General features: G+C 39.0%; 3 protein-coding genes across 3 annotated transcripts; 1 reads left to right on the plus strand and 2 right to left on the minus strand.

Annotated features, from left to right (window-relative positions):
• Window positions 1–36,173: 36,173 nt before the first annotated feature.
• On the minus strand, window positions 36,174–39,722 carry LOC114318712 (transcription factor MYB1). The gene is made up of 3 exons (XM_028265655.2): window positions 39,445–39,722; window positions 38,685–38,814; window positions 36,174–37,340 (listed from the first exon to the last, which is right to left on the minus strand). The coding sequence occupies exons 1-3, from the start codon at window positions 39,575–39,577 to the stop codon at window positions 36,671–36,673; spliced, it is 933 nt and encodes a 310-aa protein (XP_028121456.2). The 5' UTR covers window positions 39,578–39,722; the 3' UTR covers window positions 36,174–36,670.
• Window positions 39,723–50,399: 10,677 nt separating this feature from the next.
• Window positions 50,400–54,252, minus strand: LOC114318690 (uncharacterized). Its single transcript, XM_082900968.1, has 5 exons — window positions 53,626–54,252; window positions 52,955–53,581; window positions 52,413–52,576; window positions 51,224–51,272; window positions 50,400–51,056 (listed from the first exon to the last, which is right to left on the minus strand). The coding sequence occupies exons 1-5, from the start codon at window positions 54,250–54,252 to the stop codon at window positions 50,400–50,402; spliced, it is 2,124 nt and encodes a 707-aa protein (XP_082757094.1).
• A 22,016-nt stretch (window positions 54,253–76,268) lies between these two features.
• LOC145805766 (uncharacterized) lies at window positions 76,269–80,946 on the plus strand. The gene is made up of 6 exons (XM_082900969.1): window positions 76,269–76,659; window positions 77,095–77,435; window positions 77,493–77,846; window positions 78,020–80,322; window positions 80,463–80,573; window positions 80,673–80,946. Exons 1-6 carry the CDS (start codon window positions 76,269–76,271, stop codon window positions 80,944–80,946), a joined length of 3,774 nt encoding a protein of 1,257 aa, XP_082757095.1.
• The last annotated feature ends 45,353 nt before the right edge of the window (window positions 80,947–126,299 follow it).

Genomic DNA, 126,299 nt, shown 5'->3' on the forward strand with positions numbered 1-126,299 from the left:
ACGCAAATCGAGACAATGGCATATGCAATGCAATAGCATGGAAAATGATACGCAAACATGCTAATGGAATTTCAGCACTGAAATGTGGGGGAAAACAGCCCCGAAATGAGGCGAAAGTGCACCCGATGCATGGAATAGCCCCGAAGCATAAATTTTGGCACCCGAAAAGGCCTATAGCTATACCAAACATGCACAATATGGACATGCAATGAATAGACAGTAGCAAGGCAGCCCCAAAATAAGCATTTTTCCAGTTCAAAGCATCGCCGAACAGCAAACATAAATAGGGCAAAACTAGTATGCAAAAATGGCCCTAAATATGAGGTTATGAAGCAACTCATAGCTGCTGACCCCAAACAGGTTAGGGCCCTTCAACAACATTGAATAGGGGCCCAAAATAAGCCACTTTACAGAACTGTAAAAAACCCAAAAACAAACATAGGTATGGCTAAGCTCTTATGCAAGAATTGGACTGGAAAATGGACAAAGAAGCAAGTGGTAGATGCAAAGCCCAAACAGAAAAAGAGTCTTCTATAACACTGAAGAGGGACCAAAAATATGCACATTTACAGTTTATGGAAGCCCCAAAATCAGTATAAAAACATGCTAGAAATGCAATGCAAAATGAGGCTCAAAAGTGGCTATAACATGAGGTATACAAAGAATTCACCAAACAAGCAAAGACCCTTAATAAAACATGTTAAGAAGGTCAAAATAAGGCCACTTTAAGTTCTGATCATGGTCCAAAAATAGAAAAATGATAGGCTAGTGAAGCATGCAAGAATATTGACATACAAGGAGATATTGAAACAAGTGTGAGATAGGGTTCTCAAAGAGGGTTGAGCCCTTCAACAAACATGTAGAATAGCTCAAAATAGACCTAGTTTCAGTTAAGTTCGGAGCCCAAAACAATAAGAAAATTGGCTAAGAAATTGGCGCAAAAATGAGCTACAAAAGGGGGAAAGTCTACTTACCCTTGAAGACCAACACTTTTGTTGCTTCTTAGACCAGATTTGATGACTCTAAGCTGCTGGAATCCCTTCCTTTGCTGCTGGAATGGAGCGGTGATGGTAGAGCTTGAAGACGATGAAGAAATGGAGCCAAAACTTAGGAGTTTTCAAGGAAAATGAGAGAGATGGATGGAGATATGTATGTATATGCTTGAAGTAATTTTTCTAACCTCTAAAACCAATGTTGGCAGCTGGTTATATGGACCAAGGAGAGGGGGAGCATGGAAGGAAAGGGTAGGGGAAAAGGACCAAGTCCTCTCCCCAAAAAGTGTCCCCCGGATGTAGATATTTCTGGGGGACAACAGCTATACAGCTGTAAAGTGCAAATTGTGAGGAACATGACCGGCCAATTTTCAAGGCTACAGGTGGCCGGCCGGCCACCCCCCCTAGCCGGCCGGCTAGGGGTCAAAAAGGTCAAGTTGATTTTCTAGCCGGCCACCACAAAAAGGTGTCCTCCAAGATCCCCTCATCACAACCCTGTGGTTCGAATTTGGAAACTGTAAAACAGGAGAATAAATAAGCCATTTTTAGGAGGGGTTCAAAAGGTTCAATTGGAGTTTCTGGCCGGCCATATGATATTAGGATCCTCCCATGTGTGTACAACACAAATATGTGGTTTGGGTTTGAAGAAAGTGGCCTCAAGGTTTTCAACATTGGCTCGGAAGTGAGAAAAACGGGTGTCAGAAGGCGAAAATGGAATATAACTGGTTGCCAAGATAATTGCTTGCCTCCCATCCTCTAGTGACCTTCCTGGTGATAAAACAGAGGTACCTTCCAAAAATGAACGAAAATCGATGCAAAACGAATGCTCGGGGGCCAAAACACGCAGTTCGGGGTCCCGAAAATGGGCTGCTAAGCACCAAAAGTGGCGTTCGGCCACGAAGTGGGTTTCTCAGACCCCAGTGTCCCTTGAAAGGGAGAAAATAAGATGTATGCCAAAAATCAGAGCAAATGGAGATGGTTAAGCGGTCCCGAACCGAGGCACACGGCCTGACGGCTCCGAAAACCGGGAACCGGGCCCCGAAATGGGCAAAATGACCTATAACCACAAAATGTAGCCCACGGCCACTGAGAGATGGTCTACAGGACCTCTCCCTCCCCTCAGGAAAAGAAACAGAGAAAACCAAGCCTGGTTCGCAAACCGAAGCGAGGCACAGAAGAGGGTTCGGAAGTCCGGAGGTAGGGCTCACGGCTAAGACTCTGAAACTTTTGAACGAGCACATTATGCAATATCACCAAGCGCTCAACTGGTGATGTTTGAGTCTCAAGGTCGGTCAAAAATGGGGTGTCTACAGTTGCCCCTCTTTGACAGAACTGAGAAGTCACAAGTGACGGGAGTGAATGTCAAAGCCCAGAGATGACCCATTTTTGACAAGGCCGAAGACTTAGACAAACGTACAAGATAAACAGGGATGTGCCCGCAGGCATGCCCGCAGGCAAAGGGGGCAAAATGCAAAATGATATGCAAGAAGATTTTGAAGATTGGACTTATACGCTACGCAAAGCCGATTTTGAAAGTTGGACTTATACGCTACGCGAAGCCGGTTTTGAAAGTTGGACTTATACGCTACGCGAAGCCGGTTTGAAAATTGAGGATTCATGCAATGCACTGTAATGTAGTGGCTAAAATGCAATGTAATAGCTAAGAGGTAAAGGTACCTTACAGGGGCAATTGGCAATGACTTACCTCATGCTGCTGGGGATCTTTCGCTTCTCCTTGGTTGAACCACAGGTACTACTTTTCTCCTTGACTGTGGTCGCAGCTTTCCCTATTCTCCAACAGGGTGACAGACTAGGTTGGATCAGTATCCAGAATTGAGGTGCATACAGATGCTATCTTAATCTATGGGGCTGCCATACAGATTTCAAGCCGAGGATATACCCCTAGGTATTTAAACCAGACTTTAATCTCGAAAATCCCGAACCTTTGCGTTCTAGGCATAAGCCATTCGAACTCTAGTTTCCACCGTCTCAGTTGGTCTCCTAGGAACTCACCGCAAACACAAGCAGATGGCTATACCAGACCACCAGAAGTCGTTCGGGCACGACAAACACCAAAGGAATTGCACCTTTAGAGGATTTAAGGTCTCCTAGACCGGGGAGTGCACAAGACAGTGCGAAGAAATGCAAGTAAAATGCAAGTATGATGCGCAAAAACAGCGCGAATGATGATGTAGGATTTAAGGTCTCCTGGACCAGACAGTAAAATAGATACGATGTAATAGATGTGATGCAATAGATGCAAAGGGGGAACACACGCCAACCACGCTGGACTCGTGAGTGGAGGGAGAACAAAGAAAATCAATCAGGAGCGCGCTCCATGCAACCTAAGATAAATTCCAAACACGCTGAAATCGTGGGAGGAAGGGAAGGCTCCAATCACGCTGAAATCGTGAGAGGAGGTCCAAAAGAAAAACCCGCCCAGCGCGTCTACGACGCAACCCGAGATAAATTCCAAACACGCTGAAATCGCGTAAGGAGCGGGACACTCAAACCACGCTGAAATCATGAGAAGAGGTCAAAACCGCTCGGGCTCGCACTTCACGCGTCCCGAGACACAAAAGAAAGGTATGAGACTGTACCACAATTATAATGAAAGTGTGCGCTAGATGTACAAAGTGAAAGAGTGCGATAGACACGCAAAATGAATGAGGAAAGATGGTGTAAACACCTGGCGCACCTGATGTTTCTAACCCAATGAATCAGCGACCTAACGCGTCTCACGCGAAAGGCGGAAAGGTGGAACTGTAAGATCCAAACGCGTTTCATGCGACTGCAGGAAAATAAACACGAAATCCTAACACGTTTCACGTGAAAGGTGCGAAGGTGGTGTAACCAACAGGCATACCTAACCGTATCTCATGCGGAGAGGGAGAAGGTTTTAATCCGAAAAAAAACAATGGTGTAACCAACAGGCGTATCTCAACGTATTTCATACGGAGAGAGGGAAGGTTTTAACCGGGGAGAATAACGATGGTGTAACCAACAGGCATATCTCAACGTATTTCATACGGAGAGAGGGAAGGTTTTAACCAGAGAGAAAAATAATGGTGTAACCAACAGGCGTATCTCAACGTATTTCATACGGAGAGAGGGAAGGTTTTAACCGGGGAGAAAAACAATGGTGTAACCAACAGGCGTATCTCAACGTATTTCATACGGAGAGAGGGAAGGTTTTAACCGGGGAGAATAACGATGGTGTAACCAACAGGCATATCTCAACGTATTTCATACGGAGAGAGGGAAGGTTTTAACCGGGGAGAAAAACAATGGTGTAACCAACAGGCATATCTCAACGTATTTCATACGGAGAGAGGGAAGGTTTTAACCGGGGAGAAAAACAATGGTGTAACCAACAGGCATATCTCGACGTATTTCATACGGAGAGAGGGAAGGTTTTAACCGGGGAGAAAAACAATGGTGTAACCAACAGGCGTATCTCGACGTATTTCATACGAAGAGAGGGAAGGTTTTAACCGGGGAGAAAAACAATGGTGTAACCAACAGGCGTATCTCAACGTATTTCATACGGAGAGAGGGAAGGTTTTAACCGGGGAGAATAACGATGGTGTAACCAACAGGCGTATCTCAACGTATTTCATACGGAGAGAGGGAAGGTTTTAACCAGGTAAACATCACATCCTAATACATTTCACGTGAAAGGAGGAAAGGTGGATTCGAAATCCGAATGCGTCTCACGCGAATGGAAGAATGACTGGGAATGGTACTTGGGGGGAGCACTTCTGATCGTCATTCTGGCTTGAGACAGTGAAACAGTCAACAAAGTAATCTGCTCACTTTGAACATACAACTCATATCAGCATGCTGCTCATTCTGAACACGCAACTCATAACACAGTATTTGGTTTATTCGGCACACAGCTCATTCTGAACAGACAATCTGATCTGAAAAGACAGGACGCAAAACGGAACCGGTAGAAGTTGAAACAAACTCAGATACCCGACATTTTCCTCTTTTGCTTTTGCTTTGCAGTTTGGAACCGTATATAGCTTCAGATAGGTCCTGGTTCTACTGTTCTCACATGACCTGGGTTAAATCCTGTGATTTTATGAAAGAACGAATCTCGTTTTGCACAGATGTGGAGAACGGCACGGCACTCGGAGCACAAAACGATTTTATTTTTGAAATTGAGAGGTAAGTTTTCAACCAGGTATTGAGCCTACGCCTGAACACAGCAAAACGACTCAACAAGGAAATAAAAGGCACACAACCTAGACACGTTGAGTAACACTCGAAACGACTCAAAACAAGAATCGAGATAAAACAGAAAGACACGATACTCAGACGTGCACAGGGAGCCTATTTCACCGGGTAGTGTTTCCCATCCTTTCTCATTTGTGGTTCTCACATCACTCGGCCCTCAAACTCTGTTTTTTCTGAAAAAGCCTTTTTCTCACTTTTCCTCTCATCGCACATCTCTCTATTCTTTGTTCTCTCATTTTTCATCCCTTCCCTGGGTGGTTGATGGATAAACAGCAAATTGTGGGCTCGTACCCCTAGTACTCTGCTAGATTCTCTTTCTTCCGCTCACAGCTAGTGAATTCCTCCCACGGAAGGGTTGCGCTACAACTGGGTGTGTAGCAAATCTGCAGCTAACATCAGTTGATGATGCTTTGTTGGGGAGTTTGGACATGATAAGATCTGTCCAGACGATGGAGTGGAATATCTTGCCCCATTCTAGTTCGTGCTTCGTACTTGGCTTGATACCTCGTTGGTTGGAGGGCGTGAGAGCTTTCTGCCCTTTGTTGTGCCCTTTTCTGGCGAATACGGTGCCCTTTCCGACAAGTAGAGTGCCCTTTCCGACAAGTATTTTGACAAAGGGAAAAAGACAGAACACCTGACTCAACTGTGCCCCTAGTTCATCATTTTGACCATTTTTTGTTTTTGCTTTCTACTAAAACAGTTTTGACCAACATGAGAGTTAGATTAACGCGCTTGTTTGATTTTCTGATTTAAAATCATGCAAGTCAGGCCATGACCACTGAAAATTTTCCTCTTTTGGGTCCAAGAAATGGTCCAGTTTTGAAAATGGAATACTTTTCGAAAAGATTAGTCAACCTCAGTAAAAATTCTGAAAAACTACTTTTGTAAACGACCACTGCTCAACGAGCACGGAACCTACTCTCGAGATGCACAACCACGGATTCGAAGGAAAATTGCCCCTTGCTTGAGGGGAACTGCATGGCAACGGAAAGTTGCCCCTTGTTTGAACGGCACCGCGGCGCGTTGAATGGCAACGGAAAGTTGCCCCTTGTTTGAACGGCACCACGGCGCGTTGAATGGCAACGGAAAGTTGCCCCTTGTTTGGATGGCACTACAGCGCATTGTAGGCAGTCCTCAGAGCGACGAACATAACCAAATTCTCAGATACAGAGAAGACAAAGATGACTAGAACCATCGCATGGACACAATCGAATTGGAAGTGTTTATGGCTGGACTTCAGAATGAAGTTGCCTACGTATCCCAAACATGGGAATCAAGCCTTACGTAGTTCGGGGTGAAGGTACACTCGGGTATTTAACCTCTCCGTTTTATGCTCTAACTTTTGCCAAGGCGCCCATCACGGGTTTTCGACCTTGCGAGCTTTGTTTTTCTTTTCTTTTCAATTTTTTTCATTTCTTTTCTTCTTTTTTTTCCTTTTCATCTTTTCTTTTCATTTTCTTCATTTTCTTCTTTTTCTTCTTCTTTTTTTTTATTCTTTGCATTTTTCTTTTTTTTTGTTTCTTTTTTGTTCTTTTTTCTTGCTCTAACTTTTGCCTGGGTCGCCCTTCCGGGGTTTTCGACCCAACGAGCCTCTCAAGGGTAAAAGTGTAGCTTTGTCCATGTCAAATGGTTTTGAGATCCTGAAGTCATCTGAATCCAGGAGAATGGCTGCTATATTGATTCGCTGAAGAACCCATCTTCAGTTCTTCGGGCACATCAGACATTTTTGCCCCTAGTTAGAGGGGTGCTTCTGTTCTAACTTTACAAGCTTCTTCTGACGAGATCTGATCTTCTTGATCTGACTTTGGTGCCTCTTGATCGAGGGCTGCTTCCAATCTGGCCACACAGGCTTCCCTTGATGGTCGATCGTTGAACACTTCGAATTGTGGTTCAAGGTTTTAAAGCAAGGACTTAAGTGTTGAGGCTGAGAGCGATCCTAAGTTGTACAATCTCAAGAGCGATTCCACACAGGTCTTCGCAAGATCGCGCAAAACATTTTGTTTTTGAAAGTTTTTAAAGAAGTGACAAATCGCTCACGCTGAAGATAATGTGGAACCAGTCTGGATTAAGCCAGGATCCTTCTCAGTACTCATGCCGACGGGCATGATTTCAATCATTAAAGGCTTCTTCTCTCAAATGATCAAATTTTGCAAAACCCGAGGAATTCCTTCCTCTTCGTTTTCACCGCAGTGTTCAAAAAGTTTTGAAAAACTTAGGTCAATGCAATGATTTTGGGGTGCAGAAGAGTAGGCAAAAAGTACTGCCGTTTCATTCAAACTTTCTGGCATAATTGGCACATGGCCGAGGCAAACACAAGAGCGTGAAAAACCACTGCTGTTTCATTCAAATCTGTCGGCACAACTGGCTCCCTGGCAGAAACAGACTCAAAACAAAACGAAAAGACAAACATAAAACAAAATGGTGACGCCCGAGGTAACACCCCCCGGAATCACCCGACTCCTATACAACAGGACTGACTCGATACAACAAGATAGACCCGAAACAAAAGAGACAGACTCAAAACAAAAAGACAGACTCAAAACAAAACAACAAAACTGACCCAATACCCAAGTTAGAAAGCACAAAAACTGGTATTTGCACATTGCTCAGAACAGTGCGTGCCATTCCTACGTCTAGAGTAAATCGAGTGCCACCCGCAGCTGGTTCAATCTCTGATCAGATCACATTATCCCCCCACAAATTCACTGATCAAGTGCCGATAGACTTTGCAGGACCTGGTGCGGGGATGACCCCGTTGTCGAACAGATCTTGTACATCATGGCGTAGACGAAAGCAGTCGTCGGTAGTATGACCTGTTTGCTGATGGTACGCGCAGTACTGGGTAGCATCATGTATAGCCGGAAGAGGGTTCGGGAGAGGCCGAGGCTCAAGGGGTTTGAGATGGCCTTGCCCAATAAGGATTTGGAGAGCTTTGGACAATGGCATATAGAGGGCATGGAAGACCCTCCGACCTCGGGGTTGGTACTTCAAGGTTTGTGGATTTTTGCTGGACGCACCAGCAGGGGGATTAGCAGGTGCTGGCCTGGTTTGCTGATCTTTTCCGAGTGCAGGATTATAGCTGAAAGGAACGTTTCTGATACAACGACCCTTCTCCCGGCTTGTCCCTTGATTCAAACTGCCCCCAACTTAAGTGGCGAAAATGTCGTCCACAGTTTTTGCAACGACTGCGAACACTTGCTCTTTGTTCAGTCCCTCGGCTTTCAAAGCCTCAACAGCCAACAGAAGATGTTCATGAGGATCCATGTCCACCCCTACCTCTTTCCTTCCACTCGCCTCCACTTTTCCAAGGGATTGGCATTCCTCAAATATAGCCCGTTCCGAAATTGGGGAACCTTTTGACATGAACTCCCTGGCATGTGATGTGGTTGATGACGGAGCCAATGTCCCGGAGGCCAAACCTATCACAGTTCTCTGAAGATCTTCGATCATTCTCTTCAGCTCAGAAGTCGTGGGCTCACGGGTTTGAGATGATTGGGGTTCAAGTGCATCCATCGTGCTTAAGCCCATGCTTTCCGGGATAAACATCTCGGGTTTGAGTATATGGGTCGGGGTGTATATACTGGGGTTGTTGGTGGGTGGCAGTGTTTGGCTGAGGTTGAGATGTGGATGAGGTACTTGGTCCTTGGGGTTTTGAGGTGGAACTATCGTCCGGTTGTCAATGAGATTCTGGATCTCATGACGAAGGCGGTAGCAACAATCGGTGCCATGGCCGCGCTGTTGATGATATACATAGTATTTGCTGGGGTTATGTCTGGCAGGGAGTGGATTTGGCGAAGGTTGAGGATTAAGGGGTTTGAGGTGCCCTCTTTCCATCAGAACTTTGAATGCCCTGGTTAGGCTCATATGGAGGGGGGTGAAAAATCTACCCTGAGCTCGGGCTGAGCTGGCTATTTGTAGGCTGGCCTTGGCAAAAGGGTCGGCTATGGCGACTGTGTTGACTTTAGCAGGTTTGGAAATAGTGCTACCACCAGCATTGGTACTCTCGGCTGGGAGCCTTACAGCAACCTCGGTGGACCAATCCTCAATGTCGTGAATGGAGTTAAGGCCCTGGCCCTCTTGAATTGCTTCTCAAGGTTCACAATTTTCACTACAGTCGGATTTAATTCATTAACATCAGAAAAAGGAAGCCTCTCAGTAGGCTGCACCGGGGTTGTGGAAACTCGAGCTTGAGTCAACCTTTCTCGGGGATCTGGACCCTGCAAATCTTCAGCTGGTAGAAGTGGGTCAAAGTTCGGCTGGGGTCCCGAAGCTGGATACGAAACAGATACCCCAGATGGGCGTTGCATTTCAGCACTGGTCTTGTCCTGCATTGCAGTTCCCTGATTTAGCGCTGCTATCACGGCCACAAATTCTTCCGAACCCTGTGCCATCACGGGTCTGCTGATGATGTGACTGGTGACTGTCGGATCAGATGAACAAAATGAACCCTATCTGGCCCTCATTTGCCTTACCTCAGCGAAGGAACACTGATTTGCCCTTGAACTGAATTTCCGACCTGACAAAGTCTATCAACACGGATCTGATATACCCGGGGGATATCGGAGCCTTCTGAAGCTATAGTTCCAAGACTACCTAGCAAAAGGGGAAACATGCAGCATCTCAGCCTGATTTCACCTGAACATATATGAGCCTATTTGAATGAGTGTGCTCTCTACTGAATTCTGCCCCAAAATTCGGCCTGTAAACCGTTACCCTCGGGTAAACTGAATCCCGAAATACTGAACTGGTGCCCGCAGGCCTGATGCCCAAACTTGCAAACTGATACATGCATTCCTGTAGAGACGCACTCTAAAAGCATATAACAGATAATTGAGAGCCAAAACACCCCTATGTTGGGGTAGGGTTTCCCTGTCCTATTTTGTCAGGAGCTAGGGTTTCACTACGCACGCAGCGGCTTCAAACAACCTATATTGGGTAAGTAACCTGTCCTAGTTTGGAATGGTCACTATGGACCCGAATATGCACTAGGTCGAATGGTCAAAAAGGGTGCCTCGGTAAAACCGGGGTTTGTGTTCCCATACTGGCAGAGCCCACAACCGGTCAGCCTTATGGTCATGCCTTGACAAGACAAGCCTCCGGCAAACCGTTCAGGAATAGCAGATGGCAAACACGGTGTCCTAGGCGCACCAATGCAAATGCAATGCAAAGAAACACATAAGTGTAATCAAAAAAAGATATCATGAGTTCGAGTCAAGTTCTCTAAATTCCCAGCAGAGTCGCCAGAAACTGTAGACGTCCCCGAACGCTCCCGGGAGGAACGAGCTCCCGTTCTGTTCATTTGGGGTCACTACAGCTCAGGACTCTCAAATTTGTCACGGTTCTAAGTCTGAACCAAAGAGTCCAAATCCGGCAAATCGTTTTGAGAAACAGATTTTGAAAGAAGTGCCAAACATGGACTGCTTTGCCAGATACAGAGTCACCACCAAGATGTTTTTTAATGGGAAATTAAGGAAACCCTGACTCGGTGCCAAAGGCCACGTGTCCGTCATCACCAAAGTTGCCTCGGCTCGGGAACTTGGGTACGATTGGGGAAGGTCACTTCGTGAGCACCCATGCTCGCCCGATCAAAGATCGGCCTCTACTAACCATGATATCTATTTTTGAAAACTTTGTGTGTCCTTATTCCGGTTATTAGTCTAGGTTACTATGTGATGCACACAGCATATAAGTATAGACTGGGTCGCCTGAATTGGAACAAAACATTTCATGCTTGTTTATTTGAAAGATGGTTTGCTACTCGCAAGTAGGCTTAAAAATGCAGATTTTGCCACCCGCAGGTGTGCTTAGAAAAGATGGTTTTGCCACTATCTAGTGGGCTTAAAACAAACAATTGATGATTTATTCCAATCCAACTAACCCAACCTTCACCCACAGGCATTCAGGCAGTTATATCACATAAGCATATAGCCTCATGGTAAGCATGCTATTATGGCAGTCACTCACACACATGCAAGGATGCTAAAGCATAAAACTTACCGAGTACTCCAAGCCAAAATAGAAACTACATTAGAAATCATGCATGATCCTAAGTATACAGAAATGCCTAATGCAACACATGCAAAAATGCAACTATAGCAGGCTCGGCTATTCTAAACATGGCATATGAAATGCTACAGCTAACATGTATTCAATTTGGAATTGAAATACAAATGCAGTTAGTATGATGCGCCGAGCCCGGTGCATGCAAAACAGATGAATGATGCAAACATGCTGTCATACTGTATGCTAATTGAAATATGCCCTAATCTAACCATCATAAGCAGGTAAATAAAAGGGAGAAAGACGTGGGGTTGGAAGACATACAACACACTCACGCACACTTATTACAGTTGTGCCCTCGCACAGAGGGTTCGAATAAATATACAGTCCCGAATAAAAGAATATTACAGTCCAAATATTACAGTCCGAATAATGTATAAATTCCTAATTAATTAACAAATTAAATAAGAAAACTGTAAAACTGGCGTGCAAGCCGGGGATTGCCTTGCTTCTGATGAATGATGCATGTCTGGGCTGCCTTGCGCGGAAATCCACTGGGATGCCCCAATTAGCCTCTGTTTAGCAGCTATTCTTGGAAAGCGTGCCAAGCTCTGAAAAGTTGCTGATTCTTCATTTTGCTGCAACAGAGAGCAGGAAAGGGGCATGGCAATGTATTTTCACAGATATATGCATGCCTCGATCCTCGTGCCACCAATCACGCATATCGATGCATGATGGCAGAGGAGTCAAAATGTGCAACTTAATATAGAATGAATGCACGTGTAAACACAACAAGAACCTAACTCCATCATGGATAATCCGGAGTGTCGGTGACTGGGAATTGAGACACGTTCCGTCACTCGGAGTACGAAACGCACCTCGTTTCCCGTGTCCGGGCTAACTCCTATCCCGAACACGATGCAATATGCATGATATGCATGAATGCAACTAAGATACAGCCTAGTATGCACAATGCTATGAAAATGAGATGTCTCGAAATGCGTGCACACGGGCACGCAAACCGAGAAAATCACAGAATGCGATCTAAGATACAACCTAGTATGCACTATGCTGTAAAAAAAGAGATGCCTCGAAATGCGTGCACACGGGCTCGCAAACTGAGAAAATGACATACGCAATGCAAATGACATGAAAATATGATATGGGCTTACACTAACATGAGAGAGCCTCAGCCACACTCACATAAGAGGCCGATGGATGAAAATGAAGTGCCTCGAAACGCGTGCACACGGGCACGCAAATCGAGGCAATAGCATATACAATGCAATATGGCTAAAATGGCATATACAATGCAACATGGACTTATCCTAACATGAGAGAGCCTCAGCTACACTCACATAAGAGGCCGATGGATGAAAATGAAGTGCCTCGAAACGCGTGCACACGGGCACGCAAATCGAGACAATGGCATATGCAATGCAATAGAATGGAAAATGATACGCAAACATGCTAATGGAATTTCAGCACTGAAATGTGGGGGAAAACAGCCCCGAAATGAGGCGAAAGTGCACCCGATGCATGGAATAGCCCCGAAGCATAAATTTTGGCACCCGAAAAGGCCTATAGCTATACCAAACATGCACAATATGGACATGCAATGAATATACAGTAGCAAGGCAACCCCAAAATAAGCATTTTTCCAGTTCAAACATGGCCGAACAGCAAACATAAATAGGGCAAAACTAGTATGCAAAAATGGCCCTAAATATGAGGTTATGAAGCAACTCACAGCTGCTAACCCCAAACAGGTTAGGGCCCTTCAACAACATTGAAGAGGGGCCCAAAATAAGCCACTTTACAGAACTGTAAAAAATCCAAAAACAAACATAGGTATGGCTAAGCTCTTATGCAAGAATTGGACCGGAAAATGGACAAAGAAGCAAGTGGTAGATGCAAAGCCCAAACAGAAAAAGAGTCTTCTATAACACTGAAGAGGGGCCAAAAATATGCACATTTACAGTTTATGACAGCCCCAAAATCAGTATACAAACATGCTAGAAATGCAATGCAAAATGAGGCTCAAAAGTGGCTATAACATGAGGTATACAAAGAATTCACCAAACAAGCAAAGACCCTTAATAAAACATGTTAAGAAGGTCAAAATAAGGCCACTTTCAATTCTGATCATGGTCCAAAAATAGAAAAATGATAGGCTACTGAAGCATGCAAGAATATTGACATACAAGGAGATATTGAAACAAGTGTGAGATAGGGTTCTCAAAGAGGGTTGAGCCCTCAACAAACATGTAGATAGGGTTCTCAAAGAGGGTTGAACCCTTCAACAAACATGTAGAATAGCTCAAAATAGACCTAGTTTCAGTTAAGGTCGGAGCCCAAAACAATAAGCAACTTGGCTAAGAAATTGGCGCAAAAATGAGCTACAAAAGGGGGAAAGTCTACTTACCCTTGAAGACCAACACTTTTGTTGCTTCTTGGACCAGATTTGATGACTCTAAGCTGCTAGAATCCCTTCCTTTGCTGCTGGAATGGAGCGGTGATGGTAGAGCTTGAAGATGATGAAGAAATGGAGCCAAAACTTAGGAGTTTTCAAGGAAAATGAGAGAGATGGATGGAGATATGTATGTATATGCTTGAAGCAATTTTTCTAACCCCTAAAACCAATGTTGGCAGCTGGTTATATGGACCAAGGAGAGGGGGAGCATGGAAGGAAATGGTAGGGGAAAAGGGCCAAGTCCTCTCCCCAAAAGGTGTCCCCCGGATGTAGATATTTCTGGAGGACAACAGCTATACAGCTGTAAAGTGCAAATTGTGAGGAACATGACCGGCCAATTTTCAAAGCTACAGGTGGCCGTCCGGCCACCCCCCCTAGCCAGCTGGCTAGGGGTCAAAAAGGTCAAGTTGATTTTCTAGCCAGCCACCACAAAAAGGTGTCCTCCAAGGTCCCCTCATCACAACCCTGTGGTTCGAATTTGGAAACTGTAAAACAGGAGAATAAGTAAGCCATTTTTAGGAGGGGTTCAAAAGGTTCAATTGGAGTTTCTGGCCGGCCATATGATATTAGGATCCTCCCATGTGTGTACAACACAAATATGTGGTTTGGGGTTGAAGAAAGTGGCCTCAAGGTTTTCAACATTGGCTCGGAAGTGAGAAAAACGGGTGTCGAAGGGAGAAAATGGAATATAACTGGTTGCCAAGATAATTGCTGGCCTCCCATCCTCCAGTGACCTTCCTGGTGATAAAACAGAGGTACCTGCCAAAAATGAACGAAAACCGATGCAAAACGAATGCTCGGGGGCCAAAACACGCAGTTCGGGGTCCCGAAAATGGGCTGCTAAGCACCAAAAGTGGCGTTCGGCCACGAAGTGGGTTTCTCAGACCCCAGTGTCCCTTGAAAGGGAGAAAATAAGATGTATGCCAAAAATCAGAGCAAATGGAGATGGTTAAGCGGTCCCGAACCGAGGCACACGGCCTGACGGCTTCGAAAACCGGGAACCGGGCCCTGAAATGGGCAAAATGACCTATAGCCACAAAATGTAGCCCACGACCACTGAGAGATGGTCTACAGGACCTCTCCCTCCCCTCAGGAAAAGAAATAGAGAAAACCGAGCCTGGTTCGCAAACCGAGGCGAGGCACAGAAGAGGGTTTGGAAGTCCGGAGGCAGGGCTCACGGCCAAGACTCCGAAACTTTTGAACGAGCACATTATGCAATATCACCAAGCGCTCAACTGGTGACGTCTGAGTCTCAAGGTCGGTCAAAAATGGGGTGTCTACACATACACCCGAACTTCGGTTACACACTTATACTTCATACTTAGACCCACAATTGGGCGTGTAACGAAAATATTAATGAAAGACAAACAAAGCATAAGCCAATAACCTAACAACACTTTACAAAATGCACGGCTTCAGGTAGGTGCCTGGACGTATCAAAGTTGACAAGAGAAAGACGAGCCTTAAAGGTTAGGACTGAACTCCCGGTTGATTGCCTACAGAAATAGACAGACAAAATATAGAATGAGCGAACTCAGTGAATAATAGTACATAAATAATGTAATGTTTAACCTAAATAATAAAACATATAACTGCAGATACATATGATTAACTACATTCCGTAATTATTTCCAAAAAAAAACCATGGGTCCAGTTTCCGTGACAAAGTGGCTTTAAGCCCAACATATACAGAACAACCATAGGCCTACAGATGCAGAACAGAACGACCATTGGCCTAGAAATATCAGAACGGCCATCGGCCCAGAAATAACAGAACGGCCATCGGCCCAAAAATAACAGAACGGCCATCGGCCCAGAAATAGCAGAACGGCCATCAGCCTAGAAATAACAGAACGGCCATCGGCCCAGAAATAACAGATCTATGGACTCAAGAGGTGGCTCGTACGGATTCTAGAGGTGGCTCCCACCAAGGTGTAGCACTTAGTTCCGTACAGCACTTTGTTCCATACTAGAATATATCATTAGGTCATAAAGACCAAACAATGCATATAATAACGTTAAACCTTTGCATTCATATCGTAGGTTCTGAATGACCTCGAGTCCATATGTAACACAACAGAACTATTTCAAACTCATACGGACGCACATAGCTTATCCAATTATTTTGATCCCTCAGAGATATCCATACTCGATGATTTATAATTGATCGGCCTCAGGCCCATTAGTAGCAACACGGTATACTTTCATAGTTACACTAAAACCATTATTCCAGAATGAACATAAGTTCTCTTTCTTCATTAATAAACGACATAATTTACTTACGAAAAATAGAATGTTCATATCAACTATTAATCAGAGTCATACATAGTTAGTTGGCGTTTGACAGAGTACTACTAATAATTATTAATAATAAGTATAACATATTTCACAGCTTGGCCCTCGGCCTAATAGGTTCACAAATTCACAAATTGGCCCTTGGCCTAATAGGTTCACAAATTCACAAATCGGCCCTTGGCCTCATAAATTCACAAGTCGGCCCTCGGCCTCTTAAATTCACAAGTCGGCCCTTGGCCTCATAAATTCGCAAGTCGGCCCTCGACCTCTTAAATTCACAAGTCGGAGATTCATATTTCACAATTGGCCCTCGGCCTCATCATTTCATATTTCACAAGTTGGAGATTCATAGTTCACAATTCTTTCAATGTTTCCATAGGTTCATGGTTCACAATTCCATGATTTCATACCGTTCCTTAATAGCATACATGTTCAACATGACGTTAATAACAATAGTAATTAACGGGATCACGAAACATTGAGGGTACTATTACTCACAGTGATCGGCTCCCGGTAGTACTGGGATGATGTCCTCGTCTCTACCTACAAGTACATTGCACAACACATTTGTAGACACCCCATTTTTGACCGACCTTAAGACTCAGACGTCACCGATTGAGAGCTTGGTGATGCTGCATAATGTGCTCGTTCAGAAGTTTTAGAGCCGCGGCCGTAAGCCCTGTCTCCGGACTTCCGAACCCTTTTCTGTGCCTTGTCTCGGTTTGCGAACCAGACTCGGTTTTCTCTGTTTCCTTTCCTGAGGGGAGGGAGAGGTCCCGTAGACCATCTCTCAATGTCCGTAGGCTACATTTGGTGGCCGTAGGCCATTTTTCCCATTTCGGAGTCCGGTTTCCGGTTTTCGGAGCCGTCAGGCCGTGTGCCTCGGTTCGGGACCGCCTAACCATCCCCGTTTGCTCTGATTTTTGGCATACTTCCTATTTGCTCCCTTTTGAGGGACACTGGGGGCTGAGAAGCCCACTTCGTGGCCGAATGCCACTTTCGGTGCTTAACAGCCCATTTTCGGGACCACGAACTGCGCGTTTTGGTCCCCGAGCATTCGTTTTGCAACGGTTTTCATTCATTTTTGGCAGGTACGTCTGTTTTATCACCGGGGAGGTCACTGAAGGGTGGGAGGCCATCAATTGTTGCAGCAACCAGTTATACATCCTCCGACGCCCTCCGGCGCCCGTTTTTCGCACTTCCGGGCTAATGTTGAACACCTTGGGCCCATTTTCTCGAACTTTGAACCACATATCTGTGATGTACACACATGAGAGGACCCTAAAAGTTCATGGCCGGCCATTAATTCAACTTGACCCTTTTGACCCCCTCCTTCCGGGCTAATGTTGAACCCCTTGGACCCTTTTTCTCGAACTTTGAACCACATATCTGTGATGTACACACATGAGAGGACCCTAAAAGTTCATGGCCGGCCAGTAATTCAAATTGACCCTTTTGACCCCCTCCTTCCGAGCTAATGTTGAACCCCTTGGACCCACTTTCTTGGACTTTTAACCACATGGTTGTGTTGTACACACAGAGGAGGACCCCACCAGTTGGTGGCCGGCCAGAAAATGTGATTGACCTTTTTGACCCCTAGCCGGCCGGCTAGGGGGTGTGGCCGGCCGGCCACCTGCAACAAAAGTACCAGGCCGGCCGTATTCCTTGCACTGTTCCCTTTACAGCTGTGGAGCTTTATCCCCCAGAAAAGATCTTTATCCGGGGGATATTTTGTGGGAGAAAGTTTGTCTCCTTTTCCCCCACCTTTACACCCCTTCTTTGGCCTATATAGCAAGCAAGATATATCCTTTGTTGGGGTTAGACAACTTCATCTTCAAGCTTCCATACACAACTCCATTTCCATAGCTCTCATTTCTTAAAAAATCTCTAAGTCCCTAAGCACCATTTCTTCTACACCACCAAGCTCTACCACCACCACCTCATTTCCAGAAACAAGGAAGGTTTCTCAAAGGCCAAAGAAGCTACAAATTGATCCAAGAAGCAACAAAAGTTGGAGTCTTCAAGGGTGAGTAGCTTATCTTCACTTTGACCCTTTTTCTTGATCTTTTTGTAAGCCACACTTTCTTTTTGTTTCAAGCTCCGGCCCTAACTGAAAAGGGCCCTCTTTTGAGCTCATCTTCACTTTTAATTGAGGGCTCAACCCTGTTTGAGCCTTCCATAATACACTTGCTTCATTGATCCTCTTATATGTCATGATTTTGCATGCTATTTTTGGCCCATGAGTAATCTGTTTTCGAGCATGTTGTAAACTGATATTAGGCTTATTTTGAGCCCCTCTTCAACATTGAAGAAGGGCTCAACACCATTTGGGGCTTCCATGTTATACCTACCTTTATACTCCTCTTTTCTTCCCCATTCTTGCATGCAATGGCAGCCTACCATGCTTTTGTTTTTGGCCATTTTACAGTTCTGAAAAAGTTCTTATTTTGGTCCATAATTCATGTTTCATTTAGGTCCTTTCATGGTTTGGGACCTCCATAGGTCACTTCATGTTATATCTCTCTTTTATTCCCCATTCTTGCATGTTTAGTTAGCCTACCATGCTTTTGTTTTTGGCCATTTTACAGTTCTGGAAATAGTCTTATTTTGGCCCATTCTACATGTTTTATTAAGGGTCTTTGGCTGTTGGGTGATTATTTTGCATACCTCATGTTATACCACCTTTTGAGCCTCATTTTGCATCACATTTTTATCATGTTTGTATACTGATTTTGAGGCTTCCATATACTGTAAATGTTCATATTTTTGGTCCCTCTTCAATGTTGTAGAAGGAAATTTTTCAGTTTGGGTTTTGCTTATATCACTTGCTTCATTACCCCTCTTTTGGCCCCTATTCTTGCATGCTATTTTTCCCTTACCTATGCTTGCTGTTTGGCCATGTTTATAACTGTGAAAGTGCCTTTTTTGGGACTGCCTAGCTTCTTTCTTTGCATTGCATGTCCATATTGTGCATATTTGGCATAGCTATAGGCCATTTCGGGTGCCTAATGTTGCATTTCGGGACAATTTCATGCATTTGGTATCATTTCGCTTCATTTCGGGACTGTTTTCCCCCATATTTTGTTGCTGAAATTCTGTTAGAATGATTGCCATCCATTCCATGTCATTCCATCGCAGTTTGTCATTGCCTCGGTTTGCGTGCCCGTGTGCACGCATTTCGAGGCACTTCATTTTTTTATCCGCCGGCATCCTATGTGAGTGTGGCTAAGGCTCACTCATGTTGGTATAAGTCCATATCATGTTGCCATGTCATTACATCACATTTTGTCAACGCCTCGATTTGCGTGCCCGTGTGCACGCATTTCGAGGCACTTCATTTTTATCCGCCGGCATCCTATGTGAGTGTGGCTGAGGCTCACTCATGTTAGTATAAGTCCATATCATGTTTTCATGTCATTACATCGCATTTCGTCATTACCTCGGTTTGCGTGCCCGTGTGCACGCATTTCGAGGCACTTCATTTTCATCAACCAGCTTCTTATGTGAGTGTGGCTGAGGCTCTCTCATGTTAGTGTAAGTCCATGTTACCTTTTTATGCCATTTTAGACACTTGCATTGCATATACCGTCGCCTCGGTTTGCGTGCCCGTGTGCACGCATTTCGAGGCATATCATTTTCATAGCATAGTGCATGCTAGGTTGTATCTTAGATTGCATTCTGTCATTTTCTCGGTTTGCGTGCCCGTGTGCACGCACTTCGCGGCATCTCATTTTCATAGCATAGTGCATGCTAGGTTGTATCTTAGATTGCATTCTGTCATTTTCTCGGTTTGCGTGCCAGTGTGCACACATTTCGAAGCATGTCATTTCATAGCATTGTGCATGCTAGACTGTATCTTAGTTGCATTTCATGCATACCATGCATATTGCATCGTGTTCGGAATAGGAGTTAGCCCGGGCACGGGAAACGAGGTACATTTCGTACTCCGAGTGACGGAATGTGTCTCAATTCCCCAGTCACCGACACTCCGGATTATCCATGATGGAGTTAGGTTTTAGCTGTAGTTTCATGTGCATTCATCCTATATTGAGTTGTGCATTTCGACTCCTCGGCCATCATGCCTCGGTATGCGTGATTGGTGGCACGAGGATCGAGACATGCATATATCTGTGCAAATACATTGCTATGCCCCTTTCCTGCTCTCTGTTGCAGCAAAACGAGGAATCAGTAACTTTTTGGGGCTTGGCACGCATTTCAAGAACAGGTGTAAACAGAGGCTAATCGGGGCATTCCGGTGGATTTCCGCGCAAGACAACCCGGACATGCATCATCCATCAGAAGCAAGGCAGTCCCTGGCTTGCATGCCAGTTTTATTCATTTTCTTAGTTAATTTGTTAATTAATTAGGATTTTGTAATATTCGGACTGTAATATTCTTTTATTCGGGACTGTAATATTCGGACTGTATTATTTATTTGGACCCTCCGAGTGAGGGCACAACTGTAATAAGTGTGGGTGAGTGTGATGTATGTCTTCCAACCCCACGTCTTTCTTCCCTTTTATTTATCCGCTTATGATGGTTAGATTAGGGCATATTTAAAATAGCATACAGTATGACAGCATGTTTGCATCATTCATCTGTTTTGCACGCACCGGGCTCGGCGCATCATACTAACTGCATTTGTATTTCAATTCCAAGTTGAATACATGATAATTGTAGCATTTCATATACCATCTTAGAATAGCCGAGCCTGCTATAAATGCATTTTGCATGTGTTGCATTAGGCATTTCTGTATACTTAGGATTCATGCATAATTTCTAATAAGTGTCTATTTTGGCTTGGAGTACTCGGTAAGTTTTTATGCTTTAGCATCCTTGCATGCGTGTGAGTGAATGCCATGATAGTATGCTTACCATGAGGCTATGTGCTTATCTGATATAACTGCCTGAATGCCTGTGGGTGAAGGTTGGGTTACTTAAATTGGAATAAATCATCAAATATTTTAAAGCCTACCTGCGGGTAGCAAACCATTTTCAAAAACAAGCATGAAATGTTTCGTTCCAATTCAGGCGACCCGGTCTATATTTGTATGCTGTGCGCATCACATAGTAACCTAGGCTAATAAATCGGAATAAGAACTCACAATGTTTTCAAAAATTGATATCATGGTTAGTAGAGGCCGGTCTATGACCGGGCGAGCGGGGGTGCTCACGAAGTGACCTTCCCCAATCGTACCCAAGTTCCCGAGCCGAGGCAACTTTGGTGATGACGGACACGTGGCCTTTTGGCACCGAGTCAGGGTTTCCTAAATTTCCCAAAATAAAATATTTAGGTGGCGACTCTGTATCTGTCAAAGCAGTCCATGTTTGGCACTACTTTTTCAAAAAATCAGTTTCTCAAAACGATTTGCCGGATTTGGACTCTTTGGTTCAGATTAGGAACCGTGACATTTAAGAGTCCGAGCTGTAGTGACCCCAAATGAACAGAACGGGAGCTAACCCTCCCGGGGCGTTCGGGGACGTCTACAACATTATATGAGATTATACTCGATTCTTTACTTATTCTCTTTGATCATTCAATCAATTAGCCATGGTAGTACCAAGCTCATTATTCTTTAATAAGTTATAATCCAGGTCTCAGAAAACAGGAGAAATCGATGGGAAATGGTTTAGGTGAAGAAATGGTACAAAACTGGTTGACAGAAAGTGAACAGTCGTCACTAATTTGGGTATAACTATTTCTGTATTTAAAATTTGGGAGTAAGAATACCACCATTGGAAACTAGACTTCCGGGGCTTGATTTTAGGCTCAAGAATCACTCAAAACGGAGTCCGGATGCAAAAGATATGCTTGTTTAAAGTTACCTAGTGCATGTTGAAACAGGGGTGGCTGCTCGTGCGGACCAATTCCGCTCGAGTGGAGAAACCCGGCCGCTCGTGTGGTCAAAAGCATAATGGAAATCTCTTTTTTTCCCTCATGCTCTACTCGTGCGGTGCCCGTGGCCGCTCGTGCGGTCTAGGCAAAAAACATCAGTCCGAAAATGGTTCTTTTGCTCAAACACTTGATTCTTTTCATTCTTAAGCTTGGTTCTAAACATAAATAACTCAAAAACATGTAAAATTGACCCACAAGGTGATAAACTATCAACATTCAAGTGTAATCCCATCTCAAACAAATCAATCTTTGCCTCAAATTAAAATTGAAGTCCCATTTTTTCCATATATTCAAACTTCCATAGCATATGCTCAAAATCATGCTAGTGCATCTTCCCATGGTTGATTCTCCCATTAAATCATGTTATTCTATAAATCATTCCTAAGATTGAACCCACATCAACATATTAAAGAAACTCAAGGTTCAATTTCTTAAATTCAACCCAATCCACTCATATAGATGGATTCTCTACAAGGATAGTAGTTAGAGCCACATATCTTACCCAAATCCTTGTTCTTCCTTTTAATCTCTTCAATTTTCCCAAGCTTCTTGGTTGATCTCCTTCCTCTCTCTTCTTCTTTCTTCAATCATCCACAAATCCCCCATGGATTTTGAATTTTGCCTTTCCTTCTCTCTCTCACGGTTTACTTTCTCTCTCCCTTAGATATTTTCCCAAAAAGATGAGTTCAACAACTCATATATCTATGCATATATAATACACACATAAGTTCACCATTCCAGGGGAAACCAAACTTGCCCTTACGAATCGCACAAAATCAAATTTCAATTAAACTTCCCCGATGACTCTAAAAATTATGCTGATCATAAATATGTCATCTGTTCCGGTTTCTGAAGCCTCTACGACCTTCAATTTTGCGGTACAAAATTAACCACCCAAACGTGCATTAACGAATCAGACAAATTAGAATTCCAAATAATCTTTCCAAATAGTTCCAAAAATTCCCATTAACATATCCAAGTACTCAATTTGATTTTTGAACCCATATAGGTCGATAATTTCAATTTTAAATCCGTAACTCAACAGATAATGTTTCAATTCCAAAAGATATAGTTAAATTAAATCACCTCATCTCATAGTTAGATACAAATGATTTCTTATACGCATTTTAGAGTCATTACAGCCATTCTATATGATTTATTAGGCCAAAGGCCATTCTATATTTCTGGTATGAAACAAAGTGCTATACGGAACTAAGTGCTACAGTGTGAGCCACCTCTAGAATCCGTGCGAGACACCTCTTGGGTTCATACATGCATAAAAAGGGCTTAATGCCATTCTGTTTAAGGGCTTAATGCCATTCTCTTTAAGGGCTTAATGCCACTCTGATCAAGGGCTTGAGGCCATTCTGTTTAAAGTTTGGACCTAAGGCCATTCTGGAAATAATTACGAGATAAAGTTAACAATATGCTCTCTGCACTGATACATGTACATTGTAATTCAAGTTAATTGTTAAATTGTTTACGTACTACTATTCACTGAGCTTGGCTCACTTTATGTTATGTTGTTTCTGTAGGCACTCCACTTGGAGGTCAGTCTTAACCCATGGCATCCATTCCTCTTTTGTCAACCTCAGAGGGTTCAGGCACTTATATGAAGACAGCTCATTTTTTTGGGGATTTTGCTAAGCTTTGGGTTTTGTACCCCGATTGTCTGTCTAAGGTTGAAGTGTATATAATCCCTTTACCTTTTAATGTTTTGTTATACGCCCAATCTTGAGGGCTGGGTCTGTATATATATATGTACATAACTAAATTCTCTGATGCACGTCACTATATGTTTATCTGCCTTATGTTCTGTTTGTGATCATAGCATGATAGTGGTCACTCAATGGATGTAGTTCTTTTATTTATATTAATTTATGTATTTATATTAATTTATGTTGTTAAATGCTTCCGTTCAAGCCCCTATATTTTGTATATCAGGTTAAGTGTCCGGTTCTGAATAGGTCATGCCCAAACTTTTAGGGGCGAGTTTGGGGCGTGACAAGTGGTATCAGAGCACGAGTTGCTATCTCACACACGAATCCATTGAGTTTTAGGATGTCTAGAAAAGACTTAGGCATCATGCATGACATCCTTAGTGTATATGAAAGAAATTGATAGCAACGATAAAGGTACATGTGATATCATTAACCGAAATGGTTACTATTTATGTCTATTGTACATTCCTTGTATATATTATGATTGATTGCTATGCAGAACATGGTGAGCATAGAGATGGAAGGTCCGGAAGATTCTACCTCCACCTGGTTAGATAAAAAGGAAAAGGAAAAGGAAAAAGAAAATTGTACAACATAAGAGAAAGGAATTGTGAAAATTTAAATAATGAATAATTATGGGAATTATTACCTCTGTTTATCTTACATAGATTAGTGAACAATGCAAGACATGTAGATGGGTTGAATCAACAGTGTTGCACTGTGAAAGCGTAGTGAATGTTCGAGTTGATCGGTAAGACAATCTATATGCCAATGATTAAGTAAGATGATGCTATCGGTTGTTATTTTTGGATTGGAAGTTATGTATCATCTGTTTAGATGAAGTAATTAAACTCTAAGTATGGCATATTTCTAGGACTAAAGAAAATGACATATTCTTCCTTGTCATAACAATGTTTAGATCTGTGATTTTGAGAAATTACTGCATTTGAGTATTTTGATGAGATGTGTTTGTATACTAACTAAAATTGTGTTGTACAATTGGTTGTAAGAAGAAGTTATGCATATAATGACCCCTTTTAAGAATTGTGTAATTTGTTTAGGGAAACCTGTAATCTAAAATCTGTACTCTATTATTTGTAATCTGTAATTGTTCTGTTATGTATAAATTGTAATCCGCAATCAGGATTTCTTATAAAGAATGGTTAAACGACATGAAGGACCTTACCCACCTTACGTGTTTGCTTACATGAGACTTGTAAAAAGAGAGGCAGTTATTGACTATTGCAAAAATTAAAAAAACCTGTTTCTGTATATCAATGACTTAAGATTGAGAAACCATTTTTGTGAAATATTTCTGTGTAAATATGCAAATGTTAGATATTGCAAATTGTTAAATTAATCCCTATTCTGTATTTGAAGGATAGGTAGTTATTGACTACTTTGATACTAAAGTATATGAGTGGTAATCTGACAATTTACTGCAAGAACGAAAACCCTACCTAGGTGTATGAGTGACTTAAGAGTAAGGAATCATTTCTGTGATGTATTTCCGTGTAGATATGTAATTACTGAATATTACAAATTGCCACTCTAGTCCTCTATTTTGTATTGAAAGCTATAATATGAACTGTTCTGGATGATGTGGTAAACTTTGATAAAACGAAAGGACATGGAGATATTCTATATTGATGGTGGGTTAACGACATGTACTGGGCATTTACTTCCTTTTGTATGCTTATACCGATGTGTACCACACTCATGATATGATTACGAATTGACTTACTGTCATATTGAACTGACCTTGCTAAGAATCCTAACTCTGATATTAATGGTCAAATCCTTTTGTCGCTATACTATTGAATTCCTAGACATGATGGAATCTGGATGGATGTGATTACTGTATATGTAATGAAATTGTTGACCCTATGAATGAACCTAGTAGGACTTACGTGTGTGAAGTAACTAGATACTCTGTTATGTTAATTGACTGAGCCAGACGACTGGTCTATAATTTCTGTATGGCTATTGCTGACCCACGGTAATTATAAGTTATGAATACAAAACCATGTGGTTGATCTCGTGTCTTATAGTAGGAAAAGAAAGAACCAACTGAATAGTGGAATACTGAAATGATTAAAAAGAGGCCAAATTAATTTGTGCTGTAACAAGAAGAAATGCTTATTAAAGAAAGATGTTACACCTTATGGTTATGACTGATTAGTCAAGCATGATTTTGAATTTGATTTCTGGTTTTGTTTTTGAGTGGCTCCCTTTGCTCAAAATAATGGCTGTTATAGTCGTATTTATTGTTCAGATTTGAACTTATGATGGCATGACCGAGTGGCTACAATGGTATGTCTGCATGAATTTACAAAATTGTATGTTATTTGCTTTGGTAGTACTGTCATTATTTGATTTGGAATATGGTTCTCCTTGTGTTACTGTGTTTAGAAGTGAAACTGTGAAGAATTAACGATATTGATTGGGATTCTTCTCCCTATTGTTCTGACCTTGTCAAGAATTAGTATATATGGTTTTGAAACAATATAACGATATGACTTTGATATGTTTTCGGAAATAGAGAAATACTAGAAACTAATAATAAAGCTAGTGGCTACGTACCTAAGCAACTTATTTGTGACTGCTGGATCAATTTGGTCATAAACATAGTAGAGAACGTTTCTGTTATTATGGGAATATATGCATTATGTGCTTAAGGAAGTGATACTTATTATGTTTCTGTTTTTGAAAATTGATGTTATGAACCTTATTGATAGGAAAATATTGTGATTATAAACCTTGCCTACTGGGGAATTATGCCTTGAGTATTCTGCAGTGAACTTTTGTGGTCTTATCTCATACGACTTATGATCCTATGAAATAAATATATGGAATTGATATTTTATTTCTACACACTTGAAATAGACATTGAAATAACTAGTTGGATAACACTATGAGATGTTTATTATGTAACTGTGATAAATATTGGATTCACCTGTGAATGGTTCGAACGGAGGAATTAATTGAACATCTATAACGGAATTGAACAAGGGTGTGAGACTGAGATTTCTAATCTGTTACATGGTAGAACAAGTTTGAGGGACCAAACTTATTTAAGGAGGGGAGAGTGTAATAACCCGACCCTCGTACATGTTTTCTGATATACTTTCAGTCCCTTTATTCTACGCATTTAAATGCTTATTGTGAAATTTCATGAGAAATTAAGGCCTCGTTTGAGAACAGGCTAATTTAGTAACTTTTTGGATATTTGGCTAAAAAGGTAGGTAAAAAAAACTTGTATGTTTGGGATGACTATTTGGCTAATTAGGAAACGATGTGCAAAAAGTAGAGAGAAAAGAAAATCTTTGACTTTTTGGTATGAGTTGTTGGCTTTTTGGCTAATTTAGTAACTTTTTGCCTAATTGACTAAAAAAGTAAGTCCCCAAACGAGGCCTAAGTTTAATTAAGTGAACCTTATGATTATTGATCCATATCTGTCACAAATAAAATGTTGGATCAGGAGTTGAAAGCCTTAGGAGATCAATAATCCGAAATTAATCTTATATTTGAGATCAGCATAATTTTTAGGTAATAATAAGTGTTTCTGTGAAATTCAATTTGGAATGATTAATCTGATTAAGTTTTGTCTTTACTCACCTTTAGCAATATATCTATGTTCTTTATGTATTTGACTTATTTTGACTTAAAAAGCCACTACTCAAGATATTTTCCTAAGAGAGGAATGAGAGGAGAAGAGAGTTTTGAGAGGAAGAGCTTAAGCTCATCAAGAAGAAAGATTGGGAAATAGAGAAGGATGGTAGGGTTAAAGCGTAAGGTATGTATTTTTGGCATGAATTAAGTCCTCTCTTGAAGTTGAGTGAGATTTTCTTTGATAATCATGTGAATTAAGATGTGTATTGGCTAAATTAAAAAGATATGTTATCACTGAATTGATTTGGGGTTAAGCTAAGCTATATGGAGAAGAATTTCATTCTATTCCTTATCTTTACATATTTGACCTCATTTAGGGATTTGGATGATTCTATATATGTTTGGGAACTATATGGTAGGGATTTAAAGTGTTTAATTTATATTTATGAATTGCAAGGAATTGAGGAATCAATTCATAATGAGATTGTTGGATGTTTGAGATATCTTTGTACATGATTTTTGAACCATGTTTCATCAATTAAAGAACCTATTTTGAGCCTTGGAAAAGTGTACCAAAAATTGATTTTTTATGGATTTTCGAACTGTAATCTGTGCAGAATCGCCGCACATGCGGGGGTCATGGCCGCACGTGCGGGAAGCCTTGCCTCACGTGCGGGGCTCACAGCTGCATGTGCGGCCCATGTTTCAAAATTTTGTTTGCTTCATTTTGCGTGCTTAACCCTCTGGTATATTTTTGAAATCTGTGTTTGATGTCCTTAAAATGCCTGTAAATTCGTTCGAAGTAAGATAAAGTAGGAAATGAATTAAAGAAAGAAAAGGAACTAATGTATAAGTTGTGCATCTGTGTAGGTCATAACCTGGGAGGGGCAAGCGCTCCGTTACAGCACTGTGAGTAATAGTACGAAAAAGTACATTTTATTTACCATTGATAATTATTGTCACTAACGCTTGTTCCTCGTAAGTGTTACACGAAGATTTATGACGAGTAGAAATCAATGTGAACTTATGTGAACGCTGAAAGATATGCGTACATCAGTGTGACTTTGGAATCATTCTGTTCTATCCATAATGAATATTAACCCTCTGTTATTTATCAGCATACTACGTTGCTTCTTAAAAAATAAATGGAACTTACGTTCATCCTTGAGCAATGGTATCTGTGTGAATCTAAAATTATTCTGTTGTGTTACGTATGGACCCGAGGTCGTTCAGAGCCTATGACATGAATACAAAGGTTTAACGTCATTATGCGACCCATGTTAGAATGTGTATTGTTCTGTCTTTGTTAAGTGTACTGTAATGACATGTTATGACAAGAAATGCTATATTTTCTGATATGTTACGTTTTGAATCAATGAGTGATTGTCCATATATGTAAAAGTATTCATGGCATCCTTAGCACAAGGCCCTTACCCGGGGGTAATAATACCGTGGTCATATGGCCTTTGCCCGGGAGTAATAATACCGTGGTTCAAGTATGTTACAAGTTCCCAGTACCAGAGGTTCCTTTATGGAACTAACAAGTATGCTCTATATTGATTTGTTAACGCTATTGGATGTACCATGTATAATCAAGCATGAACTCTGATTTCTGTTTATGATTCAAGCATAATTAAGAATATGTATGAATTGGTTTCTATTATCCATTCCATTTACGCTATGTTACGACATGATATGGATTGATCGGTCTTTAAAACCTAATGATTTCTGGTATGGAACAAAGTGCTGCAATGCGAGACACCTCTGGAATCCATACATCTATGAACTAGGCTTAAAGCCAATCTAGGCCTATGGCCATTCTGTATGAACACGTGTGTTTTCAAAACACATGTGTTTTCAAAACAATATATCATGAGTAGTAGAAGCTGATCCTTTGATCAGGCAAGCGAGGGTGCTTATTTCAGGACCTTCCCCTCTTGTACCCAAGTTCCCGAGCTGAGGCAACTTTGGTGATGACGGACACGTGGCCTTCGGCACGAGTTAGGATTTCCTAAATTTTCTAAAAATAAAATATTTCGGTGGCGACTCTGTAATCTGACAAACCAGTCCATGTTTGGCACTTTTTGATTAAAATCAGTTTTCTAAAATGATTTGCCAGATTTGGACTCTTTGGTGATTTATCAGTCTTATATTGCACTTTGTGAGACTAGATACAGAACTGTGACAGGAGTCCGAACTGTAGTAGTTATGAACCCAATTTCCGCCTTCTCCGAAAGGGGGGCGCGCGAAGAAAGTTCAGGTAGTCTACAATACACTATTGGGAAATGTTACGTTAAGGAATACACTACTCACACCTGGCCCCGGGTGTGACTTCCTTTTAACTACATCCATACACGTGTCAATAATCAATGAATGGAGGGCTCAAATCAATACGCGCGGAGGAGGGGTTGGTATATATATGTTCTATGTTCTATGCACTTGAACCAAACCAAACCAAATCAAAACCCAGCCCCCTCTCTCTTTTTATCTCTTCTCTCTCCTCTTCCATCTCTAGATTAGGGTTTCCTTCTCCTCTTCCCATTCTGCTGCCACAACCACCGCTAATCGCCATTAATGCTTTGTAATCATCAGTGGAGGAGTTATAGCAAAGTCTAGATGCAATATGGAAATAGGGTATTTTCGATTCAAAAGAAAGTGAGAAAGGACTCTATTGCAAGACCTATTTGATGAATTCCATAAGAACAAGTCCCCATGAACTTTTACCAGCAACAACCCATTACATGAACCCCTGATTCTCATCTTGGAACAAGGTAAGTTCCTTTGTGAAACTACTTCAGGTTTAGGGATTTCCATTGTCGAAACTTTATCATCATCATTGTCTATCAATTTGATTGAAAAGCTCGGGGAATGGAAATCGGGGACTATGATAAACTTATATCTTTTTTGAGTAGTTAAAAGATTGAATTTGGGATCAAAGATTAGAGAACACCAAGATTTGGAAACGCATCTGAATCATGTCGAAATGGAAGAGAGAGAGAGAGAGAGAGAGAGAGAGAGAGAGAGAGAGAGAGAGAGAGAGAGAGAAATCACATAATTGAATTCGATTCCATTCTTATCAATCACCATGAATGAGAAGGCCAACGTTAGCAAAGAGCTCAATGCCAAACAAAGAAATGTTTGCACAAACTTTCGATTTAAACCTCCAGATTTTTGAATTTTACACAGATTTGATATTTTTAGGTATTGGACCAGGAATTTGTTATTGATTGATTCGTTGGTTGGTTGGTTGGTTTTTTTTTTTTTTTTTTTTTTTTCCCAATCCTTCAAATTGTTGATTTGTTGATTCAAATTTTCGTTGATCCAAAAAACATTATCAGAGATCTCTTATGTGGTGGGTATTATTTTTATTTTATTTTATTTTATTTTTGGCTGTTGATGATGATCTTAGGTCTGAAATATATTATTGTTGTTGTTGTTGTTTGTTATTGCTGTTGATTATTGCAACATATAGGCAAAGTAAGTTTGGTTTGATTGCTTTGTAAAATTTGTATAGATAAAAATTATACAAATAGAAAATAGGACAAATAAAATTTGTATAGAAAATTTGTATAGATAAAAATATTGAACAAATAAAAAATTAGACAGATAAAATTTGGACAAATAGAAAATTTGCACAGATAAAATTTGGAACAGATAGACAAAAAAAAATTTAACAGATAGACAAAAAATTTGAACAAATAGATATAAATTTGAACAGATAGTCAATTAAAAGTCAAACAGATAAAAAAAAATCCATGAGTAAAATTGAAAACAAAATGTCCTTTAAGACTTTTCATCAAACTTTTTTACAAAAGTGTAGATCTTTCACTAAAAAAATAAAAAAATAAAAAATAAATAAAATAAAACTCACTAAACCTAATACCTTAAATAATTATTAGAATGGATTTCTGGCGAATTTTCTCAAAACTCAAAACACCATGGACCATGATGCTCCAGAACTGGTCAAAAACTACCCAGTTAATTGTGCACTATATAGATGACATTAATATTGAAACTTGATGATGATTGTACAGCATGTCATGTGGCCTGTGATCCTGAGAATGAAAGGTACACATTTATTTTAGCTCTTGAGGGTATAGCGTCCGAATTAATGGTCCACCTTTATTAGATTGAGTGATTCTACTTATAGGATTAATTTATCTTTTTATACTCTCTGTTTTACTGCATCATTAAAAAAAAACAATAATCAGTGTGTTTGGTTTTAATTTTATGAATTTATTTTTTTGAAAATTGAATTTTTTATTTTTTGTGTTTCTATTTTTGTTTTTGTTTTTATTAAATATTTTTTAAATTTTAAATAATTTTTTTTTATTTTTTTAGATACACTTTACTTAGATATATGTAAATAGTAAAATATTTGTAAGAAAAATATTTTAAAAAATTATTAAATACCCAAAAATACAAAAATATACTAAATTCTTGTATTTTTTTTTTTGTATTTTTGATATTTAGTGTATTTTTTTAAAAAAAATTTCACAGTTATTATACTTTTTAAGTGTGTTTATGTTAGGTGTCTAAAAATTAAAAAAAAATAATTAAAATCTGAAAAAATTCATTGAAAATATTAAAATACGAAAAATAAAAAAGTAAAATTTTCTTAAAACTGTTTTCTGCAAACTGAAACCAAACAAGTTGACATTATACCTATTATACTATCAAAACCAACCTTAAAATAAAAATTCTTCAAAACTCTTTCAGTTTTGTCTCTTTATACTGATAGTTTTTGGTAATACAATGCTAAAAATTTTAAACTACTCCAGTGCCATGATGCCAAACAAACTAATTTTTTTCAGTCATTTATTGTCGTTCGATTGAATGATTTTACTTTACTTTAACAAAACATTAATTGGAGTCCATTTGTGAAGTACATGTTCGGTGATACATTCCTATACAAATTAAATTACTCTAGTGTTATGTTGCCGAACTAAAATCCTGTTGCTTTGCGTGCGTTGTATAGTGTTTTCATTGTTGTTGCATTAAAGGTATTCATTTGTTTCAATGTAATCAATATCTCTTTTAGTCACACTATACTCTTTGACATGTTAAATAACAATGATATTTCCTCCTCAGATAATCTACTAGCAAATGAGTGCCTTCAAGATGTTCAGCAGCCGGATGATTGTACTTGCATTGCTATAATAAATAGAAGTATAATCATTCCAAGCAAAAAAAACAAAAATATATAAATAAATAAAAAATTAAAACTGAAAATACGCGATAATGAGCAATCGAACAAATTAAAAACCTTTGGCATTGAGTTACCAGAAAATGTATCTTTTATTCAGTAGTGGATTACTGAACATATATTTTTTGTCTAGCAATGTGATTCTGAAAAATTTTATTTTGTTCGATTTTGACACACCAAACAAAAGTTGAAGAATTCTCTTAAAAAACGAAATGAAAAGCTACCAAACAAAAAAAAAAAAAAAACTCATCATTTTCACTTTTTGATAGTTCTTCACCACCGTTTCTTCATCTATTGCTTTCTTATATAATGAAAATACTAATTCTCACTTTTTGAAAAATTGAAGAATAATGGGTGTAAGGCGATAATAAAATATATTTAATTTTTATTTTTTGTCCTTAAAAGTAATTTTACACAGGTAAAATAAAAAAATAAAAAATAAAATAAAAAATATATATTTTTTTTAAATCTCACATAAAAGATGTGAAGAACTAAATTAGTGATATAAGTAGAATCAATCCGTTACATTTTCTTCCTTAAAAAAAGAGGGGGGAAACAAATAATTAAAGTTGTAACAATGATGATATCCATCTACCATGTTTCTTTAATTTGGTGTGAACACTAATTGAAGTTGTGTAGCGCTATATTTATTTTTAAATTATTAAATAAAATTAATTTTTTGAGTGTTTAAAATAACTTCCACTACAACCGTATTTAAGAATTAAATTTTTTTGTTCTAAAAAATAAAAATTTTGTTACAAAAAATATTGGGTTCAGCTGGTCTCATGTTGAGATCAAGACTAGACCAGACCAGTTCAGTCCAACCCATGGGCCTATTTTTGGGCATTGTTTCAATAATCCAAACCATGTGTAGAAATCGTCGAGTATTATATTCTGATTAAAAATCACTTTGATCGGATATCGATAGCTATTTGATCGAATTATATTTGTATTAAACAAAATGAACGGTTAAAAAATTAATGGTTGATAAAATTCTAATATGATCAAATAGATATTAATATCTGATCAACGTGATTTTTTACAGGAATTTAGTACTCTACAAGTTCTACACATTGAACGGTTTAGATTATTGAAACCGGACCCATAAATAGGCCTATGGGCCGAACTAGACGGATCCAGTCTTGATCTCAACATGAGATAAGCTAGATCCAAAAATATTTAAAGATCAAATCGTTAGAGCATTTATACCAAAACTTTCAAAATTTGGCATGTCAAATTTTTTTAATGCTTGGGTGACAAATTGGCATATGCTAATTTAGGAGTGGTTTGTGATGATCTAAATAAGTGCACTTTTTAATTTTTTATGAAATATATGTTGTGTATGAGTTGGGTTTAAAATGATGTGATAGAAAGATGATATGACTTAAATAAAATGATATGACTTAAATAGAATAATAATTTTTTGACTTTTTTTAGTTATGAGAAACAAGACTTTAATATGAAAACTATCCACCCGATACGTCAAATGATTTTACTAATTAAAATAAATTTATTTTTAAAAGAGGTTTGATGTCATTTAGATAGTATTTTATATTTGTAAAAATTCTATATTTATTAAAAAAAATAAAATTTATTATTATTATTATTATTATTATTATTATTATTTTGTTTACAACAATAATAATGACATACAATTTTTTTTTATTAAAATAAAAAAATGTTACCGTTTTCAAATAGTACTGCCGTTTTTGTGAAAAAAAAAAAAAAAAAAAGCCATGACATGACGTGGACTGAATTGACAATCACAATTTGTCATAAATTATTCCATTGGATATTTTAAGTGAAGCCAAGAGAAGAGAAAAAATAAATAAATAAATAAGTGATCTCTATGTTAAAATTAAAATGGAGATGTGATATCAAAAGTCATATCAACTTTTGATATATTAAGTGGAGTTGATGTTTAAAGTCAAATATGTCACATTAGATTTGAAATATTGAATAGATGTGCTCTCATGTCGCTAAAAGATTTCGGAAAAAAAAAAAAATTAGCAACAAAAATTTATAAATGTTGTTAATAAATACACTTTTTAATAACAAAATAATTTGGTGTTAAAAAGATTTATTTATGGTGACAATTTTTTATTCCCAAAATGAAAGTAATTCATTACTAAAAAGTAATTTTGTATCTAAATTTTTATCCTGGAATACTTAATTTGTTGTATTTATCTATACTTAATTATAAGAGTGAATTTGTAGCATATTTACCATTTAAATTAAATTATTTATGATTATTATTGTAATTATCATATGCACACACCTCATGTATTTCGCTGCTGAAAAGGTCGACTCATTATGTATCAACCTGTACCGTTACTATGGATCACGACAATTTAATACGCCTGTATGCACCAGTTTTGTTTTTATTTTTTTGATCATAAAAGGAGAGTATATTAATCACCAAATTGGGTTACATCTGAATAGAGCAGAGTAACAAAAGAGCAAGGCAGATAGACATTCCATGAAGCAGGTAAAGAGTTGGATGCATAGGTCTTGGCAACCCAATGTGCCACCTTGTTGTTAGAGCAACATGTCCAAGTAAAGGAGAGGTGAAACTGTAGAGCAATAGCACGAATGTCCAGTATCATAGCACTAATCTCCCAAGGGGGAACCGTTTCTGAGACGCACAACTGAATCACCAATTGGTTATCATTTTCTATTTCCACATTCGATAGATTATGAGCTTGGATCATAAGGCAAGCCATGCGGATCGCGAGAGCTTCAACAAGAAGGGCTATTATAAGATAGTGTGAAAAAGGCTATTATAAGATAGTGTGAAAAAATCGATTTAAAACAACACCTGAATCCTAAGAAAAAAGTTAGGGATCATGAAATTTTTTTCATAAAAGAGTTATGATTTTTGGATTACATTGATTAGTGTGTGGTGCTTTATTCCAAATGTAATCCAAAGGTCACAAAACTTTCATAATTATTTTCATGAAAGGTTTTTCATGATACCTAGCATTGTTGGAATCCTAATAAGTATAAACTGATATTAATAATACCTGCGGGATATATTTTTAGAATCGCGCCACGTGACCAAAATGTTTGCTGAGGTGCCAGGTGGGCGAGTTATGATGGCGAGATTGTTGTGATATTACCGAGATACGATGCAGCAATATCGGAATCCGAGATATTCGGATAGAGAACAAGAGTCCTAGATAAATTGAGGTGCTTAGTTCGGATAGAGATAATTCTTTTAAGGGGTTCATTCTTATGTAATTAAGAGTCCAAGATAAGTGTTATGCTTAAGTTCTATGAAATGAGACTTCTAAAAGATGAGAGTTGGTTATAAAAATAAGGCATCCCATGGGTTTAAGTTCACTGTTAATTGAGTTGATATCTTTGAGATAAGCTATTGATTTTATCGTCGGAGTGTCTTCGCGTGGACAAGCTGCCGTGGTTTCTCTTATCTTTTTGTGTACAGGTGCTTGGTTTAATCTATTCTTCTGCGTGCTCTCCAGTTAAGTTCTCTATTTGATTGTGAGGTTAGAAATCAATACTCACAATATTGATATGTATTTTAATATCGTGATTTAGATCTATTATTTGAAGTAGATGGAGAATCTATTATTGATTGACAAAAAAATGTATATGGAGAAAAAAGACCTACAAAAAGATTATTAAAATTTGTATTTTAAAATTTAAAATTGAGGCAACTGCATTGAAATAATTTAAAAATAAAAAACAAACAAATAAATAAATAAAGCGACAAAAGTTGACAACAAACTGACCTGTAAACTTTAATGTAATATACTACAAATGACAGGCATACATACAGAATTTTTATTATTATTGTTCTTGGAAAGATTCCCCAACCTAAAAGTAAAATGTAAAAAGCTAATATATAAGACTAGGTATCATGAAAAATCTTTCATGAAAATAATCATGAAAGCTTTGTGACCCTTGGATTACACTTAGAATAAAACACCACACACTAATCAAGATAATCCAAAGATCATAATTCTTTCATGATCATTTTCATAAAAAAAATTTCATAATCCCTAACTTTTCTCTATATAAGATTGACTCTTATTTAAGTTGCCTACCACCATCTCAATATATCGTATCCTCATTAGTCATGGCCTGCCCACAATTAAGGTTCCTAATCAGATTACTGCTAGAGTTTCATCATTAAGTTAATATCAACATATGCGTAGGATTATATATCTATATATATTACCAAGTCAATCATCTAAATAAGACCGTGTTTGGCTAGACAAATTGCCAATCCCCTCCTCCAGACTCCAGAATAGAAGAGAAACCATGGTGGTTCGAACCCACATTAGGTTGAAAGCCATTGTTGACAGTCCAATCCTCCAATATATCCTTAGAATCATTAGTACTGTTGTTGTCATTGCTGTAACTGAAGCCACCGCAGTACAGTCCTGCAGCTGCGGCCGCAAGGTCGGAATTCAGAAGATCCGACAAGCAAACATCCCTCATCATGTTAACATCCAACATGAAGTCCGTCGGATGATCATCTTCGGGAGTGAATGATGATAGCAACCCATTGCAGGGACTTGACAGCTCTGCTAATAATGGCGGTGGTGGCGGTGGTGGTTCCACGGTGGTTTGGTCAGGTTTGTGTGGAGGTTGTGGTGGAGGGGTAATGAAGATCTTGGAGCATCTCATTGCTTTGGCTCGGACCACATCATGAGATTTAGTCTTGGGGTGGGACTCCATGTTGGTTTTGGGTGGTGGTGGTGGTGAGACCATGTTAGGGTTCTTGTTGTCATGATCAGACTGGTTTGAGTTCTTGTTACGAGTTGAAGGTGCGGAGCGGTAGTGGTCATTGTGGACCTTTTTGCCTAGATTAGTGTTCCAGTAATTCTTTATTTCATTGTCTGTTCGCCCTGGTAGCCTCCCAGCTATTAGAGACCATCTGTCAGTATTCAAAAAGCAAAATTACGTTAAAAAGACAAGCTATACAAAATAAATAAATAAATAAAAAGGTTGTACATAAAGGATGTTTAGTGTAATTTTTCGCTAACTTAAAAGTTGATAATAATAATAATATGAAAAAAAAAAAATTATAATCACCCTTCGTTTGACTTCTAGATCATCAATTAGTTTTTTTTTTTTTTTTTAATTTATTTAAGTTATTTCAGCTAATAAGTTATATATCGAAATTATACCAAATTTTTAATACAAATTATTAATTAAAATGAAAAAATTGTAATTATAACAATATCAAAAAACTACACCAATAAGGGCCAAAATTAATATAAAATGATATGACAACGCTTAATTTTTCCATTTTAAAGCAAAAGACATAGAATGACTTATATTTTAAAAAAAAAAATACTAATTGCATTGCACATCATTTTCCAGAAATTCTATATAAACAATTTCAAGGAATTGCCTTGGTAGTCAAGGTTTAGGGCCTAAAATTGTACTTCCCACAAGGTTTATTGTGGTTAATCCATATAGAGCAACACTCTAGTTTTAATTGGGACTTGGACGGTGGAATATGTGAAAAATATATTACGAATATAATTATTTTGACATTTTATAGTACTTATTAACAGCTCTTAGGTCTATAGGGTTGAGGGTTTACAAACAAAATTTTTATACAAAATATTGTCATCTTTTCATTTTCAATAAAAAAAAAAAAAAATCAATTCTTATTAAAATAATTTTAAAAATATAATAGACACAACATTCTAAAAGCTCATTTGGGAAATGACTTTTTTATATTTATGTGTGTATATATATATATTTTTTTTAAACAGCAAAAAAATGAACACTTTATTGATGGTTATACAAATCAAAACAAATGGCATGTATCCATAAAGATGAAAACGGAGGGAGGGGAACAAAAAGCATTACAGCTAGACTCAGCCATCTCAATTAAATTGGCAGAGCAAGTCAATCATCTACTGACTCCGCAACAAGAAGAAAATGGGCAAATTACATATACACCCCTCGAGGTTTGGTTAAATTACAGATACTCTTGAGGTTTCGGAAATTACATCCCACCCCCTGAGGTTTGTATTTTCATAACAATTTACCCCCTGAGGTTTATATTTCATAACAAATTACCCCCTAATTTCTTATACAAATATAGCATTCAGGGGGGAATTTGTAATTTCTCAAACTTCAGGGATATTTGTAATTTAGCCAAACCTCGAGGGGTGTATATGTAATTTGCCCGAAGAAAAAAGAGGTAAGATCGTGTGTGTATGTATTATATATTATAGATATAGAAACAGAAAGAAGGAAGGACCTGTTCCCCAAGAGCTTGTGAAGCCTAATGATAAGCTCTTCCTCATCATGGGATATGTTCCCTCTCTTGATATCTGGCCTTAGATAATTCAACCAGCGCAGTCTACAACTCTTTCCACATCTCTTTAGACCTACCAGAGAACCATTTCTTGTTATTTGAAGAAAAAAATACTATAAAAAAAATAAAAATAAAAATCCAAAAGGAATGTCCGTACAGAAGAACCCGCATCTCATTTCCCTCTCATTTTTGCATTAAATATAGTAATGTTGTGTTTGGTTGGGAGATTTGAAGAAGGATTTGGAAAGAGAAATAAAAAAGGTAGGTGAAATATGAACAAAACATATATATATTTCATTTAAGCCAAGTTTGGGATATTGAGAAAAAGTCAAAAAGTCAAAAAGTTACTCAAAAAGTTAAAAAGTTAACACTATTCATCAAAAGTCAACAATTACGACTGCACAACTCTCACTCCTAATTTTCTTCTACAAATTAATTTTTACAATTTTTTAATACACATTTTTTCATAAAAAGTCAAAAAGTTAACCCAAACATTCATATTTTTCTCCTCAATTTTTTAATCTAAAAAGACAAAAAATACACTTATTTAGGACATCACAAACAACCCTTTAATTTCACACAACTTTTCTTTTTCCCCTTTTCAAAACCCTCGACAAAACACTGCATAGAGGAACCTAATGGCTGCTGCGAAGCTTTTTAATTTCAAATAATTTGTTATATATTGAATAATTGTGAAACTCACCTGCTTTCTTGGGAAGATTTCTCCATCTGCCTTCACCATGAACCTTAATGTAGTCAGTCAGAATTTGGTCTTCTGCAGCAGTCCATGCACCTCTGTTCAACCCCTCCTTCGCGCAACAAGGGCTTCTCCCCATCTCCAAAAACACCTAAAAAACACCCCCTCCCCTTCCCTCCCTCTCTCTCTCTCTCTCTCTCTCTCTCTCTCTCTCTCTCAAGTGGGTCTGTGAGTTGTGAGTGGTGGTTGTCAACTCAGTCCTCAGGAATGTGGTTCATAGTTTATTGTCATCCTCTCTGAGCACTGGAAATGTTTTTATAATAGAAGAATGATCTAGACTTGTAAAAAAAAGAATTTTAAAAGAGTTTTAATTTGCCTTTTTCTTTTTTTTTTTTGTCTCCTACTTCACTATCTTTTTTTTATTTTTTTTTATTTATAGACAATTCATTAGAGCTATACTGCAGCAGCTCTAATTAGAGCTCTACAGCAGCTCCGTTTTATAATACAATAATGATAGAGATCACTAATTTTAAAGTTTTAAAAAGATCATTAGTGGTAGCACTAATTAGTACTCTCACTCATTTTCCTTTATAATAATATGATGTTTAAAAAGCTAATAGGCCTCTGTGTCTGTAACTTTCGTAGGCTCCCATCACTATCAAAACCAACGTGACTGAAATTTGAATTTATAAACTTAAAAATCAATCACATTGTTTGGTTTCTATTTTTTAAAAACAGTTTTTAACTTTTATTTTTTGTATTTTTTTATTTTTATTGAATTTTTTTAATATTTTATATAAATTTTTTATTTTTTAGATACACCTAACATTAATACACCTAAAAAGTAAAAAATTATAAAAAAAATCTTTTAAAAATTTACTAAATACCAAAAATATAAAAAAATACAAAAATTTAGTACATTTTTTTGTATTTTTATGTATTTCTTACTTTTTAAAAATATTTTTTCAAAATTTTTTCACTTTTTAGACATATCTAAGTAAGGTGTATCTAAAAAAGTAAAAAAAATGTTTAAAATTTTAAAAATATACACTAAAAATAAAAAAATACGAAAATCAAAAAACTCAGTTTTCAAAAAACTTAATCCAGAAAACTCAAACCAAACACAGTGAATAATACTTTTTTTTTTGTTTATTAGAATTAAATGAAATAAAATAAAATAATCATTCTATTACAATAATAAGTGATGATTTTATTTGTAATATATTTATTATTATTATTTTTAATTTAATTAAATATAAAAACAAATATTTTAATAAATAATCATTTCAATTCAATTCATTACTACGAGCCTCCGTTTGGGAAGTGGGTTGACTTTTTGACTTTTTGGTTTTTTTGGCTATTTTAGCCTGGGCTAAAAAGCTTGGTTTGGGAAGGGCTTTTTAGCTTTTTGACTTTTTTGACTTTTTTTGTGAAAGAAGAGTGTAATGATTATGAGTTAGATGTGATATTTTATTTGTTATAACTAAAATAATTTATTTTATCTTTTGTGACTAAAATAGCCAAAAAAACCCACAGCTTCCCAAAAGGTGCCTGAATCACACTATCTAAAACGAGCCCCCCCTTTCCAAAAGGGCATTTGAAAGCATGTGCCGTGGGACCATTTGGTGACGCAAACAATTAATACATATTTATATAGAGAGACAGTAGGAAAATATTGCCCAAACGAATTTTTTTGTGAGATTTTATTATTATTATTAGACATAAAGGTTAAATTTGATTTAAAAAAATTTAATTTGAAATAAAAATAATAGAAAGTGGAGTGAAATAGGAGTTTTTTTTTTTTCAATATTCTAAAAAAAAAATAAACAATTTAGAGAATTGACCAACTTTTCTAACTATTAAGGAAATTAACCTACTTTTAAAATCTCATTTTGACCATACACTTTCAAATTGAAATTGCATTTTCAATATGTAATTTCAACTTGAAATTGCATGTTCAAAATGCAATTTCAAGTCTACATGGATAACGACTCGCTAATGTGACAAGTTGAAATTGCATGTTAAAAATACAATTTCAGCTAAATGCAATTTCAATATAAACTCGCATTTTGAAAATGCGATTTCAAGTTGACAGTTTTCTGTAGCACTGACGTAGCAGGTTGAAGTTGCATTTTCAACATGCAATTTTAATATAAACACTCATTTTGAAAATGCGATTTCAAATTTTCACAATTACAAAACCCATTCTGAAAATAACATTTAAAATTGAAATTCAAAAGTTTATTAGTTACTTCCTACTCGTCAGCAAATGTGAGCCTTGCAAGAAAGAATAAGGGTCTCCTCACCAGCTAGCAATCAAACACTAGAGAACAATATGAAGCATTAAGAAGACAATTTCAACGTTGTTCTAGGATTGTAAATGAAACCAATGAATGGTAATAAGCTGATTTGTCATCTTTGGGACTATACTAGAACAATTAAAGAGTAGTTTGGCTTGAAAAATATCATATCTAACCAAAGAACAGAGATTAAGTTATGGATGCAAGAATTCAAAAATGTGTCATATCACCACTAGTTAATTTTCATCCTTTTGTTTTTTAATTGAATAATACTTCATTTTCATCAATAGCTTTTTTTTAGTTATATGGATGAAAAAATAATATTGTCATCATTTTTAAACAAAATTGTATATTTTACGATATTTATTTTGTACTTACACGATATTTGCATTAGTTTCGGTCTATTTAACTTTACTAAAAGGGAGGTTAGCGTCACTATATGGAAAATGTGAGGTTTAATGTATTTGTTTTGAAATTTCACATCGTTGGTGACAACTATGTCAAATGACAACTCTCTGAATCAACTAGCTACATAAAATTACAACTATGTCAATTGTAATGTTTATCATTTACTTCATTTTACTCATAAAAATATAAATGTTATAACACATTTTTGTATTAAGAAATATGATATGACATACAACATAACTTAAGATTGATAACATTACATTCAATATTGAAATACAACAGATGGTACAATCAATTTGGATAATCATTAGTTATGTGACCCACTACTTGAGGCTGTTACATTTCTATTTGGACATCTCTTGAAATTGTATTAATTCTCAACATGCGATTTCAACAGTCCCGTGGATTTCAAGTATGATTTCAAGTACGTTGTTTGCAGTTGCACTCATTGAAATATCATGTTCAAAATGCAACTTCAATTGAAATCGCATGTTCAAAATGCAACTTCTCTTGAAATCGTACTCTTAATGTGCGATTTCACCTGCCATCAATTTCAGTCTCGTGACTACTACAACGATTTGAAGTACGATTTGAAGTACGGTGTTTGCAGTAATTTTTCTTTTTATGTTCACTATGTTTTATAATTTTTTTTTAGTCTCATTGTATTGTACTTTTTCCTTTTTATTATTTTTATGTTGTAGCAGTGATAACATTGAGTGACACACTTGAAATAGCATGTTCAAAATGCAACTTCATTTGAAATTGCATTTTCAACAAGCAATTTCATTGGTAATATGCAAGATTCTTGTCAATGTCAAATCGTGAAAATGTAAAAATAAAATAAAATTATGCAACACTGAAATCAGATTCTCAACATGTGACTTCATTGGTAACATGCAAGGTTCTTGTCAATGTCAAATCGTAAGAATTTTTCTTTTATTTCTTATATAACTCCTCAAAACAATGGTGAACCAAAACATGCCAAACTCAAACTCTTCATCTATTCAATCTTCCATAATTTCAACATTTTCCTTCTACAAATACTATATTTCAACCTTTCAAGAAAAAAAGTTTCCAAGAATCTTTTTCATGAAGATTACATAGGTAAAATATTCATTTAACACAAAATCATTTATTTTTATTTTTTTATGCTAATTAAGGGTTATATTCTTCAATAACGTTTTGTGTTTGATGATTTTTTTTAATTTTTTTTCCAGTTTCAATGGCAAAAGAACGATACAATCTTGCAATATACTATAATGGTGGAATAATTAATGATGAGTGTGGCATTGCATACAAGGATCCTAATCCAAAATGGATATGAGTTAACCGAAATATTTTGTTTATCGATCTTCACAATCGATTAATCGATGCTACAGGGATAGACCACAATGGCGGGAATGTCCTAATTACATATAAACTTCCATCTAGAAATTACCCTCATGTTGTCTACTACACATCACTTGTGATCACAGATGATGATGGTGTTGAAGGTATATTTGATATAATTGACTCAACTCCTGGTTACAACATTGCTGAGTTATATATCACTATGAAACCTATCTGTCAGGACCCAAGCCTGATACCCAGAGGTTTGGCGTCGCAACAATTTCTTTTTTATTTGCGGTGTTAAAATTAATTAAATCTTTTGGGGTGTTATACCATCAATATTTTTCCTTATACTAATGTTAATGTTGATGTGCAAGTAGGTACAAGTGAACAGACTCCCATAGATGTGTATTCCCCAATCAATACACATGACCATCACTTCAAACCTACTTTGCATCATCCGGTCATGACTCCCATGGTGGTCATTTCGAACCTGCCTACATTTTACCTACCGACATTAACTTTAATAGGGTAGAAGATATTCAACCACGGTCCACCAATGAATGGTGTGAAACAACCACATATGTTATACAAGAAATGCTTGCAAATGGAATCCATGTCCTAACAGATGATGGTTTGGATCCTGAAGACGATGATGCTAATAAAGGAGTTGGTCTATCAACTGAAGGGGGACAAAAAAACACACCTGCTTTTCACCAAGCCCCATCTCCAATGTTTACTAAAGATACATGGTCAAATGTTAATTATCCCTCCATACCGTTGACAGTTGATGTCACTCGTATATGGGATATAACAAAGGAGTTAAGCAAAGGGCTATTGTTTCGAAACAAGGAAGACTTACAAATTGTAGTAAACCTTTATGAGATGATGAGAAACACTTACCATGTAGTGGTGCTAACAACAGACTTGTGGAAATTGCGTTACAAAAATGGGTGCGAGTGGAAGCTTAGAGCATGTAAGCATGTCAAACATCGTCTATTTGAGATTACTAAATATGAAGGACCTCATACATGTGTATCTGTAACGCTTACGCAAGATCATGCAATGTTGAGCACAAAATTAATTGAGCACGAAGTGCGAGAGCTTATAAAGGTGGATCCATTAATCAAGATCTCTGTATTGATAACCAGCATTAGCCAAAAGTTTATGGTTTCTTACCATCTTATAATAAGGCTTGGAATGCAAAGCAAATAAGGCATTACAAATATCTTTGGGGATTGGAATGAATCATACCACATCTTACCAAAATGGATGATGGCCATGATGGATTCTAATCTAAGAACTATCGTTTCATGGAAAACAATGCCGTCAGATACTACAAATAACGTTATATATTCAGTTCTTCTATCGAGGGTTTCAAACATTACAGGCCAGTCATCAGTGTAGATGGAACCTTTCTAACTAGAAATTATAAAGGTAAGTTACTAATTGTAGTTTCATGGGATGCAAATAATCATGTATTTTCAGCTACCTTTGCCATTATGGAGGAGGAGAGACTAGATACTTGGTTATGGTCTTAAACATGCATTAGGGAGTACGTGACATAACGGACTAGCCTCTATCCTTTATCTGACAAACATGGAGGAATGTTATCATCTGTGAATTGCTCACGTTGGTGGAAACATCCAAATGATTATCATCGCTACTGTATTTGCCATCTTGCCAGTAACTACCATAAAAAGTACAACAATGCAATATTGCGAGACATGATCACTTCGGCAGCTTATGAGAATCAAAAGAAGTTTGATTAGAAAATGAAGTCAATAAGAGACTTAAATTCCAAAGTTGTAGATGAACTTGATCATGTGCCACTTGAACTGTGGGTGTTAGCACATGATGGTGGCAAACATTATGGAGCTATGACTACCAACCTTTCTGAAAGCTTCAATGGAGTATTAAAGGGTGCACGACATCTTTCTATCACATCATTGGTATAACTAACTTTTTATAAATGTGTTAGTTATTTTCAAGAACGATGTAACAAGGCTAATGTTGAAATGCACGCTAGTGAGGTTTATAGTGCTTATGCAAAATAGATGCTCACCAAATGGGAGAAAAAGTCCAAGGGTCATTTAGTGCGGAGTTTCAATATGAATTTGGGTATTTTTGATGTTCAAACTGCTGTGAACCCCTTATATTCGAATCGGGGTTTGCATCTTCATATGGTCAACTTGATGGAAAGAACATGTGAATGTCAAAAATGGCAGAATTATAAAATTCCATGTTTTCATGTCATTGCAGTATGTAAATTTGCAGCCTTGGCCACCTATAATATGTTGATGAATGTTACACACTGAAAGTACAAATGACATGTTATCAACACTCATTCAATCCTGTAGTTGATGCTGCTTATTGGCGAGAGCCTAACTTTCCAAAAATTCATCCTAATCTGAACCTTGCTAGGACTCGTGGTCGTCCAAGGACAACACGACTTCAAAATTCTATGGATTGGTGCGAGTCTCAAACCAAACAAAATTGTGGATTGTGTGGGCAACAAGGTCATAATTGGAGGAGATGTCCAAATAGCAATGTAACAGCCTTAAGTAGTGGGTCACATAACTAATGATTATCCAAATCGATTGTACCATGTGTTGTATTCAATATTGAATGTAATGTTATCAATCTTAATTTATGTTGTATGTCGTATCATATTTCTTAATATAAAAATGCGTTATAACATTTATATTTTTATGAGTAAAATGAAGTAAGTGGTAAACATTACAGTTGACATAGTTATAGTTTTATGTAGATAGTTGATTCAGAGAGTTGCAATTGACATAGTTGTTACCAACGATGTGAAATTCCAAAACAAATACATTAAGCCTATAGATCGAAACTAATGCAAATATTGTGTAAGTACAAAATAAATACCGTAAAATATACAATTTTGTTTAAAAAGGACGACAATATTATTTTTTCATCCATATAACTAAAAAAATTATTGATGAAAATTAAGTATTTTTCAATTAAAAAATGAAAGGATGAAAATTAACTAGTGGTGATATAACACATTTTTGAATTCTTGCATCCAGACCTTGATCCCTGTTCTTTAGTTAGATATGTTATTTTTCAAGCCAAACTGCTCTTTAATGGTTCTAGTGTAGTCCTAAAGATGACAAATCAGCTTATTACCATTCATTGGTTTCATTTACGGTCCTAGAACATCGTTGAAATTGTCTTTTTAATGCTTCATATTGTTCTCTAGTGTTTGATTGCTAGTTGGTGAGGAGACCCATATTTTTCCTTGCAGGGTTCACATTTGCTGATGAGTGGGGAGCAACTAATAAACCTTTAAATTTCAATTTTAATTGTCATTTTTAGAATGGGTTTTGTAATTGGGAAAATTTGAAATCGCATTTTCAAAATGAGAGTTTATATTGAAATTGCATGTTGAAAATGCAACTTCAACCTGCCATGTCAGCGCAACAGAAGACTGTCAACTTAAAATTTGAAAACTGTCAACTTGAAATAGCATTTTCAAAATGCGAGTTTATATTGAAATTGCAAGTAGTTGAAAATGCATTTTCAAAATACAATTTCAACTTGTCACATCAGCGAGTCATTGTCCATGTGGACTTGAAATGTAGACTTGAAATCGCATTTTGAACATGCAACTTCAAGTTGAAATTGCATGTTGAAAATGCGATTTGAATTTGAAAGTGCATGTTCAAAATGCAATTTCAAAAGTGGATTAGTTTCCCAAATAGTTTTAAACGTTGGTCAATTCTCTAGATTTTTTTTAAGAATATTAAAATAAAAAATAAAAAAAACTTGTGAAATAGAGCAAAGTGAATTTTTGTTTATTTATTTATTTTTCTATCCATTTAATTGGTTACTTCCACCCAAAAAATTGTTTTGAAGAAATTGAAAACCTAGCTAATGTGTTTGATACGAGTTGTGCAAAATATTTAAATTCTTTACATTTTTCATCATTCTCACACTAACCAAATACATTTATGTACGGGAAAAAATTGAACCACTAGACTGAGGTGGAGCCTTGGCGGCTGATGGACTCTCGTGAACCTGAAACACTTTTACAAAAGATGAAGGGTCTGGCGGGAGAGTAGCCTGGGGACTCTTTGATGCTTAAGTTGGTGAACAAGTAGACAAAGAAACATAATGTTTGAGGATATTTTCAGGTAGGAGTGATTGTATACCCTAACCATGGAGGCTATATTTATTTATACTCTGCTTCTAGTAGCCATTGTGGGTTGTTAACCCTCCTCCCACTCCTCACTTTAACCCCTTTTCTCTAGGGATCGTGTTCCGTTATTCACGACATTTTAGGAGTTAGTTTGGCCTAGAGTTTAGGAACACGCTTTGACTGAGTCTGCTCCTCAAAGGCGCACTCCCTGCTCATCTGCTCTCACCCCTATAGTTAGAAATTTTGTCCAATGAGCTATGCATATGTGGCATTACAAAAAAAAAAAAAAAAACTTTGCACATTATATTAATAACTCTCACCATATAGTCCATATAGATATACATATATCCAAAATACTAATTTATATACTTAGATACAGACTTAGTCCTACGGGACCACAAAAGTAAATAAAGAAAGAAAAAAAAAAGTCATAAACAAAGCCTCACACGGGAGGTGTCCACAGCAGAATCTATAGTATCTGATATCCTTAACTTGGTCACTAGGGTTAAGACTGGACATCTCACTGCCCATCTACATTTATATAAATAAAGAGTGAGCTAATGCCCAGTGAATAATACCGAAGTAAAGGGGTTGAGTGAATGAGCCCCTCTCTAACAAATAAGCATATTTAATCAATGCGCATATATAATCAGTAAGCATTTTACATCATAACGACCTTGGGCCCAACATGCGACGGAACGACATTAAGAGATAGCATAATATACAGTACGAGTTCAATCATTACTCAACAGGGCAGCCTTGGGCCCAATAGTGTACAGTATGACCTCAGGTCCAACAATTAATAGACTCACCGATCGAATTCAGTCATCCCTTATCAGTATGACCTTGGGTCCAAGAATTTACAGTATATAATGGCCATACAGTATATAATGGCCATTCAATTTTATAATTGCAAATCAGTCACTCAATCTTATCAGAGATTCAGTCATATCATATTAATCGTTCAGTCTTATTAGTGATTCAGTCATATCATATCAGTCATTCAGTCTTATTAGAGATCCAGTCATATATATCAGTCATTCACTTGTACAGATAATACGCTTGTTAATATCACATTGTTAGTATATCGTTCAGACAGAAGATGGTAACTCATTCACACCTCATTCACTTTTATCAAATCCTAGGTTCATAAATGCTTACCACATGTGAACAATCAAGAAATAGAGTATAAGTAAAATATCTTTTTAAAGATATTACTCACTGTGGTCAGATGGCTGAATCGTCTTTATAGTTGACCCTATATAATTCATAACACATTGGGTCATAATACAATTCAATGAATTCCTCAGTTTGCTTAATTTTCTTAGGCTTGTTTCTAGTTCTTTAATTCATTTAGAATGCTCAATGTATGCCTAAGAATGCTCAGAAATGAAAGAGAACGGAAATTGGAACATAAATCAAATTTTCAAAATTTTCTGAAACAGGGAACTTCGCTCGAGCATAACATTAGTCGCTCAAGCGAACCTCTTAGTCTACAAAAGTACTGGATGCTCAATTTTCAAGCTCGACGGTCACTTGAGCCAAGTACTGAAAAAAAGGATGTTTGCTCAAGCACACAATCAGTCACTCGAGCCACTATGCAATTGTCTGCAAAACTACTGGAGCTTGACATGTACGCTCGAGCAACACTTCCATTGCTCGAGCGAACTGCTCAAATTCTGGAATTTCCAGAATTGTAGTTGATCTTCAAACACAACTCCAAGGCTCCAAATTCATACATGTCCTGTCCAAAAGCTTGAAAACATGTAATTGAACATTAGTACATGATGAATCACATCTTCCATATCCGAAACTTCATCAATTTGTCAAAATGAGACTCAAAACTTTCATGCATGTATGATCTAACTTGAATTCTTGTTTAATCATCTTCAAAACATGAAACTAAGTCTCATAACCCCATGATTCACGAATGCATGTGTTGCATAACTCTCAATTTAACATGATTATCATGTTTCATGCCGAAATATGAGGAATTATAACAAATTTACACATGCATGCACATATTGATCCTAATCTCCACGTATTCAATTCTTGCATTTATTTACATACTCTTTTTGAATTCACATAATTATGGACTTAAACTCATGAATTAGAGTTCAATTACTTACCTAGAGCTTTGATTATCACTTGTATTAGTAGATTCTTGAGCTATTACACAATTCTCAATTCCCTTGAGCAAATCTTCAGTGATGATTTGTGTGTGTGTGTGTGTGTGTGTGTGTGTGTGTGTTTGTAGAATGGCTCTCTCAACTTTTTTTGGCTAATTGTTGAGCTCAAGAATGAGCTTAATCTCATGTCTCTACATATATATACCATTGTTTAAGTTAAGTTAATTAATCATGCTTAAGTTAAGTTAATTAAAACTTAATTTAATCAATTTAATCTAATTATTTTGATCCAAATCAATTTTTAATTAAATTTTATCGTAGGCTCTAAAAAGTATGCTAATCATAAAGATGCAGTCAATTTCAATTTTTGTCGCCTCTACGATCCTCAATTTCAAATTATAACAGGAAATAGAACATATTTCTCTACGATGAACATATATAAATTAAAAAACACATATAATCACATAAGAAGCACCCAAATTCATATTAAGCACATAATCAAAATCATAATTTAAGGTTAACAGTATAACACCAAACAAGGTTATCGCATTCCTCCCCTCTTTAGGAAGTTTGGTCCTCCAAACTTATGTTACCTCTGTTTGGAAATAAATATGGATAGCACTGTTGCATCTAATCTTCTTTTTCCCATGTAGCTTCCCTTCTGTAATCCTCTTTCCATTCCACTTTTACCGTTGGGATTGATTTGTTTCTCAATTGTTTCATTTGTTGGTCAATGATCTGTTTTGGCCACTCTTCATATTTTATATTCTCGTCAAGTGCTATCTGGTGATAGTCTATAACATGAAACAAATCTTGGAAATAGCCCATTAATATTGACATGTGGAATACGTTGTTCATTTGATCCAATCCTGGCGGTAAAGCAACTCTGTAGGCAACTAGGCCAAGTCTCTCTATAATTTGAAAATACCCAATGTAACGAGGTGACAACTTACCCTTCTTGCCAAATCTTGACTGGCCCTTCATTGGAATTACACGGATGAACACACGGTCGCCAAATTCATATTCAAGCGGCCTTCTTTTAACATCCGCGAAGCTCTTTTCTCTACTCTGTGCTGTCTTGAGCCTTTGTTGAATAACTTTGATCTTTTCGGTGGTGGTTTGCACAATTTTAGGCCCAAGCAAGACTCTATCCCTGACTTCTATCCAACAGACTGGTGATCTACATCTTCTACCGTATAAGGCTTCATATGGTGCCATACCAATGCTGGAGTGGTAGCTGTTATTATATGCAAATTCTGCTAATGGTAAGTAATCTTCCCAACTCTCCTGAAAACATTATGAGCATATCTTCCAAAGTTTGTATAGTCTGTTCTGACTATCCATTAGTTTGCGAATGGAAGGCAATACTAAGTCTCAATTCTGTTCCCATTGCTCTCTGTAGGCTTCTCCAGAATCTAGATATAAATTTCGAATCTCTACCCGACAATAGATACCAGAATTCCATGCAAACGAACAATGTCATCAGCATATATAGTAGCTAATCTATATGCATCAAAAGTAGTTCTCACAAGCAGAAAATGTGCAGATTTGGTCAGTCTATCAACTATAACCTAAATAGAGTCCATACTTTTAGGTGTTCGAGGTAGGCCAACAACAAAGTCCATGGTTATATGCTTCCACTTCCATTCCGGAATAAGGAGTGGTTGAAGTAGTCTTGCAGGCTATTGATGTTCGGCTTTAACTTGCTGGCAGTGAAGACATTTAGACACATACTCTGCAATTTCACGCTTCATATTTGGCCACCAGTAGCTCTATTTCAAGTCTCAATACATCTTGTTATTTCCCGGATGCATTGCAAACATTGACTTGTGAGCTTCATCTAGAATTCTCTTCTTTAACTTAGGGATGTTCGAAACACACAATTCGTTTTGGAATTTCAACGCTTCATTTTCAATACTATGCCCCGATTTCAGATTCACTTCAATTTCATCAATCATTTCTTGAGGAATTCATCATCTCTTTGCCTCAGTTTGGTTTCGTCAATAATTGTCAGTTGAGCTATAATGGCAACTATCAACCCACTTTGCTCATGTAACATTATTTCAATGTCAGACTTCTGAGTCTTGCAGGATTTCCTTCTATTCAGTAAGTAGGGAAGCCAAGTTCCACGTTGATTTTCTACTCAAGGCATCAGTAACCATATTGGCTTTCCCCAGGTGATACTAAATTTGGAGGTCATAGCCTTTTATTAACTCAAGCCATCTTCTCTATCGTATGTTTAATTCTTTTTGGGTAAATAAGTACTTCAAGCTTTTGTGATTGATATAAAGTTCACATTTTTCCCTGTACAGGTAATGCCACCAAATTTTCAAAGCGAACACTACTATGGCCAATTCCTGGTCATGCATCGGGTAGTTCTTTTCATGTGGTCTCAATTATCAGGAGACATAAGCAATTGCCTTTCCATTCTGCATTAACACACAACCCAAACACTTGTAAGATGCATCACTAAAAATCGCAAAATTTTCTATTCCTGAAGAAAGTATCAACACTGCTGCAGTAGTTAATCTTGTTTTCAGTTCTTGTACGGCAGATTCTCTTTCGTCACTCCATTCAAACGGTTTTCATTTGTGCATAAGTTGAGTAAGAGGCACATCTATTTTTGAAAAATCTTTCACAAACCGTCTGTAGTACCCAACTAAACCCATGAAACTGTAGACTTCCGTTACATTTGTTGGTGTAGGCCACTTCACAATTGCCTCCATCTTCTGTGGGTCTACTGAAATCCCATCTTTGTTGATAACATGGCCCAAAAACACAACCACATCCATCCAGAATTCACATTTCTTTAATTTAGCATACAACATCTTTTCTTTAAAGGTTTACAATATAGTTCTCTAATGTTGCTCATGATCAATCCTACTTTTTGAGTATATCAAGATGTCATCAATAAAGACTACAACAAACTCATCAAGATAAGACTTAAAAATTTTATTCATAAGATCCATGAACGCCGTAGGTGCATTAGTCACTCCAAAGGGCATAACAAGAAATTCATAGTGACCCTACCATGTCCGAAATGCGGTTTTCTCAACATCTTCTGCTTTTACCTTTAATTGGTGATACTCGGATGTCAGATCAATTTTTGAAAACACTTGTGATCCCTACAACTGATCAAACAAATCGTCAATATGGGGCTAAGGGTATTTATTTTTGATTATTACCTTGTTCAATTCCCGATAGTCAATACATAATTGTAAGGTCCCGTCTTTCTTCTTTACAAATAATACAGGTGCTCCCTTGGGCGAAGTACTCGGTCTAATGAAACCCTTGTCAAGCAAGTCTTGCAACTGTTCTTTCAATTCTTTCATTTCAATAGTTGGCATTCCGTAAGGATTTTTCGAAATAGGCTGAGTGCCCGATACAATATCAATAGTAAACTTTATCTCCCTGTCAACCAATTCCCTTAGCAATCCATTTGGGAATATATTTGGAAATTCTCTAACAATGGGAATACTGTCTAGTTCAACATTCATGGATTGTTCAGTCATCACACTACACAAATAACCGTGACACCTTTTCCTGAGCAGTTTACATGCCTTCCTTGCTGAAATCAGATAAGGTGGAGGTACTACTCCATTACCCATAAATATAAACTCATCATGCCCTGGAGGTCTAAATATATCTTGTTTTGTTACACAATCAATGGTGGCACAATATTTAGACAACCAGTCCACTCCCCGAATTACATTAAAGTGTCTAATATCCAAAGGCAACAAATCCACATATAAAGTCACACTCCCAATATGCATATTGCAAAAATGATATACGACGTACACAACACCGACTCCCTAGATGCAGCAGATATACACAACAATTAAGGCAATGATTCTACGGGTCTATTCAATCTAGATGCATATGTAGTAGACACAAAGGAATGTGATGATCCAGAATCAATTAACACAAAAGCATCTTGACTACATATAGTGATAGTACCTGAGACGACGACTTCAGTATTTTGTGTGTCACCTGGGATGAGCGCAAAGACTTTCCCATGCCTCATTGTGTCTCTGGTTATAGTAGGTCTCACAATGTTCCTTGGTACAGGAATAGATCCAGTCGAGCTAGCAGATGGCCTTCCACCTCTTTGGTCACTCTGAGGATAGTCTTTAACCATATGCCCAGTTTTTCCACAAAGAAAACATGCCCCAGATGTGTGGTAACAAACTCCCAGATGCTTTCTATCACAGATGTTACATGTTGGTGCAGAGTCCCTTGAAGAGCTAGAACTCAATGAACCCATATTTTGCTTTTTAAACATCTTCTTCTTCGGAAAGAAGCCTTGCCTCTTACTTTTCCATTTAGATGGTTTACTTTGATTGGCCATATTAGTTTCTGACATTAAAGCTGGGTCTAGCATATCAACATAAGTAGGCAATTTCAATACATTCACTCTTTCCAGGATATCGTTACGAAGAGTACCCTGAAATTTTCTTGCCTTTTCATAATCGGTGTTGACCATATGCGGTGCAAACCTAGCCAATTCGGTAAACTTGGCCTCTTACTCAACCATAGTCATATTACCTTGCTTCAACCCCTCAAATTTAGACACCTTTCTATCATGGACACATTGTGGGAAATATTTATCATAAAAAGTGTGAGAAACTGTGTCTAGTTTATGCCCTTGTTGTCATCACGCATCAACTCCCACCACCTTCTTGCTTCATTCTCCAGTGTAAAGGTGGCCAACTGTACTTTATGTGTTTCAACGCATGGGAATACTTCAAACGACTTTTCAATACTAAGGACCCAAGCTTCAGCCTTCAATTGGTCCACACCCTCATGAAACAATTGTGGCTTTTTCTTAAACTCTTTGGTGAGAGCTATTGTCTGGTCATCATAATTTGTAAGTCGTGCACAGGTTGTACTAGAGATGTGGGTGGTAGCTGTTACCATTGATGTTGCCATTGTTGTCATTGCCTTAGTGTTTTTGCTATGTCCTGTATCAGTCTTTCTATTCTGTCAAGTTTGACAGTAGAAGATTCTTCTATTTCATCGGATCTTGTTCACACCATTATCTGATTAGACTTATATTACATTTTATACAAAAACAATGTACATGATGTACATAGATAGAAAGAGGACGCATATACAGATAGGCAACAATTCATATGTCATGTAGTCACATATTTCAAAACACTTTAGCATATTCTTAATGCATTTAAGTACATATTTATCATTTGAATGCAACATAAATCTTTTCTAGACACTCTATTGCTCACTTGGACAAGTATGTGAGTTATCAACTCATCCTCTAATACCACTCTATCACGACATGAACCCGCCCTATAGGTTTGGATCATAACCGGCCAGTAATCATGAGATTACCTACGGCTTTAGACAGAAATCAATCATATTTAATATTAATATAAGGCCAGATGCGGAAGCAGAATTAGAAATTTTGTCAATGAGCTGTGCAAACAAACTTTGCACATTATATTAATAACTTACACCATACAGTCAATATAAATATGCATATAACCAAGATCATTTTAGAAATAGTCTTAACAGAGACTAAGTTATATACTTAGATACAGACTTAGTCGTATGGGACAACAAAAGTAAACAAAGAAAAAAAGTCATAAACAAAGCTTCACACAGGAGGCGTCCATAGTAGACTCCATGGTATCTGATATCCTTAATGGGTTCACTAGGGTTGAGGCTGGACATCCCGCTGCTCATCTACATACATATAAATAAAGAGTGAGCAAACACCTAATAAATAATATTGAAGTAAAGGGGTTGAGTGAATGAGTCCCTTTTTAACAGATACACATATTTAATCAATTTTACATCAGAAGGACCTTGGGTCCAACATGCGATGGAATGACGTTAGGTCCAGAAGATAACAGAATATACAGTATGAGTTCAATCATTACTCAACAGAACAGCCTTGGGCCCAACAGTGTCTAGTATGACCTCAGGTCCAATAGTTAACGGACTCACAGATCGAATTCAATCATCTCTTATCAGTACGACCTTAGGTCTAAGCATTTACAATATATAATGGCCATTCAATTTTGCAATTGCGTATCAATCATTCAGTCTTATCAGAGATTCAGTCATATCATATCAGTGATTTAGTCTTATTAGTGATTCAGTCATATCATATCAGTCATTCAGTGTTATCAAAGATCTAGTCATATTATATCAGTCATTCAGTGTTATCAGAGATCTAGTCATATCATATCAGTCATTCACTTGTATAGATAATACTCTTGTTAATATCACATTGTTAGTATATCGGTCAGACAAAAGATGGTAACTCATTCACACTTGTCAAATCATAGGTTCAAAAAAGCTTACCACATGTGAACAATCAGAAAATAGAGTATAAGTAAAATATCTTTACTAAGATATTACTATTGTGGTCAGATAGCTGAATCGTCCTTGCAGTTGACCCTACAAAATTCACAACACATTGGGTCATAATACAATTCAGTCTGTTCCTTAGTTTGCTTAATTTTCTTAGGCTTCTTTCTAGTTCTTTAATTCATTTACAATGCTCAATGTGTTGCTAGGAATACTCAGAAATGAAAGCAAATGAAAATTGGAACATAAAACAACTTTTCAAAATTCCCTGAAACAGGGCACTTCACTCGAGCGCAACATTGGTCGCTCGAGTGAACCCTTTGGTCTACAAATATATTGGATGCTCAATTTTTACGCCTGATAGTTGCTCAACAGTCGCTTAAGCCAAGTACTGAGAAAAAGGATGTTTGCTTAAGCGCACAATCGGTCGTTCGAGCCACTGTGCAATTGTCTGCAAAACTACTAAGAGCGTGAAATGTTTGCTCGAGCGACACTTCCATCGCTCAAGCAAACTGCTCGAATTATGGAATTTCCAGAATTGTGTTTGAGCTTCAAATACAACTCCAAGGCTCCAAATTCATGCATGTCTTGTCCGAAAGCTTGAAAACATGTAAGTAAACATTAATACTTGATTAATCACATCTTTCATATCCAAAATTTCATCAATTTGTCAAAATGAGACTCAAAACTTTCATACATATATGATCTAGATTGAATTCTTGTTTAATCATCTTCCAGACATGCAACTAAGTCTCATGACCCCATGATTCATGAATGCATGTGTTACATAACTCTCAATTTAACTTGATTATCATGTTTCATGCCCAAATATGAGGAATTATAACAAATTTACACATGCATGCACATATTGATCCTAATCTCCACATATTCCACTCAATTCTTGCATTTATTTACATACTCTTTTTGAATTCACATAATTATGGACTTAAACTTATGAATTAGAGTTCAATTACTTACGTAGAGCTTTGATTATCACTTGTATTAGTAGATTATTGAGCTATTCTACATAATTCTTAATACCCTTGAGGAAATCTTCAAAGATGATCTCTCTCTCTCTTTCTGTCTCTCTGTAGAATGGCTCTCTAAACTTTTCTTGGTTGTTTTTTGAGCTCAAGAATGAGCTTAATCTCATGTCTACATATATATACCCTCGTTTAAGTTAACTTAATTAATCATGCTTAAGTTTAGTTAATTACACTTAATTTAATCAATTTAATCTAATTATTTTGATTCGAATCAATTTTTAATTAAATTTCACTATAGTGTCCAAAAAGTATGCTAATCATAAGGATACAGTGAATCTGTCCCCTATACAGCCCTCAATTTCAAATTATTATAGGAAATAGAACAGATTTATTTATAGTGGACAGATATAAATTCAAAAACATATAGAATCACATAAGTAGCACCCAACTTCATATTAAGCACATTATCACAAGCATAATTAAAGGTTAACAGTATAACACAGAACAAGGTTATCACACTTCTGACCTGTGAAGATATTATTCTGGACCTAAACCTCCGTGATGTTCAGTCACAAGTCATTTTAACCTCCCACAATTGCTCATCAACTCCATCTTTTTTCAGTTCTTTAAACTCAAAAAGAGTTGGAGTTCCTGTTGAGAATGTGCTGCTCAAAATCCTTTCCCACCTTTCTAGGGTTTTGGATAAGCATAATGGTTTTTAAATGAAACCCTGAACTACAGTTTCAGAGTAGACATTCCTTCGTCTGATACACCATTTTTGCACTAGACACATGGCAACCATTTACTAGGCTCAAACCAACACGTGCATCAGTTGAAGCGACAGACGCATCTGATTGTAGTGATTCAAACGATATAATTCCCCTCATGAGCCCTCTTTTCAGTGCTTATTATCAATTTCTTTCCTGTGAAAACCTAGAAAATGGTAGAATAAGCGTGTCATGACTCAAACCGGCCCCTATGGGTTTAGGACATAATCGGCCAGTAATCAAGGGATTACCTACGGCCTCAAACCAAACCAGACATAACTCATCAGAGTAGAGGGGCCTAACAGAAGCAAAATTTAAAACCTTGTCCATAGAGCTGTGCTTACATGGCACATCATAACAAACCATGCATATACATGTTAATAACTCACATCAAAATATGTACCAATACAAATAACTCTGTACATACACAGGATCATTCAGTCTGGGTCAGCCAATCAAAACTATATACAAACATAAACCAAGGTCCTCGCCAACATGACAAAACAAAACAAAGCAAAAGGTCGAAGATGAATCTCGTGCGTGAGACGTAAGGGCTGACTCTTCAAAACCTTGGTTGTTCCACACGGACTTCACTGAGGCTGGGTTGGGACCTCTCTTGGCTTACTTACAAACACATGAATGAGCGTGAGCGAAAACCCAGTGAACAATATCAATAAAGAAGTTACACAAATGGTATTTAGAACAACATGTTTCAAATGGGCTTAGGCCCAATTCGCATTTCTATCCAACATATGTACAAATATAGGTCAAGTGATTGCGGTTCCAAACACATCTTACGGCCTCGGGCCCAATTCATTCATGTCATACGGCCTCTGGCCCACTTATCTTTCATTCCTGTCAAACTGGCCTTTGGCCCAATTCATACTTTCATGTCAAACCGGCCTTTGGCCCATTCATGCTTTCGTGTCAAACTGGCCTTTGGCCCATTCAGTCTACCATGTCAAACTGGCCTTTGGCCCATTCATTCATTCATTCATGTCAAACTGGCCTTTCGCCCATTCATTCCATCATATCAAACTGGCCTTTGGCCCATTCATTCTATCATGTCAAACTAGCCTTTGGCCCATTCATTTTATCATTTAGCTCATACTGACCTCTGGCCCATTCATTCGTTCATGTCAAACTGGCCTTTGGCCCATTCATTCTATCATTCAGATCATACTGGCCTCTGGCCCATTCATTGGGCATGGCAAACATTGTCCACCAATCGAGTCAACGAACTTATAAAACTTACATAGGAGTAAGCAATTGGACAATAACATATTTCAGATATCTTTGTTAAGATATTACTCACAATGATCGGTTGGTTGGTTTGCCCTGGAGTTTAACCCTACACATCACATAACACATACGGGTCACAAATGATTCAATCCGTTCTTCAATTCACATATTCCTCTTTTGGCTTTATTCTTATCCCTTTAATTCATTTACAATGCTTAATGCATACCTAAGAGTACTTAGAAGTGAAAGAGAACGGAAAACGAAACACAGAATGCACTTTCAAAATTTTCAGAAACAGGATTCCTGCTCGAGCGTGGACTTCCCTGCTCGAGCGAACCCAGAAGGCCTGCAAGAGTACTGGTTATGTCATATTTAAGCTCGAGCGTAAAGGTCAGGCGCTCGAGCTGAAGGCCTCACTACATGGCTCCCCACTCAAGCGTGAACTTGCCCTCGAGCGGACATCATGTCTGCAGAAAATACTGGGAGCCTGAATTTTACGCTTGAGCGGCGGTTCTCCCGCTCGAGCGGACATCAATTTTTTTGGGTTTTTCAGAACATGTTCTTGAGCTTCAACCTGATATTCAAAGGCTCTAAATACATTATTTTGGCTCAAACTTCACATATACATATACCAACATGGTATAAACACCAAATTACAACATTATGAAGCTCAATTCCAAGAATTACTTACATGCATGACTCAAATTAACCCAAACTCATCACCAACATATTAAATTCAAACATTCAATACTCACACCTCCATGATTTGCACATACATGTGGGAGATACCATTATTCTCAGCTTAGTTGGTGAAGAGATGATAAAAAACATGAGCTTCAACTAAAAACTTACATGGATCATACATTTTGTGCTCAAACATGCAAATTCAAAGCAATTACACACATGCATGCATACATTGATCTCTAATTCACCAAAACCAACTCAATTCCATTTTAATTCTTGCTCTTGATTACTCAACTAGCTTGAATACACAAATCTACAAACATATACTCATGAATTCATGTTCAATTGCTCACCTAGAGGTTCAATTCTTCCAATCTATAGCAAATTCTTAAGCAATCTTCAAGATTTCCAAGTTTCAAGAGCAAAACTCCAATTTTTGAGCTCCCTCTCTCTCTAACCGACCCTCACCCTCTCTTTCAAGAGTTATTATCAGCCAAAATGTATAAGGAGAGAGAGGTTGAGTGCTTAGTGCCCCACTATATACAATTTCCCTTAATTAAAATTATCAACATTACATATTTGAGTACTAAGTCATTAATTTAATCTATTTAATTCGATCCAGATCAATTTTCAATTAAATTTCACTGTAGGCTCTAAAAATTATGCCAATCACAATGGCGTAATCAATTTCGGTTTCTGTGGTCGATAGGGCCTTCAATTTAATTTCCAAAGCAAATAATCAAACAGATATTCCTACGGTGAACAGATAGAAATTCAAAACCACATATTTTCACATAATGGCACACAAAATCATATCAAATACGTAATCATATTCATAATAAGGACCAATTAACATACTACGGAACAAGGATATCACAAAGCGAAACTCCGACCCTCGTTCCATCATTCCTTCAGCGTATTCTTGGTTTTTTGATGACTATAAGTCCATTCTTATTTTTCATCTCGTTTTTTATTTCTTTCTTTCAACTTTGATTCCATGGGCAAATATCACGTCTTTTTTTAATCCTTTTTTTGCCCTTACTTATTTTCGAGAGCGGTATGGCATCCTAGACGTGTCCATATTCGTTTATGGAAAGACAGTGACAACCTTAAGGGGGTCCAGATTACACATGTCTTTCCCTTGTCGTCATTACTGAATGAGGGGTGAGATTTCCTTTTAACCCCTTCTGAGGGAGCTGAGGGAGTGTATGAGTTCATCGACCTTTGCCCCCATCCAACTTTCTACCAATGTCTATCACACCATCAATGGGTTTTATGAACTGAACTAAACTCAGGGTACCCATCTCGGACATATGGAAATTTTTTATGTTCACATTCGAACTGCTTATATTATCTAAGGCCTCTAAGGAAGACCTCAAATATTATCTGTGGTCAAAGAGTGCCTCAAAAAAACTTGTTACCTCCCTTCCAGAAAGTAATAACTATTTATGGGAATTGGGAATTCGAGAGTAAGCCTAATACTTGGTCAATACCCAGAACCTACGGATGAGCAGGTTTAGTTTTGCCCATCCCCTTTCCTCATTATTCGATTTGTATTTTTATTCTTGTCTTACTGTTTCTGCTTCCCTTTCAGCTCCCAACATTAATGTTGTAAAGAATTTGTGTGAGTACCTAGCTCACAAAAAAGATCTTGAAAAGGTGCAAAAGCTCCCTGTTGAAAAGAAGTCTACCCCCAAACATGTGGGCTTCGAATCCTCTACTTCTGTCTGCCAGACTAGAAGAGATATTCTCAAGCTTCTTATGAACAACAAGAGAGTTTCGCTGGAGGAGCCTCAAGCAAACAGACTTTTGCCTCAGTCACTGACCTTACTGATTAGTCAATGAATATAAAGGTTGAAGACTTTGTTGCTGCTCTTGCATGCTGCTCTTGAAAGACTCCAAAGACCACCACTCCTCCTCCAGCCAAGAAGAAGAGGAAGTTGCAAAAAATAACTGAGCTTCTAGTGGTAAAACAAGAGATAATGGTAGCCCTTTCTGCTGCTACTGTTGGGGAATATGCTACTCCAGAATCCGTCAAATCTAAATAGACCATCTCTGTACTAGATATCCCTGCTATTGCTTTTGAAAATCCTACTACCTAACATCTAAAAACACATGGTGAAAGCAAGACAGTGACCTATGAGGTCACTAATGACCAATTCAGACTCCAAATGGTGCTATCAAACTATCGCTATGTATCTAAGGGTAACAGCCTCATGGAGGTTCCGGCTTGACCCTAAAAGAAGTTTGACGGTATCTTCCTCAAAGAGTCAAAGGGCATTAATAACATTAATTGTAGTGATGGTAGGAGGATGTTGGAAATCGGACACTTCCTCGACCCAGCATGTTGAAACCAAAGCGTGACTAGGGAGCGAGTTCTTAAAAACTCCCATTTTCTCGTTGGGGTTCTTAGGAGCTTCTTGTTCATCTGCCACATTGATTTTTCCTTCTTCTATGAAATTTTGGATTTTTTGCTTCAAAGTCCAACTTGTATTTGTCTCATGACCCGAACCTCACCCACTATTTGAGTAAGGTCAGAAATGATTGGCAAAATTTGGCTTAGCAATAATGCAAGCAGGGTGAATTCTCATTAGGGGAACTTTCATTGGCCTTTATAGTTGTATGGAACCATCTTTTGTTTCTATCACTGATTGTCGTTTCTCTATTGCTGCGATTGCTGTTATTGCTGGGGGTGCCTTTCAATTCCATAAGCGTGGAGGCCACAACATTCACTTCACTGTGTTGCTTATTACGCCCTTGATTGTTGCCTCTTTTGTTGTTTTCCTTAGGGCACCAACCAAAATTGGAGTTAGACTTTCCTTTTATTTTGTTAGAAGAGGGCTTAATAAATTATTATTTTGTTATGATTGTTATTACGCTCAAGTTGGCAAAAAGCTTGACCACAACTCAAACTATCGTAGAAAAAAAAATGATTCAGTAGTTCTATTTAGAGGGAGTACATAATAGTTATGGTATGATGGCTCCCATAGAATGACCAACAAATGAGACAATCCAGTAACTTAAATGTCAAGATCCTACAAATTAGAATGGTACAATACCATGGATGAAATGTCAAGATTCTACTTTCGACACCCAAGTAGCCCCCGCTTGTAATGGATCTTTGACTGCTTCCATTTTAATACATAGTTGGCCTTCGAGCTAGTCCACCTGTTATCTTTCTCTGGCATGGGCAGACCTCAAAGTCATTTAGCCTTCTCGTTAACCACACATACTATTCATCGTCTTTGTTGGCATTCCCTCTCGATCACCCGAGTTCAACTAATTAGGCAATTTCTTCGGTTGAAATAGGATGATGGTAGTCGCCCCCTCTCCCTCTTGGAACTTATGCACGCTTCCATGCACTTATTGAGCCTAAGATTTTTCCCCAACAACTTTCATTCCTGTTCACTCTACCAATGGACATGGCTTCTCTGCGCTCAATGGACGATGTCGGCCTAATTCAGACTGGTGTGACCAATGCCATCTGGATGAGTTATTTTCTATTTTCAGGCTATTCAAGTGTGCCATGAAGGTCTGGCCAAGATGGATGCTTACAAGACTGAGGCCTGCATTTAAGGCCTCTAGAACCTTGGAATCTACTATTAAGCTAGACAAGAAACTCTTCTATGTAACTAAGCGATTGAAGAAGCTACAGACTGAGAAGGAAGCTCCTGAAAGTGAAACCCAAATTATCAAGGTTCAACTTAAGAAGGCCTAAGAAAACCTGGCTTTAGCCCTTGCTGCTAATGAGACTCTGAAGAAAGAAGAGAAAGAAAAGCTGGACAAGTATTCCAAGGACATCAACGAGAAGTACCTTAAGCAAATTTACAAGCTTAAGGATAGTTTATTCATTGGATTACTCTTGATTCCCCTATGTACTCTGAACCAGTCCTACCTTGGCAAAAAGATTTACCGACGGCTAAAGAGGGATTTTCGGAGAGAGAATCTGAGGGAAATGAAGACCTTGAAGAGAAAGAAGAGGAAGAGGCTGCACACAAGAAAGGTGTTAAGGAAACTCCCATCTCAGGCCAGGTCAATGGAACTGAAATTCCTGCTCCTAGGCCTCAAGAGAAGACTTTTTGTAATGCTCCTCCCATTTTCCCAACTCTTGAAGACCCTGACCCTTTTGTTTCTGTTAAAGATGAAGCTAGAAAGTTTATATTCTCTGGAATTGCTAAGGTTGTTGTTGCCTAAATACTTGATATTGCAACAAAGCCAAAAGTTTGAAAACCCTTGTGACATTGAAGACTTTAATTTTTCCATTGCTGCACTTTTTGTTTCTTTTTCTGGCCAAGTTTGTTTTGTGAGGCCTAGTATTTTGATGTAAATGTTGCAAATAGTACAATCGCTTTACAAAGAGAAGCTGTTTTTGGAATTTTGCCTAAGTAATTGTTATTTTTCTAGGAGTATTCTGAGCAAGATTAAGTGCTCACTTATACTTGTGCCCCCCTAGCTTGGTTTCTTTCAAAAGAAGTAGCCAAGATACAAACTTTAATTTCTACATAACTATCTTCAGTTCAAAAACAAGTTACCATCTTGAAGAGGATTGTCTTGCTTTTTTAGACTTAAGGGTTGATTCTTGAGTGTAGAAACCAAGCTATAATTCTCAACAAGATCGTCAAACTTTTTTATACTTAGAAATTTTAAGGAAATTCAACCAAGTATAAAAATAGGGCTACAATCCTATTTCAGGATTGTCTTTCTTTTCTGGATTCAAGAGTTGATTCTTAAGTGCAGAAACCAAGCTACAATCCTAAGCAGGATTGTTTTACTTTTTTGTACTTCAAATTGTTTAAAGGAATTTGACTACAATCTTGTTTCAGGATTGTCTTGGTTTTTTAGATTCAAGAGTTGATTATTGAGTGCAAAAACCAAGCTTCAATCCTGAGCAAGATTGTTACCTGTTCTATACTTAAGTAATTGCTAGAAATTATACTTAAATAGAGAACCAGCCAAAATTATTGGGAGTGAAATGAATAGATTGGTTTTATTGAACTTAAGGAGTTGAAGTTTCTTATATACAAGCTAATTTGATTTCAACATCTAATGAAAATAGATTCTAAGGTTTGTAGTGTTCCAAGGACATGGTACAACCTTGCCTTTCATGTCTTCCAAATGGTAAGCTCCTCTTTCTAGAAGAGCAATAATTTTGTATAGACTCTTCTAATTAGGGTCCATTTCTCCATTGGTTGGCTTCTTCTGGCTGCCTAGAACCCTTCTAAGTACCAAATTTCTAGGATAAAACGTCCTAGGCTGGACTTTCTTATTGTATCCTTTCACAATCTACTTTTGGTAGTTTGCCAGATGAACCAGTATTGCATCCCTCTTCTCCTTAACCTAGTCAAGACTTCGCATTATGGCTTGATCATTCTAGGCAGGTTCATAAACTTATGTTCATATTGTGGGCAATCCAATCTCCAGTGGAGAGCTTCCATTCCAAATGCCAATGAATAAGGCATCTCTCATGTTGCACTTTTGGGGGTAGTGCAGTATGCCTAGAGCACATTGGACAATTTGTCCACCCACCTTCCCTTAAGGCTTTCCAATCACTTCTTAATTCCATCTAACAATGTTTTGTTTGAGGTTTCAGGCTGGCCATTACTTTGGGGTTGCGAAGAAGTAAAGAAAAAATTCTTAATTCACAACCCTAAGTAGTAATTTTTGAACAGGTTGCAATCGAACTGTGTTTTGTCATCAGAAATGAAAGCATGTGAAATACCAAACATTGTTATGATGATGCGCTAAGCAAAATTCTTGATATCCTTGTCTTTAATGGAGATTATTAAAGGTTCAATCTCCATCTACCTGGTAAAAAAGTCTGTTGCTACCAGCAAAAACTCCTTTCTTCCTTTGCCTTTCTGAAGTGGGCCTATCAGATCCATGTCCCATTGTGCGAAGGGCCAGTTGGCTAGTGGATTAAGGGCAAAAAACATTGACACTTATCACATTTTCTAACGTATGTTTGACTATCCTTGTGCATAAATGACCACCAATAGCCTTAACTAATTGCACATTCTACCAAGGATGGACTCCCAATGTGCATTTCACAAATGCCTTTGCGTATTTCATAAAGGATATTTTCCACCAAGGCTAGATGAACACAGAGCAGGTAAGGTCTAGTAAAGGACTTTTTGTACAGAGCTCTTTTTTCTGAGATACAAAACCTGGGTGCTCCCTTTTTGATCTTGTTTGCTTGTTTTCTTTCTTCTGGGAGTAATCCTTCCCTAATGTACTTGACAAGTGGATCCATCCAACTTGGTCAAAGATTAGTGCAAAGAACTAATTGATTGGCATGATGTTGGACTAAGGTAGGAACTCAATTGCTATCGTTCTGGCCTCAACTTTGTCTAGTGTGTCCAAAGCTTCAGCGTGTGTGTTTTGCTCCCTTCCTATCTGGACGATATTAAATTTTCAAATTTCTTGGTTGAATTCTGAACTTTATCCAGATAAGCCTACATCCTTTTGTCTTTGGTAGTGTATTCTCCACATAACTGATTCACGACTAGTTAGAAGTTGCAATGCACAATCAGATCTTTGACATCCAGAAGTTTAGCAATCCTTAATCCTGCTAGAAGGGCTTCATATTTAGCTTTATTATTCGAGGCTTTAAGCCCAAGGTGAATTGCATGTTCGCGCAGAATGCCTGTAGGAGAAAAGAGAGTTACCCCTGCTCCTGATCTGTTTAAATTTGATGAACCATCCACAAAAAGCTTCCAACTCTTATGATCCCCAACGTACAACTTCCAAGTCGTCTTGTGTTTCTGTGCTAGTTAGGTTGTAGGTGTACTTGGTGTAGATTTGCTGAGTTAGGATTCTGGTGTATCTTTTGATCCTTAGAGTTATGCTTCCATGACTATACTTTCTGGCACTTCTAGTTCTATGGTTGACGATGCGTCAGCCACTGAATCAATTGCTAGTGCTCAGTTGAAAATTTTTCCACTATGTCTGCTAAAACTTAGGCCTTTATTGATGTCCTTGGTTGAAAAGTCACCTTAAACTCCCCCAATTCTACTACCCACTTTGTTATTCGAGTGACGACTCCAACGTGTATATCATTTTTGCGTATTTTATTGAGAAAATCTGCATGATTATATGATTAATTTAGTGTATATCTATTTGTTTATGGAATATATGTTTGAATGCTTACTTCGAATCAAAAATTGAAAGCCTTAGCGAATTTAGAAATCGAAATTGACTAGTTCAATAGGCTAATTAGAATATTTAGAACCCTATGAGAAGTTTGATTAAAATTTGATTCATAATAAATTAATTAGAATTAAGTGAGATTAATTAGACTTCAGCTAGATTAATTAACCCAAAGCTTGTTAATTAGTCTTCACTAATCTAGCATATATATTTGTTGTAATTAAGAGTTTGAGCTCATAAATCATATTTAGCTGAGATTTGCAAGCTTGAGAGAGAGGGCAAGAGAGAGAAGGGCTAGGAGCTTGAAGATTTGCTATAGAAGTAGAGATTTGAGAAGATAAAGGGCAAATTGTGCTTGAATTAGTGTAATTAAAGACTCTAGGTATGAAATCCAACTTCGATTCTTGGTAATAACTCATCTAGTAATTGAATTCAAGAAGATAATGAATTTAAATACAAGAATTGAGCTCATATTGTTTAATTGGGGACTAGAACATGCATGCATGCATAATTCCATCACATTTGACCATTTTCTTGAGTTTTAGTGTTCATGTTAAATTGAGAGTTGCATTTTATATTCATCAAAGAATTACAAGTTTGCAAGAGTTTAATTTCATGTTTGAAGGTTTTGAAAAGGGTTTGGAAACAATTTCATTCATGCATGAAAATTTTGGTTTGAAATTTGGCAATACAGGGTATTCTTGAGCTCATGACTTCAAATTGAGTTTATATTCATGTTTTTCTATGTATTTTCAAGAGTTTGGTACAACCATGCAAGCTTTGAACTTAGATATTCATGTTTTAAGAGCTGAACTCTGTTGTGGAAAATCCAGAATCCGGCCACTTCGCTCAAGCGGTGAAGTCATCGCTTGAGCGCACTATTCACGCATCCAGTATTTTTGTAAAACATTGCACATAGCTCGAGCGACCAAAAGTTCATTTTGCATAATTGGCTCGAGCGACTATTGAGCCTACATTTTGACCATCCAGTACTTTTGCAGACCTTGTGGTCCGCTCAAGTGACTAATAATCCACTCGAGCGAACTACCCTATTTCAGCAACTTTTGAAAAATGCTTTCAAGTACATACTTCCATTCCCATACTCTTTTAGGCATTCTTGGGCATTACGTAGGCACCTTTAATAAGAGAGTAAGCTAGAATCATATTTAATGAAATTGAATTAAGTTGAAGCGTTTGATTAAACAATGTGTTTTAATGTGTACCTTTGTTATGTGTTTTGTGTAGGTGGTCATCCGAAGCTTAACATTAGTTCAAACCCACTGTGAATAGTATCTCTATAAAGATATGTTTGAAATGTATTTTGATTCGTTACTTGAATGATATTTTGAAATGTTATTTTTATATGAATGAATGAATGTCCATTTTGTAAAGTATTCGTGGCATCCTTAGTGAGGCCCTTGCTTGGGGGAAACAATACTATGGCCCTTTGATTATTCGATTATAGAGATTTCGGATGAATGACCCTAGTGGTCCGTTTGATAGAACCTTATGGTCCCTCTGTATAGACCGTCATGGTCCCTTTGCTAGACCTTGATGGTCCCTTTGATTAGGCCTTCGGGCCTCTTTGTTATGCTATTGGATATACCACATATGACATTTGGTTAATGGGTTTTGATATGACAAATGCTCAAATTGAATTCGTTATTTGATATTTGAAAATGCAAGATGTGATTGGTATTGTACCGGACTCCATTCATTTAACCTCTTTATTTGAATATTACTCACTGGGCTCCATCTCACCCCTCTCCCTTATATAAATATATATGTATGTGTGTGTGTGAACATGTGGATCGCCAAGTTTAGAGATGCTTCAGGAGTCCACCCTTTTGTGAAGTCGATCATGCTAGTGCCTCCGTGATAGGCATTTCTTGGTCTCAAGCAGAGCCAAGCTTTGTCATCCTTTTTGTTTCAGTTTTTTGTTTGGTCATTTGTTGGACATGTATCATGAATATATGAAGTTAAAGTTTGAGTTTGTTGTGAATAGTACTACGTTGATGAATGGAAGTTAAGTTATCATTGAATTTTTTCCATGTACATACCGCTCAATGGACTATTTATATTTTGTTAATGCTTCCACTAAGCCCCGTATAATGGTTTGATTTTTGTTTTTGAGGCCGTCAATAATTTGGGATTATTGGCCGATCATGACCTAGACCTCAAGGGGAAAGGGCGGGTCGGGTCATGACAATTCATCTTGAGAAATCCACTTTTTGGAAAAAGGCTCCTCAATGGGTGCTGTGTGAGCACTATGATTGGGTGTCCTTAGAAATAATGCATTAACTTCCTTGTTGCGATCATTAGGGCTAGTGCCAATTTTTCCAAAGGCAAATATTGGGTTTTTGAGCTGTTGAAAAGTTTTGCTGATGTAATACATTGGTATTTGCATGTCTTGTACATCCCTAACTAGAACTGAACTTACTGTGTTCTCTAAAGTTGCTAAGTACCTGTACAAATTTTCATCCCGTTGTGGCATTGAAAGTAGAGAGAGTGAAAGGAAGTACTGTTTTAATTCCTCTAGTGCTTGGTCACACTGTTTATTCTAGTCCACTCCTCATCCCTTCTTGAGGAGTTGAAAGAAGGGTTTATACTTGTCTGATGAACGACTAATGAAGCAATTAGGAGTTTCCACTATCGTAGTCAACTTCTGCACCTCTTTAAGCTTGTGGGGTGGCTGTAAGTTAAGGATGGCATTCCCTTGTTAAGGGTCTAGTTTGATCCCTCTCCTTATCACTAAATATCCCAAAAGCTTGCATAAGCCAATGCCAAAAGCACACTTAGCTGCAATTAATTTCAGTTTGTATCTTTTAAGGATGTTAAAGGTAGTTTGAAGGTCCTTCAAATGCTTTGCTTCTAGCTTGCTTTTTACAACCATGTCATCAATATAAACTTCCATGGTTTTACCAAGTTGGGCAGTGAACATGGTAATCACTAGTCGCTGACAAATGGCTCTAGCATTTTTGAACACAAACGGCATGACTCTATAGGCATACAGAACCCTAGGAGTTATAAAGGCAATTTTTTTCCTAGTCAGGTTCATGCATTTCTATTCGATGGTAACCCCTCTAGGCATCCAAAAAACTCATTCTAGTGTGCCCAGAAGTTGTATCCACTAGCTAGTCTATTATAGGTAATGGAAAGAAATATCTTGGGCAGTCTCTGTTAAGGCTAGTAAAATCTACACAAACTTTGCACTTTTCGTTTTTCTTTTTAACAACAACAGTGTTTGAAAGCCAAGTGGGGTAGTACATCTCTTTTATGGCCTTAGCATCTAGGAGTTTGTTAACTTCCTCAATCAATGTCTAAACGTTGTCCACATGTAACTGTCTATTCCTTTGTATGACTGGCCTGTATGTCGGATCCACATTCATATAGTGGCTGATAGTACTAGGGTCTACCCCATGCATTTCATATGGAGTCCAAGCAAAAACCTCAATATTATCCAATAGAAATTTAAGAACGAGTTATTTTTCCTGCTCATACAAAGAAGATCCGAGCACGAAGTACCTTTCGGGGTTATTGTGTGTGATCTGAACTTTGTGCAACTCCTCTACTATGCGTTCTTTTGGCTCCTTTTCCACATCTTCTAGAACTTCCTGGTCTAGAACTTCGACTAAGTAGACTAGTTTTTCAACTTTCTTAACTTCCTCCTGACCTAATACTAGCATCAGGCAGCGACGTGCAGCTACCTAATCTCCCCTGATTGTTTCAACTTTCCCCTAATTATTTGGAAATTTGAGGGCATGATGAAACGTCGAAAGGACCCCCCTAAGTTGGTGCAACCATAGTCTTTCCCATAATTGGATTGTAAGGTGACGGTATGGCCAACAATAAATATGCCAAGGGACTTGACACTTTGATGGCATTGTGCAACCACGGTCTTTCCCACAATGCCATCAAAGTGTCAAGTCCCTTGGCACATTTACTGTTGGCCACAAAACATTTTGTAAACTTGTTTGCCAGTTGCTTCCAACTGTCGATCGAGCCCACTTGGAGCTTGTCATACTAGGCACAGGCTATCTTGCCTAGACTGGAAGAAAAAAATCTTCACATCCATTTTCATTCTAGACGACCATATGATGCCGGTAGTGGCGCATGTGGTCCAATGGGTCAGTTCATCCATCATATAATTTGAACTTTAGGATGCTAAACTTCTTGGGCAGTTCTGCTATGGAAACCCTCTTCGTGAATGGTGAAACCAATAGAACTAGTCGTCTATCAGTTGCTTTGAACGCGATTCTTTTCGATTCCTTACGGGTAGGATGTTGGACCTCATGTCTTGGTTGGTTAACTTTCTCAGTTCGATGGATTGTGGAGTTCTATGGCTTGTGATCTTGTGGCTCATAGCCTTGTGACTATGAGCCCTTTGGCAACTCTTATCACGTGGCTTCGTCTGCTTTGTAATATCGACGTAGGTCCTAGAATGGGACATAGTTTGCTCCAAGTTGCTCTCTCCTGCCTTCTTGAATTTAGAAAAGCTCTTATATCCTGGATACCAAAATCAGAAATCTAGGAAGGTCCTGACCTTCTTGGATGTTTTCCTCGTGCTACTTCTCTCCTGCACAAGAAGGACCTTACATCATCCGAGCAGGCACAGGCTTTAGTCTAGTATCCCTTTTGATTAGATGTGGTGGGGATACGTTCTTGAGAAAGAGGTAAACTACTGGCAACGCGGCTACTTTTTTTTTTCCCCTTTGTATCGAGATAGGTCTTTGAGTTACTTCAATGCAATGTTTCCCTTTAAACTGGTGAGAAGGCTTCTTCCTAAGAGGGCATGAGCCTCCCTCATTTTGTTGTCTACACGTTGGTGGTTAGTTCTGACCTTATTTAAGGACTTTCTAATTGGATAGTTCCTTAAGCCATTGATCTATAACGTTGATGACCTGATCACATTGAGCCAATTCTTATATCAAATTGTTGCCATCAAAATACTTAGTAGTAGGCAAATCATGTACCTCCTTGTCACGTTGTTCTTGTGACGTCTCAACGTTGACTGGCATCTTCGCTGAGTTGGGAAATGTGGACCATCTGGTTCTTTTCTAGTTGAATGGTTCACATTTTCTACCGCCAAGAATGACTTGAACACTTTCACAGGTAAAGCAAGGCTTTTCGTTATAGAATTCCCACTGACGACACCAAATTAGACTGCGACGGCGCCCTGGCAGCTGATGGACTCTCGTGAACCTAAAACACTCTTACAAAAGATGAAAGGTCTGTGTCACGACTTGAACCCGCCTCTATAGGTTAGGATCATAATCGGCCAGTAATCATGAGATTACGTACGACCTCAAACAGAAATCAGTCATATTTAATATTAATAGAAGGCCAGATGAGAAAACAGAACTAGAAATTTTGTCCAATGAGCTGTGTATATATGGCATTACAAAAACTTTGAACATTATATTAATAACTGACACCATACAACAAATATAGATATACATATATCCAAGATCATTCCAGAAATAGACTTAGTAGATACTAAGTTACATATTTAGATATAGACTTCGTCCTACGGGACCACAAAAGTAAACAAAAGGAAAATCATAAACAAAGCCTCGCATGGGAGGCATCCATAGCAGACTCCACGGTATCTGATATCCTTAATGGGTTCACTAGGGTTGAGGCAGGACATCCCGCTGCTCATCTACATACATATAAATAAAGAGTGAGCTAACGTCTAATAAATAATACTAAAGTAAAGGGGTTGAGTGAATGAGCCCCTTTTTAACAGATAAGCATATTTAATCAATGAGCATATATAATCAATAAACATTTTACATCAGAATGACCTTGGGTCCAACATGCGATGGAACAACATTAGGTCCAAGAGATAGCAGAATATACAGTACGACTTCAATCATTACTAAAAAAAACGGCCTTAGGCCCAACAATGTACAATATGACCTCAGGTCCAACAGTTAACGGACTCACTGATCGAATTCAGTCATCTCTTATTAGTACGACCTTGGGTCCAAGCATTTACAGTATATAATGGCCATTCAATTTTGCAATTGCATATCAATCATTTAGTCTTATCAGAGATTCAATCATACCATATCAATCATTTAGTATTACCAGAGATCCAGAACGACCTTGGGTCCACTAATCTAGTATACAGAATGACCTTAGTTCATGTCTACATCATGTCGTTCTCTTTTACAGATAATACTCTTGTTAATATCACATTGTTAGTATATCGTTTTGACAGAAGATGGCAACTCATTCACACTTATCAGATCATAAGTTCAGAAAAGCTTACCACATGTGAACAATTAGAAAATAGAGTATGAGTAATATATATTTACTAAGATATTACTCACTGTGGTCAGATGGCTGAATCGTCCTTGCAGTTGACCCTACATAATTCACAACACATTGGGCCATAATACAATTCAATATGTTCCTTAGTTTGCTTAATCTTCTTTGGTTTCTTTCTAGTTCTTTAATTCATTTAGAATGCTCAATGTGTGCTTAAGAATGCACATAAATGAAAGACAATAGAAATTGGAATACAAAACAACTTTCAAAATTTCCTAAAACAGGGTATTTCGCTCGAGCGCAACATTGGATTCTCAAGCGAACCCCTTGGTCTACAAAGTACTGGAAGCTCTCATTTTACACTCGAGCTAAGTTTTCAGTCCCTCTAGCTAAGACTGAAAATAAAGGGTGGTCGCCCGAGAGGTCTTTTGGTCACTCGAGCCAACCCCCAATGTCTGCAAAAGCACTAGCAGCTCGAAATATATGCTTGAGCAAACTGCTCGAATTCTGGAATTTCTAGAATTGTGTTTAAGCTTCAAACACAACTCCAAGGCTCCAATTTCATGCATGTCTTGTCCAAAAGCTTGAAAACATGTAACTGAACATTAATACCTGATGAAACATATCTCCCATATCCAAAGCTTCATGAATTTGTCAAAATGAAACTCAAAACTTTCATGCATGTATGATCTAGCTTGAATTCTTGTTTAATCATCTTCAAAACATGAAACTAAGTCTCATAACCACATGATTCATGAATGCATGTGTTACGTAACTCTCAATTTAACATGATTATCATGTTTCATGCTCAAATATGAGGAATTATAACAAATTTACACATGCATGCACATATTGATTCTAATCTCCACATATTCAACTCAATTCTTGCATTTATGTTCATACTCTTTTTGAATTTACATAATTATGGACTTCATGAATTAGAGTTTAAATACTTACCTAGAGCTTTGATTATCACTTGTATTAGTAGATTCTTGAGCTATTCTTCATAATTCTCAATTCCCTTCAGCAAATCTTCAAAGATGATCTCTTTCTCTCTCTCTCTCTCTCTCTCTCTCTATATATATATATATATATAGAATGGCTCTCTCAACATCTCTTGCCTGATTTTTAGGCTCTAGAATGAGTTTAATTTCATGTCTCTACATATAAACACCCTTGTTTAAGTTAAGTTAATTAAGCATGCTTAATGTTAATTAATTACACTTAATTTAATCAATTTAATATAATTATTTTGATCCGAATCAATTTTTAAATAAATTTCACCATACGCTCTAAAAATTATGCTAATCATAATGATGCGGTCAATTTTGGTTTTTGTCGTCTCTACGGCCCTCAATTTCAAATTATAACAGGAAATGTAATAGATTTATCTACTGTGGACAGATATAAATTCAAAAACACATATAATCACATAAGTAGCACCCAAATTCATATTAAGCACATAATCACAAGCATAATTAAAGATTAGGTTAATTGTTGTTAAATTTTACATATAATGGGTTAGAGTGAGAAGCTCCTCCTTCTCTCTAGAAACTTTTCGTTTCTAGGGTTTCTGCATTCAATTCTTCGTTGAACTGCAAACAAGATCTAGGATGGCAATTATTCCTTCTATCTCCGATTTTAATGTTGCTGGTGTAGGGGCAGATGTGAATATTGGATCATCAAGTTTTAACGATGTGGGTAAATGTGCTGATGAACTTTATGGGGAAAATAGCCCAAAGAATTTGAGTATTACTACGCAAGAGTTAGAAACCATAGTTAATATCGCGTAGCAGAGTGAGATCAAGATGAAGGGTGTGACTGCCGAATCCATCAAGGAGCTCTCCGATCGACTTGAGATGTTTAAGGCAAAGGCTGTGTTGGACCCTGAGGTCCGTGAAGCCTTGACAGTACCGCTGTCTCCAAACCCTAAATGGTCTGAAATTGTTGACGAGGAAACGCGATCTGAACTCGCAACGATGTTTCCAGATTTGGGGGAAAATCAATCGGTTAGGGTTCGAGATGAGATACAGACAACTATCGTGGCTGAATCAGAGGGTGTAGGGATCAATGATGAAGGGAATCGAGCAGTTCTACATCGTAATGCTGATTATGAGCAGGTTGATCTAGTTAGCAATCAAGAAGGGGACGTTATGTCACAGAAGGCGATGGAGTCAGGACCTTTTGGGAAAAATTTTCGTGGTGGCTTTCACGATCGTGGCAGAGGGGTCCGTGGAGGCAGAGGTACATACAGACAGGAATCTAGATCGTGGGCAAATGTAGCATCGGCTTCTGTTAGATCTAAGGTAAAACTACAACACTTTCCTCCTAAGTTGTCCCAGGATAAGATTGTGGTGGAAATGCCACCTTCATCTCCTCCTGCTAAATGTGAGGCATGTTTGGTTGGTTATTTTATTGATAAGCAATTACCTTACACCTTAGTTAGTATCAGTGCTTTTAATATGTGGAGAAACAAAGGTCTATTAGAAGTTAAAATGAATGATGATAGATTTTCTTTTTTTATGTTTGAAAATAAAGATTATTGTAGGAATATCCTTGATGGTGGCCCCTGGTATGTTGGGGGTTTTTTGTTGATCCTAAAACAATGGCATCGTAGGATGAGGTTGTCTAAGGAGGATAAAAATACAATTCCTGTGTGGGCTAAGTTCTACAATATTCCGTTCGAATTTTGGAATGGGGATGGTCTAAGCAGGATAGCTAGCGCTATTGGCACTCCTTTGTTTATGGACCAACTTACAGCTTCTGGAAATCGTATTTCCTTTGCCCGTGTCTATGTGAATATACAAGCAGATTCTCTATTTCCAGATAGTTTTTCCATTACAAGCGAGGGTGATTCTGTTGAAATCCGAGTTGAATAGAAAGGGGTTCCATCTAGATGTGCCCATTGTAATGTTTTTGGCCACGAAACCAAACAATGTCTCTCTGCCCAAGTGTCCAAATTGATTGAGTTGCAAAAAGAGACGGAGAACTTAAGTGGGGAAGAAGTTGGCTGGACCACTGTGAAGAATAAGGGGAAACGAAAGGTAGGTGAGCCTTCCCAAGAGATGGAGTCTGTGGCACCAATTGAGGTATCGAGTTCATCAAATGTAGGTAGGGTGGATTCGGGCAAGGACTGTGTTAATACCTACTTGGAGGATGTGGTCACAACTACAGACTCAACTGCAGATATTGTTACCAAAGAAGTAGCATCGCTGGAGGATGAAATTACAACCAAGGCAACAACACAAGTTGAGGCCTTTTATTTTGATATCATGGATATTACTAATCTGATCCATCCGGCAACAGAAATCATACTCAAGGAAGTGGCATCAAAGGTAGAGAGCAAGCAGCCTACTCCAAGTAACAAAGGGGAGAGGGTGGAGAACATACATTCTTCTGGAAATTCCTCAAAGAGCAAATCTTCTGCCAAATCTGGAAGCCAGAAGAAGAAGAAAGGTAAATAGTCTATTTTGGGTTCTGGTTGTGTTTTTTTGTTATATCTGATGTCTATAAAAATTGCATCTTGGAATGTTAGAGGGTTGAATGACCCATCTAAGCATAAAGAAGTTTTTGATCTTGTGCACAAAGAGAATATCAAAATCATGAGTCTTTTGGAGACAAAAGTGAAATCTGAAAATGAAGCTAAATTTCTTGAAAAAAGCTTGAAAAACTGGAATCTTTTGTCTAATTCACAACCAGATAGAGCTGCTAGAATTTGGATATGTTGGGATCCTAATTTTTTTAATATTGTTAGCATCAGGATGGCAGCTCAGTTTATTTTTTGTAGGGTTACTATTTTGGAAGGGGATACTAGTTTTTTTGCTATTTTTGTATACGCTGAAAATGAACATATGCTGAGATTGCCCTGTTTTGCTAAAATTTGCTCTTTAGTTAAGAATCATGTGAGTTCTCCTTTAATATGCCTTGGTGACTTCGATGTTGTTAGATTCTCTTATGAAAAATTGGGTGGTAATGCCACCTGGAATAGTTCTAAGGAGTTGTTTAATAATATGATTCTTAATGCTGACCTTGAGGATTTGTCTTATACTGGGTGCCAATTTACTTGGTCCAACAAAAGAAGTGAGGGAGCTTATATCACATCCAAGATTGATAGAGCTCTTGTGAATGAGAAGTGGCTTACGAGTTACCCTAACTCTTCTGCCCTTTTCTTGCCTTCGGGGGTCTCTGACCATTCTCCAGCTGTAATCACTTTGGATCCTAAAGTATCTAACTTTAGGAAACCATTTAAATTCTTTGATTTCTAGGCTGATCATCCCGATTTCATTCAGAAAGTTGATGAGGTGTGGAGGAAATACATCAAGGGTTTCCCTATGTTTTGGGTTTGCCAAAAGCTGAGAACCCTCAAGCCTATCTTGAAAAATATAAATAAAAAAGAGTTTAGTGATATAACTACTAGAGTGTCCCATGCTAAGGACCAACTTGTTAGTGCTCAAATCAAACTTGAGAAAGACCCTCTCAATGGTGTTCTTCAAACCCATGAGAGGGTGGCCTATGCAAAGTATGTGGATCTCAGTAGTGTGGAGGAAAGGCTGCACATCAAAAGTCTAGAGTCCAGTGGTTGGGTTATGGGGATAGGAACTCCAAATTCTTCTTTAGAACTATTAAGGGAAATATTAACAAGGGTAGGATCCAGAGTGTTGTCTTGAATGATGGTGTTAGGGTGACAAAAAGTGAAGAGATTTGTGCCACATTTGTGAATTCCTTCACTGATCTTTTTGGGAAACCGTTCTCTAATAATTATGATGGCTATGATAAAATTACCCAACTTGTCAATAAGAGGGTGTCTGTGGATTAGTGCAGTGATCTTGCTAGGGAGGTCTCTGACAAGGAGATTATTGATGCTTTCAATTCTCTTAAACCTAACAAAGCCCCTGGCCCTGATGGCTATTCTGCTGGTTTTTTCAAAAAGTCTTGGGAGGTTGTGGGAAAGGAGGTTGTGGTAGTTGTCAAATCATTCTTTCGGTCTGGTGAGCTTCTCCATGCTCTCAACAACACAACCATAGCCCTTATTCCCAAAACTCCTAATGCTGAGAAAGTTGGTGACTTTAGGCCTATCTCTTGCTGTAACACTTTGTACAAATGCATCTCTAAGATCATAGCTGATAGGATTAAAGTTGTCTTACCTGACCTCATTGACCTTGTGCAGTCAGCTTTTGTCCATAGTAGGAGAATCTCAGGCAATATTTTTTTGTCCCAAGAGCTTATGAGAGGCTGTCACAAAAATTCTCCTACCCCAAGATGTGCAATGAAAGTTGACATAATGAAAGCTTATGATTATGTTAGGTGGGATTTTGTTCTTGATGTCCTTAGAGCTATGTGTTTCCCTCCAAATATCATTTGTTGGGTTAAGGCTTGTATTACAAGTCCTTCTTTCTCCATATGTATCAATGGGAGCCTTCATGGGTACTTTAAAAGGGCACACGGTCTGAGACAAGGTGACCCCATGTCCCCTTATCTTTTTGTTATGGTGATGGAGATTCTTTCCAAAATTCTAGCTGAAAAATCTACCCATCCTGATTTTAAGTTCCATTGGAGGTGTGATAAAACTAAAATTGTGAATCTGTGTTTTGCAGATGACCTTATGATTTTCCGCAAAGGGGATGTGTTTACTGTTTCGGTAATTAAGGAAGGATTAGATGAATTCCAAAGCCTATCTGGGTTGTCTCCTAGTCCCCATAAGAGTCATATTTTTTCCTCGGGGTGTGAGAAGAAGTTGCGTGACGAGCTTCTTAATGTCGTCAAGTTTAATGAGGGTGTATTACCGGTGAGATATCTAGGTGTTCCTTTAATCTCAACTAAGTTGAAATCTAGTGATTGCGACAAACTTGTTGAGAGAATTACAAATAGAATCAAGAGTTGGACTAACAAATGTCTTACATATGCTGGTAGAGCTCAACTGATTCAATCCATTCTCTTCTCGATGCAAGTGTATTGGTCCTCGTTGTTTATCCCCCCAAAGAAGGTTGTTAAATCTATTGAGAGTCTCTTTAGATCTTTCTTTTGGTCTGGTTGTGAGCTTAGGAAATATGGGGCTAAAGTGTCTTGGGAGCATGTCTGCTCCCCCAAATCTGAAGGGGGTCTTGGTTTTAAATCCATAGAGGTGTGGAACAAAGCTGCAGTGACCAAGCATATCTGGTTTCTTTTCTCCGGAGGAGAGCAGTCTATGTGGTGCCAGTGGGTGAAATCCTATTTACTTAAAGGTCAGAGTCTATGGAGGGTTAAAATGCCTAGTGACCCTTCTTGGGTCTGGAGGAAAATTCTATCCCTTCGGCCTGTCATTTGCCCTTTGATTCTGCACAAAATTGGGAATGGGGGTGATGTTTTCATGTGGTTTGACAATTGGCATCCTCTTGGATCTTTGTGGGCGAGGTTTGGTGCTAGAGTTGTCTATGATACTACCTTTGGGATGGATGCTAAGGTTAGTAGTATTGTTAATAATCGTTCTTGGGGTTGGCCCAGGAGAAGGAGGAGCTTCTTACAGGAGTTGATTGAGCATACCCCGCTTACGTTTACTCCCAACTCTGGTAATGATACTGCTATTTGGGTGCCGTCTTCCGATGGTAAGTTTTTTATAAATTCAACTTGGAATTGGTTCAGGAAATCTTTTACTAAAGTTTCTTGGGAGAAGCTGCTGTGGGGTCCTCATAATATCCCTAAGGCAAGTATGGTTACCTGGATGGCTATTTTGGGGAGATTAAACACAGGGGATAGGCTTAAGCTGTTTTGTATATCTCAAACCTCTATGTGTGTTATGTGTAATGACCCTTACGAGGATTGTAACCATTTATTCTTCGATTGTCCCTTCTCCAGTCGAGTTTGGGAGAGTATTAAAGGGAAACTTAATGTGAATTGGCCCCATCTCCTTTGGCCTGACATTGTTCAGTTGGTTTCTAAAATAGTCAAAGGTAAATCTCTTAGTGCTGTGGCCACAAGACTTGCACTTACTTGTACTGTGTATCAGCTTTGGATTGTTAGGAACAATTGCATATTTAGAAAGGAAAAGATTCCTGAAGAGATTGTGATTAATGGCATTGTGGATATGATTAGATTTCGAGTAATGTCTATTACTAACCTCAAATTGCATCCTAGTGACAGTTGGTTTTTGAGTTCCTGGAGGCTGCCTAACACTATGCTGAAAGCAACAACAAATGGAATAAGGGTTGAGAGTTCAGTAAATTGTGAGTTGAGTGATGGTAGCACAAATTGAGTGTTTTCTTAATGGTTTGCTCATTTTGTAGGTACATGGATAAGTTAGAACTGCGGGCTGTACATGGATCTGAAGTTTTTTTAGTGGAGAACATGTACATGCGTAGATTGAAGACTGTGAGTGAGATTACCTATATCAGAGGGTTGAGAGAATTGGGAGGCTACCATATACCATACCCTAACCTTCTACTAGCCATATTGAGAGTTGTTTTTGTATATTCTGCTCTAACTTTTTGGTGCAGGTACTTGGAGCTGAAGAAATTTGAGAGATGTGAGATTCTATATTGTGGGTTGAGTGATGAGAGCCCATATTATGAGTACTGGTACGATATCCTGACTGATGCAGTGTTAGTTAACCTGATGTATATGCGATATTCATTATATTACCTATTTTGCATAGGAGGTACTAAGCTGTGTGTTAAGCTCGATGATGGCTGGACCTATTACCTATTTTGCACGATGAAGGAGCCATACCAAATAAACAAGATATACCTGGTTGATGAAAATGGCACTTGAAGGGTTGGGGAGCAGTGTACAGCAGCTCTTTGTTGGCCCCTATCGTGTGTATGGATGTTTCTCGGCTGGAATCTTCAACATTTGGAAGTGTTATCGCAGAATTAATGGCTGCTGGAAGCGCCGTTGGAGTGAAGAAAGTCTTATTTATGTGTATATATCTGTCTTTATTTTATGTTATTGTTCTAGCATCTTTTTGAACCTACCTTTGTTGGGTGTGCAAGGTTTTAGTTATGTGTTAACAGTGTTGCTAAGATGGATGTTCATGGTCCACATGTCCTTCTATGGGGCCCATGAACATTTGATTGTTTGCTTCTTTTGTGTTAGTTGTCGGCTTGTGCTGTCCGGTTTGTGTTGGTTTGTTATGGTTTGGTTTCCAGGTTTGGTTTTGGGTGGATATGCATAGTTGCTGTCCATTTTTTCTTTGTATAGTTTCGGGTAGGGCCTGGGGCATGCCCCCTGTATTCTTGTGTTAGTCTTTTGTTTTATTTTATGACTTACTTACCCAAAAATAATAATTAAAGGTTAACAATATAACACAGAATAGGGTTGTCACATTCTTCCCCGCTTTAGGAAGTTTAGTCCTCTAAACTTATGTTACATCTGTTCAAAAATAGATGTGGGCAGCATTGTCACATCTCATCTTCTTTTTCCCATGTAGTTTCCATTCCATAATGCTCTTTCCATTGCACTTTTACCATTGGAATGGATTTGTTTCTTAGTTGTTTCACTTGTCATTTTATGATTTGTTCTGGCCATTCTTCATATTCCATATTCTCATCAAGTGCTATCCGGTGATAGTCTATAACATGAAATGGATCCTGAAGATAGCCCTTTAACATTGACGCGTGGAATACATTGTGTATTTGTTCCAGTCCTAGCAGTAAAGCAACTCTGTAAGCAACTAGGCCAAGTCTCTACAGAATTTGAAACGACCCAATATAACGGGGTGACAAATTATCCTTCTTGCCAAATCTTGACTGGCCCTTCATTGGAATTACACGGATGAACAAATGGTTGCCAACTTCATATTCAAGTGGTTTTCTTCTAACATCTGCATAGCTCTTTTGTCTACTCTGCGCTGTCTTAAGCCTTTGTTGAATAACTTTGATCTTTTCGGTGGTGGTTTGCACGATTTCAGCCCAAGACTCTATCCCCAACTTCTATCCAACAGACTGGTGATCTACATTTTCTGCCATATAAAACTTCATACAGTGCCATGCCAATGCTGGAGTGGTAACTGATATTCCAAACTTCCCTGAAAAGCTAAAGCACACATTATGGGCATATCTTCCAAAGTCTGTATAGTTCGTTCTGACTGTCCATCAATTTGCGGATGGAAGACAGTCCTAAGTCTCAATTTTGTTCCCATTGCTCTTAGTAGGCTTCTGTAGAATCTAGACACAAATTTTGGATCTCTATCTGACACAATAGACATCGGAACTCCATGCAAACGAACAATTTCATCAACATATATAGTGGCTAATCTATATGCGTCAAAAGTAGTTCTCACATCCAAAAAATGTGCAGATTTGGTCAGTGTATCAACTATAACCCAAATAAAGTCCATACCTCTAGGTGTTCGAGATAGGCCAACAACAAAGTCCTTGGTTATGTGCTCCTACTTCTATTCCGAAATAGGGAGAGGTTGAAGTAGTCATGCCGGCTTTTGATGTTCGGCTTTAACTTGTTGGTAGTGAAGACATTTAGACACATACTCTACAATTTCACGCTTCATATTTGGCCACCAGTAACTCTGTTTCAAGTCCCGATACATCTTGTTATTGCCCAGATGCATTGCAAACATTAACTTTTGATCTTCATCCAGAATTCTCTTCTTTAACTTAAGGATGTTCGGAACACACAATTCGTTTTGGAATTTCAACGCTTCAATTTCAATACTATGTCCCGATTTTGGATTCATTTTAATTTCATCAATCGTCTTCTTGAGGAATTCATCCTCTCTTTGCCTCAGCTTGATTTCGTCAATAATTTCCGGTTGAGCTGTAATGGCGGCTATCAACCCACTTTGCTCATGTAACATTACTTCAATTTTAGACTTCTCAAAGTCTTGCAAGATTTCCTTCGGTTCAGTAAGTAGGCAAGCCAAGTTTCTCGTTGATTTTCTACTCAAGGCATCGGCAATTGTATTGGCTTTCCCCAAGTGATACTGAATTTGGAGATCATAGTCTTTTATTAACTCAAGCCATCTTCTTTGTCGAATGTTCAATTATTTTGGGTAAAGAAGTACTTCAAGCTTTTGCGATCAGTATAAACTTCACATTTTGCCCCACACAGGTAATGCCATAAGATTTTCAAAGTGAACACAACTGTGGCCAATTCTAGGTCGTGCGTATAGACACCCCATTTTGACGGTCCTTCAAGACTTGGATGTTCTTGCAGGTACATCCAATGACGAGTCTGTTTGCTCGCCAAGCGCTCGAAGTCCTCAACAGAACGCCACAACTTTGAGCCTTTCAAACCCTGCATCCATTTTGTCTCATTTTTGGACCATGTAAGGTCTTTCCATCTTGTAATCTCTGGTGGCCTGCCGACCATTCCTGGAGGCTACCGGTCATCACTTCTTGTTTGCCAACCATCAATGATGCCTTGCCGGCCACCAATATTTTCTGCAGATATTTTATGCCAGCTGTTTGCACAGACGCTTGCATCTATCCACACGTGGAGGGCTTGATCTCCTTGTATAGATTTCATGTTTCTATATATTGGGGCCCCCTCTCTCATGTTTGGAGGTTAGAAAATTTTAGACTCAAAATTTTCCTTTCTCTTTACAATTCTCTCTCTCTCTCTCTCTCTCTCTCTCTACAAATTTTCTACACTTTTGCCTACAATTCCTACACTCTTGCCTATACACCCTTAACCAAATCCCCTAATCTCTGAGCTGAGGTGTTCTTGTTGCTTGGAATCACTCTTCTCTTCAAGGGGAATAATACTAGCTTTGTAGGCTTGCTTTACATACTTGTATTCCTATCTTTTTTTCATTGTTTTGGGCTGTTTTTGAGCTATAAAAAAAAAACCTATTTTTATGGGAAATTGGTGTTTTTGGCCATTTAAGGTGAGGGGGTGGTTCATCCCTCTTTATTTCTTATTTCAAAAGCCTTTGCACCTTTGTTTCCCATTTTCAACCATCTTTTTTTGGGCCTCTAAACACTGAATTTTAGAGTGTTTTCAGTGATAAAAATCATGCTTTGAAGTCCAAATTTGGAGGGGTTAGCTTCCCCTCCTTGTGTCTTGTTTGCTAGCCTAGTTGGTGCCATGCTTTAGCTTATTTTTCTAGCTTGTTGTAGCTTAGTTCCAGAATATTTTAGCCTCTGATTTAGGCTATTTTAACTCTATTTTGGGTTGGTTGTTGCATTTGAGTCTTGTTTTGCATGCTTGTAGTGTAATAGTCCTCACAAGCTTGGTATTTTAGGCCTTTAGACACCGCTTGTTTGAGTTGATTGCATGTTTTTAGAGCTTTTCACACTCAATTTCATCACTAATTATCTCTGCAACCTCCCTCCTTTATTGGCTTTTGATTTTTCTTTGAAAGCGGTTTTAAGCCATTTGTTTGCCTAAGTGTGAAATTGAGGTTTCATACTTAATGGTTTAATCCCTTAGGGGGTTCATTACCAATGGTATAAGACTTCTTTCATACCCAAAGCAACTTGTGTTTTGAGCCTCCTTTCCATTAGAGGATTTTAACTCACCTTTTGGACTTAATTGGATTAAGGAATGGTTGGTAAGTGAAATGAGTAATTAAAATTTGGGACTAAAAGTGAGCCAAGATGAGAATTTGGTTGTGTTTTTGATGTGTTTAATCGGATGTTAATTGAACACATGGAACTTGGACCATTTCATGCTTGTTAGTGATAAAATGATCCAACTCTCCAAGGTCAACTTCTTCCCTTGATCCTTCATGAAAGGGAGGAGGTTTGTGTCTCATTTTGCATTTATTGAACTTGAAACTCTTGAGTCACAAGCCATTATGCAATGAAATTGCTTGAGTTGGCGGTTTGTGGCTTGAGTTCACAACTCCTTGGATTTGTTCATGAAAAGGAGGGGTGAGTTGTGTAAACAATCTGTAGGAATACCCACTATCCATGGCCAACAGGTGGCCGGTAGGGCACCATTGATGGCCGGCAGGCCACTTCCATGGCCGACAGGTGGCCGGCTGGCCACTGATGCAAACCTCAGCAAAATGTTGGTAAGGTGTAGCAAAATGGTTCTGGAAGTGTTCAACTCTACGAATAGAGGCTTTTAGGAGTGAAACGGAGGTCTTTTCGGGTGATATCCGAGCATGTGCATCTTCCATTTCCCGAGGCGGAGTAGTGGCAGAGTAGTTAAAGATTTTAATTACTTAGTTTGCTTACATTTGTGTTGTAACTTAATTAGTTAGCTTACTAGTTAGTTCATTCAAGTGTTGTAATAATTAGTTAATTAATTTTGCTAGTTATTCATTTGTTTTCTGACAGTTAGCTTAACTATCTTAGTTTTAATCAGTTACTAGTTATCTTATTCATTTGGACTCTCCTTCATGAGAGCGTAATGTAATAATGTGTATATCTTCCAACCCCACGTCTTTCTCCTTTTTATTTACCCGCTTTTGATTGTTAGATTAAGGACATATTTCAATTAGCATACCTTATGCTTGCATCCATTCATCCTGTCTTGCATGCACCGAGGCTCAGCGTATTATTCAAACTGAATTGTTGTTTCAATTACTTTGTTGAATACGTGTTTAACCGCATGTTATCAAATTGCTTCATATGCCATATTAGTAGCCGAGCCTATTAAATTGCATTATTGCTTGTGTTGCATTAGGCATCTTTGGCATAGTTAGGAATCATGCATATTTTTCTAACTCATATCTTCTTAGCTTGGAGTACTAGGTGAGTTTTTAGTGCTTTAGCATACTTGCATGAGTGTAAGTTATTGCCATGACTAGCATGCTTGCCATGAGGCTAAATGCTTACTTGTTGAACTACTTGAATGCCTGTGGATGAAGGCTTGTTGTTTGAATTGGAACGATTCAATGAATGTATGTTTAAGCCCACTATGTCTAGTAGCAACTTCACAATTTTAAGCCCACTTTGTTGAGTGGCAAATTCGCAAATTTTAAGCCCACTTGAGGTGGCAAATTCAACCCCTTTTCACAAAAGAAACATGAATTGAATTGTTCTAATTTGAACAAACTAGTCTATACTTGATTGTGCGCATCACATAGAAAATCTAGTTTAATAATCGAAACAAGAGCACATAATGTACATAAAAATTATACCATGATTAGTAGAGGTTGATCTTTGATCAGGCGAGCCGGGGTGCTCAATTCATGACGTTCCCCTCTTGTACCTAAGTTCCTGAGCCGAGACAACTTTGGTGATGACGGACATGTGGCCTTTGGCACGAGTCATGGGTTTCCTAAATTTCCCAAAAATAAAATATTTAGGTGGCGACTCTGTATCTAGCAAAGCAATCCATTTTTCGCAATTTGATTCAAAATCGATTTTCCAAAAGATTTGCCGGATTTGGACTCTTTGGTGTTTATCAATTTCACATTGCACAGAACAATGGGAGTCCGAACTGTAGGGCTTCTTTTGAACCTTCTGAAAGGAGGCGCGAAAAAGTCAAGCTATAATTTTTGGCGACTCTGCTGGGGATTTTAGAGAACTTGACTCGAACTCATGATATGACATTTTATCTACACTCATATGTTTCTTTGCATTTGCATTTGCATTTGCATTTGCGCGCCAAAGTCACCGTGTTTGCCATCTGCTATTCTTGAATGGTTTGTCGGAGGCTTGCTTGGAAAAGCTTGCCAAAAGGCTGACCGGTTGCAGGCTCTGCCATGATGGGAACACAACCCTTCGATCTGGACTACCGCTGTACCGTTTGATCCTCCTTTCACTTCTCGGTGTTTGGTGTGAGAGGTATATTAGGTAGTCTTGCTGAGGTACCCTTTTTGATCAATTGGCCTAGTTGCATATCGAAAGCCATAAAGACTATTCCAAACTAGGACATGTTGCTCACCCGAATTCAGGATTGTATGAAACCACATTGCTTTAGTAGTGAACCCTAATTCCTGACGAAACTAGGACAGGGTTGCCCTACCCCATCATAGGGGTGTTTTGGCTCTCACTTAACTGGTATGTGCTTTTAGAGTGAAACTCTACAAGAATGTATATATCAGTTGCAAGTTTGGGTATTAGTTTTTTGGGGCAGAAATTAGTGTTGAGTGCAGTTCTACAGCTTATGATTACAACCATGTCTTGTTCACATTTGAGCTGAGGTGCTGTGTAATTTCTAATTTTTGCTTTCTTTTTGCTTTATTTCTTTTTGCAAGGTAGTTTATCACAATTGCTTCAGACGATTTTGTTACCCCCCAAGCACTCTGGACCCGTGTAAAGAGACTTTACAGATTCGAGGATCTTGTTAGGGGACAACCAGTGTTTGCTTCACTCTCACCGGTTATGAGACAGAGGAGGGTTAGGCATAATTCACCAGTCCAGCAGTTACCTTTTAATTCGCCTGTGCCTAGTCAGGCTCAGTCTTCTACTTCTACTCCAGTAAGAGATTGTTCGCCAGTTCTGATGGCTCAACATCCCCCAACTAGCATGGAAGACATGCTCCGTCATCTCCAGCAAACCATTGAAACCATGCAGCTAGATGCTGCCCTCCAAGCTGAAGTTACAGCCCATCAAGCGGAAGTGATAAATAGGCTACAGTAACAGCAACCACCGCAAGCAGCAGCTTCTACTTCCCATGCACCTTCTGCGGGTATTCCAGCACCCGGAGTCACTGTCAATGTCCAAGAGAATCTGGGCATTCCAGTAGATCTGATCCCACCGCAAACCTCTAAGGCTCCAACGCACCAAACTGAGACGGCATTTGAATTCGAGGTTGACCCCATTACACTAAAGGTCAACAAGCTAGAAAAGCTTTTCAAGTGGGCACAAGGTGTGAACTCAATCCCTGACATCAAGGATGGATACACAGACTCCGTAGTAACCCTTCCAGACAGATTCAAGATGCCACACATAGACTGGTTCAATGGCTCTTGGGATCCATGGTCCATTTGCGGTTATTCTCAGATATTCTACGGCCAATGGGCCTCACCAGACTTCAAAAGTTGTCGCTTTTCAGCCGGACCTTGTTAGGGATAGCGGCTATTTGGTATGCAAAAGTCGAAGACTCTGTGAAATGAAGTTGAAAGGAAATGGCTGAGGCCTTCATCGTACAGTACTCTTATAATACCCAGATCGAGGTCACAACCCATGATCTTGAAGTGACTCGTTAGGAGCCAAAGGAGGGCTTCTTAGACTTTATAACGAGATGGAGGGCCAAGGCCTCTATGATGACTACTAGGCCATCAGAAAAGGACCAAATCAGAATAGTGGTCCACAATCTACAAGGAAAATTACTGCAGAAGATGGTTGTCTTGCCATTGTTCACATTCACTGAGCTCCACAAAATAGGGGTTCAGATTGAAGATGTAATGAAACAGGGGCTGATAATCGACGAGAAGGAATAGCCCAAGAGGCCCTTTACACGCAGTTCCAATGCAACCACGAGTGGTAGCACATTTGTGCAGCCGTCTAATGTGAATGTCGTCACCACGACACCCAAAACTGCCAACCCTTTCACCAATACAAATCCACAAACCTCAACTAGCCAGGCCCGATCTCAAAGGGTCTTTACCTCGCTCTACATGCCTTTATCCAAAGCCTTAGGGGTCTTGATAAAAAAGGGGGCATCTTAAGCCGTTAGAACAACGCCCACTACCCGATTCCCTCCCATCTAAACACAACCCAACCAAATACTGTGCTTTTCACCAGCAGCATGATCATGACACCGACCAATGCTACAAGCTGTGTCATAAGATTCAAGATCTCATTGATAACAAGGTGATAGTGCCATCCCAAAAGCCAAATGTAACCACTAACCCTCTTCCAGCTCACAACCAAGTTCCCCCACCTCGTAACTTAAATCTAATACATACACTGGCCATCTCATATGACTCCAGTGTATACATAACCCCTTCTCACCTACCCAAACCGGCTATAATCCCAACTTGAACCCGTGGTGCTGACATTGGAAAAAGGGGAGAAGTTAGTCTTGGAGGGGAGTGTTATCCCATTGCTTGAGAGTTCTGTGAACTTAGTTGAGGATGGGTATGACCCGTGCTGTTACATTGTGCCAGTTGACCAGGCCAAACCCGAAGTGGTATTACCAACAGCAGTGGAGGTTAGTGTGGTTCGAGAGGGTGGCCCAAGACAAGGTCTGGATGATCTAGCCAAGCTAGAAGAAGACTTAGACAATCTGCAGTTCTACGATGAACAAGATCAGAGGGACGTGCAGATTGATTGGTTTGATTTGAATGGATCGACCGACAACTCCGGGTGGCTTAGTGATGAAGCTGACCAAGAGGAGAGAACTGAACCAAGACTTGACAAAAAGGAAGCAAGAATAGCTGCGGTGACCAGAATGGCCGAGGGCAAAGCGAAGTTGCCGGAGAGCACCGGTATTAAGAATTTAGCTCAAGAATTGGGCGTCGTAAGTACTGCTGATGCAGAGCAAGAAGTTGTATTGAAGCAGTTTGTGCAAGAAAGAGATCAGGATAAATAAAAAGCTGGAACAACTCAACACCCTGCGGGGGATGTGAGAGTGATTAGAATGGAACTAGACAATTGCTTGTCAGTTGCCGAAGGTATATGGTGAGAAGATGACAATCTGTATCTTGCCCACACTAACGAGGATTGGGTTGAAAACCTGCCAGACAATACCTAGTACTCTGAGGAGGTGGACCATATGACTAGAAGTGGGCGGTATTTCAAGCCCCCACATTTGGACCAAGCTAAAGCCTTCGGAAAAGATAAAGAGGTAGAGAAACAGAGGGAAAAACAGTTGGAAGAAAAAGCGATGCTGAAATAGCTGAAGAAGATCCAGGCCGATATTTCAATCTGGGGTTTGCTCATGGCTTCTCGCATGCATTGACAGGCTGTGCTATCAACAATGGATAAAACCAAATTATCCATTGACACAACTTTTGAACAGCTTGTGGGGTTGGTCTTCCCCGAAGGTGCTGCGCTGACTTTGACCTTCTCAGACAAAGAACTGTCACCAAAAGGCTCAACACACCACAAACCTCTGTATATATCAGTGGAGTGCAGAGAAAAGTGGGTGCCAGTGGTATTGGTCGATACTATGTCGGCCATCAATGTCTGTCCGGTGCATACATCATATGCCATTAGTTTGAAACCAGCAGATTTCGTGCCTACAGCCCAGGTGATTCGGGCATACAACAATACAAGCAGAGAGGTGATAGGCACGGTACATATCAGAGTTCAAGTGGGCCCAGCTCAACAGGTTATTGAGTTTCAAGTCCTGGATATGCCAGCCACTTTCAATCTACTACTGGGAAGACCGTGGCTACACCAAGTAAAAGTTGTCTTCTCTACCCTCCACCAAATGCTAAAATACCTCCATGGAAAAGGGGTGGCTATTGTATTCGGGAATTCATCTATACATCCTCCGCCAGAGGTAACTACACATGTGCTGGAAATTGTTCATGGCAAGAAGGATGTATTCCTCTCTAGATTTACCCTAGCTGAGGCCCGGGCAATGCAAACCATCTTGGCAGATGACGAGGGCTTGTATGTCAGTGCCCAATCGATCTACTTCATGAACAAGCTTCAACATGTGCCAGGAATGGGTTTGGGAAGAAGTGACCAAAAGGGTGTTACTATATTGGCCGATGTGCCACATAACCCGCATGCATTTGGTCTTGGCTATACGCCCACTAAAGACGATTGGGTTAGGAAAGGGAAAGAGATGGTCAGAAGAGCCAGAGCTAAGCAGATCGGGAAGCGCTATGAACTTGTGCACAAACCAATCCAGGGAACTCTGAATGGTTATTTTGTTCGAGAAGGTGAAGATTTCCCATTTTGCGGTTTCCCCGAACCTTGGTTTAACTCTAAAAAGCAGTGGGTTCTTGGCTTTGAGATTTTCTTTGACTTATAGCTCCAAGACCGTGATACGGAGGAAAGGGCTGAGCCAATTACTAATGAAGCTGAACAGAGCACAAAAAGTGATTCCAACAGTAGCGAGCTTGAAGTAGGAGTAGCACTGGCATGTCTCTTTTGGATCCTTTAATCGACTCAGAGAGCTTGGGGGATAACCTGGCCGTTTCCATGATCGGGGACCAACCGGGTGTGAACCTTTTTAGCAGCATCTTGGATGCATCTGACGCACCATCCCTCATTTGGCAGCTGGAGGAGGGTTACCTGTCTAGCATTTTTAAGTCGGGTAGTGAACTAGAATTTGATTCCACAGAGTCTGTGGAGTCGGAATTAGATTCTGGTTCTTCTGAGTCTGGGTCCAGTATTCCTGGGGTTGATAATCTGGATGCCAAAGTTTTGTCCAGGTCGTCCTTTTCTTTTTCCTTTAAATCGGTTGTTACCGAAGAACTAGATGAACTTAACCTTGTGAATGAGAATACCACTGCAGATTCTGGGTATTTCTCTGTGCCTCTTGGTTATTGCATTGATCATGATTTTCAAAATTTTGGTGAAAACGAAGAGGAAGAAATTCCTCTGGTTTTGAAGAATTTGATTAATCAAGAGGAGGAGAGGTTTGCAAAACCCCTCATTGATGAAAGCATGGCTTTTAATGTGGGTATTGAGAAGGATCCATGTCTGGTCCAGATCGGGTCCACGTTGTCTTTGGAGGAGTGCGAGCGCTTGGTCGCTTTATTAAAAGATTTCAAAGATGTTTTCGCGTGGTTCTATAAAGACATGCCTGGAATCGATCCTGAGATTATATAGTATCAGATCCCTCACGACCCTAAGGCCCGACCCATGAAACAGAAGTTGCGGAGAATACGCCCAGAGTGGGCTTTGAAGATTAAGAAGGAGGTCACCAAGCAAATAGACGTAGGGTTCTTGCTAGTATCCGAATATCCAACCTAGTTGCCAACATCATCCCAGTGCCAAAGAAAGATGGTAGAATTCAGGTGTGTGTGGACTTTAGAGATCTGAACAGAGCCAGTCCGAAAGACGACTTTTCCTTGCCGCACATCGATGAATTGGTGGACTTCACCGCGGGTCATGCATTGCCCTCCTTCATGGATGGATTTTCCAAATATAACCAAATTTGATAGCACCTAAGGACAGGGAGAAAACCGCCTTCACTATGTCGTGGGGAACCTATTGCTACACAGTGATGCCATTTAGGCTGAAGAATGTCGGGCCTACCTATCAAAGGGCTGCAACCACTATTCTACATGATATGATCCATAAAGAGGTTGAGGTGTATGTAGACGGCATGATTGTCAAGTCCAAGGAAAAAGAGGGCCACTACACTGCCTTGAAGAAATTCTTTCAACGGATCAGAGAATACAGACTGAGGTTGAATCTATAGAAGTGTACTTTCAGCATAACAGCAGGGAAAATGTTGGGCTTCTTGATCACACAGAGAGGCATCGAGGTAGATCCTTCCAAAATCAAGGCCATCCTAGAATTGCCACCACCAAGGACTGAAAAGGAGGTGCGAGGCTTTCTGGGTAAAGTGCAATTCATAAGGCGATTTATTTCAAAATTAACCTTGACTTGTGAACCACTATTTGGTCTCCTAAAGAAAGGAAAGAAGTTCCGATGCAATGACCGATGTTAATTCACTTTTGAGCAGATCAAGCAGTACCTTCAGAATCTGCCTGTGTTGTCGCCACCAGAGCCGGGAAAGCCTTTGATTTTGTATCTGTCAGTAACGGACACAACGATGGGATGCATACTTGCTCAGGAATCTGAGGATAGGGTAGAGAAAGCCATCTACCATTTGAGCAAGAAAATACTGGATTATGAGACCCGTTACACTCCACTAGAGAAAGCTTGCTTAGCCTTGGTATAGGCTACCAGGAAGTTGAGGCACTACTTGTTAGCTCACTCTGTAATTCTGGTTTCGAGATTAGATCCTATCAAATATCTCTTCGAGAAACTAGTGCTTACGGGTAGGCTAGCCCGTTGGTTGCTTCTTCTTTTCGAATTTGATCTGAAGTATGTAACTCGCAAGTCGGTCAAGGGGAGAGCTATAGCAGAGTTCCTGGCAGATCATCCAGTGGAAGGGGATGAAGTGGTAGAATTCCTGTTCCTAGATGAAGCTATTCTGCAAGTCGAGGAAGAGATTTGGACAATGTACTTTGACGGAGCATCTAATCAATACGGTTATGGGATAGAGGTGTTGTTGATAGCACACGACAATTCCTATATACCTTTAGCCTTCAAACTCCAATTCAAGGTATCCAATAACGAAGGAGAATACGAGGCGTGTATCGCTGGTTTGGAAGCTACCCTAGAATTAGGTGCAAAAAGGTTAGACGTAATCGGGGACTCAAACCTAGTTGTGTCTCAAGCAAAAGAGACTGGAAGGTTAAAGAAGAAAAGATGAAGATCTATCACCAGACCTTGGATGTTCTGATTCCTAGGTTTGAGAAGCTGCCTTTCACACATCTAGTAAGAGAGAACAACAGGTTCGCTGATGCCTTATCAACTCTATCTTCTATGATAGACATCTCGCTTGGAGTCCAGATACGTCCGATCATCATTGAGCAGAGGTATATGCTAGCATTGGAGACTTTTGCCGCAATAGATGAAGCGCAAGATCAAAACCCTTGGTACTATGATATCTGGAACTTCTTGGAAAATGAGGTTTATCCACCAGGGGCAAATGCCAAAGACAAAAGGGCAATATGGCGGATGGCCGTTCAATTTATCATCTGTGGAGGTAAACTATACAAGAGAGGTCATCTGGGAATGCACAAGTTGTGTGTTGACACAGAGGAATCAAAGTGCCTAATGGAGGCCATCCATGGAGGGGAGTGCGGAACAAACATGAACGAAGTAATGCTAACCCGGAAGATTCTCAAGCAAGGCTACTATTGGTCTACTATGGAGGAGGATTGTATTGGTTTTGTTCAGCGATGCCACAAATGCCAAATTCATGCCAATCGCATGAACATCCTGCCGTCGAAGCTGTACAACATGACTTCACCATGGCCTTTTTCAGTCTGGGGAATCGATGTCATCGGCGCAGTCACACCGAAAGGGTCAAATGGACATGAGTATATTCTGGTGTCAATTGATTACTTTAGAAAGTGGGTGGAAGCTCAGTCTTATGTAGTTTTGAAAGCAACGCATATGGCTAAGTTCATCCGAAACAACATCATTTGCCATTATGGAGTCCCAAACGAGATCATTTCAGATAATGGTTCTCATTTCAAGAAAAAAGTGATCGACTTGTTGGAAATATAACGTGGCTTTTCATAAGTCATCTACATACCGGCCGCAAACCAATGGAGCTGTTGAGGCCACCAACAAGAACATCAAGCATATTCTACAGAAGATGGTTGAGACCTACAGCGATTGGCCAAACAAATTGCCACTCGCACTTTGGGGTTATAGAACTTCAATTCGGACGTCTACTAGGGCAACTCCTTATTCTCTTGTCTATGGGATGGAAGCTGTTCTGCCAATTGAAATAGAAGTTCTGTCGCTGCGGGTTATGACTAAGTGTCAAATAGTAGAGTCAGATTGGCAACAGAGCAGGTTCGAAGAACTAATGCTATTTGATGAGAGAAGGCTGAAAGCATTGTACCATGTTCAGGGTTATCAATGCAGGATTGCCTGGGCTTTTAACTAGAAGGTTGAGTCCAGGAATCTCAAAGAAGGGGATTTGGTGCTGAAAGACAACCGAGCTGCCATCCATGATCCTAGGGGCAAGTTCAGACCCACTTGGACTGGTCCTTACATCAATAAAACTATCTAGTCGGGTGGAGCTGTTATTCGATGGACTTGGATGGCCTAGAATTTTTCCAACCGATCAACATGGATAAGTTGAAGAAATACTATCCTTGAGAGGCACGCTAGGCCGAAAACCCGGAAGGGCGACCTAGGCAAAAGTTAGAGCACAAAAAATTAGAAATAAAGAAAAATCGAGCTCATAAGGTTAAAAACCCTAAAGGGCAGCCTTCGCAAAAGTTAGAGCGCAAAAGGAGAGTGTTAATACTCGAGTAAACCCGAACTGAACTACGTAAGGCCTGATTCCCATCTTCGGGATACGTAGGCAACTTCATCCTGAAGTTCGGTCGTAAACACCTCCAACTCAACTATCCTGTCCATGTGTTTGATCAGGTCATCCCCGTCTGTTCTTTATCCGAGAGTTCGGTTGTGATCTTTACTCTAAAAGAAGAACTGGTTATAGTGCTGAATAGTGTTATTCAGTCAAGGGGCAATCTTTGATCTTTGGATTTGAGGTTGTACATCTCGAGGATTGATTCTGTGTGTGTCAAGTAGTGATCCTTTTTGAAAATGGTTTTTAAAAGTTTTGATAAAGGTTGATTTTTGTTCAAATTTTACTTTTACAACTTAGACCATTTTTGGACCAAAAAGAAAATTTTCAGTGCTCACAACTTTAATTTCATTGATTTCAAGGCAAAGTTTTCCAACTCTCAATACAAATCAAAGTTGCTTTTATTACATTTATAAAACTTCAAAAGTAAGATCAAAGCAATAAACTAGGGGCATAGATGAGTCAGGTGCTTTTGCGTCCCCCGCTCGTGCTCATGGAAGCTTCTAATGCTAGGGTAGGCCCGGTTTGTGCCTCATCTTTGAGCCAAGTCAGGCACTCCCCAGAAAAGGCGCAACTGAAAGTAGGGGCAGGAGCCAGAAGCTCTCTCGTCCTCCAAGTAGTAAGGTACCTAGCCAAATGTGAACCTCGGACAGGGAATGAAACTGGGTACTCTACCCTCTCCTCTGGGCAAGTTTGATCATGTCCAAACTGGTGCCTGAACCGGAACGAAAAATAGAATACACAGATTGTCAGGTCAATCAGTTACATGGCAGGTTGCTGAGTCATGCTGTAGCTCATTTCGATCAAATTAAGCCAGGGGCAACGTCAACCAATGTCAGCAGCAAGACTGTTGCACATCCAGTGGCACCACCATCCTTCATTTGGGAAATCCACTAGCTGTTGGAGGAAAAAGTATGCCTGAGCGAAGTATGCAGGGCAAGAGTCCACTACCTTCAGCTTGTCCATTAGCCACATCTAGGGAGGGATGAAAGAAAAAAGAGATTAAAGAATAGAGAGATGCATGTTGAGAGAAAAGTGAGAAAAGGGCTTTGAGAGAAAAACAGAGCATGAATGCCGAGTGATGTGAGAAATACAAATGAGAAAGGGTGGGAAACATTACCTGAAGAAGTAGTGGACTTCCTCGCTAATTTGGTGGTCTCTCACCGATGGAAGGCATCTAAGCTCATCAAAGTCTCGGCCAGCACCAAGCCAATGCAACCTTGCCCTCTTTTAGGCCTTGCGCCACTTCAATTAGTCAAATGCTAGACCTGCCGAAACTAGGGGCAAGAAAGAAATGTGCTAGCATACACAAACAAAGGACATGTTTCCGAAAACCCTACCAAAGAAGATTACCTCGGTCGTTGAGTTCAGAAAATCGATGGATCATGCTGGGAATATCCAGCTCTCTGTTGTGAACCAAGGATCGAGCCACGTGTAGAGTAAGCCGCACATCCGTCCCAAAATTTAGATGTGGCTAAAGCGAGGTTAGGGTATGATTTCCTCATCGCGTCAGAATTCCATTAGTGCCTCTAATTCTTCGATTGTCGGGCACATCTCTTGTCCTCCAAAGCTAAAGACATAGGTAATCGGGTTCCAACATCTAGCCACGGCATGAAGGAACAAAAAACAAAGCGGAGAACAACTTAGCGAGAAAAGTGCATTTATACCGAAACCCCGAAAATTCACCTTTTTCGAGCCATCCAAAGTCGCAATCCAATTCGAGAGTTTTTCGGCGAAAAACGGCTCCATTTGTGAAGAATTTGTAGTTGAAATGAAGAAACTACGAAGTTCAACCTTTTGTAGAAGATAAGGCAGTGAGTGGAAGCCAGGTGTCAACAATTTGGAGGTCCTGCACATTGATAGCCGGCAAGATGCATTGATGGCCGGCAAAAGGAATTGATGGCTAGTAGGCCACCTCTCATGGCTGGCATGTGGCCGGCAACCCCTTTTTGTGGCTAACGGACTCTCACTTTGACCTGCTGTCCACCTTTGTGTTGAACAATGCTGGAAGCATGTGTTTTGTTCTGCTTTTAGTCTGTTTTAAGGTCTTGTTTTCAGTCTTTTCAGCTTTAGCAGGCTTGTTATTTTTATATGTCATTTGTTGTTGCGTTGTTTTGTTTATCGAGTTGTGTGTTGTTCTGTTTATTGAGTTGTTGTCATTTTGTTTATCAAGTTGTATATTGATTTGTTTATCGAGTTGTTCTTATTTATTAAGTTGAATATTGTTTTTTATGTCAGTTGTTGGTCAGTTCATTACCTGATTAAGATTTTGTTTCAATCAAGAGTGCTCTTGGCTATTTTGTTTTCATCTCATTTCCATGCTAAGTGGTGCTCATGATGCAAAAATATAACACTTTTTCATAAAAACTGGTTTTCATTCTGATCATGGTTGTTTTTACAAAAGTGAAGTACAAGTTTTTAAAGCAAATAAAACTTATTTGAAACTATACAATGTGCTAAAACTATAAACAAAAAGAAACTAAGCAAAAAAATTTTTAAAAAATAGCGTTGGTCGCCTCAGGCTCGAGAAGCCCTCTTCGTCCTCTTCCTCGGAGGAGAGGACTTTGGGGCACTATCTCCGTCAGCACCGCTATCTAAACCTGAACCGGAACCCGAGCCGGTGTCATCATCGCTCTCCGCTTTAGAGCTCGCCTCGGCATCGCCTCCACTCTCAGAACCTAAGCCAGTGTCGCCAACTCGACTCTCAGATGAATCTGAATGCTGACTTGTTGCCTCCTCAGAGTCGCTCATCTCAATAGCATCATCACTCAGAATAGGCTTTGAAGGAGCACTCTCAGCTCAGATGCCCCTAGCTCTGCCCCGGCCGGGCGCCGAAGCCTGCCTCTCTCTCCTTCCTGCTGCCAGAAAAGGTACTGTTGGTACGGGTGCTGTAGTTGCTGCTGGTGCCATCGGTATGGATGAAATCTAAAAAGACAGTTGTTGCATGTTAGTTATAGCATGTGTATTAGATACAAGCATTGTAAGCGAAATGAGTATATGCAGAAGTCAGATACAGTGTGTGAGTACATTATGCAAGCGCAGTGTGTCAGATGTGATCTATCGATGCAATGTATCAGTGCAGTTTGCGAAGTTTTTAGTTGAAATGTCAGTGTTAGTGTGTCAGTGGAAATTTGTTGCCTGGAATGTGAAACTGAAGAAACTACCTGAACACCGTAGAGGCTGAGCAACGCCTCTCTCCTCTGTACCATCCCCATCAGCGAGGCTATCAGCTCGGGGTGCCTTCTGTGTGCTCGATCGGTGCCTACAAATGCAGTTTGAACGATCAGTATTTGCAAATGAATAAATCTGAAATGAAATATGGAGTGCAAGTGCTAAAGTGTGGTTCATATCGGAGTTGGCCTTGGACCTCGATAAGCTCATGACCAGCCCTTGCGGGCTCAATCGGGGCCTGGTAAGCATCCCTGGTGTGTTGCCAGCAAGTCAGCATGGTAGGAAGCTCTGGCCAATCAGCCCTCTACCTCGCCTGGGAAACCCCTCTGCCACGGCCCCTGCTCGCCCGAGTCGCTCTAGGCCTCGCTCTCGAGGCAGGAGCTCTCGCCTCCTCAGCTCCACGAACACCGTTCAGGGGTAACATCAAGTGTGTCTAGATAAAAGCTGCCTAGTCGTCCTCCACTCAAAAAAAGTTGGCATCTAGGCCCACCATGAACTGGATGACCTCCTCAATAGATAGGCTCTCTGTGGACCGCATGGACTCTGGTGGAGCTATCGGGACGATCGGGTCAGGTAGGCCCATAATCTGGCGCACGAAGCACTTACCCAAGAACCAGGCCCGACAGACTGGGCCCTCAAGCAGAATGCGGAAGTGGGAGATGGCCTAGGCGCCTGCAAACTGGTCCTGGATCCCCCCTGGCATCAAGGACCATGGCTGCCACATGATCTGCAAACAGAAGTTGTACAGATTATTAGTTGCTATCAGTTGCTAAATGAACAATTTCCAAACAAAAATGACTGTGTTTCGGATTACCTCATGGGCAGCTACTATGTCGAAGTACTGTCTGAAGAATGTGAAAGGCTCACAGGTCCTATGGCGAAGCTGACCGTCATTTATCCGCAAATAGGGGACTGTCAACAGAAGCTCCTCTATAGGCTCCGGGGCGAGAGTCGAAAAGTATGCATATACCCATAGCTGCAGGGAAAATGCAGTGGTATGTGATCAGTACAGTTCTTGAGCAGATGTAGAAAGTGCAAAACAGAAGGCACAGTGTATGAACAGTGTCTAAGCAAATACAGAAATGCAAAGCAGAAAGCATGTGTTGAAATAGATATAAAGCAGAAATGTAAAGAAAATATAAAGTGCAAAGAGAGAACTGAAATGTGTACCTCCCAGGCTCGCCAATAGCCTCCAATCAAGTCTCCCTATAGACGGGAGGTAGATCTCATATATCCATACAGCGTGGTGAGGCCGGTTCCACCCCAATCGTACAAATGAACCCGAGAAAGGGTCACCTGGGCACTCAGCAAATACAGGCCAACAATATTCCACCTGTTTGAAAACAAGGTGGTACCGAAGACGAACATTAGGAAGCCCTTGACGTACTGCTTGATCTCCTCTATCGTCTCGGGCTCGGTCCCTCTGAATCGCTCAACGAACCAAGTGTATCTGACAATCCCCGTCCGGTATGTGGGTGGGTATGCCCCCAACAGCTCGAACCAAGCCGTCTCTCACTCCTCCATATCTGTATCAAGAGGGATCGAATTGCCCCCTACGTCTATGCTGGTGATCATGGCAAAGTCATAAGGAGTCATCGTCATCTCCCCTGCGGTGGAAAAGTGGAAGGAGTTGGTGGTATCCCACCACCTCTCCACCAGTGCTCCTTGGAGGGGATGGCTCGTAGTGACCCGAGTCAAGCAAGAGAAGAAGAGGCTGAAGCCTGCCTTGTCAATAGTGTCTCGAACTCCAGCTGGAAGCTTATCATACCTATCTTGAGCAGTCGCAGCACCGTAGCCTTTGAAGGCGCGAGACTCGCCCTGTGGCAGAAGACAAATGCAGTCAGATATAAGGCAGTGCTTGAAATACAGTCAGATGAAGGTAGTGCATGAAATGCAGTCAGATACAAGGCAGTGTATGAAATGTAGTCAGGTGCATCCAATACAAGGCAGTGCAGGGATTGCAAATAATGAAAGGTAAAATACATGAAAAATAAAGGTCCTACCTCAACGGCAATGGTTGACATGTGAGAATCCGGCTCCCTCAGCAAAAGGTCCTCCGGTGCACCGCAGGTAAACTCAGTGAAGCGTCTGATGCCTCCAGAAGTGGGCAATATGTGTGTCTGTGGGTGATATCTTGCCAGATTGAAAGGCCCTACCCTCAGTGGTAGCGGCTCCGGCTCGGCCTCGGGCTCGAACTCCACCTTCAAGTTGGCCTCAAGGTTAGCTATCGGCTCCTCTACCTCCGACACAGGTGGAACCACTAGGGGAACCTCTAGAGGAGTCCCGTCATGGGAAATCTCGTCCGCCATCTGAAAATGGGTGTGAAGTGGGTGAAAAGTGAAGAAAAATGAAGAAAAAGGGTAAACTTGAAAAAAGTCAAACCCTAGGAGAGAGAAAATGGAGAAAAAAGTCGAAGTCGGGAAAAATACACAAAACTCGAGAGAAACTCGAGGGGAATAAGCCTAGAATGGTGGAAGTGAGGAAGGAAGCACCGAAATCAAGTTTCAATTTGTTCAAAGTGAAGGAAATAAAGAGATTTTAGCGAATCAACTTCGCGTGGGGTGTTGAAAAACGCATACAAAGTGAAAATCGAGAGAGAAATAATGTCTAGAGAGAAAGTGAGGAAGATCTCGGACTTGGGTGAGTGAGGAAATGAGCCCTAGTGGCTCATACTTAAAGACCCGAGGCTTAATGACCAAAAAGCACCAAATCTGCCATCGATGGCCGGCAAGGCTCACCAATGGCCGGCACCTAGCTGGCGGCCTTCCCTTGTGGCTGATAGGTGGCCGGCAGCTTCCTTTGGGTTCTTGATGATGTTTTGTGTCCTTGGTTTCCAAGAAGTGAAGGAATTGTCCACTGTTAAGTTTAGATTATCTCTATGAAAGCTCAAAATTGTGTTTTCGGTGCGCGATGTTCGTCACTTGTCAACATGAACGAGGTGTATCCTTTAAACATATTGTAACTCTTCCGAGAGGTGAATTGGAAGTTGCTACTGAGCTTTTTTTCATCAAATCATGCTTTGGTATCTTGCATAGAACATGCATTTCGTTATTCGTTGTAGCATGGAACATGTACTTCACTTTATGGCATAGAATATGCATTTCGTATATGTTGTTGTGAGGTGTGCATCTCATGGGAATTGCATGCGCGTCTTGCATTCGCTCTTGAATCATGCATGGAATGTGCATCCGCTTTTGAATCACGCATAGAATATGCTCCCACAACGAATCATGCATAGAACATGCTTCTTCTTTTGTTTCTCCCATAGAACATGCCATTAACATTCTATCTCGGTTGTTTGTATTGCATAGAACATGCATTCATACTGTATCACAATTGTTAAGTCTCTTTTCTACACGTGCACTATATTGTATGTATAGTTCATTCAGAGGAGTTCCAGGTAAAATCATTTGTGCCCTTCGAATCGCTTCTTTTTACTCTTCCTCCTCTCGTGTGAGACGGGTTAGGATTGCTTCGGTTAAAAAATTCGAGTGCGTCCCGGTGTTCACACCACCCCTTCCTCCTTTCGCATGAGACGCGTTAGGATTGTTTGCTTCGGTTAAAAACAATTGAGTGCGTCCTGGTGTTCACACCACCCCTTCCTCCTCTCACGTGAGACGCGTTAGGATTGTTTGCTTCGGTTAAAAACATTCGGGTGCATCCTGGTGTTCACACCACCCCCTTCGGTTAAAAAAATTTGGGTGCATTTCGATGTTCACACCACCCCCATTTTGGTTAAAAACATTCGGGTGCGTCCTGGTGTTCACACCACCCCTTTCTCCTCTCGCATGAGACGTGCTAGGATTGTTTCGGTTAAAAACATTTGGGTGCGTCCTGGTGTTCACACCACCCCTTCCTCCTCTCGCGTGGGACATGTTAGGATTGTTTGCTTCGGTTAAAAACATTCGGGTGTGTCCCACCTGCCCCCATTTCAGTTAAAAACATTTGGGTGCATGCCAGTGTTCACACCACCCTTTCCTCCTCTCGCATGAGACGTGTTAGGATTGCTTCGGTTAAAAACATTCGGGTGCGTCCCGGTGTTCACACCACCCCTTCATCCTCTCGCATGAGACGCGTTAGGATTGTTTGCTTCGGGTGCATCCTGGTGTTCACACCACCCCCTTCGATTAAAAACATTCGGGTGTGTCCCGATATTCACACCACCCCCCCTTTCGGTTAAAAACATTTGGGTGCGACCCGGTGTTCACACCACCCCTTCCTCCTCTCGCCTGAGACACGTTAGGATTGTTTGCTTCGGTAAAAAACAGTTGGGTGCGTCCCGGTGTTCACACCACCCTCTTTGGTTAAAAATATTCAGGTGCATCCCGATGTTCACACGACCTCCCATTTTAGTTAAAAACATTCAGGTGTATCCCGGTGTTCACACCACCCCTTCCTCTTCTCGCGTGAGACGCGTTAGGATTGCTTCAGTTAAAAACATTCGGGTCCGTCCCGGTGTTCACACCACCCCTTCCTCCTCTCGTGTGAGACGCATTAAGATTGTTTTCTTCGGTTAAAAATATTCGGGTGCGTCCTAGTGTTCACACCACCCCTTTCGGTTAAAAACATTCAGGTGTGTCCCGATGTTCACACCACCCTGCTTTTCGATTAAAAACATTCGGGTGCATCCGGGTGTTCACACCACCTGTTCTCCTCTCGCATGAGACGCGCTAGGATTGTTTGCTTCGGTTAAAAACATTTGGGTGCACCCGGTGTTCACACCATCCTTTTTCTCCTTCCGCGTGCAACGCGTTAGGATCTCGGTTGAGACCTCGGGTGTCACGACCCCAAACCGCCCCTAGTAGTTTGGTGCCATGATGGCCAGTAATCCGAGATTACCGAAGGCCAACTTACAAGATTCACACACATACAGAGTATAAATATATGGGGCTCACAAGTGCGGAAGCAAAAATTTAAGATACAAGTGGTCCATAAGAGCTGTGCTTAAGTCAGATGAGATAGCAACCATTTACATATGGGTTATAACTTAATTACAAACAAAGCAAAGTGCGAGTTACATTTTTCGTATTAGCAAAGGGCTCCACAAGCCGACATAAACAAATTGTACGAATTACAAGTCTAAAAACACAGTCTGCCAGGTTGCCGACATCTTCTTTTCCGACATAACAATCATACAAAAACATACATATTTATCAAAAGGCTTCTCAGCCGACGTGTTCAAAGTACAAATATTACAAGTCGAGAAGCATGATTTTCAAGACTGCCGAATTAAATGCAGGTTAAGCCGACATAATCAAAACCCAAAACAAGCTTCAGAAATCATATCTAGGCGTCGCCGCCTTCTTGTTCATCACCTACATATATATAGAGAGGGTGAGCTTGGATACTCAGTGAATGGTATAAATAATAAAAGGGGTTTGCATGAATAATAGCCGAAGTCCTTTCAAAACAATACAAGACAAAACTTAATATATAACAAGGAATAGACCTCGTCCATCTAACAGATCTTCAAAGCTTCAAGGGACACTTACTAGCATCACATATTACAAATAATAACATTCCAGCAAACGTATCCACGCAGTAAACCGTCCGTGGCAAAACAAGACGAAGCAAGAGAGGCATCTCAAACAAGGGTGCTACAAAAGTTTAGAGTCCTCTAGCACAAGGGACTTTCAAGGCAAGATGTGCTGCAAAAGTTTAGAGTCCTCCAGCACGAGGGACCTATGTTACAAAGGCCCGTAGCCCTTTAACACTAGAGTACAAATCAAGGGTGCTGCGAAAGTTTAGAGTCCTCCAGCACAAAGGACTTTCAAAACAAGATGTGCTGCGAAAGTTTAGAGTCCTCCAGCACAAGGGACTTTCAAACGAGATGTGCTGCGAAAGTTTAGAGTCCTCCAGCACAAGGGACTTTCCGAGAAGGTCATCAAGACAATCTCATACTTGATATACAAAACAGGGACAATTATTCATGCTTAATAAACACTTTCAAAACAAAGCAAAGCAAAGTCTTTATCAAAACGTATAACATAGCTTTATTAAAAATACCACTCACCTAGTTCTTCAAACGTCGGGGTCAAGGCAAGTCCAAGTCCTACAACACATGGCAAAGTCTATTGAATGCACTACTCAAAACAAGCCTAGCTTACATGCAAATGGCCTCGGCATTCTTCAAAACTAAATCAATCAAATTGAAACACAGTTTCTTGTCCTTGGAAAAACACGCTGGGCAACTACCAGGTCTAGGCCGAGGTCCCACACCTCCTTTCCGAGGTGTAGCCTCGATGGCCACATTCAAAAGCGAAGTCGGGAAAAATCTGGGTTTCCCTCTTGATAAACATGAAGAACATGAGCATGAAGAACTCGAGGAACAAGAACATGAGGAAGATGAATGCAAAGATCAAAACTTGCTATTACAACAGCTGAGACTTCATGCTATGAAATCAAAAACATGGACCTGGGTACCCACACTTAAGGATCTTATCAAAACAAACACAAAAACATGAGCTTTAATGCAAACTTTCGGATCATACGAGGCTTTTCTTCAAAACACAAGAAAACCGTTTTCTCTTTCTAAAACCAACTTTAAATCGATGAATGGCATGCGAAACAGGTTTGATCGTGCAATGCAGCTAGATGATCAATAAGAACAACAAGAATAGGTTACGATTCTAACCTCAAAGCCCGAATCTAACGGTTCAAGCTCCAACGATCAAGCTTGGAAGTTCACTCTCTCTAGCTTAAACTTCTCCTTCTTCTTCCTTCAGTTTCTCTCTCTAAAAGGCAAGGCTTAATACAAATAATGTGTTTCTCACGACAATCACTGACTTAATCCCTATGTCGGGACACGTGGCATCGGCTGATTCGCTCAACTCAAAAAGGTGACTGACTTGACAAGACAAGACCAAGACAAAGTGTACTCAACAAGCTAGGCGGCAAGAACACACCGGCAAGTAACGACATCGGCTAACAACAAGACTCCGGCAATCAAGGGGCAAGGACATCGGCTTGGAAGGACAACACTTGACTAAACTGTGCCGCACCCTAGCCTAGATGTGCCACACCTCGGTCTAGGTCATACCATTCCAGGAACAAAATCACTCATGCAAGGATCAAGGATCTAGAACGCCTACAAATTAACATCTCAGCCCAGATGATGCACGTCTCGGCCTAGGCGACGCGAACCTCGGCCCAGATGGTGACATCTCGGCCAATATGCCAGGGTGAAGATGGATGTCAACCAACGGGGTTCCCAGATAGTTCGAAGTGACAAAGCTTTCGAAGGTGTCTAGGCTTAAGATGACCTCGGCAACACACCAGACAAGAACAAAGCGTGCAAGCAATCATTCAAGCAAAAACGAGACAAGATTTGCAAATGCACATATTACAACAAGATCATCCATAAATGTATGCAAGTATGACTAAGTCAAAATGATGGTTGTTACATCGGGTGTGCCCGATGGTTACGTTGCCTCACACCTTTCCTACGCGTCACGTAGCTTGCTTAATTTTCTAACATCCTTTCTGCTTGAAATGTAGTTTGGGCTCATGTTTCTTGCGTGTGGCGTGTGGTTTTCTTTTCATGATTGGAATTGTTGTGCCTTGTTAGAGTTTGTTTAACTATTGCATTTCTATGCGTAGTATTTGCATTTAAATATTTCATTGTACAGTCTCATTGCATGATCATAAGTTATGTTCTTGCATCATGCATATCATTTGCATTTTGCCCCAGAACTACGCTGGTTTGATTCCTCGCAAAGGGATACGTAGGGAGTCTGCGAGCGTAACCATTTTATTTTTGTCTTGATTGTTTGTCCAAGTCTTACGGCATTGTCAAAATGGGTCGTCTCTGGGCTTTAACATTCACTCACGTCATTTTATGTCTTTGAGTTCTGTCAAAGAGAGGCAACTGTAGATACCCCATTTTGACGGCCCTTCAAGACTTAGATGTTCTTGCAAATACATCTGATAACGAGTCTGTTTTCTCGCCAAGAGCTCACAGTCCTCAGCGGAACGCCACAACTTTGAGCCTTTCAAACCCTACATCCATTTTGTCTCATTTTTGGACCATGTCTTGGTCTTTCCATCTTGCAATCTCTGGTGGCCTACCAGCCATCCTGGAGGCTGCCAGCCATCACTTTTTGTCTGACGGCCATTGATGTGCCTTGCCGGCCATCAATGATGCCTTGCCAGCCACCAATGTTTTCTATAGATATTTTATGCCAACTGTGCCAGCTATTTGCACAGATGCTTGCATTTGTCCACACGTGGAGGGCTGGATCTTCTTGTATAGATTTCATGTTTTATATATATAGGGACCCCGTCCCTCATGTTTGGAGGTTAGAAAATATCAGACTCAAAATTTTCCTCTCTCTCTACAATTCTCTCTCTCTCTCTCTCTGTACATATTTTCTACACTCTTGCCTACAATTCCTACACTCTTGCCTATACACCCTTAACCAAATCCCCTAATCTCTAAGCTGAGGTGTTCTTGGGCTTGGTTTGAGCTCTAGAAGGTGGTATTTGCTTGGAATTGTTGCTTGTAATCACTCTTCTCTTCAAGAGGTATAATACTAGCTTTGTAGGCTTGCTTCACATACTTGTATTCCTATCTTTTTTTCATTGTTTTGGGCTATTTTTGAGCTATAAAAAAACCTATTTTTATGGGCTGAAATTGGTGTTTTTGGCCATTTAAGGTTAGGGGATGGTTCATCCCCCTTTATTCCTTGTTTAAAAAGCCTTTGCACCTTTGTTTCCCATTTTCAAACTCTCTTTTTTTGGGCCTTTAAACACTGAATTTCAGAGTGTTTTCGGTGGTAAAAATCATATTTTGAAGTCTAAATTTGGAGGGGTTAGCCTCCCCTCCTTGTGTCTTGTTTGCTAGCCTAGTTGGTGCTATGCTTTATCTTATTTTTCTAGCTTGTTGTAGCTTAGTTCCAGCATGTTTTAGCCTCTGATTTAGGCTATTTTAACTCTGTTTTGGGTTGGTTGTTGCATTTGAATCTTGTTTTGCATGCTTGTAGTGTAATAGTCCTCACAAGCTTGGTGTTTTAGGCCTTTAGACACCACTTGTATGAGTTGATTGCATGTTTTTAGAGCTTTTCACACTCAATTTCAGCACTAATTATCTTTGTAACCTCCCTCCTTTCTTGGCTTTTGATTTTGCTTTGAAAGTGGTTTCAAGTCACATGTTTGCCGAAGTGTGAAATTAAGGTTTCATACTTAATGGTTTAATTCCTTAGAGGGTTCATTACCAATGGTATGAGACTTCTTTCATACTCAAAACAACTTGTGTTTTGAGCCTCCTTTCTATTAGAGGACTTTAACTCACCTTTTGGACTTAATTGGATTAAGGAATGGTTGGTAAGTAAAATGAGTAATTAAAATTTGGGACTAAAAGTCCGCCAATATGAGAATTTGGTTGTGTTTTTGATGTGTTCAATCAGACGTTAATTGAACACATGGAACTTGGACCATTTCATACTTGTTAGTGATGAAATGATCCAAGTCTCCAAGGTCAACTTCTTCCCTTGATCCTTCATGAAAGGGAGGAGGTTTGTGTCTCATTTTGCATTTACTGAACTTGAAACTCTTGAGTCACAAGCCATCATGCAATGAAATTGCTTGAGTTGGTGGTTTGTGGCTTAAGTTCACAACTCGTTGGATTTGTTCATTAAAAGGAGAGGTGAGTTCTGTAAACAATTTATAGGAATACCCTCTTTTTGCTCTATTTGTCCTCTATTACAGCAAGATGAACTAGTGCATCAGTGGCCGACAGGCCACTATCCATAGCCGGCAGGTGGCCAGCAAGCTTTACCAATGGCCGGCTGGCCACTGATGCAAACCTCAGCAGAATGTTAGTAAGCTGCAACAAAATGGTTCTAGAAGTGTTCAACTCTGCAAACAGAGGCTTTCGGGAGTGAAACAAAGGTCTTTTCGGGTGATATCCTGTAATAACCCGACCCTCGCATGTGTTTATGACATGTTTAAGTCTCTGATTTTATGCATGGAAATGTTTAATGACAAATTTTGTGTTTATATCTGTTGGTTAAGAAAGCATCTGTTACAATTAAATGTGTAAAACAGAAATTGGGAGCCTTAGAGGCTTGATAATTCGAAATTGATGCTACATTTGAGATTGGCATAATTTATAGGTAATAATAAGCATTTCGGTGAAATTTCAATTTGGGATGATTAAACGATTGATTTTTTTTCTTATTCACATCATATATATATATATATATATGTGTGTGTTATGTCCCTAAAACATCTTGACTTAGAGACAATTATCTCTCGAGAGAAAAGATTGGGTTAGAGAGGGGTTTGAGAGGTAGGGTGAAGAAGATTATCCAAGGAGGTTGAGAATTTGGGAGACTTAAACTCAAGGTATGTAAAATTTTTGTGTAGATTATACCTTAATTACCTCCTCTCTTGTCTTGGACGGGAATTTGTGGTGTATGAGTAGAATTTTCTTTGATATGAGATGTGTATAGAATAAATTGAGAAAATAGGTTAATGTTGGTTGATTTAGTGTCTCACTTCATCCTATCCCTTATTGTAGACGTCCCCGAACGCCCCGGGAGGATGAGTCCCGTTCTGTTCATTTGGGGTTACTACAGTTCGGACTCGACTTGTGTCACGGTTCTTAATCTGAACCAAAGAGTCCAAATCTGGCAAATCGTTTTGAGAAACAGATTTTGAAAAAGTAGTGCCAAACATGGACTGCTTTGCCAGATGCAGAGTCGCCACCTAAATATTTTATTAAGGGGGAATTTAGGAAACCCTGACTCGGTGCCGAAGGCCACATGTCCGTCATCACCGGAGTTGTCTCGGCTCGGGAGCTTGGGTACGATCGGGGAAGGTCAGCTATGAGCACCCCCTTTCGCCCGGTCCGAAGACCGGCCTCTACTAACCGTGATATCCGTTTTTGAAAACTTTATGTGTTCTTAAACCAATTGTTTAGCCTAGAATTACTATGTTATGCGCGCAGCAAACAAGTATAGACTAGATTGCCTAATTTGGAAACAAGCATTGCATATCCGTTTGTTTTGGAAAATGCTTTGGATTTGCTACTCGCAAGTAGGCTAAAACACGGATTTCAATGAGTTCTTCCAACTCAAACAATCCAACCTTCACCCACAGGCATCCAAGCAGTTTATAACACATAAGCATCTAGCCACATGTTAAGCATACTATCATGGCAACATTCACACTCATACAATATGCTAAAGCGAAAATACTTACATCGTACTCCGTGCCAAAACAAAGAACTCGTTAGCAAACATGCATGATCCAAGTCCATGTTAAGTGCCTAATGCATCGCATACAAAGTGTTGCTAGAATAGGCTCGGCTATCCTAAACATGGCATGTGAGAAATGCACAACTATCACATATTCAGTTTGGAATTTGAAGTACAAATGCAGTTACCGTGATGTACCGAGCCTAATGCATGTAGTACAAATGCATGAATGCACACATGCATAGCATAAGGTATGCTAATTTAAACGTGCCCTAATACTAACCATCAAAGCAGGTAAGTAAAAGGGAAGGAAGAAGTGGGGATTGGAAGACATACACACCACCCACGCACACTTATTACAGATTCGCCCTCGCTCGGAGGGGGGGAAATAAATATTACAAATTAATTAACTACGCAAGCTAATTAATATTACAAATTAATTAATTTAATTGAAAAATTAAATAAATTAATTAAAACAGGAAAATCATCTCGGGAAATGTGCCGCCATGCATAGGCTGCCTCTGTTTTCCTTCCTTCACTCCTCTGGAGGCTGTCAAAACCTCAGATCTGCATCCCTGGACACTGGGGAATACCACCGGCTTAGTGGAATTACCACCGGCAGTGGTGTGTGACCATCGGCACAAAATGGAGTTGTCGGCAGAGAAAAGATTGCCGGCCGGCACCTTACACTGCCGGTCGACAGAGTGTTCCTGCAGAACCTGCAACTGACAGCAACAGAGGGCAAGGCAAAGCATGGCAGCACAATTCAAGGCATGTATGCAATAATCATGTCCCTTATCATGTTTGCGACTCAAAGGGGCATGTGCTTCGATTCTCGGACCACCAATCACGCATTTCCATGCATGATGGCCCAAAGAACCAAGTATGCAACTTTGATTTCAAATGCATGCAAACCAAATCAAGGGACAAGGAATGCATGCAAAATGCAATGCAACCTAAGCATACAAGCTAAGGATGCAACATGGCATAGGGGCAAGCTTATGCAAGCATACAAGCATACATATGGCAATGCAAACTAATGGAAAGATGGACTTATACATGGATTAGGCAGCTCTAATAAGGCCCAAAACAGTAGCCATTAATGCCCAAAATGGATGCTAAGCACACATGCACACATACACATGTTAAGACCCCACACTTAGGCACAAAGCAAGCAACATTCAAGCACACTTGAAAGAGACATTCATGGACTAAAAGCATGCAACATAAGCTCTGAAAATCATGCTAATACATGGTACCAAACCAAGCAATAAGTCAAGCTAAACATGCAACAAATAGTCTAAGTGTTCAAAGCAAATCCAAGGAGCATTGAAATACACTTACGAGACCAAACATGGTATGAGCTTATCAACCAAAAACAGAGTTTTGGGGCATCAATACAAGGCCTAAGGACCACTTAGATGGCATCTAAATGACCCAAAAACAAAGGCATGCATAAACACCAAAACATGGAGCATTGCTACACAAGCTTATGAGGCATTGAAAATACATTCAAGGCAAACACATAGGCATGAAAATGGGACTGAAATAGCATGTAGGGTGGCCCCAAATCACTAAAACAATGCAAAGGTGCCATGCTATACATGCACATGCTCAAGGCCAACAAGCCCAAATACAAAGGAGCTATATGATGCATGCCAAATTTGACCCAAGCAACCTAGGACAGACCTAAAACATGGCAAAATACGCACATAATCTTCACAAGACTAAGCCTAAAACATGCTCCAACAAAGGCTAACAACCTAAGACACGTTAAGGCATAAACATGGCATTACAAGGCAACTATGCTAAGCATGCATGGAATACCAAAACCAATTTAAAATCATGTTATATTATGGATATATAAGCATGAAAAACAGACCAAACATGCTCAACACACACTCAAGCATAATGCTCTCTCAAGAGGCCAAAACATGCCCTTTTCAAGGACAACAAGGAGAGGGGGTGGCCCTCTCCTTCTTGGGACTCCAAGGCATCATCTTCACCACTGAAATCCCTCAAGATTTTAGTGGTGAAGAGACCCCAACACCAAAATCCCGGAGCTAGCACAAAATGGCTCAAAATGAGGCCTTTTAAGGCCTAAGGGTGGTCAACAACCCTCAAACAACAAAACACTCTTAATAAACAATAAAGAGGACCTAAAAACAGAACTTTTTTATGTTATACAATAAGCACAAAAACAGCTCTAAGATAGGTATAAAATCAATGCAAAAATGGGAGAAAATGGGACTAGATTCTCACCCTTGATGACCCCTTTACAAATGGTGCTCCAATGGCCTCCTTTAGCTTGAATCCAACACCAAAACTTCAAAACAAACCCTTTAGAACCTCAGCTCCAAGAGGAAGGTGAAACACTAGGTGTTTGTGTGCAATAGTAAGACACAAAACACCTAGTGCACAAAAGAGAGGGAAAGAGAGATAGAAAATGTATCTAACTCAAAACCCTAGAACTAGAGCTCAACAATGGCTATTTTTGCTCTCCAAAATCTCAACTCTCTCTAACCTCTCTAGCCAAGAGACAAGCCTCTCTCTATATGTCTTGTAAAGCTTACAAGACAAGCTTTACAAGAAGGAGATCCCTCCATACACGTGTATGGAGGGATGCAAAAGCAAGACAGCTGTCTAAAAATATCTGCAAAAGCAGATGAACAGCAATCGGCCGGCCAAAAATACCATCTTGGCCAAAAAGAGTGCCGGCCGGCACTAAAAAGTGCTGACCGGCAACAAATAGTGCCGGCCGGCAATATATATTGCCGGTGGCAGCAAAAAACAGCCGGTGGCCTCTAGCCACTGCCGGTGGTGGGTGGGGATGGTCTACAAGCCCTACCCTGCCTCTCCAAGGCAAAACACAAGTGTTCGGTGTGAAACCAGACACTAAACAGTCAAGTTCGGAGATCCTGAGGCAAGGCGCGCGAGCCGAGACCTCCGGGAACTCCAAACGAACACAAACATGGATAATCACCGAGTGTTCAAACGATGACGTCCAAGTCTTGAGGACAGTCAAAAATGGGGTGTCTACACTTATCTATGCATGATCATGCTCAATTATGGACTTGGATGATCTTATTGTATAAAATTCTTCATGTTTATGTTATGCTCATGAAATGCAAGGGGCAAGAATGAATAAATGCTTGAAATACTTTGTACAAGATTTATGTTTGACTATGGAATCATGTGTCCACATGTTGTGTCTCCTAAATTACATGATGTTTAGACCATGTTTTAGGAATTTATAGATCTATTTTGGACCTTGTTGATGCCACCAAAAAGTTGGATTTTGAATGAATTTCGGACAGGTTTTGGGCAGAATCGCCGCACGTGCAGGAGTCACTGCCGCACGTGCGGCAATTGGGGCAAATTCTGGGCTTGAACACTGTCTAAACCGCACGTGCGGGGCATCACTGCCGCACGTGTGGGAGCATTTGCCGCACGTGCGGGGCTCACAGCCGCCCGTGCGGCCCAAGGTAAAAAACATAGAATGCTCCATTTGACCTGTTTGACCCTCTGGGATGGTTGAAATTAATATTTGAATTGTGTAAAGTGCTTCTTAATGTGCTGGAAATTAACGATTGGAATGTGAATTTAAGAAGAGTTTGAACTAAATTGTGAGTTCTATGTGTGTAGGGCACACTCCGAGAGGAAGTCGCGTCCTGCCACAACACTTTGAGTAATAGTGCAATGGTTACACATTCATTTATCGATTAATGCTTAACGTTATTACTGTTTTGCTTTCCGTAAATCACTACATTCCGTGTATGTTGATTACAAAGTAATGTGAATGTAAACGAGAAGGAAGTTTGTGTACATTTTTGCTATTTCTGGGCCAATGGCCGTTCTGCTATTTCTGGGCCAATGGCCGTTCTGTTATGTCTGGGCCTAGGGTCGTTCTGAAGGTGACACAACTTTGGCTTTACCGTGTGAGCTCTGAAGTACATATTATGTAGCTTACTTTGAGTATACTATTATTCACTAAGCGTAGCTCACTCTGTATTTTGTCTGTTTCTGTTGGTGCTCAGCCGGGAGGTCAGTCCTAACCCTGATACCCGTCTCCCTTTTGTCAACCTAAGTATAACCAAGCACTTGGAGACGCCCGTGCATCTAATGAAGTTTTGTTGGGCTTTTGGGTTCGTATTTTTGTTGTCGATTATAGTTAGACTGTAAATAATATTTTTGTCATGTGCCCAATCCTAGGGCTGGATCTGTATATATATATATATATATGTATGTAACCGATGCTCGGATGCATGTTTTGGTATAGTAGTTATCTGTGATGATGTCTGTGATCTTGGCATGATAGTCATAGTTCAATGGAGTTTGTTTTTGTTATGTTTTTTTTATGCTTCCGTTCAGGCCCCCTATATTGTGTATATCAGGTTTAATGCCTATGTCTGCATAGGTCATGCCCGAACTTTTAGGGGCGGGTTCGGGGTGTGACATATCCGAGCATGTGCATCTTCCATTTCCCGAGGCAGAGTAGTGGCAGAGTAGTTAGAGACTTTAATTATTTAGTTTGCTTACATTTGTGCTGTAACTTAATTAGTTAGCTTACTAGTTAGTTCATTCAAGTAGTTCATTCAAGTGTTGTAATAATTAGTTAATTAGTTTAGCTAGTTATTCATTTGTTTTGTAATAATTAGCTTAGCTTTAATTAGTTGCTGGTTAGCTTATTCATTCGGACTCTTCTTCGTGAGAGCGTAATGTAATAATATGTATGTCTTCCAACCCCACGTCTTTCTCCCTTTTATTTACCCGCTTTTGGTGGTTAGATTAAGGACATATTTCAATTAGCATACCTTATGCTTGCATCCATTCATCCTGTCTTGCATGCACCGAGGCTCAGCGCATCATTTAAACTGCATTGTTGTTTTAATTACTTTGTTGAATATGTATTTAACCGCATGTTATCAAATTGCTTCATATGCCATATTGGTAGCCGATCCTATTAAATTGCATTAATGCATGTGTTGCATTAGGCATCTTTGGCATAGTTAGGAATCATGCATATTTTTCTAACTCATATCTTCTTAGCTTGGAGTACTAGGTGAGCTTTTAGTGCTTTAGCATACTTGCATGAGTGTAAGTGATTGCCATGACTAGCATGCTTGCCATGAGACTAAATGCTTATTTGTTAAACTACTTGAATGCCTGTAGATGAAGGCTTGTTGTTTGAATTGGAATGATTCAAGGAATGTAATTATATCATGGTTAGTAGACGCCAATCTTTGATTGGGCGAGCGGGGGTGCTCAATTCATGACCTTCCCCTCTCGTACCTAAGTTCCCTAGCCGAGGCAACTTTGGTGATGACGGACATGTGGCCTTTGGCACGAGTCATGGGTTTCTTAAATTTTTCCAAAATAAAATATTTAGGTAGCAACTCTGTATCTGGCAAAGCAGTCTATTTTTGGCAATTTGATTCAAAATCGATTTTCCAAAAGATTTTCCGGATTTGGATGCTTTGGTGTTTATCAATTTCACATTGCACTTGTGAGATTAGATTTAGAACCACGGGAGTCCGAACTGCAGGGCTTTTTTTGAACCTTCCAAAATGTGGAGCGAAAAAGGCGAGTTACAGTGCATTGGGTAGTTCTTTTCATGTGGCTTCAATTGTCAGGAGGCATAAGAAATTACCCCTCCGCTCTACGTTAACAAACAACCCAAATCCTTGCAAGATGCATTACTAAAAATCACAAAATTTTCTATACCTAAAGGTAGTATCAACACTAGTGTAATAGTCAATCTTGTTTTCAGTTCTTAGAATGCGGATTGTTTTTCATCATTCTATTCAAACGGTTGTCCGTTGCGTGTAAGTTGGGTAAGAGGTACATCTATTTTTGAAAAATCTTTCAAAAATCGCCTGTGGCACCCAGCTATGCCCATGAAACTGTGGACTTTCATTACATTTGTCGGTGTAGGCCAGTTCAAAATTGCCTATATCTTCTGTGAGTCTATTGAAATCCCGGAATTCACATTTCTTTAATTTAGCATACAACTTCTTTTCTCTAAGGGTTTGCAATATAGTTCTCAAATGTTTCTCATTAATCCTACTCTTTGGGTATATCAAGATGTTATCAATAAAGACTACAACAAACTCATAAAGATAAGACTTAAAAATTTGATTCATAAGATCCATGAACGCCGCAGGTGCATTAGTCACTCCAAAGGGCATAACAAGAATTTGTAGTGACCATACCTTGTCCGAAATGCGGTTTTCTCAACATCTTTTTCTTTCACCTTTAATTGGTGCTACCCGGATCTTAGATCAATTTTTGAAAACACTTGTGATCCCTACAACTGATCAAACAAATCGTTAATACGGGGCAAAGGGTATTTATTTTTGATTGTTACCTTATTTAATTCTCGGTAGTCAATACATAATCATAAGGTCCCATCTTTCTTCTTACAAATAATATTGGTGCTCCCCAAGGCGAAGTACTTGGTCTAATAAAACCCTTATCAAACAAGTCTTGCAACTGTTTTTTTAATTCTTTCATTTCAATAGTTGACATTCTGTGAGGAGTTTTCCAAATAGACTGAGTACCCGACACAATATCAATAGTGAACTCTATATCCCTATCAACCAATTCCCCTGGCAACCCATCCAGGAATACATTCAGAAATTCTCTAACAATAGGGATACTATCTGGTTCAACATTCATCGATTGTTCAGTCATCACACTACACAGATAACCCTAGAACCCTATCCTGAGTAGTTTACATGCTTTTATTGTTGAAATTAGATAAGTTGGAGGCACTGCCCTATTACCTATAAATATAAACTCATCATTTCCTGGAGGTCTAAATATAACTTGTTTTGTTACACAATCAATTGTGGCACAGTATTTAGACAACTAGTCTATACCCAGAATTCAAAGTGTCTTAATATCCAAAGGTAACAAATCCACATATAAAGCCGCACTCCCAATATGCATATTGCAAAAATGATATACAGACGTACACAACACAGACTCCCTAGATGGAGTAGATATACACAATAAATAAGGCAATGATTCTAGGACTCTATTCAATCTAGATGCACATGTAGTAGACACAAAGGAATGTGATGATCCAGAATCAATTAACACAAAAGCATCTTGATTACATATAGTGATAGTACCTGAGACGACGACTTCAGTGTTTCATGTGTCACTTGGAACGAGTGCAAACACTCTCCCTTGTCTCATTGTGTCTCTGGTAGTAATAGGTCTCACAGTGTTCCCTGGTATATGAATAGATGCAGTTGAGCTATTAGACGGTCTTCCACCTCTTTGCTCAGTCTGAGGACAATCTTTAATCATATGCGCAATTTTGCCACACTGAAAACATGCCCCAAATGTATGGTAACAAACTCCTCGGTGCTTTCTACCATAGATATTACATGTTGGTGCAGAGTCCCGTGAAGAGCTGGAACTCGATGAACCCATATTTTTCTTTTTAAACATCTTCTTCTTCGAAAAGAAGCCTTGTCTCTTGTTTTTCCATTCAGACGATTTATTTTGATTAGCCATATTAGTTTCTGACATTAAAGCCCAGTCTAGCACATCAACATAAGTAGGCAATTTCAGTGCATTCACTCTTTCCAGGATATCGTTACGGAGACCACCCCCAAATTTTCTTGCCTTTTTTATATTCAGTGTCGACCATATGCGGTGCAAACTTAGCCAGTTCGATAAACTTGTCCTCAGACTCAGCCACAGTCATATCCCCTTGCTTTAGTCCCTCAAATTCAGACATTTTTCTATCACAAACACACTGTAGGAAATTTTTATCATAACAGAGTGCAAGAAACCGTGTCTAGTCTATGCCCTTATTGTTATCACGCATCAACATCCACTACCTTCTTGCTTCATCCTCCAGTGTAAAGGTGGCAACTGTACTTTCTATGTTTCAAGGCATGGGAATATTTCAAACAACTTCTCAATATCGAGGACCCAAGCTTCGGTCTTCAATGGGTCCACACCCTCGTGAAACAGTGGTGGCTTCATTTTCTTAAACTCTTTGGTGAGAGCTATTGTTCGGTCATCATTTTGTAAGTCGTGCACAAGTTGTACCGGAGGTAGGGGTGGCGGTTGTTGCCACTGTTGTTGTTGCCTCAGTGTGTTTGCCATGCCCTGTATCAGTCTTTCCATTCTGTCCAGTCTGGCAGTAGAAGATTCTTCTATTTCGTCGAATCTTGTTCTCACCATTATCTGATGAGACTTGCATTATAGTTTTTACAAAAACAATGTACACGATCTACATAGACAGAAAGAACGTGCGTATATAGATAGGCAACAGTTCATATGTCGTGTAGTCACATATTTCAAAACACGTTATCATATTCTTAATGCATTCGAGTATATATTTATCATAGGAATGCAACTTAAGACTTTTCTAGACACCCTATCGCTCACTTGGACAAATGTGTTAGTTTTCAACTCATGCTTTGATACCACTCTGTCACGACCCGAACCCGCCCCTATAGGTTAGGATCATAACCAACCTGTAATCATGGGATTACCTAGGACCTCAAACAGAAATTAGTCGTATTTAATATCAATAGAGGGCCAGATGCGTAAGTAGAATTAGGAATTTTGTCCAATGAGCTATACATATATGACATTACAAAAACTTTGCACATTACATTAATAACTCACACCATACAGTTAATATAGATATACATATATCCAAGATCATTCCAAAAACAGTCTTAGCAGATACTAAGTTATACATTTAGATACAGACTTAGTCCTACAGGACCACAAAAGTAAACAAAAGGAAAATGATAAACAAAGCCTCACACAAGAGGCGTTTGTAGCAGACTCCATGGTATCTGAAATCCTTAACGGGTTCACTAGGATTGAGACTAGACATCTCGCTGCTCACCTACATACATATAAATAAAGAGTGAGCTAACGCCCAATGAATAATACTGAAGTAAAGGGGTTGAGTGAATGAGCCCCTTTTTAACAGGTAAGCATATTTAATCAGTGAGCATACATAATCAGTAAGCATTTTACATCAGAACGATCTTAGGTCCAACATGCGACGGAACGACGTTAGTCCAAGAGAGAGCAGAATATACAGTACGAGTTTAACCATTACTCAATAGAATGGCCTTGGGCCCAACAGTGTATAGTATGACCTCAGGTCCAACAGTTAACAGACTCACCAATCAAATTTAGTCATCTCTTATCAGAACGACCATAGGTCCAATCATTTGTAGTAACTGATGGCCATTTAATTATTGCAGTTGCATATTAGTCATTAAGGCTTGTCAAAGATTCAGTCATATCATATTAGTCGATTAATCTTATCAGAGATCCAAAACGATCTTGGGTCCACCAATCCAGTATATAGAACGACCTTGGGTCGCTGTTTATGTCCACATCATGTCATTCTCTTGTACACATAATACTCTTGTTAATATCACATTGTTAGTATATCATTCAAATAGAAGATGGCAACTCATTCACACTTATCATATCATAAGTTCAGAAAAGTTTACCACATGTGAACATTTAGAAAATAGAGTATAAGTAAAATATCTTCACTAAGATATTACTCACTGTGGTCAGATGGCTAAATCGTTCTTGTAGTTGACCCTACATAATTCACAACACAATGGGTCATAATACAATTCAATTTGTTCCTTAGTTTGTTTAATTTTCTTAGGTTTCTTTCTAGTTCTTTAATTCATTTAGAATGCTCAATTTGTGCCTAAGAATGCTCATAAATGAAAGAAAACGGAAATTGGAATATAAAACAACTTTTCAAAATTTTTTGAAACAGGGTACTTAGCTCGAGCGCAACATATGTCGCTCGAGCGAACCCCTTGGTCTGCAAAAGTGCTGGAAGCTCTCATTTTACACTCAAGCTAACTTTTCGGTCCCTCTAGCCAACAGTGAAAATAAAGGGTGGTCGCTCAAGTGGTCTTTTGATCGCTCGAGCCAACCCCATCTCTAAAAAAGTACTAAGAGCTCAAAATGTACACTCGAGCAACACTTCCATCGCTCGAGCGAACTGCTCAAATTCTGGAATTTCCAGAATTGTGTTTGAGCTTCAAACACAACTCCAAGGCTCCAATTTCATACAAAAGCTTGAAAACATGTAATTGAACATTAATACTTGATGAATCATATCTCCCATATCCAAAATTTCATGAATTTGTCAAATGAAACTCAAAACTTTCATGCATGTATGATCTAGCTCGAATTCTTGTTTAATCATCTTCAAAACATGAAACTAAGTCTCATAACGCCATGATTCATGAATGCATGTGTTACATAACTCTTAATTTAACATGATTATCATGTTTCATACTCAAATATGAGGAATTATAACAAATTTACTCATGCATGCACATATTAATCCTAATCTCCACATATTCAACTCAATTCTTGCATTTATTTTCATACATTTTTTGAATTCACATAATTATGGACTTAAACTATGAATTAGAGTTCAAATACTTACCTAGAGCTTTGATTATCACTTGTATTAGTAGATTCATGAGCTATTCTTCACAATTCTCAATTCCCTTGAACAAATCTTCCTAGATGATCTCTCTCTCTCTCTCTCTCTCTAGAATGGCTCTCTCAACTTCTCTTGGCTGATTTTTGGTGAGCTTAATCTCATGTCTCTACATATATATATATATATATATATGTATATACCTTTGTTTAAGTTAACTTAATTAATCATGCTCAAGGTTAGTTTATTACACTTAATTTAATCAATTTAATCTAATTATTTTTATCCGAATTAATTTTTAATTAAAATTCACCATAGACTCTAAAAATTATGCTAATCGTAATGATGTGGTCAATTTCAGTTTCTGTTGCCTCTACGGCCCTCAATTTCATATTATAACAGTTAATAGAATAGATTTGTCTACAGTGGACAGATATAAATTAAAAAACACATATAATCACATAAGTTGCACCCAAATTCATATTAAGCACATAATCACAAGTATAATTAAAGGTTAACAGTATAACATAGAACATGGTGGTCATGGTCTGGATGGGGAGCAGTCTGGGGACTCTCCGATGCCTAAGTTAGTGAACAAGTAGACAAAGAAGCAGAATGTGTGAGTATATTTTTAGGTAGAAGTGGTCGTGTACCTTAACCATAGAGGCCATCTCTATTTATACTCTGCTCCTACTAGTCGTTGTAGGTTATTAGCCCTCCTCCCACTCTTCACGTTAATCTTTTTTCTCTAGGGATCGTGTTCCTCTATGCACAGAATTCTAGGAGTTAGATGAGGCTAGAGTTTAGAAACACACTTTGACTAAGTTTGCTCCTCAAAAGCGCACTCCTTGCTCTTCTGATCCTGGCCGTGAGTATTTGAACTTGGATCTCCAATTCTGGTCTTGGATTCTTGATCCTAAATCTACATGCAATAGGTCCAGGTCATTTGGATCTAGATCTCTTTATTTTGGATGGCAAGTCTTTTGATCTGTCAAGATATTATTCTAGAACTAAACCTCAGTCTTGTTCAGTCGCAACTCATTTTAACCTCCCACAATTTAAATTTTTTTCCTCATAATTTCTATCATATCATTTTTATTCTAATAAAACTCAGTCAAAGCCAATGTTATTAATTTAGGCCTAATAACTTTGTGTCAAATAAAAATATATATGATAAAAAAATTGCTTGTTTATAGAATCAATCATACAAAATATGCGTGTTTTTTATGCATAATTAATATGTTAGAAATTAGGCGCCCATGTGGCATGACCCTTTAAACCCTTTGAACCTTATCCAAGTAAGTTTGAATTTAAATTCAAAACTTATTTGGATAACCACCCATGATATCTACACCTATCATATCAACTGATATGGATAGATTGATATATATGGTTATATATCAGATTATATGGTTAAGTTATATATTGATATCATATACGTTGTGTGGTTTTTACCCGTATCTTTTTTCCCAGACTCTCTCTCTAACTCTCTCCCATATGAGAACGATCCAGCCTCTACACTGTGACTTGTGTGGGTGATACTCTTGTAGTATCACTCCACTGCTGGGAGTTTGTTGTTTACATTTATGGAAGCACGTGATTTACCCACAAGATTCTTCACTTCAGGTTCTATCACCTCAGGTATGATCTGATAATATTTTTCTGCTACGTTTTGCTTGATGTTACATTGGTATTAGAGCAAATATGGGTATTTTTGTGCTTATTTTTATGCATTAAAACGTGTGTATAATTTTATATAAATATATAGACACGATATATGCATGAAAATTAACAAAGGAGGAAGATGAAGTACAGGGTTTCTACACTTCCACTCTCATAAGATTGAAAATGTGAAAACACCTTATTTTTATGGTCACTAAACATTATTTTTGAGACCATAAATGTTTTTATTTTGAAAAATGGAGTCCGACAGTACCGAAATTGGACCAGAAAACACCCCAGAAGGCGGCGCGTGAGCCGCACGCGCTAGATGACGCCGTCACTGGCGGGCACGCACTTCCACGCACTATCACGCTCCTGGCACGCTTCGCCACGCGCTGTTGCGTCGTCCACACACGCGACTTGCCCACTTCCACGCGTGCGTTAGCCGCACCACGTGCGCTGCCACGCGCGAGCCGCGTGCTGAGCTACTCGCCGAGCCGAGCCGCTCCGTTTTCCACGCTGGCTTGGCTGGTTTGACGCCTGGGGATAAGGGTCTGTTTGTTTTTTTTTTAAAAATCCAGAATTGCGTTAAATGGTCATAAGTAATTCATTATAGCTTTGTTTTAAGCGTGGTTGGGATTGTTAGACTCAGAATTAAACTTTCTATCTTCTGTAAAATTTTCAAAATTTTATGAAAATAAAAAATATTTTTCTTGAAATAATAATTCATTATTTATGCTTTAAAATACTTCTGGTGTTGCATGATTAAGTTTCTCGAGCTGAAATTTTTATTATAGACCACTGTACTGGTTTAATATTTACTGGTATGGTTGTTGCATTTTACCAGATTCTGGAATATTTATTTTTAATTTTATGTGTGTTTATTAGTTATTTAAAATTTCAGAAAATTTTAGAAAAATTCCAGAAAATTTCAGAATAATGTACATTCTATTATGGCATAATTTGAATAGTAAATACAACATATTATTTTTTTTAGGGTTTGTAATATGTTGTGATTAGAGAAGCATGCTTAGTTTTTTATTTGTTTAAATTTCATTATTAATTGTAACATAGCATGAGTTGATTGTGAATCTACATTATGATGTTATTGTATGGAATTAGAATATTTTATCATATTTTTAGACATGCCATAGTTAGTGAGAGGTTGTTCGGTTGAGAGAAATATTTGTAGATTTACTCCCGAAAACAAATATTTTGCGCATAAATTAAATTAAATTTTGGATAATTGTCACCTGTAGCGCAAGAGATGATTACGAGCATAGCGAATTTTTGATCTTGCGACTTGTGTAATATTGTCACTATTTAATTTAGATTTTTGTGGCAAAATTATATTATGCTAATCAAATTAATCCCAATGCGAATTTCTCTCTAAATTGACTTAGCTTATGGAAGTTAATTTGGTTGACCTAGGCTTAGTAAAGATGTTCAAATGTGAACAATGTAATCCTATTCTTTAGATGAGCAAAAGTCTTGAAGACTTTAGGTCAGACCTTAATTGGATCAAAGTAAGAAAACATGATTCAAAGTCGTCGTGATTTTGTTGCCTTGTTTGGCACAATAAAAACTATTGTGTGCGCTATGGTTAGCGGCACACTACGTAGTTTTGATTGGTGAGTTTTGGAGTTATGAAATTAGTAAGCCCTCAATAGATCTGTATATGATCTTGACTATTGAGCTGCGCGGATTGACTTTGTAATTTGACTTGTAATGATGTTGCATCATTGGATGAAGTAACATTCAAGAGTCACGTCATCCAAGAAATGCGAGCTTAAATGAATTAGTCATTAAGTGTAAGACGAGTAACCAGTATGAGCAGTGTTTTTGCTTTCTACCCAATTATTGGGAGTGGATGGAGCAAAATTTCATGCACTATAATAGTGTGCATTGAAGTATCACTTGAAGTTAAAAGATTAGCGCTTGGTAGCAGCAAAATCTATTAACACTAAGTGAAAAGATTAGCGCCAAGTGACTGGAAAATCTATTCGCATTGCCACCTTGTCCAAATCTAGACACGTACTGTTTCCACAGTTATGTGTGAGACATGAGGAGGTGCTTCTTTATATGATTCCTTAGCTAGGCTAACGTTTTTTGAATAACGTTTACCACTAAGCGCAAATGTTGCAGCATAGTAATGAAAAGGTGAAGGCCGACAAGGTTGTTATGACTCTAAGAATTTGACGCATCGCTTATAAGAGCATTGTGTTGAATTAGACTCTTTAGCCTAATTCGCGCTTAAGTTACTTCAGGAGCTGTCATGGTCGATAGCTTATTCTCTCCTTCTTGTAGATAGTAGAATTAATTGCAAGTAACTATGAAGCGAGAAATAGATATGGCAAGAGGAGTATCATCATCTTTCAACTAGATGCATTAAATTGTATGGAGAATAAAATTGACTTGAAGGTGCAGGGGATTAGCACTTACTAGTTAAATTTGTGACTTAGGCGCATTTGATATCTCCATGACATCATTTTATGATCTAGTGAATATGAATTAGTTATGAGTCATTACTTAGTTGGGCCTAAACCTTTAAAACTTGTCTTCGAGAACTCACACATTAGAATGATTGGAATTAGTTTATGACAATGGACATAAACCGGTGGTTTGTTATACTTAATCACATTAATGAGAAGATGACATGGATGGTTTGAGTAGGCCCTCTCGGGCCCACTCGCTTGTGACATCCTGCTCTCATATGAATGTGTAATTTTGTTCACAATGGTTGTGCACAAGTAAGTAGGAAAGCCGTAGAAGGTCATTTGTTTTGGCGCATTTAGTCCACTATGTTATTTGTGACTAGATATGTGTAAGGGTATGATAGCTAAGCTTCAATCTCGACACATTTATAGATTACGATACGCATCTGAGTCAAGACTATTTGATCTCCCATAAGTCAAAAGTTTTGAGATGATTTTCAACATGGTTGAGATCAATTAGATAACAGCTTTCGTGATTTTAGTTTTGACCAAGGTGGCGAGTATCTATTTGTGTTATTTTAGAGAACTCTGTGAAGAGAAATGGATGCTTAGTAAATTGATTATTCCTAGTACTCAACAACACAATGGTGTAGTAGAGATAATGAATTAAGTATGGTTAATGTTAGGTGGATAATGGCGCAAAATGTTTCCCAATTGGGAATTGCACTAGTTTGTTGCCTATATCTCTAACTAAGTGCCCTTCATATCAGATTTTACACTCCATTTGAGTAATGGGTTAGCGAAGAGCCATCTATAGGTGATCTGTAACCGTTAAGCAGCTTATCTTTATTTTACTTCTCATAAGGTTGCAAAGTTAAGACCTAGGGTTCCATAGCGCATTTATTGTATGCTATCATGTAAACCCTTCGAGTCATGTGCATATAGGTAAGCAGCTTTGTGGGAGTGTAACTAAGTCACATAAAGTTTTTTTAGTAAAGGTGACGTGAATAGAGTTTTGGAACTCTATAAGATAGAGAATTCTAAGCATAGCGCTCTATGTAGCCTAGTTGAGAATGGAAAGAAATTTCCAATATCCTAGGGACAGTGGGAGCGATGTGCCTACTATGGATTACTCCATTAGAGAAGAATACATTCTTAATTGTGTGGTAACGAATGTGAAAATTTTTCACATCATCACTGGGTGATTGAGAAGGAAACATTCATGATTGCTTCGCAAGATGATAAAGAGCCTAGGATAATGCCAAAGGCTCTAGTCTCCTGTTTTTAGAAAGTGGATCAATGTTGCGTAGTTGAAGACAAAGTATTTGAGGATTAACCATTTCTATAATTTGGTTTACTTTCCATTATGACGCAAAACTGTTCTAAAGTTATGTGCAATTTGGATAGTCATTATTAAGGCATAAGACTCGCTAGATACTGAAAAGTCGCACCATTGAGAAAAGTGTAGACCATGAAAAGACTTCCTCCTGGGGATTGAGGTTATTTTGACTTAGGCTGTGATTGACATAAGTTCAGAACATTGATTTGTGGACATTATGACCCAACTTCTCGTTGGAGAATTGGATGAGTAGATCCGTAGGGATTTACCTTCTGCTTTTATAGTGAAAAGCTAGGAGCGCAAAAAGGTTGCTAGTTCCAATAAATCTTTTACAGCCTAAAACAGTTATCCAAATATTGGTTCTTAGATTTTGTCAATCCATGATAGGCCAACAATGATCGATGAAGACCACTGAGGCATGATCAATGATCCAAAAGAAGTTTTTTCTTACTTAGTCATTATGAGCCAGGAATTTATAAGGTTATCGCCACCTAGGGTGGGCAGTCCTCTGTTTTAGATATGATGGACATGGGTGATGTAATTTATATGCTCGGATGTACGATCCTTAGGGATTGTTTTGGGAGAATTCCTGGTTTGTCTTTGATGACTTCCATAAGGAATATCCTAGAATGATTCTAGATGCAAAATTGCAAACCCAATGACTTACCTATCAGTAAAAGTCAGAGCCTTAGCTATTGAGTGAATCCTCGGATTGTCTTTGGGAGAAACAGATGACCTATATTCCTTGATTTTTTTTTGTTTGTTATGGGAGCCTAAAGTACGCTATGTGGGCGTATTCGGCATGATAAGTGTTGTCTTTGGTAAATGGTCAACTAAGTTGTTTAGACATTGACATTGCTCATTAGACTGTGGATAGAATGCTTTACTAGTAGTATATAAATTTGCCCCTTGTAAGATTCAATGCCCTAGTTAGGCGCATTTGCGCTAGTTGGGCGCAT

This window comes from Camellia sinensis, chromosome 13 (genome assembly GCF_055761805.1).
Source record: "Camellia sinensis isolate YWXY chromosome 13, ASM5576180v1, whole genome shotgun sequence".
Taxonomy (NCBI): domain Eukaryota; kingdom Viridiplantae; phylum Streptophyta; class Magnoliopsida; order Ericales; family Theaceae; genus Camellia; species Camellia sinensis.

Excerpts from the sequence above, each read along its gene's own strand:
- LOC114318690 (XM_082900968.1), bottom strand. The coding sequence starts at position 54,252 with ATGGTCAACACCGATTATGAAAAGGCAAGAAAATTTCAGGGTACTCTT. Across the intron at positions 51,273-52,412 it reads TTAGTTGGGTACTACAGACG|ATTAGCTACTATATATGCTG; the intron begins GTTTGTGAAAGA and ends TGATGCATATAG. Across the intron at positions 51,057-51,223 it reads TTCGTTTGCATGGAATTCTG|GAGAGTTGGGAAGATTACTT; the intron begins GTATCTATTGTC and ends TAATGTTTTCAG.
- LOC114318712 (XM_028265655.2), bottom strand. The coding sequence starts at position 39,577 with ATGGGGAGAAGCCCTTGTTGCGCGAAGGAGGGGTTGAACAGAGGTGCA. Across the intron at positions 38,815-39,444 it reads AAATCTTCCCAAGAAAGCAG|GTCTAAAGAGATGTGGAAAG; the intron begins GTGAGTTTCACA and ends GTTCTCTGGTAG. Across the intron at positions 37,341-38,684 it reads CACAAGCTCTTGGGGAACAG|ATGGTCTCTAATAGCTGGGA; the intron begins GTCCTTCCTTCT and ends GAATACTGACAG.
- LOC145805766 (XM_082900969.1), top strand. The coding sequence starts at position 76,269 with ATGGAGTCTGTGGCACCAATTGAGGTATCGAGTTCATCAAATGTAGGT. Across the intron at positions 77,847-78,019 it reads TAAGGGAAATATTAACAAGG|TGCAGTGATCTTGCTAGGGA; the intron begins GTAGGATCCAGA and ends TCTGTGGATTAG. Across the intron at positions 80,323-80,462 it reads TTGCATCCTAGTGACAGTTG|GTACATGGATAAGTTAGAAC; the intron begins GTTTTTGAGTTC and ends CTCATTTTGTAG.